This window comes from Stenella coeruleoalba (genome assembly GCF_951394435.1).
Source record: "Stenella coeruleoalba genome assembly, chromosome: 12".
In the NCBI taxonomy this organism is placed as follows: Eukaryota; Metazoa; Chordata; class Mammalia; order Artiodactyla; family Delphinidae; genus Stenella; species Stenella coeruleoalba.
Genome location: NC_137158.1, coordinates 2,464,806 through 2,608,984, shown reverse-complemented (window position 1 = coordinate 2,608,984; position 144,179 = coordinate 2,464,806). Strand labels below are relative to the sequence as shown.

At 37.9% G+C, this 144,179-nt stretch overlaps 1 protein-coding gene across 4 annotated transcripts; it reads right to left on the bottom strand.

Annotated features, from left to right (window-relative positions):
* Positions 1–27,738: 27,738 nt before the first annotated feature.
* Positions 27,739–135,154, bottom strand: PHF3 (PHD finger protein 3). Of its 4 annotated transcripts, XM_079939095.1 has the most exons (17): positions 134,481–134,561; positions 133,901–134,047; positions 122,218–122,486; positions 81,968–82,129; positions 72,331–74,077; positions 66,384–66,693; positions 63,639–63,822; positions 60,609–60,756; positions 60,370–60,526; positions 59,023–59,139; positions 42,724–42,855; positions 41,695–41,830; positions 39,747–39,942; positions 39,091–39,238; positions 36,822–36,911; positions 34,636–34,831; positions 27,741–34,413 (listed from the first exon to the last, which is right to left on the bottom strand). In XM_079939095.1, coding segments are annotated over exons 2-17 (6,114 nt in total). In that variant the 5' UTR covers positions 133,903–134,047; positions 134,481–134,561; the 3' UTR covers positions 27,741–32,293. The 4 variants fall into 4 exon arrangements, with proteins under 4 accessions (XP_079795224.1, XP_079795223.1, XP_079795221.1 ...); XM_079939096.1 differs by lacking the exons at positions 133,901–134,047; positions 134,481–134,561 and adding an exon at positions 134,762–135,154; XM_079939098.1 differs by lacking the exons at positions 122,218–122,486; positions 133,901–134,047; positions 134,481–134,561 and adding an exon at positions 83,033–83,360 and having other exon boundaries at positions 27,739–34,413.
* Positions 135,155–144,179: the final 9,025 nt, after the last annotated feature.

Genomic DNA, 144,179 nt, shown 5'->3' with positions numbered 1-144,179 from the left:
TCTTCTCTGATTACTGTGGCTAAAACTTCCAGAGCTATTTTGAATAATAGTGGTGAGAGTGGGCAACCTTGTCTTGTTCCTGATCTTAGAGGAAATGGTTTCAGTTTATCACCATTGAGAACAATATTGGCTGTGGATTTGTCATATATGGCCTTTATTATCTTGAGGTAAGTTCCCTCTATGCCTACTCATCATAAATGAATGTTGAATTTTGTCAAAAGCTTTCTCTGCATCTATTGAGATTATTATATGGTTTTTATCCTTCAATTTGTTAATATGGTGTATCACATTGATTGATTTGCATATATTGAAGAATCCTTGCATTCTTGGGATAAAACCCACTTGTTCATGGTGTATGATCCTTTTAATGTGCTGTTGGATTCTGTTTGCTAGTATTTTGTTGAGGATTTTTGCATCTATGTTCATCAGTGATATTGGCCTGTAGTTTTCTCTTTTTGCGACATCTTTGTCTGGTTTTGGTATCAGGGTGATGGTGGCCACACAGAATGTGTTTGGGACTGTTGCTCCCTCTGCTATATTTTGGAAGAGTTTGAGAAGGATAGGTGTTAGCTCTTCTCTAAATGTTTGATAGAATTCACATGTGAAGCCATCTGGTCCTGGGCTTTTGTTTGTTGGAAGATTTTTAATCACAGTTTCAATTTCAGTGCTTGTGATTGGTCTGTTTATATTTCCTATTTCTTCCTGGTTCAGGTTCAGAATGTTGTGCTTTTCTAAGAATTTGTCCATTTTTCCAGGTTGTCCATTTTATTGCCCTATAGTTGCCTGTAGTAATCCTGATCTTTTGTATTTCTGCAGTGTCAGTTGTTATTTCTCCTCTCTCATTTATAATTCTATTGATTTGAGTCTTCTCCCTTTTTTTCTTGATGAGTCTGGCTGATGGTTTACCAATTTTGTTTATCTTCTCAAAGAACCAGCTTTTATTTTTATTGATCTTTGCTATTGTTTCCTTCATTTCTTCTTCATTTATTTCTGATCTGAATTTTATGATTTCTTTCCTTTTGATAACTCTGTGGGGGTTTTGTTCTTATTTGTCTAATTGCTTTAGGTTTAAGTTTAGGTTGTTTATTTGAGATTTTTCTTGTTTCTTGAGGTAGGATGGGATTGCTATAAACTTCCCTCTTAGAACTGCTTTTGCTGCATCCCATAGGTTTTGGGTCATCATGTTTTCATTGTCATTTGTTTCTAGGCATTTTTTGATTTCTTCTTTGATTTATTCAGTGATTGCTTGGTTATTTAGTAGCATAATGTTTAGCCTCCTTGTGTTTTTATTTTTTACATTTTTTTCCCTGTAATTGATATCTAGTCTCATACTGTTGTGGTCAGAAAAGATACTTGATACAATTTCAATTTTCTTAAATTTACTGAGCCTTGATTTGTGACCTAAGATATCATCTATCCTGGAGAATGTTCCATGAGCACTTGAGAATAAAGTGTATTCTGTTGTGTTTGGATGGAATGTCCTATAAATATCAATTAAGTCCATCATGTCTAATGTGTCATTTAAAGCTTGTGTTTCCTTATTTATTTTCGTTTTGGATGGTCTGTCCATTGGTGAAAGTGCGGTGTTAAAATCCTCTCCTGTGATTGTGTTACTGTTGATTTTCCTTTTTATGGCTTTAGCTTTTGCCTTATGTATTGAGGTTCTCCTATGTTGGGTGTATATAAATATTTACAATTGTTATATCTTCTGCTTGGATTGATCCCTTGATCATTATGTAGTGTCCTTCTTTGTTTCTTGTAATAGTCTTTATATTAAAGTCTATTTTGTCTGATATGAGAATTGCTACTCCAGCTTTCTTTTGATTTCCATTTGCATGGAATATCTTTTTCCATCCCCTCACTTTCAGTCTGTATGTGTCCCTAGTTCTGAAGTGAGTCTCTTGTAGACAGCATACATATGGGTCTTGTTTTTGTATCCATTCAGCCAGTCTATGTCTTTTGGTTGGAGCATTTAATCCAGTTACATTTCAGGTAATTATCAATGTGTATGTTCCTATTACCATTTTCTTAATTGTTTTGGGTTTGTTTCTTTGGGTCTTTTCCTTCTCTGTGTTTCCCACCTAGAGAAGTTCCTTTAGCATTTGTTGTAAAGCTGGTTTGGTGGTGCTGAACTCTCTCAGCTTTTGCTTGTCTGTAAAGGTCTTAATTTATCCTTCAAATCTGAATGAGATGCTTTCTGGGTAGAGTAATCTTGGTTGTAGGTTTTTCCCTTTCATCACTTTAAATATGTGCTGCCACTCCCTCTGGCCTGCAGAGTTTCTGCTGAAAGATCAGCTGTTAACTTTATGTGGATTCCTTTGTATGTTATTTGTTGCTTTTCCCTTGCTGTTTTTAATATTTTTTCTTTGTATTTAATTTCTGATAGATTGATTAACATGTGTCTTGGCGTGTTTCTCCTTGGATTTTCCTATATGGGACTCTCTGTGCTTCCAGGATTTGATTTACTAATTCCTCTCCCATGTTAGGGAAGTTTTCAACTTTAATCTCTTCAAATATTTTCTCAGACCCTTTCTTTCTCTCTTCCTCTTCTGAAACCCCTATAATTCAAATGTTGGTGCATTTAATGTTGTCCCAGAAGTCTCTGAGACTGTGCTCAATTCTTTTCATTCTTTTTTCTTTATTCTGCTCTGTGGTAGTTCTTTCCACTATTTTATCTTCCAGGTCACTTATCTGGTCTTCTGCCTCAGTTATTCTGCTATTGATTCCTTCTAGAGAATTTTTAATGTCATTTATTTTGTTGTTCATGATTGTTTGTTTGCTCTTTCGATCTTCTAGGTCCTTGTTAAACGTTTCTTGTATTTTCTCCATTATATTTCCGAGATTTTGGATCATCTTCACTATCATTACTCTGAGTTCTTTTTCAGGTAGACTTCCCATTTCCTCTTCATTTACTAGGTCTGGTGGGTTTTTACCTTGCTCCTTCATCTGCTGTGTGTTTTTCTGTCTTCTCATTTTGCTTAACTTATTGTGTTTGGGGTCTCCTTTTTGCAGGCTGCAGGTTCATAGATCCCGTTGTTTTTTGTGTCTGCCCCCTGTGGGTGATGTTGGTTCAGTGGCTTGTGTAGGCTTCCTGGTGGAGGGGACTGGTGCCTCTGCTCTGGTGGGTGGGGCTGGATCTTGTTTTTCTGGTGGGCAGGGCCACATCCATTGTTGTGTTTTGGGGTGTCTGTGAACTTACTATGATTTTAGGCAGTCTCTCTGCTAATGCGCTGGGTTGTTTTCCTGTCTTGCTAGTTTTTTGGCATGGGGCATCCTGCACTGGAGCTTGTTGTCCATTGGGTGTAGCTGGGTCTTCGTGTTGAGACAGAGATCTCTGGGAGAGCTCTCACCACTTGATATTACATGGAGTTGGGAGGTGTCTGGTGGTCCAAACTCTTGGACTCAGCTCTCCCACTTTGGAGGCTCAAGGCCAGCACCCAGGCAGAGCATCAAGACCCTGTCAGCCACACAGCTCAGAAGAAAACGTAGAAAAAAAAATAAATAAATATTTTCTTTTTAATTTTTAAAAATTATTAAAATAAATAAAAAAGAAGAGAGCAACCAAACCAATAAACAAATCCACCAGCAATACAAGTGCTTAGAACTAAACTAAGATAGACATAAAAATCAGAAACAAATCAGTCACAGACAGCAAACCCCAAGTCTACAGTTGCTCCCAAAGTCCACCACCTCAGTTTTGGGACAATTCGTTGTCTATTCAGGTATTCCACCAATTCTGGTACATCAATTGATTGTGGGGATTTAATCCGCTGCTCCTGATGCTGCATGGAGAGATTTCTCTTTCTCTTCTTTGTTCACACAGCTCCTGAGGTTCAGCTTTTGTTTTAGCCTCAGCTCTGCATGTAGGTCGCCCTCAGGCATCTGTTCTTGGCTCAGAAAGGACAGGGTTAAAGCAGAGGCTAATTAGGGGGCTCTTGCTCCTTCAGGCCAGGCGGAGGGAGGGGTACGCTAGTCATAATTGGAATGGGGGTGAGCCTGTGATGGCAGAGACCAGCATGATGCTGCAACAGCCTGAGGTGCGCCATGTGTTCTCCCAGGGAAGTTGTCTCTGGATCATGGGACCCTGGCAGTGGCAGGCTGCACAGGCTCCTGGAGGGTTGTGGATAGTGACCTGTGCTTGCACACAGTCTTCTTGGTGGTGGCAACAGTAGCGTTAACATTTCATGCCCGTCTCTGGGATCTTAGCTGACAGCCGTGGCTCACTCTCATTTCTGGAGTTCATTTAGGCAGTGCTCTGCCTTCTGTGGACACACGGGGAAGGAATCCCCTCTCTTCACGCACCCGGAAACAATGGTCTCTTGCCTTTAAGCAGGTCCAGACTTTTTCCTGCACTCCCTCCCGGCTAGCTGTGGTGCACCAACCCCTTCAGGCTATGTTCATGCAGCCAACCCCAGTCCTCTCCCTGGGATCCGACCTCCGAAGCCCGAGCCTCAGCTCCCAGCCCCCGCCCACCCCGGTGGGTGATCAGACAAGCCTCTCGGGCTGGTAAGTGCCGGTTGGCACTCTGTGATTCCTCTGTGCGGGAATCTCTCTGCTTTGCCTTCCGCACCCCTGTGGCTGCACTATCCTCCGTGGCTCCGAAGCTTCCCCCCTCCGCCACCCGCAGTCTCCACCCACGAAGGGGTTTCCTAGTGTGTGGAAACCTTTCCTCCTTCACAGCTCCCTCCCTGGTGCAGGTCCCGTCCCTATTCTTTTGTCTCTGTTTTTCCTTTTTTCTTTTTCCCTACCCAGGTACATGGGGAGTTTCTTGCCTTTTGGGAAGTCTGAGGTCTTCTGCCAGCCTTCAGTAGGTGTTCTGTAGGAGTTGTTCCACATGTAGATGTATTTCTGATGCATTTGTCAGGAGGAAGGTGATCTCCACGTCTTACTCTGCCGTCTTGAAGGCCCCCCCACATGCTATTTCTTTTTCTTGCCTTATGGTAGTGACTAAAGTCATGTTTAATCCTGAAGAGAAGTGGTAACTGTGGGCCCACGTCTTGTTCTTCATCTTAAAGAGGATGCTTTTAACATTTCAGGATTAATTATGGTTAACTGTTTGCTATAGGTATTTGTTAGATCCCCTTTACTAGGAAACAAAATGCTAGTCCTAATTTGTTAAGAGTTTTCATCATTAATTGGATGTTGAATTTTATCAAATATTCTTGGATCAAATGAGATAATCATATGATTTTTCTCCTTTAATATGGTCAATTATGTTGGTTGATTTCCTAATGATAAATTAAACTTGGAACCCTGAGATAAACTTAATTTGGTTATGACATATCTTTTTTACACAGGGAGCTGGGTTCTGTTTGATAGAATTCTATGGCTATGTGTACAAGTGAGATCTCTCTATAATTTTCTTTTCTCATACTGACCTTCACAGGGTTTTATATCAATCTTATTCTACACTCAAAATATGAATCATAGAGTATTATCTCCTTCTATATATGTGGAAGAGTTTGTGTAAGACAGTAATTATTTTTCTTAAAATAATTTGTAGAACTTGCTATTATAATCATATTGGCCTGGTGTGTCCTTGTGGGAAATTTTTTTGATAACTGATACAATTGCTTTTATTCTTATAGGCATATCCACGTATTTTAAAAAATTTATTCTTAATTCCATTTTTATAAGCTGTAATTCTTTAGGAATTCATTGATTTCTCTTAAATCTTCAAATTTATTGCTACAAAGTTGTCCATTAGAACCTCTGATTATCTTTTTAATATCTGAAGCATTTAATTTATAGTATAATTTATTTTTTCCTTGAAGAGTTGAATGCTGAAGATTGGGTTTGGCAAGTTTGACAAATACCGTCAAGGCAAAATCTGGCTTTATCATCGTATTTATTTAGCTTCTATTTCCCTTTTTTCACTTTGTTTTTTTGTTTGTTTGGTTTTGGTTTTGTTTGTTTTGCCTCTGAGTGTTCTTTCTTTCCAGTTCATCAATTTATTTAGAAAGATGTTTTAAAATAATTTCTCCAACATTTCTAGTTATTGACTAAAGTCAACAACTAGATTTATTTTAAAGAAACCCTCTGACAGGTATGAGCATAAAGCATTAAGAACTATAGAAGAGGGCTTTCCTGGTGGTACAGTGGTTGAGATGCAGGGGACACAGGTTCGTGTCCCGGTCCGGGAAGATCCCACATGCTGTGGAGTGGCTGGGCCCATGAGCCATGGCCACTGAGCCTGCACGTCTGGAGCCTGTGCTCCACAATGGGAGAGGCCACAACAGTGAGAGGCCCGCATTCCGGGAAAAAAAAAAAAAAAAACTATAGAAGAGAGTTAAGAGTGCTGTGATGGGACACTGCAAATGAGAACACAACTATTTGGGTCCCCAGATTTGAGAAGACAATACTGCTGGAACTTGATCAGAGGTTTTGATGGTGGGGGAGGAACACCGATAAAGGAAAAGGTCTGTCCGCAGCAGTACAAGTGCACCAACCTGTAACCCACCCACCCGCACTCCCATTAGAGGTTAGGAAAAGTCCATGTTTTCCAGTAACTCATACAAACTCTTTCTGACAATGAATAATTTTTAGGAGACTTTACTAATCAAAGTAGGTTAATTAAGAGGAAAACACCAACACCCCTCTTTTTGGATAAAGAATTGAGGTTCTCAAAAAAAAAAAAGGGACTTCCCTGGTGTCCAGTGGCTCTGTGCTTCAAATGCAGGGAGCAGGTGTTCGATCCCTGATTGGGGAACTAATATCCCATGTGCCTGATCCCAGGTGCCGTGTGGTGTGCTGCCCCCCACCCAAAAAAGAAAAAAAGAATTGAGGCTCTGGCCAATGGCCTCAGGGCTGGTCAGTGGGAGGGGCAGTTTCAGAAGGGATAGTTTTCTGAGATAAATAATAGCTAAAAATTCAGATGACTTCCAAATTACACAAGTTTCACTCTTGACCATCACTTTTATGGCCTTATTTATTATAAACAGGACCCCCCAAGAAACGATTAATATTTATATTTACCACTGTTTAACAACCGTGGCATTGAGTGGCACCAGACCAGTGGAATCTTGTGAAAAAGAAAGCAGAATGGGCTGATTAGTGAGGTGGGAACACTTGGATTGTAGTGAGGCACTATCTGATTTAGGGAATCCATAGGTTTCTGAAACAAGCAATATTTTAGTTTTATAAGAAACTGCAAAGCTATTTTCTAGAGTGTCTGTACCATTTTACCTTCTCACCAGCATGTGCGAGAGATCATGTTTCTCCACATTCTCACCAGCATTTTCTGTTGTCATTATTTTTTTTTAACTTTAGTTTTTCCGGTAGGTGCATAGTGACATTTTATTGTCCATAAACTCTTTTTAGACTTGTGGGTATACATGACACCTATTGTTTTCAGTTTTGAGGCCTCAGCTGAAACTCTTAGACAGCAGGAAACGTAACACTGAGAAGTTTCCTGGATTACTTATCTCAAAGAAAGTCAGGCAGACAAGTTTACCTACTAATCAAGCCTCCGAGTTGTCAGATGGAAGGGCAGGGCAGAATCTGTGGGCCGGGTGATATTTTCTAATTGGATTGGTCTGCTAGTTTTGTGCCTATTTGTCTCCCAAGTTATATATCCCCAAATTCAGCATGGGAAAGTGGAGGAGGCTGCAATTAAAAGTACTAGAAGAGTCATTTTTACTAAAGATTTTGGAAGACATTGAGGTTTGAAGAGGTACTGATTGGATACTCTTGAAACAAGCATAGAATAAAAAGGAAGAGACATCTCCACACTTCTGCAGAAAAGCCAGCAGTTGAGCTCCAGCCATGATGGAGGAGGTCCCCAACAGGAAGGTTTTCTGGAGCAGGTGAAAGCCACTGGCTGCCGGCTGAGGTAGCTCTCATGGGCGGAGGGGGGTGGTGGTGGTATGAACAGATCTGAAGGCATTAGGAGCAGCAAACTTTGTCAACACGTCATCATTTTCTTACTTCAGGTTTTGAAAGTGGTAAAATGCTCTCAAATAGCACACATCAAAGAGGGAAATATGAAAATACCTGAATTATAAATACAGTATATTTCAGCAGCTGCTTTTTTTTCATTATATTTATTTTCCTTATTTCCATACTCTGTGTCTTGCTTAGGTTCAAGCATACTTTAATTTTAATTTGTAAGTTGTCTTTGAATTACCATGGACCTGGGCACATATTATCATTTTTTAATATCAAGTTCAGTTTTAAAGGGAAAAAAAGAACACCATGTCTCTCCTTGTCTTGCTGTTCTAATGAGAGTGAACATATTACCCACTGAATCAGAACACTTTGAAGTCCTATTTATGGCTTCTACCTGTCTCCGTGGGCGGACCCACTCACATCTAAAAGGCATCAAAACTTTTAGTACTCTACTTGAGCTGTAAAAATTTAGTGTACAAAATCATCCTAATTCAGCACTAAAAGGTATCAACTATCTATTCATGGTTTCAAAAAAGCACAGTCATTTAAAAATAGATCTTCATCTGTCTTATCTATTTAAATAGATCCATCCCTTATCTAAGAACACAGGGCATTGAAATTCTTGAACACACAGCTTTGAGTTACAAGAATTTCAAGCCAGTGGGAGAAATGGGAGGTGCGAGCCTATGTGCAGCACCTCAAGTGAGATATTTTGAAAAAAAAAAGGCAAGGCCTCATATTAACATCCAAAATATAGAATTTTAACCTAATTAGGATTATGCTTTATTATAAACACTTATCTTTTCTGGAATTTTTGTGGTTCTGAAAGTGCTGAAAAATTTCCTATAATCTTCAGCACCAATAATCAGTGGGTTAAGAAATTTACTTTCTAATTCTTAAAGTAAACATAGTACCATAAAAAGCCAATGTTAAATACTCTTTAAGTGGATATTATGGTGCAAAATGCAGATTCCCATTCCCCTTTCAAAATGAAGGTACTCACTACCTCAACTGCTGGGAAAATTGCCTGCAGGTAGCTTAAAGCTGAGTCCCTCCCCAAGACTGAAGGGAACTGCCTTGTCCACCCCAGCGACAGCCTGAATCTAATGACTATTTGATGTGTGGGCAATGGGGAGAGAGGTGCCTCAAAGGCCTGGCCACCATGCCTCAATGTGAAGTAACTCTGAAGGGTCATCCCAGCTCCAGAGATCTCATGAAATCAGCTGCCAGCTTCTCTCTCCTGCTGCCTTCACCCTCTCACAGGTGTTGTTTCCAAGAGCATTCTCCAATAAAACTCCTGTACACAAATCTCCACCGCAGAGTCTGTTTCCTAGGAAACCCACTCAAGCGAAAATGATGCAGGAACTAGCTTGAAGGGGCTCCAACTTGTCAAATGAGTAAGAGTTTGAGAAACAAATTAATTATAATTATATTAATTATAATATTAATGGATTAATACCCACTGAATAAAAATAATGAGACTATACTAATATAAAGGAAGGAAGGAAGGGGGGAGGAAGGAAGGAGGGGAGGAAGGGAGGACGGGAGGGGGGAAGGAAAGAGAGAAGGAAAGAGGAGAGATCTTCCTTAGATTTATTTATTAGTAGAATTTTAATTAATAACTGCAAAAGGAATGTTACAAATAGAGAATCAACATGTGGCAACAATCTCTGGAATGCTGATTCCAGCTGGAGTTGTCAGTGAAGGTGGTGGCTGGCTGAGGAACAGGATATGGATAAAATCTTGGAATACCTTCCCACAAAATACAAATTAATTGCAAATGGAAATTGAGAATTTAAAGTGAAGAAACCTGTCAAAGACAAATATGTGCAGGCAATCAAAATTAGCATTACCAGTAAAAAGGTGGGTCTACACTGTGTACCTCTTCATGTGCACAGCATCACTGTTTGGTATTTCTGCAAAGATTACATGATCTGAATCCGGTCATGCAGAAACATCAGATGAATCTAAGTGGACAATTATCCTAAGAATGTAAGACCTTTTAAAATCTAAGGATGCAAGACCTAGAACACAGATAAGAACAGAGAAACTGTTCCAGATTGAAGGACTCTGAAGAGACATGGCAACCAAGTGCAACACGTATTCCTGGAGGGTATCCTGGATCAGCATGGAAATAGCCACTGTTGGGACAGTTGATGACATTTGAATTGAGTCTGTAAGTTGGATGGTAGTATTGTACCAATGTTGATTTCCTGGTTTTGAGGTTTGTGTGCTAATTATATGAAAGAATATCCTTGTTTGGGGAAAATAATCACTGGAATATTTAGAAAGGATGGGGCATCACATCTTTAGATTGCTCTTAAAAGTTTCAGAAAAAAGACTAATAATGATAAATGGTGTGTGTGCATGTGTGTGTGTAACAGAGAAGAAAAAAATTCAATAAAATAGAAACGACTGCAGAATATGGGTGAAGGAGATATAGGAGTTCTTTTTATTATGGCCACTTTTCCATAAGTTTACAATTATTTCAAAATAAATTATTAAAAGTTATTTTCCTTTTTGTTTTCATTATATAACTGGGTTTTTTAAAAACATTTTTTTTAGCACTTTCAGCACTTTAAGTGTCCTTGTTTCTATTGGACAAAATGATCTTTTAAACACCTCAAAAATAAGCTCAGACACAGCAAATGTGGTATACACTAAAAAAAAAAAAAAAAAAAAAAAGCCTCAGAGGTGAAGATTAAACTAATCATCATAAGGCCTAGTGCTACCTGCTACTGATAGGGTTAGCTTGTTTTTCCTCTGAATCATAGCTTTGTACAAATCTATACATGTGGATGTAATATCATTCCTTGGATATTTATTGAGACTTGTCTTATGGCCCAGGATATAGTAAATAGTTGTAAGCGTTTCACGTGTTTTTTTACAAGAATGTGCACTGGGAAGTGCTGTGTTCTTCACATTCATTATATCAAACTAGTTGATTGTGCTGTTTAAATCTTCTATATTTCTTACTGATTTCTGTCATTTGACTTATTAACTACTGTTAATTACTGAATTCCAGATCATATCTCAGCCTAGTCGACTACCGCCTTGAAAGTTTAAAAGTCATCTCAGCTGTCCTGAGCTCTACATCTTCTCCAAAAGATTTGCTCCTCCCACAGTCCCCATCATTTTGGTTAACGGCAACATCATCCTTCCAGTTTCTCAGGGTAAAAGGCTTGCAGTTATCCTTGATTCCTCTTTTTCTTTCTTCCCACGTGTAATCTTTCAGCAAATCTTGTCAACTCTAACCTTAAAAGAGGTTTGAAATCTAACCACTTCTCACTACTTCCACTCTACTTCTCTGATCCAAGCCACCATCATCTCATACCAGTATTATTGTAATCACTTCTTTGACAGGGAGACCCCTATTTTCACCCTTGCTTTTGTCACTTTCAGTGCAGCAACCAAAGTGATATGGTTAAACTTAAGTCAAGTCGTGGCACTCCTCTGTTCAAAACTTGCCAGTGATTTCCAATTTCATTCTGTCTAAGCCAAAGTCTTTATGATGGACTTTAGGGCCATCCATGTGTAGACAATTTCCTATGGATCTCTCAGGTTTCTGCACAATTTTTGAGCACAGGCACTGCTGCTTTTGTTTTGGATTATCTTTTCCAGTATGTTTATGTAAAGAACATCCTTGGAAGATAGAGATACTGCCTTCCTTCAGAGCACCACAGCATGCTCACTGCCCATTATAAAAAATTTGTGTCTCTGACCTCAGATTTCCTCTCTAAGTAAACAAAATTTCTGACACTCTGGCTATTGCTAATACTGTGAGCAATAAATTGTCCTTTGTTTCTGACCCAGGAGTTTCGTGTTTTCTGCTATCATCCATGAAAATTTGGCACACTAACTTATTAGCCTGCCAGCAGATAAAATCTCAGATACTTCACAGTTCTTTACAATGTGATCTGGTCCCCATAACCCCTCTGACCTTCTCCCTTAAAACTCTCGTCTTCTTTATTGCCCTTCAGTCACACAGACTCCTTCCTGTTCCTTGATCATGGCAAGAGCCCTCCACGGGGCCTTGCTCTTGTTATTCCCTCCCTCCCCAGTGATCCTCATAGGCCTCTCCTTGAGGCTTTTATTCTAATATCACTTTCCTTGAGCCTACATGCACATCCCCTAATTTTTCTTTCTAGAAAAATTGTGTATCAACATCTGTGTATCAACAGATGCCAGATGTGTATCAACATCTGGCATATTACATATTTATTTAGTTTGCTCAATATCTCTACCCACAAAGATGAAAGCACCAGGAATTTTTATTTGTTTGTTTTACTGTTAACACCTCTGACAGTGAGCCAAAATCCTTTAAGTCTACTTCTGGGAACCTAGTGGAAGTCTTAGCACAAACATTTGCCTATGGTGGGATAAGGAGGGTTGTCAGTGGTTAGCAAGTCTAGAAGATGGAAATCAGGAAGTATTACATTTATGGTTCAAAATACATGTGGAATACCTTCACCATAAACTGATGATTTTCAGGAGTTAGTAGGCATACAAGAAATAATTGGAAATTACTCAATGACTCAGCAGCTGGTATGGCCCTGTCAATTTTCCCCTTCGCTCTCTTTTACTCCGTAAAAGAAACAGTTGAGTCATAGAGAACTTGGGTATTTTTCCTGTTCTACTCCCTTCTTGAAGCCTGGTAAATAAAAACATACCTCTTTTTAAATATCTCACACCAATATTTTGAATGTGTGCCATTATTAGAAAATTTACTTCTCCCAGTACTTTCTAAATATGATTGAATACTTAATTAAATAATAAGCTATTAGAGTCAAGCAAGTCTTCCGCATTATATAAAAAAAGAAATAAGTCTGTATTAAGTACCTTTTCAAGACATACAATGCCAGAGCTACTAATAAAATCTATTTCTTTTGATTTTTAGTTCAGTGACCTTTACATATAGTTTCTTACTCGTCACTTTTTTGGAGAAGGGCTGGTGGGGTGGTCAGTTGTCTTATCACGAGCTCACATGTGCACAGAGAATTCCTGGTTCTGGCGCTGAGCCAGTATCAACAACAGTTTCAGGAGAAACCTCCTAAGGTTTAATTTAATTTAATTTCCATAAATCGGAAGGACAGATGAAGGAAAATGCAAGTGTAGCTTACACAGAAGGGAGCCAATATATATGTTCTAAGTCGATGGAAGGAGAAATTAAATTTAAGAATATAATGTTAATTTTTAAATGTAAATTTGAAGAAAACAACAACAATAATAATAGTCATTACTTACATAATATTTACTATGTGCTGGGCACAGTTCCTTAAATATATTAACTCATTTAACCTTCACAACAATCCTATGAAGTACTCAGATTTTCTCCATTTGAGAGACAGAAAAACCGAATCACAGAGGGTTAAGTAAGTTGCCCAAGTTCGCATACCTAGTAATGGTGGATCACAAATGGAAATAAAAAACAACTATTTAATTGGAAGAAGGTGTGGATGAAAAATTAGGCAGTATTAAAAATAATTTGTAGGGCTTCCCTGGTGGCGCAGTGGTTGAGAGTCCGCCTGCTGATGCAGGGGACACGGGTTCGTGCCCCGGTCCGGGAAGATCCCACATGCCGCGGAGCAGCTCAGCCCGTGAGCCATGGCCGCTGAGCCTGCCTGTCCGGAGCCTGTGCTCCGCAACGGGAGAGGCCACAACAGTGAGAGGCCCGCGTACCACAAAAAATAAAATAAAATAAAATAAAGGAGACTGTAACTGTGGGATGAGTAAGGCTTTCTACAACAAGACACGACAAGCAAAAGACATAATTTAAAAAACCAAGTAGTTTGGTGAATAAAAAATAAAACTTTTGAATAACAAAACAAACCATAAGCAAAGTCCAAAGAAAAATGAATGAGATTATGTTTGCAAAATATATAAGAAAGGATTGGTATACAGTATAAATTTTTAAAACTTCACATCCAATAGAAAAACATGCAAAAGACATGAACAGAAAAGTCACAGAAAATCCAAATGTGTGATACTCAAACAAGAAGCTCAACTTCACTTGTAATCAGCAAATTGCTAATTAAATGCTGTATGATTGCCCCAAGTTAAAAATGTGAATAATTTCAAGTGTGGGTGGGGATATGGACACGCATACTCTGTCACCCACTGCAGACTGGAGTATAGATTGGTGCAGACAACTTTGGAGGGGACTTTCGTAGCATCTACTAACTCTAAAAATGCGCTTGGACTATGACACAGAGATTCTATTTCTCACATATTTACACACGAGAAACGTTCTTACATGTTTACAGGGAGGTATAACCAAGTATGTTCACTACAGAAGTATTAGCAATAACAAAATAATTTTAAGCAACCCAAGTGTCTATCAACATGAGAGCGGTTAAAGTTAACCGAAGATAAGTGACGATATATCCAGAAGTAAAAGGAGGCCAGCGTATATGGATTTTAACGAACAAGGAGGAAAGTGGACAGACAGGGCCACCATGCAGGCTGTTCACTGAACATCTCCAGGGAGCACTTTTCACATAGACTGAAATGTGAATGGCACCCCTTGGAGTTGTGCAGTGTACCATCTGCATAACGATACCTGGGGGACCTGCAGATGGGGATGATGTCGGGGATTTAACAGGAAACCAAATCATACAAAGCCTCAGAGGCCATGGTAAAGAATCCTCATGTTATTCTAAGTAAAATCCCTAAAGATTATAAACAGGGGAATGAATTCATGGTTTTTTTTTTTGGTTGGTTGGTTGTTTTTTGCGGTACGCGGGCCTCTCACTGTTGTGGCCTCTCCCGTTGCAGAGCACAGGCTGCGGACGCACAGGCTCAGCGGTCGTGGCTCACGGGTCCAGCCACTCCGCGGCATGTGGGATCTTCCCGGACCGGGGCACGAACCCGTGTCCCCTGCATCGGCAGGCGGACTCTCAACCACTGCGCCACCAGGGAAGCCCGAATTCATGTTTTTAAAAGATTCCTCTGGCAACTATGTGAAATGAATTAGAGGGGGTTAAGAGAAGTGAAAGGTCAGTTAGGAGTGTATTGCAATGGTCTAATCAAGAGGTGATAGTGACCTCAATCTGGATAGTGGCAATGGAAATGGAAAGTTGTAGACAGACATAAATATATCATCCAGACAGGATCTGCAAGACCTGCTGATGCATTACCCTGGCAAAGGCAGAGGAAACGTTGGAGAGAGTGCAATTAGGATGACTACCAGTTTTCTGTACAGAGCTGTGAATGGATAAGGGATCCATTTACTGATCTGAGGAAGTCTGGGGGAGGAATATTTTCGAGCAGTACAATTTCAAACGTGTTAAACTTGATATGACTGAGATATCCAGGACAAGTTATCAATGAGAAAGATGGCTATATGAGATTGAGCTCAGAGAAAATGTTTAGACAGATATAAATTTTAAAGGAGCTGTGATATGTTTTTTGAGCACATGGAACTAGATGAGAGATCACCAAGAGAAAGAAAAAAAGAGGGAGGAAGCTAGGAAAGCATTGAGGAATTATAAAATTTAGAGGACAGAGGCACATGCAGCCAGAGAGATAGAATGGGAAACCAGAAGAAATGGCTGAGATGTCCTTCAGTGAGGGAACTGCTAAGGAAATTATCCTATATCCGTTCTATAAAATATCATGCCCACACAAATATAGTCAGTTAATCTTTCACAAAAGAGCAAAAGCAATACAATGGAAAAAAGATAGTCTTTCAAACAAGTGGTGTTGAAAAAGCTAGATATGCATATGCAAAAAATAAAAAGCCTAGACACAGACATTATCCTCTTCTCAAAAATTAACTCAGAATGGATCGTATACCTAAATGTAAAATACAAAACTATAGAACTCCTAGAAGATAGGAGAAAAATCTAAATAACCTTGAGTTTGGTGATGACTTTAGATGCAACACCATAGGCAGGACCCATGAAAGAATTAAGTTGGACTTCATTAAAATTAACAACTTCTGCTTTGCAAAGGACTTTCAAAATAATGAGAAGACAAGCCACAGACTGGGAGAAAATATTTGCAAAAACATGTCTGAGAGAGGACTGTTATCCCAAATAGGCAAAGAACTTGTAAAACTCACCAACAAGAAAGTGAAAAACCCAATTTAAAAGTGGGCAAAGGATCTGAACATACACCTCACTAAAGAAGATATACAGATGGAAAATAAGGATAAGCAAAATGATCTGCATCATATGTCATTAAGGAACTGCAAATTAAAACAACTGTGAGATACCACACCTACTAAAACAGCAAACATCAAAAACACTGACGACACCAAATGCTAGAAGTGGTGTAGAGCAACAGGGATGCTCATGCACTGCTGGCAGGAGTTCAAAATGATACAGCTACTTTGGAAGACACTGGGCAATTTTTACAAAACTAAACATACTCTTACCAATGATCCAGCAATGACACTCCTTGGTATTTAACCAAATGAGTTAAAAACTTATCTCCACACAACAAACCTGTGCACGGTTGTTTACAGCAGCTTTATTCATAATTGCTGAAACTTGGAAGCAATCAGGATGTCCTTAAGTCAGTGAATGGATAAATACGCTGTTGTTCTTACAGACAATGGTATATTATTCATCGCTGAAAAGAAATGAGCTATCAAGCCATGAAGACATGGAGGAGCCTTAAACACCTATTACTAACTGAAAAAAGCCAATCTGAAAAGGCTACAGACTGTATGATTCCAACTCTATGGCATGCTGGAAAAAGCAAAACTATGAGGACAATAAAAATATCAGCGGTTACCAGAGGGAGGGGAGAAGGGAAGGGTACATAAATGAAGCACAGTAGATGTTTAGGACAGTAAAACTATTCTTTATGATACTATAATGGTAGATACACGCCACTATACATTTGTCAAAATCCACAGAACGTACACTAAGAATGAACACTAAGGTAAACCATGGACTATTTTTAACCAAGTCTATTTTTTAAAAATACTGTGCAAGTATTTAAAAGAACCAATAGGCAAAACACCCTAAAGTCAAAGTTTTGTGAAGAAGATTATTGAGTAAAAAAGGCAAGTATATTATGTATAGTTTATATATAATATGGTTTCATTTATGTGAAATAAATCAGATACTAGATATACACACACATTAATTGTATGTGCACTGAAAAACAAGGCCTGGCTATATAATATTCAATAAACTGTTAATAGTGGTTCCTGGGAATTAAGAGAAGAGAAAGAAGAATGACATTTCATCTTTTTACTTTACACTCTTCCGTATTATTTAAATGACTTATAATAAATAGGTCTTGCTTTAGTAAAACGTAAAAAAATAATTTCAAAAGGACACACTTTTTAAACCTTCTCTATATTCTTAATATAAACTTTAATTCAGTGTTTATGAAAATATGGTTCAAGTGACACCTAAGTCAGAAATACCTGGATGTTTATTAAAATATACTTCCTAGACCACATCTCAGTTTTAATAATTCAGATGCTCTAGCAATGAGGTACAGGACTTTGCATCCTTACCAACTACCCTGGGTGATTCTAATCTCTGCCATTCTGAATTGCAATAAGTCAAAATGAATGATGTAGTTGCTTAAAAATCAGCAAATGCCTCCGGGGTAAACACTTACCAGATACCTATCAGCCTAAAAGTGAAAGACAACAGTTAGTACAGGCCTGACCCAGAGGGAGAAAAGGCAAAATAACTAGATTAATGGCTCAAGGTAAGTGGTGAACCAGCACACACACAAGAAGCACTGTCACATTATAAAATGAGAAAGAAAGAAGGAATATAGACTCTGTAAAGAGATAAAAACTGCCAAGTGTTCAGAACTTTCCTTCTTCGTCTCATAATTCCCATCTGGTCAGTTATACACAGAAGCAACAAGTAATATCTGAGGGACTATAAATCTGTATAAGTGATTCTACTTCAATTCATATTGAAATAATTTTCTCATGCTTAACCTGAAGTAAAACCCAAGAGTTAGCACCTTCTGCAGAGGTATGGTCCTAAATTAATGCCAAGTAAACTGACATTTATTTTGATTTATATAATCACTTAGGGACTTCCCTGGTGGTCCAGTGGTAAAGAATCCACCTTCCAATTCAGGAGACTCGGGTTCGATCCCTGGTCAGGGAACTAAGATCTCACATGCTGCAGGGCAACTAAGCCCACGCGCCACAACTATTGAGCTCGCGCACCTCAACGAGAGCTCGCGTGCCACAAACTACAGAGTCCATGCACTCTGGACCCCACATGCTCTGGAGTCCGCACACCACAACTAGAGAAGCCCACAGGCCTCAACAAAGACCTCGCATGCTGCAACTAAGACCAGACGCAGCCCCCAAAAATAATAATAAAGAAAAAATTAAAAAATATATATAATCACTTAAAATATCTCTTGACTTGATTACACTTTATATTTTAATCAGATATATAGAAACTGAAGAATAATTCATATAGTGATGGCTTCTATCTTCCCCTATTTGAATCTTTTTTAATGTAAGCATTTTTAATGTAAGACATTCCCTAGAATCTCACATTTTTGAGATACGAATAAGATATTCTCAGAATCTATGCATCTGAAGTCTTTCTATAATGCAACCTGGAGCAGAGGATTTGTGTCACACAGTACCAAACAAAAGGAGCACAGACGGTTTTTTTAATTGGCCTCTAGTTAGTGGGATTAGAACAGAGTTACCAAGGTCCAATGTGTTCAGTTGGGAGCAACTCTTGGAAGGTAAGTTCTTAAATGACAAAACTATGTGAATTTATTGTATTTATGAGCAATACACTTTTGAAATTCAGGTCTTTGTTTTGTTTTGTTTTTTAAGCTTTGTCTATAAGTGATCCATCTTTCAAAAGCCACGAATTATCCTGGATGTCTTTTGCTTCCTTTCCTGTTCGAAAAAAGACACATATTCAATTGCAGTTCCAGCCTCTTACTGCAGATGGCATCCTATTCTACGTTGCCCAACGCTTAAAAGCAGAGTCAGGTAAAGTTCGCAAGATCTTTGCTGAGGAAAAAAAAAATTCTAATGAATTCCTAATAGGCTCTTAAGTGATGTGTCATAGAGTATTTTTTTAAGTCACTTAGTCTATAAAATATGTAAACATTTGATCTTTTTGTTCTATTGTCACTGCAAATGTATGCTTTGAATTGACTCCTAAATATGAATGTTAGCAAAATAGCAAGAGCTTTGTTAGAATTACAGTTAGCAAAGTCCAAATATAGCATATGTTCAACTTTATAACAATTCCATCAAAAAAAGAGGTTGAAGCTATGCATAATAGTCCTATGTCAAAATGGACAAAATATGCATATAAAAGATGAAGGAAAGGAAGCCATGACTGATATATTCCCAGTAAATCCATCCACATTTATAATTCAAAAAAATTCCTTTAAGTTATTCAGTCACTTAAATAGTAAACCTGGGACCCATGTTCCAAAATAAGTTTATAAAAATGTTTTTTTAACTATAAAAATTGCATAAATTATCATAATATGAAATAAAAATATTTTAGTATGTTTCAGTTTGAAATTTTGATTTTTGAGTTTTTATTGCTAACTCTTGATTTCCATCTTCATCATATCTTTCTCCAGAACTTTGACAAAGACATTTGCCTATATAGTTACATTTCTACTGCCAAATATTTTTAAATGTTTACATTTGGATTTTCTTTCAACTTGTTTCTCAGAAAATGAAATTTTGGTAATGATAAATAAATCAGTTTATTTTGTTTCAACAGTGAACAAAAATGATGCTCTGATTTTCACAATCTAGTATAAGGAGTTCTTTTAAAGGTGTGTCTCATTATGCTGCTAAATAATGAGACTCTCAGAGAATTAGACAAAAGTGGTTCCATCTCAAGGCACTGGTAAAATACTTTCAAAATAATTTCAAGGAGAAGAGATGATAATTTCAAAGGAAAAAGATAAATCTCTTAGAAGAGGTTTGCTCTCCTGAGATTTGATATTTGGTTTTAAATATATGATTGATTTAAATCTCCCCGTGAAAATGCCAAATGGGAGAATCATGTACAAACAGAAAATTTCTATTTTTAAATCAAGAGACATTAAAAGACAATCATATTAAGTTGTATTGCTCATAAAAACTCAAGGTTAACCTTTGTATGATAAGGGCAGAAAATCAAGAGATATTCAGGACTGTGACTGGCCAAGAATGTTGTGCTATAGTTTTATAATCAGTACACTGGATAGTTATATTTATGTGTATAAAATAAAAAGCTCATTTACATTAACACACATAGGAGAGAGGGAGAACACTTTCTTACATCTAAATAGCTTTGTATTTCAGTTCATAACAGTCAAGATTTTCCTTTTTTATGCCCTTAGACACTATTAACAAAGATGAAAATAGATTAGTTTCATGTCATAACTGGTGCTGCATTTGACACTTATGTAAGGAACTCATGAAAACTTTAAAATATTAAATCTATACTCTACATTCTCAGACTTGGATTAACCTGAAGGTAATTATAAGATGAAAGGCATACACTTGTTTATTAATAATCAGGTGGTAAAGTATGTTTCATTTAAAGTTGCATAAAATACAGGTGACTGCCCCGTACTTTGACCTTCTCTAAGAGCTATGTCTGATATAAACATTAACCAAGCCTTCTAGCTGATCCTCTGCTGAGAGGAGCTATTGGTAAAAATGCCCAAACATTTACTACACAACGTCAAAAGCCACAAATTTAGATATCAGCAGCCAGTTAGGTTTTCATATGTAGAAAAACAAATTCTCAATTAACAAGGTTTCTGTTTCTCTTTAGAGCTTATTAATTTGAATAATTTCAAATAGTGCAAAAGTTAAAACAAAATAACTTAAAAACTATCCTAGTTGATTTTAGATCTCTGATTATGGAAAGAAATTTTAAAGAGATAAACCTCGGCACTTGTTTATCTGTTTCTGCTAAATATTTAATACCTTAAAATGAGCTTTTTTGATACAAAATCAATTTTATGTTAAGCACCAATTAATCACAGATAGCCTGAATTCATCTTGATGTGGTTACAAGCCTCATAGATAAATGTGTATTGAAAAAGCCTCGTCAGCCCCAATGTAAAGTTAAAGCATATTCAAACAACTGAACAATAAACGAGAAATAAACGAGCATACAAGCAAAGTCACGTTAAGATTAGCCTTCTTTGGCTGAAGCTATCCTCCTTGATCTTTCTTCTAGTTGTCAACTTGGCCAGTAATATTACAGATCACTGCTTCAGCTTTCCTAATCATTTTTTATTCCAACGTAGCTCTTTATTGAGGATTATTTACTATAGAACATGCTACAAGTAGCAAGAGAAACTTCTTCCATGATCCTGTGAAAGACGTTTGTGCCCACTTGCAGGCCATAAAGTATATTCGGAGTGTTATAAATTTTAAAACTTAATATCAATTATATTTCATTGTTCTAGGTTCTGTGGTATAAAAATGTAGATGATTCAATCTGTATTTAATTTTTTCATATATAACCTAAAATCTCATAATGCAGCTTCTCTCTTTCTTTAGGCTTAAAATGGTGTTTATGTTAGAAAATCCATGAATAAACTGAATTTCTTCCTTTCGTCGGGAAAATTTTTAAACTTATGTATATTACAGGGAAAAGATGTTTTTGTTTTTGTTTTGTTTTGCTTTCAGCCTAAAACTCGTTGTTGAGAAATACTGAGTCATCTCACCCCACAAGTATACAAAAGGAATTTCCTAACTGAACAATTAGTTATGAGCATCTTCTGTGCCAGACACTGTGCACGGTGCAGGGGATAAAATGTTGAGCCAAAGCGGCACAGATCCTATTCTCATGAAACTTACAAGTTGGTGGATAAGGCAGCTGTTAGTCAAATAATCACGGATGTAATGACGTAGATTATATTCACTAGAAATTCTCTATGAGGAAAATGATTAAAAATAAGACAACCGTATTTTGCATGGGCTCATACAGGTGGAAATGAGAGATGCGTGACTTTAGAGCTGCTAGGTCTCCCAACCATCCTTGAATAGCCTGGTGTGGACCACAAAGGGGAGGAAAAATAACAGACATTGGGTGCTGGAAGGAGGTGAGACAGTGTGGACCACGCATGTAGGAGGAGAGTACCACTTGTCAAGAAATCTCCCTGGACAAGAAAAGGGAAAATTTTATTGGTTGTGAAATGTTAGGGGGAAGGGAAAATACAGTCTCAAGGAAGATTTCTACATGTTTTGCTATGTTAAACACTTTGCCGCCCTCTGGAAGGAATCTTACCTTGTAGGGCTACATTCTTTTCCCAGGCATGGAGAGTTGCATTTGCTTTTCCTCTGAATGCCTCACTGAAACTTTCATACACATGCTGGATCCTATTTGTTCAGATTTGTTCAGACATGACTATAGAGGTATAAAATGAGATAAATATTGTGAAGGAGAGAAAACTAGTGCTATTAAAGCAATAGTGGAATCAAGGAAGACTTCTCTGAGGAAGTGGCATTTGATCCGAGACCTGAAAGATGGGCAGGAGTTACCTAGAGTAGGTGGAGCGGGATGGGGAAGTTTTCCAAGAAAACAACGCACGCAAATGTTCTGTAAGAAAAGGGTAAACCCTAACAAGGTCAGTGCTGCTGGAGGAGAGGGGAGAGCACTCCCAGTAAGGCTGCTGGAGAGGGAGTCTCTATACCTTAAAGAATCTAGGTTCTTATCCCAACAGGGAATGCCATTAAAGGATAGCATAATGATCAGACTTTCATTTGCAAAGATCACTTGAGCTTCAGTGTAGATTAGAAAATCAACTGGAAAGCAAGAAGGGTGGAGCGGCTCTCCCAATAGATCAAGCTGGAGATGACAGTAAATTTAACTAAGGTGGCAGGAGAGAAGTGCGCAGAATGAAGGTGTTTACAACAAACCAAAGTGCTAGGAAATCTGTTTGATTAGAGACCCAGGATCACACTTAAATATTTTATCTGATCACTGGATGGACGGAGTGACTTAACTGAGTTTGGAAAGACTGAAGGAGACCAGGTGTATGGGAGGAAGTTCACAAACTGAGAGAAACTTTGGAGCTTGAGGTGCCTTTAAGACACCCAAGCAGAGAGCTCATAGAGATTTGCGCACTGGCAGATAGAGCTTGCTGCCAAGAGCACGGCTGAAACTTTGGAAAGCACACCATGTGAGATTTTCATAGCACCACCACGAATCGCTCTTACTTCTGTGAAGGAGAAATGTCGCTGCTCTATCAGTAAACAAAGGATGTGGCAGCCATCAAGCCACCACATTGCAGCCTCCCCAGGTGAGCCCTGGGGGAACGCAGGATGGAAACAGGATGCCCCGCATCAAGCAGTCAGCTGCTGCAGCCACACCCGACGGTGCACCCTGAGGGGACTCAGGATGAAAAAGCACAGGGCCCTGGCCCCAGGTAGCTGAGGTGCATGTCAAAGGAATGATTTCAGTGAGCCCAGACTCTTGCATCTTCCCATACATAGAAAAGCACTAAATTCCTTAGCTTGAGATGTCTGGTTCTCTTTAATTAACAGTAATCTCTTGATATTCTGACCACCTGGTCTTCGTTGATTATTTCCTGTTGTCATCCGTCTCCCCGCACCCGGCCCCGCCCCGCCTCTTCAGAGCAGTCCCTCAGAGTGATTTGAGAGTCCCGTCTCCCGGGCCTGAAGTCCTTAGGAAGTCTGCCAAATAAAACATGATTCTCAACTTGTAGGTTGTGCATTTTTTCCAGTCAACACTTCTCTCATCTTCCCCCCACGACCAATGTCTGTCAAAGACAGCATCAGGGGCTCAGAGTCAAACATCCAACTTAATTTTTACACATTCATCCTTAACTTAAACCGTTAAAGAAAAACCTCACTTTAACTTGGTACCACAATACATTCATTCAGTGTCAAATATTTACAACCAGGGAAAACATATGTGGCCAACTCCAGAGCAAAAGAATACAGGATATGTGTATGAATGTATAGATATATTTTGATCTGTAAATGGACACAAAACTCTCTAACATAACTGTGATCAAGATTTGTAATCTTTTTTCTCCAAAAAGGGGCAAGAGTTTTTAATGAAGTGACATTTTACTGTTGCTTTTCTTTCTCCACAGGTGATTTTTTATGTATCTCTTTAGTAAACGGTTCTGTTCAACTCCGCTACAATCTTGGTGACAGAACTATCATTCTAGAAACTCTCCAAAAAGTAACTATTAATAGAAATACTTGGCATGTGATTAAAGCAGGAAGAGATGGTGCAGAAAGCTACCTGACTTTGGATGGGATAAATGTAACAGAAAAAGCCAACGCTAAAATGAGCTCCCTGGACACAAATACCGACTTCTATATTGGAGGAGTGTCATCCTTAAATCTTGTAAATCCCATGGCAACAGGGAAAGAACCTGTAGGTTTTCAAGGTTGTGTCCGAGAAGTTATTATAAATAATCAAGAATTACAATTAACCGAATTAGGAGCAAAAGGTGGTTCAAATGTAGGTGACTGTGATGGGACAGCCTGTGGGTACAACGTGTGCAAAAACAGGGGTGAATGTATAGTAAATGGCACAACTTTTTCTTGCAGCTGCTTACCACATTGGGCAGGAAATACATGTGACCAGTCTGTGTACTGCTTGAATAATCTTTGCCTCCACCAATCTCTATGTATACCTGACCAATCATTTTCTTACAGTTGTTTGTGTACTTTGGGTTGGGTGGGAAGGTATTGTGAAAACAACACTTCATTTTCAACTGCAAAATTTATGGGTAATTCTTACATTAAATACACTGATCCAGATTACAGAATGAGAAATCTTCAGTTCACTACTATATCTTTAAATTTCAGTACTACTGAAACAGAAGGTTTAATTGTATGGGTAGGAAAAGCTCAAAATGAAGACGATGATTTTCTGGCAATTGGTCTCCATAATCAGACCCTGAAAATAGCAGTTAACTTAGGAGAAAGCATCTCTGTACCTATGATTTACAGCAATGGTACATTCTGTTGCAATAAGTGGCACCATTTAATTATAATTCAAAATCAGACTCTTATTAAGGCCTACCTAGACGACAACCTAATTCTCTCTGAGGATACTAATCCACACAAAAAGTTTGTTGCTCTCAACTATGATGGTATTTGTTATCTGGGGGGCTTTGAATATGGCCGAAAGGTAAATATTGTTACTCAAGAGATTTTTAAAAGAAGTTTTGTTGGCAAAATTAAAGATGTATTTTTTCAGGATTCAAAAAAAATTGAGTTAATTAAATCGGAAGGATACAATGTTTATAATGGTGATGAACAAGATTAGGCTAACAAACTAGCAATTTAAATATATAAAATATATATGTAAATATAGTTGATAGTTATTTCTTTGGCATATTGTTTACTGGAAATCAACTGTTTACTATTACCTGAAATAGTCTAAATGTTAACACTTCTTTTTTTTTTATAAGCTTATAAAATATAGCTGAAGAAAAAATTTTGGTCATTTTTCCTACATCCAATTTATCTGAGTCCTGAGTTTTCACTCCATTAGTTCATTTAGTGTTTATTCATCTGTGAACTGTTTTTTAAATAAAATTTAGGTGAAAATGAATTAGTGATACATACAAAGAAAAATAAGAAAAAGGCAAAAGTATTAACCAAAGGAAAAATTAAAATTATTAACAAAGGAAATATCATAGCCTATTACATGGCTCAGCTATGAATAGTTATATGATTGAAATAATGTGAAATCTGAATACAGACTTAAACCAAAAATCAATGAGTGAATGTGGGGAGGCAGAGATGGGGGAAAGAAGAGTTAGCTGGTGAAAGTTAAATCCTTGTCTTCCACAGTAAGTTATCAATAGATATTATAGGTTTTTTTTTTAACTTAAAAAGATAGCATATACATGTCACTCACAAATATCCTAAGAAATGTCTAAAAGAATTGGACGCGGTTATCTCCAGAAAGCAGTGCAGACACTGTTGGGTTTTGTTTATAAATGTTGTAGAATTTCTTGACTTTTAAAACCACGTACTTATATAACTGATCAAATTTTAAAATTAAACTGCATTTATATTTAACCATTCAAGGCTACAGGTCTCCAAAGTGAGCATAAAACAGGTTCTGAATAATGTTATTGAAAATTATTTTCCTGATAATATCTGTTCCATTAAAAGCATAACTTGAGAAAGTACATTTTGCCCAAACACCAGTTACTGGTGTAACTGTGAAGAGCATTTTCACCCTCCCACCGTTCAGACTGGGAGACAGTCATTGCTGCTGTTGTTACTTAACATTTTCAGAGTTTGGTATTTATGACAATTTTGCCACCAGGAAAGCAACTGACAACACATGACCGACATAAAGCTCTAACAGGTAGAACAGGACCGTGTGGAGGAATAAAATCTTGGTAATAGGAGCATGTAAAGTTGAAAAGGAAAAATCTGTAATTATCTATTAAATGGAGAAAAGACTTTACACATAGGATTGATGCACAGTTTAACTTGCCAATGCTATTAATAATCAAAATCTGCCTGTACAGATTCCAGTCTATACAAAGCAGCTAGATGAACAGTTTATCATTGCAGAACTTTACAGATTTTTTTTTTGACTTGTTATTTTTGCCACTCCATTGCAATCAGAAAGCTAAAAACAGTCTTGCAAAGCCCCAAAACCAAAGTTAGGAACTTTGGCATTATTCGATGGGACACAAAGTGTCCCCAGACATACTATTCCTATCAACATTAGAAAGTGTGTGAGCAAAATATAATGTAAGGTAGAACTGCAGAATGTCTATGCATCAATTCAAAGGTTTTGTTTTTTAACAGAAACTACACAAGACAACTCCATCCAACCTATGCTGAAAAACTGTGACCTAAATTTGCTTTGGTCCATACCATTCCATTTAACTTTGGAGTTGAGATCATAATGTTCTAAAAAAAATCCTTTTGATAGTTGACTTCCAAAGATACACATTTTATGCAAAAAGGCAAGAAAGCTGTTTTAGGAAGGCTACAAAAGCTTCAAGGAAACTTTGCCTATACCACACACCCATCACATTTGGCCACATCTTCTCATAATACAGTGTGCCTTTCTTTAAAGCAGCACTTCCCAAAGTAGAGTCGGAGGACCCGAGGGCCCCTAGATATTTTCAGGGGATCCAGATTCTTCCTTTCCCAACGACAATTCTGTGTGAAGCCAGATCTTCATGTATTTCAAACAAAATGACATATTGCCAAACATTAAATGCAGAAGCAGATAAGAGAATCCAGCTATGTCTTAAGTCAGACACACTGGAGACGTACAAACATGAAAAAGACCTGTCTCTTAACTAAACTGACTTAACTTGGAAGTTATTTTACATAAAAGGTTATTACCATATAATGGGATTACTGTCAAGTATTTTTACAATTTAAAAAACTGTAATTTCTAATACGCTGAATAAGGACACAATCCAAAAAAACAAAAGCCCTTTAGAGGCCTCATTAACTGTTAACAGTGTAAAGGGGTCTTGAAACCAGTAAGTTTGAGAAGTGTTGCTTTAAAGCTGCTTCTCACGGCTGTAGTCTTACATTCAGATGTGACCACTGGCCTTTCTACACCACACTGCAAGCTCCAAGAGGCTGGAGGGTTAGGGTATTGCTCACCACTGAATTCTAAACCTAGCAAATGCCTGAAGAATAGGCACAAAAGAAGAAGTGAACACTGCTACCTAGAGATTCTCCTGTAAGTCAGAATGACTTGGTTAAAATATTTTTTCACCTTAAAATCCAAAATTTCATGTGGTAAGTTATCAACATTATTTGTTTTTGCTATCCTAGTGATGATGGCGTTGAAGATTTCCTATGTGATATGCTTTTCCATCACAAAATAAAAATTGCTAAAAACCTTTCAGATCACTTTACTATAACGTCATGATGCTTCTGAAACAAAGTGTTGAATGTAAACATGAGAACATTTTTTAAAGTAAGCTGAAATACCTTAGCCAAGAGATAGAAATATTTACCTATAAAACAGTGAATTCATTTTTTTAAGACACTTCTAGCTATTGACCTAATATTTGTGTTTCAACTCACCCATTCATGTACTCTCTTGCTCTATACATGAATTAAAATTCTTTATGAAACAGAAGCCAAAGAATCAGGGTGTTTGGCACCGTCATAAGAGCAGTAACCAATTTTATTTATGATTTGCCTTGGGAGACAAAAGTCAAGTGTTGACTATGTGAACTGCCTTTTTTGGTCATTACTAAGTGGCAACCTGACCATTGTTTTACAGGGATCTGAGGAGATGGGAATAATGCAACCACTATGTTCAAACATTTAAACTATTTGCTTTAATAAGATCCTGTTCACCAGCAAGCTCTCACAATGCACTTAAACTTGATTTATACACAGCCACTATTTAAAAAAACTGAGAACAGCTGTATGCAAATTCACCAGCTGACAAGTGGTTTTGTTATCGCACATACATAAACACGTTAATAATATCCAAGTGGCTTAACTTGTCACTCCACTTTCCTATTGTTGGTATTATGTTTCTTAACTTTTAAACATTTACTATGGCCTTAGATGTTTCATAACTCCAAAAAACTTGTAACTAGGATTTGGTTCACCTACAATTTAAGCTACAATTAGCAAGTTAAGAGATATGGTAAATAATGACCCTCAAGGTTGTACATCTCAATCCCTGGAAACTGTAAATATGCTAGGTTACACAGGAAAAGGGGAATTAAGGTCACAGATAGAATTTAGGTTGCTAGTCAGTGGACCTTAAAATAAGTTTATCCTGGGCTTCCCTGGTGGCGCAGTGGTTGAGACACGGGTTCGTGCCCCGGTCCGGGAAGACCCCACACGCCGCGGAGTGGCTGGGCCCGTGAGCCATGGCCGCTGAGCCTGCGCGTCTGGGGCCTGTGCTCCGCAACAGGAGGGGCCACAACAGTGAGAGGCCCGCGTACCGCAAAAAAAAAAAAAAAAAAAAGTTTATCCTGGATTATCTCTGTGGGTCCACCGTGCTCACAAGGGTCCTTAGAAGTGGAAGAGGAAATCAGAAGGGTGGGTCAGAGACGGCAGAAAGACTCAGCCCCATGTTGCTGACTCTGAAGATGGAGGAAGGGGCCATGAGGCATGGAAGGTGGGTGGCCTCCAGAAGATGGAAAACGCACAGAAATGGGTTCTTCCCAGAGCCTCCAGAAAAGGAACGCACCCTCCGACAACACTGAGATCCCCATCAGACTTTGATCCACAGAAGCGTAAGATATATCTGTGTGATTTCAAGCCACTAAATTTGTAATAATTTGTTACAGCAGCAACAGAAAACTAATAAAAGAGGACTGGAGAATTAGGATTTGAAATGAATATAAACTTTGCAAATCTGTACAGGAGAACCCAGACTTTTGGTTATGTCTTTTTGCTCACTCTGAGGAACGGGTGGCCCAGTGGCGTTTCAGACAGGTTGGTGTGATGGTGAGAGAAAAAGGGCTGTGAAAGGTGTGTGTAATCATCAGGCTTCTGTCCCTCTCCCATTCTCCATTCTCAGAGCACAACCACCACACATTCAGACTTTGGAGAAAAGTAGAACTGAGCTAGGATTCCAGCTCTGACAACAGCAGTCTAACCTTGGATGAGTTTTCCAACTTTTCTAAGTCCCAGCTGCCTCAGCTCTAAGGTGAGTCGTCACCTTGCAGGCTGACCGAGGTTCACATAAAGCGCTCAACATGAGGTCTGACGTACGGAGTGTTCATGGAGGCTTTCTTACCGACAAAAGGATTACAAGGGGCGGACTTGGTAAGTACTGAGACACCCTGGTACATTTTACTTAACAGGTGTGTATAAACTGTCTTAAGATGGTTCTAAATATTCGAAAACATCAAACTTTTTAAAGAGCAAGCTTTTCTTAAAACAGGAGAAACTGAAAGATGACCTTCATATAACTCTTAGTTTGTGTAAGGATGGGTGGTAGGTGAAACTGAAAGAATGAGAATGGCTTTGGAGCTACTACTACTCAATTGAGAACTTTTCTCTTTTTCTCTTTCTTTCCTCACAAGTTAAAAGCCTCAAAATACTCAATATGTCCATACCTACTCTCCACAACATTTCAGTCCCAGCGGTTAGGAAGCCTGGTTCCAGCATTTAGCAGCCTTGTAGTACCAGATGGTCATTACTAACAGAGGGCTCTATGGGATCTACCGTGATTCTACGAGATACGAAGAAAGAATTTTAAATTTCCCAACAATATGTATAAACAACTATTGGCTAAGAGGTAATCAAAAACTGACTTAAAGGCTTTCTTCAGTTGGTTAATCCATTCTTCTTGTACCTTGCAAAAGAAATCTGGTGTCTCATCAACCCTCGACCAGATAGATCAGTGAAAGCAGATTTACTGACATACATACAGTTGACCCTCCGTGTCTGTGGGTTCTACATCCTTGAATTCAACCACCAGATAGGAGAAAAAAATTTCAGAAAGTTCCAAAAAGCAAAACTTGAATTTACTGTGCACCGGCAACTATTTACATATCATTTGCATCACATTTACAACTATTTACATCTCATATACATTGTATTAGGTTTATAAAATTGCAAGTAATCTAGAGATGATTTAAAGCATACAAGAGGATGTGTGCAGGCTATATGCAAATACTATGCCCTTTTATATAAGGGACTTGAGCATCTGTGGATTTTGGTCCAGGTGGGGAGTTCCTGGAACCAGTGCCCCAAAGGATACCAAGGGATTACTGCATTTGAAAATAAAAAAGCTAATTTTTATTTTGGTTTGGGGACTTTTTTTGGTAAAACCTTGAGAACAATTTCTTCATAATGGTGCAAAAGCTGACTGACCTTAGGTTTTTTTGTTGGCAGACTGACTTGTTTTCTAACAAGTCAGCTCGCAAAAGAAAAGTAGAGCAAATTTTTTAAAAAACTTTATTTGAATACAAGTCCTCTGTTTTAGAACATATATGATGATAAATTTCAGAGGATATGGATGACAAAAAAAAGGGGGGGTCTCAAGTTGCTGCAAGTTAGACAAAATGGTTTGGTTTTGAATTTCCACTCATTTTCTCTCCAGTAAAAACAGCAAGGCTGAATCAGTTTCAAAACCCATTTTTAACTCTAATCTGTAGACTTTTTAGGAAAACAAACTTTATCTTCTTAATTTTGTGAAGTCATGTATATTTTTCTTCATTAATACAGGTAAGTTAAAATACTGGCTTTTCTTTCCCTCCTTTTGGTCTCAAGTGTTAGCCACTGCTTTAAATTATAGCAATCAATACAGTATATGTAGTTAAGGGTGTAAATAAATTTAGGTTTGGATTAGCAACAGCCTCCCTGTGCTTTCAAGAAAAACAAGCATATGACACTGTAGTTATTTACCCCCCAAACAAATTACAGTTAATTACACGTTTTACAGAAAGATTCACAATACGTTTCTCTTAAATAAAATTTGTGGTCTTACAATGATTAGTCAGTGTACCAAACTCTGACGGTGTACCAATTTTCAGAAACATACCTACAAAGTGGGTTATAGCTGCACAGTTTTTCAGTGGCAGTTTCAAATTCTAGCCTCTTCAGAACTATACGATTTATCTCAATAGCCTATAATCGAAGATAAAGAAATCGTTTTTCTCCTCATCTTAGCCTATATGCTCTTGGCTGAGTAAGAGAAGAACAATGTCTGAAGGTATGTAAAGCCTCAAAGAAGAAATTCTTTTACTACTGAATTTCAAATCACACACACAAAATAGGTGAGAAATTCTTTTATCATATTTAGAATCAAAATATCCCTTAAAATATTTACATTGTACAGTAAAAAGGATAGCAAAACACAAGATCATGTACAAGCTTAAGTATTCAAGTTTCTGAAGAGCCAAAAAGGAAAAGGAAAACAATGGACTACCACAAAGCTGTAGTACGGTAACAAACGCCTTCAATGAGTGCAGACTAAAGCAATAAATGTACTCCTTGGGTTTCTGATTCTTGGTCAAAAACTGCTCGACTAAATGATTAATATAATCCAATTACCAAGTTGCTTGGCTTTTTGTTGCTCCTCTACAGTTTCTTTAAAAACAGTGCAATTTAAAACAAACTTACAGAGTACACGTTACTCTCAAATTAGTCATTATATAAAGGACATTCACTAGAGGCAGTAAATATATTCCATGATTAACCATATTTACCAATTAAGGAATAAAACTAAAATTTCTAAGCCTTTATTGCATATTAATAAAACAAATCTTTGAATATACAGCAATGTAAAACTTTTAAAAACATTAAATTCCTAGAACTAGGGGGGGTGGTTGGCGTGAAGAAGGGATGAAGAGCAGTGGCCCGGGGCGCTCTGCACCAACACACAGAATTTACTGTCCTGCAAACCACCAATATTAAAAATGCAAAAGGGGGCACGACCCTAGCAGGCAATCATACAAAGGTTTAAAGACACAACGTTTAACAGCTATTTCAATGTACCCCTGCGGCAGCCTGCCGGCTTCACCTTTTGCCTTTGGCTCTGTCGCCGTGGTCCCTGTCTCTGTGGTGCCTGTCTCGGTCCTTCTCGCCTTCTCTATGCTTACTCTTCTCCCGCTCTCTGTCCTTCTCCTGGTCTTCACCCTTGGGCGTGTCTGCCTTCCTGTCTACAGCCCTGCTGTCTCTGCTCGCTCTTCCGTCCACTCCTCGCTCCCCGTGCGGCGGCCGTGCCCTCTCCTGACCCTTGTGCCCTTCCTCCCTGCTCTTCCTGTCTCTGTCCTTGTCCTGGGCTCTGTCTCTGCGCCTGTGCCTTTCGGATTCCTGCTCCCACCCCTTCTCATGGCGCTCTCTTTTCAGGTGGTGTGAATCACTGTAAAATCTCTGACGATCCCCCTTACCCCTGTTAAACGGTCTATCCAGTTGCTGTTGGTCTTGCCTACCCCAAGGGTCACTATGGCGCCTTTCTGGCCTCCGAACGTCTTTAATCTGGTAAAAATTTTGCGGGCCTAGATACCGTGACGCTTGCGAGAGGGGACCCATCATACGTTGCGGTTGGCCTGTCAGATGCACGACAGGTGGCCAGGGAACCATGGGGTTCTGAGCAAAGCCAAAGCCCGGAGGGGGAAGCAACGGGGGTGGCAGATGTGGCGGGAATGCAAACATGCTTTGTGGGGGGAAATGTGGAGGCCCCGGAAATGGAAATCCAGGCGGGCTACACTTGAGATGCTGAAGGCTGGGCTGCTGTGGCCTTACGGGTGAACAGTTTGCACTTGCTCTGGGGCTGGCGCTTCTGGAGGGGAAGCTGACGCTCTTAGCAGGAAGTTCAGATCGACGTGTGTTTCCAGCCTCAAAATGCGACGCTGCTGCCACGGATCCTCTTCGAAATGGCTGCACGGTTTCAATATTTTGCATTAGAATCTCCTCCTGTAAGGGTTTTGCTTGTTCCGTTGGAGAGGTGCGTATGTTTTCTGCTGATGGCGAGTTCTGTACAGCCCCAGAATCATCACTCTGCTGAATACATGAGTTTCTCTCTACAGAAGGCAACTTGTCCTCAACACTGCTTTGTTCGGTTAACTGCTCCCTGTGCGATAGGCCGGGCGGGGGCTGCTTCTCTCCATGCCGGCAGCTATCTCCGTCCCTGCTTTCTGGAGCGGACGCCTGCTGACTCCGCCCTGCTGCCTGCCTAGGGTCCCTTTTCAGGTTGATAAACTGCGGGGCCCGTGTCGTATTAGCAGCAAGGTTTTCACTGCAACTCACGTTACCATCTACGTTTCCTTTTCCTACATTAGACCTGCACGGAGAACTAGTATCTGAAGTCCAATTATCTTGCAAGTTATTCTCTTGATCTTGTAGCAGCTGTCTTTTTAGTGCTCTCTCTTTACTCTCCACAGTCTCCTCTTGTTTTGACTGCATCGATAAATTTGTTAGGAATGCTTCTGTAGAAACATCTGGTGGTTTACCTCTGAGACTAAGACTTGTCAAAGGCCCAGCAGAAACAGAAGAGGCCCCCATTCCGGACGCCTCTTCTCCTACTGCACTACCTGCCGACTCTGAAGGCTTATCTCCTTTAACCTTCACTTCCTTGGCTTCACCATCAGTTGCTTCCACTGCATCTGTCTTCTCTGCTTTCAGGTCGGCTTGCTCATTTATAAATGGAATTTCTTTAGGAGTGTTTTGTTCTGTCCCTGCCTGAGCCTGTTCATATGCTTGAGCTGTAGTGCCCAAAAGGCTCTGAAGGATATCATCTACAGGAAGAGGTTTATTTGCCAATTCCAGAGTAGAAGGTTGATTTTCCCAGCCAATCAAGACCCCAGGAAGGAATCTTAAAGGTTTTGGTGGCTCCTGTTTGGTGACTTCCACTAAAGGTTCAATGACCGTTGGAGGGTCTTCCTGAAGAGTCTGCTGAGGCTTATTTCTTTGCTTGTGCAACACAGTTGTAAAAGAATTAAAAAAGTCATTTTCTTCTTCTGCTGCTTCCTCTGTGGAAACTTCTACCTTACTTTTTTTATCAGGCGGCAATGTTACTGGTACACTTTCAGGCATCTCAGCTGTGTGACCAGCACCAGCAGTGGCACCGTGCTGTCGTTTCAGTTTTTGACGAATAATTAAGCCCAGTAATAGATTAGGTCTGTGCAGTTCAAGGCCTGTACAAAATCAAAAACATCAATTAATAGTCATTCTCAATCATTACAATAAAGAGTAAAATTTTGCATCTAGTTTATTACAGCCTCCTCAATGGGTGCCTGTCCCTGTCACAGCAGATCTAAAGGGCTGGGCCCCAAGAAGGAAAGCAGAGTCCGCTCTCCTGCTCCGGCCCTGCCTCTCACCTCACTTCATTCATATTCTATTCTTAAACGAATACCTACCAGGTCCATCAAAGGGCACAAGAGGGTGTGGGATTTTATCCGCGGCACCCAGAGGGATTAGGTACATGTCTTTAACCTGCTTCATGTTGTTAGCGGCCACTCCATAGCGCTTCCTGCTGCTGAAGTATGCAAACAGCAAAGTGTAAGAAATTTGATCTTCTTCAGTCACAGGTGTGAAGCGAACCACACAAATTTCCTATTCAAGCAAATAACAAATGGTTGTTTAAAACAATAACCTAAACAACAGCCTGGTTTTAAATACCATTCTCAATTAGTAATAATCTGTTGAATTTTACGACTGTTACTACTTAAATGCAGATATGAATACTAAAAGGAAACAACTCTTAGGAAAAGATCCTGGCTGGTCCACTGGTGGATCTGTTTTATCTGAAACTGTCCCATAGAAACTGAGTCCCAAGGTAATTAATTTGTGCAAGGTGACACACCTGTCAGTGGCAGAGAAGATATTTAAAGCCACGTCTCCTGATATCTATACTGTGTCCTCATTTCCAAAGTTGTAACTTCTACAGAGGGCTGCCTATATTCTCAGCACACTGCAAGTTAACAGCAGCCACCACCAGTGCCCCACCACATACACACACACACACACACAGAAACGCACAAATCCACAGATAATCCAAGTTAGAGGGACTGAATCGAGGAATAAAGGGGGCTGGTGAAAGACCTCAAATACACACAGCATAAGTTCTGTCAAATCACTTGGCTTGCTGAGGAACTTATTTGCTTGCCTCTGGGCTCTTGGCTTTGCTTCAGATAGAAAAGACAGTCCCAATTTGGTGTTAATTTGGTAGTGTGAAAAACGGATGCTTCTTCATGAAAAATGAAATGGGGAGAGCCAGATCTACTGCAAAGCCTAAACTGATGCAAGATCCTAGAGAAGACACATGAATGAGCTGAACTATGGCTCTACCTCTTCTAAGAGGTCTGTCATCCCGAGTGTCCTCCTTTGGGGCCGACAAGTCCAGATGGAAGCACACTGGGCAGTACCAGAGGGGCAGATCAAGAGCACTCCCCAAACAACCAAGAGGAATACCTCCCAATACTTTCCTATGACTTTTGCTATCATGAGAAAGTGAAAGCAAGTAAATGTAGTAACTTTTTTGTACTGCTTCGAAGTTTTATTTGTATTCTAATACAGTATCAGTTTAAATTCTAAAATCTATATTGGAAAAAATATTATTTTCAGCTGAAGATTATCCATTATGGATCACTACTAATCTTACTAAAGACTTCTGATCATAAAAGATAAAAAAGTTAATGTTCGTTTATTCAAAATTTATTTTTTGAATGTCTATAATATGCTGGGTATTACCATCCTTGGAGGGAAAAATGATTTCTTCTAATGATTAAATATTCCTGTGTAGTTATGTTCTTTGAGTTAAAGAAATGATAGAAGATATAGAGAGAGAAAAGAAAAAGAGAGATATTGCTATAGAGGCTACTAATTATCTCCCAGTATCCATCCTCCTCATTTCCTCCTATTACAAAGAGAACCCTTAACTTTTAGTTGGGCACATGGCCGTCCAATAGAGATCACACTTCCCAGCCTCCTTAGCAGCCATATGAAGTTTATGAGTAAGCTCTTGCCAATGGAAGTTAGAAGAAGTGAAAAGATAACTGCAAGTTCTAGGTCTTGCTTCTAAAACAACTGGACAGACATTCTTTTTTTCCCACTTGGTGCTGCTAAGTCAGCTCTGACCCTGCTTGAATGATAAGGACAACAGTCTTGCAAACAGCAAAATAACAAGACAGAGGAGCCTCATCCCTGCTTAATCGAACGGCCTGAAGCCCTGAACTACTGACCCACCTAACATAGCAGGAAAATGAACAACTTTAGGGTCTCTTTGTCCCAACGGCTTAGCCTATGCCCCAACTAAAACAAATGTCTACAATCAAAGCAAGGCAAAATTCCAGGATGAAATCTCAATACTTACTCTAAAACATTTCTTTCAAAACAGTGACAGAAATCACTGAGAGAGCATACCACGAAAGGAATGCTGTGCTTTGAGCTCTAGCAATGGCTATAGTTCAGCTTTGTCAGGCATATTATGTACATTTAGTACTTGTACTGGCTCCCTCCCCTGGGGACCCTGCACAAGAACTCTCAGTGGTTTACTTTTCAAATACTGTCTCACATTGGTAGAGTGAAAAAAAGTTCTCCTCACCTTGGTTCCTGAGGCTTTAATTTTTTCCACATAATCCCAAACTGTCTGAGGTGATATTCTACCACCGACTTGAATACTATCTGGTAGATCCTGTGGTAACGACATGAAGGTGATCAATGTATACAGATTATATTTATTATAATGTCTATACTTCATACAAACTTAGCTCTAAGACTAATCTGAAACAGTGATAAAAAAAAACAAGTAAGTAAGATTATAAAATGCATCAGAGAACATAATAAAGTACAGGAAGAGCAATTAGGCTTTACCTCAAATGTCAACTCCAAATGACTGAGATGGATGCCCAAAATACAGTTAAGAAAGAATCTGAGGTCAAGAGAAAGCAGCAGTGCAAGCATCCCACTTTGACAATCCAGGAAGAGTACAACAGATTCCAAAATATTAGGGGACACTGTTTTTCCCCTTCCACCTCCCCTCCCTTTTTTTTGGTGGTAGTGAGTTGGGGTATGCCTTTATCACTAACAGCTGGATTTCAGAAGTTATCAAGCTTAATTATAGAGGATATTTTTGCACAGAAAAGAATAACATTGTAATAATGCAAGGTTCATTATTTTTTAAAGGCATAATCTTTCTGAGAACAGATGACTATACATAAAATCAATCAAGAGCTGTACAATTAAGAATATTTCAAACTTTAATCAGTATATTTGTTTTTTATGAAGAGAGAAAAATCATAAAAAACATAATTAATCGATATAAATTCTATTAAATTTAAATGATTAATTGCTTTATTTTATTTGGGATTTTAGTCCAAATCAAACTAAAAATAAGTAGAAAGCAGAGGTGGAGTTCTGGAAAGCAATCACACAGAAACTGGCTCAGAAAAGAGAATAATAGTTTTGTTTAAAATCAAAAGGGTCCTGTAGTTTAGGACTTAGTTATCCATTTAAAAGAAGAGTTATCGTCACCAAGGACTAATCAAAGACTAAATTTCTAAACAGATTTGTTCAAAAAGAAAAGCACTGAATTTTTTTCTTAAAAAATCAATGTATCTAAAATATTACTTGTCAACCAAACTATATGTAAAATAATTAAGTTGTTTATTAATCAAAAACACAACTAGACAAATAAGCTGATGGAGATTAGATAAGCAACATTACATTGAGTCAAACTAATTTCATCCTAATACAAAGAAAAGTTTATATTAGTCTTAAAAAAGAACAGGCATATATATGATTTATGTTTTATAAAATACTGAAAACCATTTTTTTAAAAACTTTTGCCTTTATGGTCAGCAGACTGAGAATGTATGGAAAAAAGGATAGATATGAACATAATAGCAAAATATAATCTCAACAAAAATACAGTACACATATACTGATTTATTTTCCTTCTGCAGAAACACAGAGAAATACAAACTTTATTCAAAAGAGTTCAGAAAACATTGTACTTTCTCACTTATCCTAATACTATAATACTACAGCTGCTTGTTTCTCATAAACACTGCATAGTAGTCCCTTCCTATTCCCTCAGGTATAAAACCAACCAAGGGCACCACTGCAGCAACCAAGGTCACTGCTCTCAGGACTGTCAACTAACTGGCGAGTCTCAACTAGACAGCTCACCCTTGAACAACATGGGGGTTAAGTAAGGGTGCCCACCCTCTGCGCAGTTGATAATCTGAGTATAACCTACAGTTGTCCCTCCGTATACACGGTTCCACACCTGAGGATTCAACCAACTGCGGGTCACGTGGTACTGTGGTTTTCACTATTGAAGAAATCCGTGTATAAGTGGACCATGCAGTTCAAAACTGTGTTGCTCAAGGGTCAACTGGGTGTGTATCTATATTCACAGAAATGGCCAGGTAAAGGACCACAGTCATGAAGCTGGGGAAATTTAAGCAGTAGGGGAATTGTAAGACTTGATAACAATGAAAAACTCTCCTTGACAAGCTAACACTGTAGGCCATAAATATGTCCATCTTTTACGTAAGTCTGTACTTAAAGAAAAACTTAGATATCCACGCAGACACTCATTAATCTTTAACTCTGACAGAGAATACATCTTGGGACGAGTACAAGACATGTGGATTTAATACATCAGGGCACAATTTTCTACAGTTCTAAAACTCCATTTGTGGACTCATAATTCCATTAACTGAATGGTTTAAGGATCACTGTCAATAAATATTTTTATCATGAATGAAAATTAAATATTTTAATTTTATTATGTTGTTTCTTTGCCTTGTGGCTTCAGAAACATATATGTCAACCCAGGCATAGAAGGGTAGAAAAGTTCACAGTACCTCTGTCAAGTACTCAGGGGAACCAGACACTGGGTAGGCTTTGGTAACAAATTTTGCTACAGATGGCATGTTGATAAAACCTTTCCAGATGAAGTTCAATCGAGCCAGGAAGGTAGACTCAACTTCAACAGTTCCAGGCATCTCTGGACTAAAAAATGACATTAAGAAGTTTTCAGCCTAAAGATCCGCTCATGAATAAATGCATTTTCTATTTACTCATCAATCATTTCTATTTTAGCATGTCAAGAAAACCAAAATATGTAAAGGCTATGACTAAAGAGTTTATATTTTCACTTTAATGTACTCATATTTACATAGCCATGTTTTTACAAAGTCTTTCTTCTAGGCTGTCTTGTGGACTAATATGGTCCAGAGAAATGCAAGCAATTTTTCTTTAATGACTTATCTCCTGCCTCTTGGAGCTAATGCAATTAAGGAGAGTTTTAAAGTCAAGTCCCCACACACTCAAGTCTCTAAATTAACTTTTAGAGTCTTTTTAAAAATCTCAATTAGGGTACAGGAAGGTACAGTTACTGTCTCAAAAGAAAGGTTTCTTTCTTAAGAAACATGTCACTTTTCTAAAGTTTTCGAAGACTTCCAAGTATAATATGGCAAAGAGCTATAAAGAATAGAAATTATAACTAACAGAAAATTACCGTGGAGCAGAAGAGAATGTTGACTTTGGAGACTCTTGTTTCTCCTCTTCAAAGAATTCAGAGGCCAAAATATTTGAGGTTGAAGACAAAGCATCTGCTATACTTTCTGCTTCATTGTCTGAATGTTTACGAGATACTCCAACAACAACTTTCACTTTTTTTGGAGAAAGATCATCTACAGGCGGTGCCATTCGACCTGAAGCCAGAAAACACCAATTTATACCACTTTTGTAAACTGAAATTTCTGTAACTTCATCCATTTTCACTTCTAAAGTTATTCAGTTTCCCTGACTGCACTGTTGCATAACCATACATTTACTGGGGTAATTTGTAACTATCATCATTTCTCACAATGAGTTCTAGAACACCTCCCTTACTGATGTGAAAAATCAAAAAAAAAAAGAGAATGTTAAACAACTCAGACAAGCTTTTGAAAAGGAAACATTACAACTAGAACCTAAAAATGGTTTCCTGATTCCCTATCAAACGTTTTTTAAACTAAACTATAACAAATTCCAACAGTCTTGAGAGGTAACATGAGGAACTAAGTAAAAAAAATCTGTATACCTACTTCGTGTTACATATAGCAGCAGTCCGTGACATATGCATACTACAATGCTACTTAGTTACTAAGCATAAAAAAACACTAGTAAAAGTTTAGAAAATGACATTGATTTTCTCTATAGAATCAAGAAGGAAAACTCAAACTTTATGAAAATAGGTCAAGTACAGTAGTATTTAACAAATATTTTGTGTGCTACCATTAAATTTATTGAAATATTATATTAAATATTATATTAATTATAAATATAACTTTAATCATGAAAATTAGTAGAAATTAATAGAATTAACAAAAAAATTATTAAGATTTTTCCCAGACAAAAACCTAATGAGCATACTAAAAATACTAGTAAACCATGGATAGCTTTCTTCAGGGATAACAATGTCTAAAAACACCCTGCCCTTTAATTAAGTCTTTACCATTGTACCAACTGTGAACACACGATTTTGAGAAGATATGTCATTTTTATTATAAGAAAAGTGCCTAGTCTCTAAAACAATGATGGAGGGCAGCATGTTAACTAACCTGAAAAATTTTTCATCTTACTGAACAAAGTATGTATCAGTCCTTTAGCATACCACAGTAAAAAAATAAAACTCCAGAGCTACATCTCTAGAGTTTAAAAAACTCTCGTCCTCCACCTTTACCAATAAACTGAATATAAACTTAAACTCTTGCTCAACACATCCCCATTTCTTATGCCCTAAATCCAGTCTCTAACATCTGTCAATATTACCTAACCTGAGTATCTCAAAGCCTCCCTTTAATTAAAAGCACCTGCATCTCCCTCTTGCACTAGTGCACAAACGCCTGCCACCTAGCCTCGCTCCTTCTTCTCTTGGCTTCTTTCACCATCATCTCTACTCAAAGTCAGAGAAATCTTCATAAAATTCCAAGCTGACCATATCATTCCCCTGCTCAAATCCCTTCAATCACTACCCACTGCTCTTAGATAGAAGACTAAAATGTTTCATATGGCCTACCAAAGCAGGTTTTCAGCAATTTTTATCATAATCTGCAAAGTAACATTTTATATCATGATCCATTACTTACATACACGCACACTCCACATACCCCTGTGTGTCTGTGCACATGTGTGTGTATGCATGTGTGGGTCTTTTTGTTATACATAAATAACTGGAACTGAAGTCTCTCAAAATCATACTTATTTTTTACAGTGCAATTCACCGTGATATTTTCTATTCTGTTTTCGTTTGTTTTTGAAATGCTAGTGAACTACTTACTAAATTGATTTCACTACTACTACTAAGTCACAGTCTGACTCTGCACCAGTACTGGGAAAACAAAAACCTATTTAAATTATAATTTACAAGTATTCCCCTTTCAAAATGAAAGCAACATTTAGGAAGAAATACTTCAAATTACCTATGCAAATTTTGCAGTTAAGATCAAAAAGATGTTGTCTGTGTTGATTAGTGGTATCTTTAGATAAGGAGTCAATCTCTTCTTTCTGTTTGTCAGATCCTTCTGTCTTCTCCATTGCCTTATTAGCTGTAGGTTCCTAACAACAGTGAGAGTAAAAATAGGTTAACAGAAAAACTTTGGCCTCAATTATTTAAACCATCTGTTATTTCATACTGATATTTTTCCAAAATCAAACTGCTCCATTCATAGGTTGTTTTTCACAATTTCTTTAAAAAATAAATGCTAGATGTTAATTATGACATAAAACAGAGCAAAAACTCAAACATTTCTCATTCTTCAAGGCCTCTAACAAGATCTATTATTTTCTCATTGATATTTGAAAGTAAGAAAAGCTACACCTGCTCTCAAACTAGTCTGTCTTAAGAAGCACCTGCATATTTCGAGGCCTGTGATGCAGGTGGTCTGCACACTACGTACAGAAAAACAATGCTTTAAACACTCTCAAAACAACATTAAACCAATAATATAGACAACTCTAATAAATACACAGTTTAAAAAATTCTTTTTTCTACTTTAAAAACAAGAGAAGCAGTGGCTTCTCTTGTTGCGGAGCACAGGCTCTAGGCGCGTGGGCTTCAGTGGTTGTGGCTCGTGGGCTCTAGAGCGCAGGCTCAGCACTTGTGGCTCGCAGGCTATAGAGCGCAGGCTCAGTAGTTGTGGCGCACAGGCTTAGCTGCTCTGTGGCATGTGGGATCTTCCCGGACCAGCGTTCAAACCGATGTACCCTGCACTGGCAGGCGGATTCTTAACCACTGTGCCACCAGGGAAGTCTGCCCCCCTTTATTTTTATATTCCAAGTGAATCATTTAATATGAGTGAGGCTCAGTTTGATATTACCATAAGTATTAACGGAAGAAAATGGTTAAATATAAACATTTTCCCTTCTATCAAAAACGGTCAAATAAATCTTTTCTGAATCTTCATGTTTTGAGCACTATAAAACATGTTATTTTTATTCTCATAATTTACCTGAATCTCCATGGCTGCTTCCTGTTCTTTCATTGGAGCATCACTCTCAATTTCTATCTCACCTTTATGAGTTATCTTGGTGATTGGTCGTCTTTCCACTTCTCTCTGTTCTTTCTCAATCATCTCTATGGTCTAATAGGACATATTTTAAAGAAAACTTCACAGTTAATCACAGATGATTTTTAACCTTTAGGTAGTCTCTCAAGCAACAAACATATACTGAGTACTTGCAAATGTCAGTTTTAAGTGCTGGCGTTTTAAGAATTAGACCTCATACGTCAGCCTGGGGAAGTTTACATGTACAGTAACTGGAGGCAGCTGGAGTGTAATCTAATTTGCAAAGTGATGAAACATGATATTTACATTTAAAATCTGCTTTCTGATCTAGTATTTCAGCAGGTGCCACAGAGAAATAACCATCAAGTTCCTCTTAGATTCCTAACTTGATGTTCTAACATCTCCCACAGCAGCAGAAATTTAGTCGAACCACAGAAACAGGCAATCCCCCATCAGAAGGCTCCTGACGGAGCATACTCTGTGACGGGGAACAAGCTCAGCAACAAAGCATAATAAATAAGCAACAGCAGACAGAACTAGTAAAAGGTAGCTGAGAGTGGAATGGGTTAAGGAAGGTAAAGACGGATCCGGTCATTTGTCTTGTCACTGTTAAGTGCAAATCTTCCTTTAAAGAAAGAAATCAGATACACAGCCCAAAGAAAGAAACAGCTGGTCTCCCATGCAGATGACACCTGCAGCCACAGTTTCAAAGAAGAGAGACACATGCACATTTGGGATACGAAGCGAAAAAAGAGATGGTGATAATATTTGCAAAATACGAGAAATTATACAAGGGGAAATTAAAGAAATATGTGACTTAGTGTAATGTATCATATTAAGGCCTCTTGCACAACAAACTAAATTTGGTAGAAGATCAACATGGAGGATTAATGCTAAGATTAGGTAAATCATGTAGAGTTCATATAGAAGAAACCACTATTTTCCAGAATAAAGGGCTAATACTCTAAGGCCATTGTAATAAAAACAGTGGATAATGTGGCTATCTTGCGGTCACAATAATTTGAAGTCACATATTCACCTCACCTTCAAAGATATTTCAAGTTCACAAACCCCCAATGAAAACTCTCAGCATTAGTAACTTTCAGAATTTTTTAGTTTTAAATATGCAATACACAGAGAGAGGGGGAAGATGGCGGAAGAGTAAGACGTGGAGATCACCTTCCTCCCCACAAATACACCATAAATACATCTACACGTGGAACAACTCCTACAGAACACCTACTGAACGCTGGCAGAATACCTCAGACCTCCCAAAAGGCAAGAAACTCCCCACGTGCCTGGGTAGGGCAAAAGAAAAAAGAATAAACAGAGACAAAAGAATAGGGACAGGACCTGCACCAGTGGGAGGGAGCTACGAAGGAGGCAAGTTTTCCACACACTAGGAGCCCCTTCGTGAGTGGAGACTGCGGGTGGCGGAGTGGGGATGCTGTGGAGGAGAGCGCAGCAACAGGGGTGTGGAGGGCAAAGCGGGGAGATTCCCGCACAGAGGATCGGTGCCGACCAGCAATCACCAGCCCGAGAGGCTTGTCTGCTCACCCGCCGGGGTGGGCGGGGCTGGTAGCTGAGGTTCGGGCTTCCGTTGGAGCGCAGGGAGAGGACTGGGGTTGGTGGCGTGAACACAGCCTGAAGGGGGTTAGTGCGCCGAGGCTAGCCGGGAGGGAGTGTGGGGAAAAGTCTGGACCTGCCGAAAAGGGAAGAGACTTTTTCTTCCCTCTTTGTTTCCTGGTGTGCGAGGAGAGGGGATGAAGAGCGCTGCTTAAAGGAGCTCCAGAGACCGGTGCGAGCCGCAGCTAAAAGCGCGGACCCCAGAGACGGGCATGACATGCTAAGGCTGGTGCTGCCGCCACCAACTAGCCTGTGTGCGAGCACAGGACACTATCCACACCTCCCTTCCGGGAGCCTGTGCAGCCCGCCACTGCCAGGGTCCTGGGATCCAGGGACAACTTCCCCGGAAGAACGCATGGCATGCCTCAGGATGGTGCAACGTCACGCCCACATCTGCCGCCGCAAGCTCGCCCTGCACTCCATGCCCCTCTCTCCCCCCAGCCTGAGTGAGCCAGAGTCCCCGAAGCAGCGGCTCCTTTAACCCCGCCCTGTCTGAGCAAAAAACAGACGCCCTCCAGCGACCCACACGCAGAGACGGGGCCAGATCCAAAGCTGAACTCTGGGAGGTGTGCAAACAAAGAAGAGAAAGGGAAATCTCTCCCAGCAGCCTCAGAAGCAGCGGATTAAAGCGCCACAATCAACTTGATGTACCTGCATCTGTGGAATATCTGAATAGACAACGCATCATCCCAAATTGAGGAGGTGGACTTTGAGAGCAAGATTTATTATCTTTTCCCCTTTTCTTTTTTGTGAGTGTGTATGTTTATGCTTCTGTGTGAGATTTTTGTCTGTATAGCTTTGCTTTCACCATTTGTCCTAGGGTTCTATCAGTCCGTTATTTTTTTCTTAAAAAAACTTTTTTTTCTTAATAATTATTTTTTATTTTAATAACCTTATTTTATTTTACCTTACTTCATTTTATTTTATTTTATCCTCTTCTTTTCTTTCTTCCTTTATTTTTACCTTTTCTCCCTTTTAATTCTGAGCCGTGTGGATGAAAGGCTCTTGGTTCTGCAGCCAGGAGTCAGTGCTGTGCCTCTGAGGTGGGAGAGCCAACTTCAGGACACTGGTCCACAAGAGACCTCCCAGCTCCACATAATATAAAATGGCGAAAATCTCCCAGAGATCTCCATCTCAACACCAGCACCCAGCTTCACTCAACGACCAGCAAGCTACAGTGCTGGACACCGTATGCCAAACAACTAGCAAGACAGGAACACAACCCCACCCATTAGCAGAGAGGCTGCCTAAAATCATAATAAGTCCACAGACACCCCAAAACACACCACCAGATGTGGACCTGCCCACCAGAAAGACAAGATCCAGCCTCATCCACCAGAACACAGGCACTAGTCCCCTACACCAGGAAGCCCACACAACCCACTGAACCAACCTTAGCCACTGGGGACAGACACCAAAAAAAAGGGGAACTATGAACCTGCAGCCTGCAAAAAGGAGACCCCAAACACAGTAAGATAAGCAAAATGAGAAGACAGAAAAACACACCGCAGATGAAGGAGCAAGACAAAAACCCACCAGACCTAACAAATGAAGAGGAAATAGGCAGTCTACCTGAAAAAGAATTCAGAATAATGATAGTAAGGATGATCCAAAATCTTGGAATAGAGAAAACGCAAGATGAAACAAGCAACAGTGAACAACACAATAAATGAAATTAAAAATAATCTAGATGGGATCAATAGCAGAATAACTGAAGCAGAAGAACGGATAAGTGACTTGGAAGATAAAATAGTGGAAATAACTACTGCAGAGCAGAATAAAGAAAAAAGAATGAAAAGAACTGAGGACAGTCTCAGAGACCTCTGGGACAACATTAAACGCACCAACATTCGAATTATAGGGGTCCCAGAAGAAGAAGAGAAAAAGAAAGAGACTGAGAAAATATTTGAAGAGATTATAGTTCACTTCCCTAATAAGAGAAAGGAAATAGTTAATCAAGTCCAGGAAGCACAGAGAGTCCCATACAGGATAAATCCAAGGAGAAACACGCCAAGACACATATTAATCAAACTATCAAAAATTAAATACAAAGAAAACATATTAAAAGCAGCAAGGGAAAACCAACAAATAACACAGAAGGGAATCCCCATAAGGTTAAGAGCTGATCTTTCAGCAGAAACTCTGCAAGCCAGAAGGGACTGGCAGGACATATTTAAAGTGATGAAGAGGAAAAACCTACAACCAAGATTACTCTACCCAGCAAGGATCTCATTCAGATTTGATGGAGAAATTAAAATGTTTACAGACAAGCAAAAGCTGAGAGAGTTCAGTACCACCAAACCAGCTTTACAACAAATACTAAAGGAACTCATCTAGGCAAGAAACACAAGAGAAGGAAAAGACCCACAATAAAAATCCAAAAACAATTAAGAAAATGGTAATAGGAACATACATATCGATAATTACCTTAAATGTAAATGGATTAAATGCTCCCACCAAAAGACACAGATTGGCTGAATGGATACAAAAACAAGACCCATATATATGCTGTCTACAAGAGACCCACTTCAGACCTAGAGACACATACAGACTGAAAGTGAGGGGATGGAAAAAGATATTCCATGCAAATGGAAACCAAAAGAAAGTTGGAGTAGCAATTCTCATATCAGACAAAATAGACTTTAAAATAAAGACTATTAGAAGAGACAAAGAAGTACAATACATAATGATCAAGGGATCGATCCAAGAAGAAGATATAACAATTGTAAATATTTATGCACCCAACATAGGAGCACCTCAATACATAAGGCAAATACTAACAGCCATAAAAGGGGAAATCGACAGTAACACATTCATAGTAGGGGACTTTAACACCTCACTTTCACCAATGGACATCATCCAAAATGAAATTAAATAAGGAAACACAAGCTTTAAATGATACATTAAGCAAGATGGACTTAATTGATATTTAGAATACATTCCACCCAAAAACAACAGAATACACATTTTTCTCAAGTGCTCATGGAACACTCTCCAGGACAGATCATTTCTTGGGTCACAAGTCAAGAGCATTGGTAAATTTAAGAAAATTGAATCAAGTATCTTTTCCGACCACGACGCTATGATACTAAATATCAATTACAGGAAGAGATCTGTAAAAAAAACAAATACATGGAGGCTAAACAATACACTACTTAATAACGAAGTGATCACTGAAGAAATCCAAAAGGAAATCAAAAAATACCTAGAAACAAATGATAATGGAGACCTGATGACCCAAAATCTATGGGATGCAGCAAAAGCAGTTCTATGAGGAAGTTTATAGCAATACAATCCTACCTTAAGAAACAGGAAACCTCTCGAATAAACAACCTAACCTTGCACCTAAAGCAATTAGAGAAAGAAGAACAACAAAATCCCGAAGTTAGCAGAAGGAAAGAAATCATAAAGATCAGATCAGAAATAAATGAAAAAGAAATGAAGGAAATGATAGGAAAGATCAATAAAACTACAAGCTGGTTCTTTGAGAAGATAAACAAAATTGATAAACCATTAGCCAGACTCACCAAAAAAAAAGGGAGAAGACTCAAATCAATAGAATTAGAAAAGAAAAAGGAGAAGTAACAACTGACACTGCAGAAATAGAAGAGAGGATGAGAGATTACTACAAGCAACTCTATGCCAATAAAATGGACAAACTAGAAGAAATGAACAAATTCTTAGAAATGCACAACCTGCCAAGACTGAATCAGGAAGAAATAGAAAATATGAACAGACCAATCACAAGCACTGAAATTGAAACTGTGATTAAAAATCTTCCAACAAAGAAAAGCCCAGGACCAGATGGCTTCACAGGCGAATTTTATCAAACACTTCGAAAGGAGCTAACACCTATCCTTCTCAAAATCTTCCAAAATATAACAGAGGGAGAAACACTCCCAAACTCATTCTAGGAGGCCACCATCACCTTGATACTAAAACCAGACAAGGATGTCACAAAGAAAGAAAACTACAGGCTAGTATCACTGACGAACATAGATGCAAAAATCCTCAGCAAAATACTAGCAAACATAATCCAACAGCACATTAAAAGGATCATACACCATGATCAAGTGGGGTTTACTCCAGGAATGCAAGAATTCTTCAATATACGCAAATCAATCAACGTTATACACCATATTAACAAATTGAAGGAGAAAAACCATATGATCATCTCAATAGATGCAGAGAAAGCTTTCGACAAAAGTTAACACCCATTTATGATAAAAACCCTGCAGAAATTAGGCATAGAGGGAACTTTCCTCAACATAATAAAGGCCATATATGACTAACCCACAGACAACATCGTCCTCAACGGTGAAAAACTGAAAGCATTTCCACTAAGATCAGGAACAAGACAAGGTTGCCCACTCTCACCACTGTTACTCAACATAGTTTTGGAAATTTTAGCCACAGCAATCAGAGAAGAAAAGGAAATAAAAGGAAAACAAGTCGGAAAAGAAGGAGCAAAGCTGTCACTGTTTGCAGATGACATGATACTATACATAGAGAATCCTAAAGATGCTACCAGAAAACTACTAGAGCTAATCAATGAATTTGGTAAAGCTGCAGGATACACAATTAATGCACAGAAATCTCTGGCATTCCTATACACTAATGATGAAAAATCTGAAAGTGAAATCAAGAAAACACTCCCATTTACCACTGCAACAAAAAGAATAAAATATCTAGAAATAAACCAACCTAAGGAGACAAAAGACATGTATGCAGAAAATTAAGACACTGATGAAGGAAATTAAAGATGATACAAATAGATGGAGAGATATACCATGTTCTTGGATTGGAAGAATCAACATTGTGAAAATGACTCTACTACCCAAAGCAATCTACACATTCAATGCAATCGCTATCAAACTACCACTGGCATTTTCCACAGAACTAGTAAAAAAATTTCACAATATGTATGGCAACACAAAAGACCCCAAATAGCCAAAGCAATCTTGAGAACGAAAAACGGAGCTGGAGGAATCAGGCTCCCTGACTTCAGACTATACTACAAAGCTACACTAACCAAGACAGTATGGTACTGACACAAAAACAGAAATATAGATCAATGGAACAGGATAGAAAGCCCAGAGATAAACCCACGCACATAGCATCACCTTATCTTTGATAAAGGAGGCAGGAATGTACAGTGGAGGAAGGACAGCCTCTTCAATAAGTGGTGCTGGGAAAACTGGAGAGGTACATGTAAAAGTATGAGATTAGATCACTCCCTAACACCATACACAAAAATAAACTCAAAATGGATTAAAGACCTAAATGTAAGGCCAGAAACTATCAAACTCTTAGAGGAAAACACAGGCAGAACACTCTATGACATAAACCACAGCAAGGTCCTTTTTGACCCACCTCCTAGAGAAATGGAAACAAAAATAAACAAATGGGACCTAATGAAACTTAAAAGCTTTTGCACAGCAAAAGAAACCATAAACAAGACCAAAAGACAATGCTCAGAATGGGAAAAATATTTGCAAATGAAGCAACGGACAAAGGATTAATCTTCAAAATTTATTAGCAGGTCATGAAGCTCAATAACAAAAAAACAAACAACCCAATCCAAAAATGGGCAGAAGACCTAAATAGACATTTCTCCAAAGAAGATATACAGATTGCCAACAAACACATGAAAGAATGCTCAACATCATTAATCATTAGATAAAAGTAAATCAAAACTACAATGAGATATCATCTCACACCAGTCAGAATGGCCATCATCAAAAAATCTAGAAACAGGGCTTTCCTGGTGGCACAGTGGTTGAGAGTCCGCCTGCTGATGCAGGGGACACAGGTTCGTGCCCCGGTCTGGGAGCATCCCACATGCCGCGGAACGGCTGGGCCTGTGAGCCATGGCCGCTGAGCCTGCGCGTCCGGAGCCTGTGCTCTGCAACAGGAGAGGCCGCAGCAGTGAGAGGCCCATGTACCGCAAAAAAAAAAAATCTAGAAACAACAAATGCTGGAGAGGGTGTGGAGAAAAGGGAACACTCTTGCACTGCTGCTGGGAATGTGAATTGGTACAGCCACTATACAGAACAGTACGGAGGTTCCTGAAAAAACTACAAATAGAACTACCATATGACCCAGCAATCCCACTACTGGGCATATGCCCTGAGAAAACCATAATTCAAAAAGCGTCATGTTCCAAAATGTTCATTGCAGATCTATTTACAATAGCCCAGAGATGGAAACAACCTAAGTGTCCATCATCGGAGGAATGGATAAAGAAGATGTGGCACATATATACAATGGAATAATACTCAGCCGTAAAAAGAAACGAAATCGAGTTATTTGTAGTGAGGTGGTTGGACCCAGAGTCTGTCATACAGAGCAAGTAAGTCAGAAAGAGAAAGACAAATACCATATGCTAACACATCTATATGGAATCTAAGAAAAAAAAATATGAAGAAACTAGGGGTAAGACGGGAATAAAGACACAGACCTATTGGAGAATGGACTTGAGGATATGGGTAGGGGAAAGGGTAAGCTGTGACAAAGCGAGAGAGTGGCATGGACATATATACACGACTAAACGTAAAATAGATAGCTAGTGGGAAGCAGCCGCATAGCAGAGGGAGATAAACTGGGTGCTTTGTGACCACCCGGATGGGTGGGATAGGGAGGGTGGGAGGGAGGGAGAAGCAAGAGGGAGGAGATATGGGAACAAATGTATATGTATAACTGATTCACTTTGTTATAAAGCAGAAACTAACACACCATTGTAAAGCAATTATACTCCAAATAAGATGTAAAAAAAAAAGGCCAGTGTTGAGACTCACACTAATTACAAAGGGGAAGATCACCTCCCAGGGGAAAAAAAAAATGCAATACAGGAGACAGCTTCAAGATGGTGCAGGAGTAAGAAGTGGAGATCACCTTCCTCCTCACAAATACATCAGAAATACATCTAAACGTGGAACAAACCCTACAGAACACCTACTGAACGCTAGCAGAAGACCTCAGACCTCCCAAAAGGCAAGAAACTCCCCATGTACCCGGGTAGCGCAAAAAAAAAAAAGAAAAATCAGAGACAAAAGAATAGGGACAGGACCTGCACCAGTGGGAGGGAGCTGTGAAGCAGGAAAGTTTCCACACACTAGGAAGCCCGTTCATGGGCGGAGACTGCGGGTGGCAGATGGGGAAGTTTCAGAGCCGCGGAGGAGAGCACAGCAACAGGGGTGCAGAAGGAAAAGCGGAGAGATTCCCGCACAGAGGATCAGTGCCGACTGGCACTCACCAGCCCGTGAGGCTTGTGTGCTCACCCGCCGGGGTGGGCGGGGCTGGGAGCTGAGGCTCCGGCTTCGGGAAAAGGTATGGACCTGCCTAAGAGGCCAGAGACCATTATTTTGGGGTGCACGAGGAGAGGGGATACAGAGCACCACCTAAACAAGCTTCATAGACGGGCGCAGGCCGCAGCTATCAGTGCAGAAACCAGAAACGGGCATGAGGTGCTAAGGCTGCTGCTGCCACCACCAAGAAGCCTGTGTGCGAGCACAGGTCACTATCCACACCTCCCTTCCGGGAGCCTGTGCAGCCCACCACTGCCAGGGTCCTGTGATCCAGGGACAACTTCCCTGGGAGAACGCACGGCGCACCTCAGGCTGGTGCAACGTCATGCCGGCCGCTGCCGCCACAGGCTCACCCCACATCCGTACCCCTCCCTCCCCGCGTCCTGAGTGAGCCAGAGCCCCCTAATCAGCTGTTAGTTTAACCCCCTCCTGTCTGAGTGAAGAACAGATGCCCTCAGGTGACCTACACACAGAGGAGGGGCCAGATACAAAGCTGAACCCCAGGAGCTGTGCGAACAAAGAAGAGAAAGGGAAATCTCTCCCAGCAGCCTCAGGAGCAGCAGATTAAATCCCCACAATCAACTTGATGTACCCTGCATCGGTGGAATACCTGATTAGACAACGAATCACCCCAAAATTGAGGCGGTGGACTTTGGGAGCAACTGTAGACTTGGGGTTGGCTTTCTGCATCTAATGTGTTACTGCTTTTATGTTTACCTTAGTTTACTATTTAGAGCTTATTATCATTGGTAGATTTATTGATTTGGTTGCTCTCTTCCTTTCTTTTTTTTTATATATATATTTTTCCCTTTTCTCCTTTGTGAGGGTCTATGTGTATGCTTCTTTGTGTGATTTGGTCCTTCGCTTTTACCATTTGTCCTAGGGTTCTGCCTATCCTTTTTTTTTTTTAATAAAGTTCTTAATGCTTGTTATCATTGATGGATTTGTTTTAACATATGGTTGCTCTCTCTTTCGTTTTTTACTTCATTATTTTTTTATCTTTAATAATATATTTTTTACTTTAATTACTTTATCTTTCTTTGTTTCTTTCTTTTTCTCCCTTTTCTACTGAGCCGTGTGGCTGACAGGTTCTTGGTGCTCCAGCTGGGTGTCAGAATTGTGCCTCGGAGGTGGGAGAGCTGAGTTCAGGACACTGGTCCACCACAGACCTCCCAGCCCCAGGTAATATCGAACAGTGAAAGGTCTCCTAGAGATCTCCAAATCAACGCTAAGACCCAGCTGCACTCAATGACCAGCAAGCTACAGTGCTGGACACCCTACGCCAAACAACTAGCAAGACAGGAAGAAAACCCCACCCATTAGCAGAGAGGCTGCCTAAAATCATAATAAGTCCACAGACACCCCAAAACACACCACCAGATGTGGACCTGCCCACCAGAAAGACAAGATCCAGCCTCATCCACCAGAACACAGGCACTAGTCCCCTACACCAGGAAGCCCACACAACCCACTGAACCAACCTTAGCCACTGGGGACAGACATCAAAAACAACGGGAGCTACGAACCTGCAGTCCGCAAAAAGGATACCCCAAACACAGTAAGCTAAGCAAAACGAGAAGACAGAGAAACACACAGCAGAAGAAGGAGCAAGATAAAAACCCACCAGACCTAACAAATGAAGAGGAAATAGGCAGTCTACCTGAAAAAGAATTCAGAATAATGATAGTAAAGATGATCCAAAATCTTGGAAATAGAATGGAGAAAATACAAGAAACGTTTAACAAGGACCTAGAAGAACTAAAGAGTAAACAAACAATGATGAACACCACAATAAATGAAATAAAAAATCCTCTAGAAGGAATCAATAGCAGAATAACTGAGGCAGAAGAACAGATAAGTGACCTGAAAGATAAAATAGTGTAAATAACTACTACAGAGCAGAATAAAGAAAAAAGAATGAAAAGAATTGAGGACACTCTGACACCTCTGGGACAACATTAAACGCACAAACATTCAACTTACAGAGGTTCCAGAAGAAGAAGAGAAAAAAAACAGGGACCAAGAAAATACCTGAACAGATTACAGTTGAAAACTTCCCTAATATGGGAAAGAAAATAATCAAGTCCAGGAAGCACAGAGAGTCCCATACAGGATAAATACAAGGAGAAATATGCCAAGACACATATTAATCAAACTGTCAAAAATTAAATACAAAGAAAGCATATTAAAAGCAGCAAGGGAAAAGCAACAAATAACATACAGGAGAATCCACATAAGGTTAACAGGTGATTTTTCAGCAGAAACTCTGAAAACCAGAAGGCAGTGGCAGGACATATTTAAAGTGATGAAAGAGAAAAACCCACAACCAAAGATTACTCTACCCAGCAAGGATCTCATTCAGATTCAATGGAGAAATTAAAAGCTTTACAGACAAGCAAAAGCTAAGAGAATTCAGCACCACCAAACCAGCTTTATAATAAATGCTAAAGGAACTTCTCTAGGCAGAAAACACAAGAGAAGGAAAACACCTACAATAACAAACCCAAAACTATTTAAAAAATGGTTAATTAGGAACACACATATCAATAACTACCTTAAATGTAAATGGATTAAATACTCCAACTAAAAGACATACACTGCCTGAATGGATACAAAAATGAGACCTGTATATATACTGTCTACAAGAGACCCACTTCAGACCACAAGCACTTTCAGACTGAAAGTGAGGGCATGGAAAACAGTATTCCATGCAAATGGAAATCAAAAGAAAGCTGCAGTAGCAATTCTCATATCAGACAAAATAAACCTTAAAATAAAGACTATTACAAGAGACAAAGAAGGACACTACATAATAATCGAGTGATCGAGCCAAGAAGATATAACAATTGTCCATATTTATGCACCCAACATAGGAACACCTCAATACATAAGGCAAATGCTAACAACAATAAAATGGGAAACTGACAGTAACACAATCATAGTAGGGGACTTTAACACCCCACTTTCATCAATGGACAGATCATCCAAAATGAAAATAAAAAAAGGAAACACAAGCTTTAAATAATACATTAAACAAGATGGACTTAATTGATATTTATAGGACACTCCATCCAAAAACAACAGAATACACTTTCTTCTCAAGTGATCATGGAACATTCTCCAGGATAGATCATATCTTGGGTCACAAATCAAGCATTGGTAAATTTAAGAAAATTGAAATCATATCAGGTATCCAATTCGACCACAACACTATGTGACTAGATATCAATTACAGGAAAAAATCTGTGAAAAATACAAACACATGGAGGCTAAACAATACACTACTTAATAACCAAGAGATCACTTAAGAACTCAGAGGAAATCAAAAAATACCTAGAAACAAATGAAAATGAAAACACGATGACCCAAAACCTATGGGATGCAGCAAAAGCAGTTCTAAGAGGGAAGTTTATAGCAATACAGTCCTACCTCAAGAAACAAGAAACAACTCAAATAAATAACCTAACCTTACACCTAAACCAATCAGAGAAATACGATGAAAAAAACCCCAAAGTTAGCAGAAGGAAAGAAATCATAATCAGATCAGATATAAATGAACAAGAAATGAAGGAAACAATGGCAAAGATCAATAAAACTAAAAGCTGGTTCTTTGAGAAGATAAACAAAACTGATAAACCACTAGCCAGACTCATCAAGAAAAAAACGGAGAAGACTCACATCAACAGAATTAGAAATGAAAAAGGAGAACAACTGACACAGCAAAAATACAAAGGATCATGAGAGATTACTACAAGCAACTATATACCAATAAAATGGATAACCTGTAAGAAATGGACCAATTCTTAGAAAAGCACAACCATCCAAGACTGAACCAGGAAGAAATAGAAAACAGAACCAGACCAATCACAAGCACTGAAATTGAAACTGTGATTAAATATCTTCCAACAAAGGCCCAGGACCAGATGGATTCACAGGCAAATTCCATCAAACATTTACAGAAGAGCTATCACCTATCCTTCTCAAACTCTTCCAAAATACAGCAGAGGAAGGAACACTCCCAAACTCATTCTACGAGGCCACCATCACCCTGATACCAAAACCAGACAAAGATGTGACAAAAAAAGAAACCTATAGACCAATATCACTGATGAACATAGATGCAAAAGTCCTCAACAAAATACTAGCTAACAGAAACCAGCAGCACATTAAAAAGATCAGACACCATGATCAAATGGGTTTTATCACAGGAATGCAAAGATTCTTCAATATATGCAAATCAATCAATGTGATACACCATATTGACAAACTGAAGAAAAACCATATGATCATCTCAATAGATGCAGAGAAAGCTTTCGACAAAATTCAACACCCATTTATGATTAAAACCCTCTAGAAAGTAGGCATAGAGGGAACTTACCTCTATGTAATAAGGGCCATATGTGACTAACCCACAGCCAACATCGTCCTCAATGGTGAAAAACTGAAACCATTTCCACTAAGATCAGGAACAAGACAAGGTTGCCCACTCTCACCACTATCAGTCAACATGGTTTTGGAAGTTTTAGCCACACCAATCAGAGAAGTAAAAGAAATAAAAGGAATCCAAATGGAAAAGAAGATGTAAAACTGTCACTGTTTGCAGATGGCATGATACTATACATAGACAATCCCAAAGATGCTACCAGAAAACTACGAGAGCCAATCAATGAATCTGGTAAAGTAGCAGGATACAAAATTAATGCACAGAAATCTCTTGCATTCCTGTACACTAATGATGAAAAATCTGAAAAAGAAATTAAGGAAACACTCCCATGTACCACTGCAACAAAAGGAATAATAACTAGGAACAAACCACCCTAAGGAGACAAAAGACCTGTATGCAGAAAACTATAAGACACTGATGAAAGAAATTAAAGATGATACAAACAGATGGAGAGATATACCATATTCTTGGATTGGAAGAATCAACACTGTGAAAATGACTATACTACCAAAACAATCTACAATTTCAATGCAATCCCTATCAAACTACCAATGGCATTTTTCACAGAACTAAAAACAAAAATTTCACAATTTGTATGGAAACACAAAAGACCCCGAATAGCCAAAGCAATCTTGAAAAAGGAAAATCGAGCTGGCGGAATCAGGCTCCCTGACTTCAGACTATACTACAAAGTAATCAAGACACAATGGTACTGGCACTAAAACAGAAATATAGATCAATGGAACAGGATAGAAAGCCCAGAGATAAATCCACGCACATATGGTCACCTTATCTTTGATAAAGGAGGCAAGAATATACAACAGAGAAAAGACAGCCTCTTCAATAAGTGGTGCTGGGAAAACCAGACAGCTATATGTTAAAGAGTAAAATTAGAACACTTCCTAACACCGTACACAAAAATAAACTCAAAATGGATTATTAAAGACCTAAATGTAAGGCCAGAAACTATCAAACTCTTAGAGGAAAACATAGGCAGAACACTCTTTGACATACATCACAGCAAAATCCTTTGTGACCCACCTCCTAGAGAAATGGAAATAAAAACAAAAATAAACAAATGGGATGTAATGAAACTTAAAAGCTTTTGCATAGCAAAGGAAACCATAAACAAGACCAAAAGACAACCCTCAGAATGGGAGAAAATATTTACAAATGAAGCAACTGACAAAGAATTAATCTCCAAAATATACAAACAGCTCATGCAGGTCAATATCAAAAAAACAAACAACCCAATCCAAAAATGGACCAAAGACCTAAACTGACATTTCTCCAAAGAAGATATACAGAACGCCAACAAGCACATGAAAGAATGCTCAACATCACTAATCATTAGAGAAATGCAAATCAAAACTACAATGAGGTATCACTCCACACCTGTCAGAATGGCCATCATCAAAAAATCTACAAACGATAAATGCTGGAGAGGGTATGGGGAAAAGGGAACCCTCTTGCACTCCTGGTGGGAATATAAATTGATACAGCCACTATGGAGAACAGTATGGAGGTTCCTTAGAAAACTAAAAATAGAAATACCATACAACCCAGCAATCCCACTACTGGGCATATACCCCGAGAAAACCGTAATTTAAAAAGAGTCACATACCACAATGTTCACTGCAGCTCTATTTACAATAGCCAGAACATGGAAGCAACCTAAGTGTCCAAAGACAGATGAATGGATAAAGAAGATGTGGCACATATATACAATGAAATATTACTCAGCCGTGAAAAGAAATGAAATATAATTATTTGTAGTGAGGTGGATGGACCTAGAGTCTGTCATACAGAGTGAAGTAAGTCAGAAAGAGAAAAACATAAATAGCATACGCTAACACATATATATGGAATCTAAAAAAAAAAAAAAAAAGGTTCTGAAGAACCTAGGGGCACGACAGGAATGGAATAAAGATGCAGATGTAGAAAATGGACTTGAGGACACAGGGAAGGGGAAGGGGAAGCTGGGACGAAGTGAGAGAGTGTCATGGACATATATACACTAGCAAGTGTAAAACAGATAGCTAGTGGGAAGCAGCCACATCGCACAAGGAGATCGCTCGGTGCTCTGTGACCACCTAGATGGGTGGGATAGGGAGGGTGGGAGGGAGACGCAAGAGGGAGGACATATGGGGACATATGTGTATGTATAGCTGATTCACTTTGTTATACAGCAGAAACTAACACACCATTGTAAAGCAATTATACTCCAATAAAGATGTTAAAAAAAAATGCAATACAGTGCACGTACTACATACGTTATATAACACATCAGTTAGGTCTGGGACAGCACTACTTAACTATACACAAGGTATTTCTGTGTATATAAACATTCATACGTGATACTTCAGGGTCACATTTTAACAATAAATTGTTAACGAAAAAAACCCTTGTTCTTGAAATCTTTTGGCATTTGAAAATGAATATTAAAGGACTATAAACTTATAAAATTTTCATTCTGACTTAACCTGGCTCCACAAATTACCAATATTCATAAAACCTTCAAACTATGCTTTTGAAACGTGCAAATGTAAGAAAAGATGCACTTATTTTCCCATCCTTCTGATTTACAAAATATAAGGTAATTATGTAAGTTGATAACTGGAGGAAATGAGAAAAAAGCAGAAGAGATCAGGAAAAATCAACAACAAAAAATTTAAGAATAGGCTAATGGAGGATCAGTAACAAAAAAACACAGAACAAAAAGTCTGTTGCTGTGCACTCTGAGGTGAATTACTACATCTGTGTATAGCGTTTTTCTCTATGGCTAAAAAATATGTTTTGATATAGACAAACACATATTTGTAGATATTTTGATAGAGACAAACACATATTTACAGATAATCTTACATGTCTATTTTCTCTTCGTCTCCAAGCAGCTAACTCTTTAGAAGCTAGTTCTTCTGGACTCATTCTTATAAGGTGATCAGGGGTTACTTCTCCTTTTAGCACTTTTTTAAATAATATCTGGAGGTATTTAAAAATGGGAAGGAAAGGAGAGAAAAACATTTTTAAAATAACGAGGAGCTGCTGTATAGAAACTTGTAATAAATGAAGATGAAATTTTGAAACCTAATTTACAAATGTTTAATGATTCACGTATTACCTCCTGCAAAGAGAATAAATGACAGTCTTGTGTTCTAGAAACTTACCATCTAAGGTAGCTAAATACACATTTTGTATAAAAACCAAGACACAATGGAGAAGCATGTATGGTGAAGTCATTACAACATCTTTGCAAAGTTGTATTAAGTCTTCCCAGGGACAGACACTGTCACAATAGCCAACCCATGACTATATGAAAGATACTGCATAAAAGAACTTTACTGAATGTGATGTCTTTCATAGTTTTAAGATTTCATATGTTTAAATCCTAACAGGCTTACAGGGGACTCCAGAGCAAAGAACCAACTGTTAAGAAAAAACCTGAAGGAAGTAAATATTTACTTGAAGAAAAGCTTTCAGATTACGTAATTCAAAAAGTATCTGATCCCCTGCACCATGATGGCAGATTGTACAATGTAGATTTTTCTTACGTAGCTGTTAGCATACTTCAAGAAAATACCTCATATCACACACTATGGCAAATACCATTACACAAACTGACAAACTGATATCACTCGTGTGAAAACGTTGTAAAACTTAAACAAATGTGTAAGGAGTTTGCATCTACACCCACAGCTTTCAGATTTCCTCTAAGTCCCAGGAAAAGATTAAGGATTCAATTAAAGTTTACTCCACTGCTAAGATTCTTAGAACTAGTCATATTTAAATTAATAACAATATTTTAAAACAGCTTTCTTTTTTATCAAAATGTAAATTATTTTCTTAAGCAGTGTAACTCTATTTTCAAATTTACATCAGAAGTATTAAATACATAGTGTTACAAATTTTGGTTTAACAGTGTTTTTGAAGAATACATATGAATGAATTTTTTAATAAACTGGATTAAACAAGGGACATAAAGGAAAGAAAATTCACATCAATCGGGTTAAGATAGATTTAGTATTTTATATTTTAACAGACATTGCATAACACTAGTCACCACTGTTCAGAATTCATAACTCAGTTCAGTAGCAAAAGACTAGGTCTCACTTCAAGAAATAAATTATAGATCTATTGTATGAAAATCATAAATCTCTACGTATTAGGAAAGTTGGAAGCATAAAGATCCAGACATGAACAAAACATACTTACATTGTTTTTAGGATCTTTCAGATTGAACATCAAACTTCTATATTTGTTCTTATATTTAGCATCTGTGTCCCGAAAAAAAGAGAAAAGCTCTTTTTCAATTTTTGTGGCAACTTTTGCTGCCTTTTCCTCTGGTACCTTCAAATTTGAGTCTGTAAGTCTTAAAATTAGAATAATTCAATTATTTTCCAAATACATGAAGCGTATATTATTCAATCTTCTACAATAGCAATGCGTGTTACCTTTTCATAAGAATATCTTTGAGAGAATGCCGGACGCTCTGTCGGATCTGGTCTGTGGAAGGCTTGGAGGCAAGAGCCGCCGGAGGATGTGCACCAGGGGGGCCCTTTTCGGTTTTCTTCTTCTTTGTCTCTTGCTTCTCATGAGCACCTAATTTAAATAAATATCAAAACTCACTAAATTGCTTTTAAAAAGATATTTTCCTTTTTAATGCACAATGTAAGTGGACTGATTAAAAATCACTATTTTAAAATCATAAGATCAGACTCCATATTCCACACTGAAATATTCCTGACATTGAAATTCTAATCTATGTATGATGACAGATGATAACTAAACTTATTGTAGTGCGTCACTGTGCAATATATACATATATCAAATCATTACATTGTACAACTGAAACTAATGTTATATGTCAATTATACCTCAATAAGAAAAAAAAAGTTCTAAATGAATTTTAATTAGAAATTAAGTGAGTAAAAAGTGGCCCTAATGCTATAAAATGTATATACCCCTTTCCCATATTAGATAATGGTTTTTAGAGCTACTTTTCATATATATATATGAAATATATATACCTGTAAAAAACTATTTAGAAAAATTGATCTGAACTTATTAGGTGTGCAGATAATGTAATGTCCTTACTAATACCACAAAATTGATGAATCTCCTCTGGTTTTAAAACAATTGTGTTAATGTGAATGTTAAGCTTTTCCAATGATTTTTCATTCCATCATTACTAATTTATGCACATCTTCAGAATCTCAGTGTCCTACAAACTCCTCATTCCAACAATTCTTAAATCGATCATTTTTTTTACCATTCATGTCCTCACTTTCCCACACAACCAACTTTGGCCAGGTAGCCCAACACCTGCCATTCCGTTGCAGCCTGAACATCTTACTTCTCTCTCCTTTAAACATCAGCATTGGCAAAAACCACAACCTGGTGAAAGCTAACTTTTATCCTTCACCCAAATAGCCAACAAACAGCTGAAGGTAACTGGAGAAAGTAAGCACTGGTGCTGACAGATCTCACTTTAAATTTACAACCACAAATCTCAAATAGAGAGCTCAATCTGCCACCCTAATCCTATTAAACTGTCCTAGTAAATTTGCTCTCCCACTTTCCAAAAACGTATTTTATGCTTTTTCTCCTTTCTTCTCAAACCAATGATACCTCCAACTTGGACCTCATTTGATTTTCTCACTTCATATTTCACTGAGGAAGCAAAGCAGTGTCAGCTATTTTCCCATCACCAAACCTACTAACATACCTCATGTGTCCCCGCTCCTTCCACATGCAGCTTTCCCCACTGTTACAATGCATCAGCCGTCCTTTCCTATGACCAACCCCTCCAGGAGAATCCTATTCCCCTCTTATCTCTTCATGGATTTTGAGCCTCAACTATCGCCTCTCTCTGTCGCCCACATCATCAAATTCTCTCGCTATTGGATCATTCCCATTAGTCTTACAAACATGCTATAATATCTCTTTAAAGAGAAATCCTGACCTCATATCCACCTCTAGCCACTACACCATTTCTGTTCCCTTTAACAGCAAAATTCCTTCCAAGAGTTATTCATAATCACTATCTCCAGCTCCTCACACTCCATCCTTCCACACGCCACTGTAACTGGCTTTTGTCCCCACTGCTCCACCAAAACAACTGTCTAGACAGCATCTGACACAATTGATCATCACCTCCTTCTTGGAACTTCACCTGACTTCCAGGCCACCATGGTCTCTTAGTTCTCTTACCTCAAAGGCCATCTCTTAGTCTCCTTTGCTGGATCCTCTCTTCCTCCCAAGTTCTAATTGCTGACGCACCCCAAGGCCTCTGCTTCTGCCCCTTCATTATCAAACTCTCTCTGTAGCTCTTTATATCTAAGTGCTTGATTTAAAATAACACCTATGCACCGACAGATCCCAAATTTATATACCATTGCCCAAAGTCCAGACTCATCTGCCAAAAATTTACTCAAAATATCTCCACTTGGATCTCTGATACCCATCTCAAAGTTAAAACACCCATAACATATTTTTCAATTTTCCTCCCCAATCTCTTTCTCATCTCTGCAAACAGCACCAACACTGATCTAATCACCTCCTAGGTGATTAGAAAGAAGACTAATCACCTAGTCTTCTAGGTGAAGACTCTTCTTTCCTTCACCTACCTACACCTAATCCAACAGCAAGTTCTGCCAAGTCTACTATAAAATATATATGAATCTGACCACTTCCCTCACTGTACCTCTGTTCCAAGCTACCACTCTTTCTTTCCTAGGATACGGCTAAAGACTCCTAACCAGTCTACTCTCCTTCTCTCCTATCCTCCTACAGTCCAGGCTCCACAGAAAACCACAGTGAGCCATCACTCTCTTGTACAAATTCCTCTAAAGGTTCCCCATTATATTGAGAACAAAAAAAAGTAAACTCCTGTCATGTCCTCAAAGTTCCTACATAATTTTGTCTAAACTCACCTTCCACCACCATTCTATCCCTCGTGTATTACATTCTAATCATTCCACAGGGATTTTCTTCCTCCTCAAATGCAGAGGCTATCTCCACCTCAAAGCCTTCAGCTTGGCTGTGCCCTCTATGGATTCCTTCCTCCCAAACAACTCTGCATTCCTTTAGATCCCACAGCACATTACCACCTCCATTCTCTCTGAAACAAACTCCCTCCCACTCTCCTTGACCTTGACTCTCTATCCCATTACTCAACTTTTTCTTTATAGTGCCTAAATTCTCTAAAAATAGCACACCATTTTATCTGTCTACCTGTTATCTGTCATTTCCCATTGGTATTTAAGTGCCATGAGGGCAGGGGCCTTATCTTACTAAGTTCATTAGTACTTTCTCAGAATTTGGACCAATAATTCTTATTTCAAGTAGGGTCAATCACCTAAACTGTTTTTCTTGCCTTTAAAATGTAAAAGTTTTTAAATTTCCCTAAATATACTAACTGAAAGTATATGAAATAAAATATAAATACATTAGTATATAGTAATTTCTATTATTCTTACTACCTGGTTTTGAAGCTTTTTCTCCTGTGCAAGTAACAGCTGTAGACTCTTTTGTTATTTTTTCACTTTTTTCTTCTGAGGATCTCCGAGGTAAAACTGGTTGTCCCATCTTTCGAAGAGGAGCTAGCTGCCATTTTTTTATTTCACTATCCCTACAGTCTGATGAGTTTTTGCCTTCACCAGACTCCTAGGAAAAATAGTATTTAATTAATTAGAATGAAAACTACTAAACTATCTTTAAATGCAAAGCAAGCCTCCTGAGCATGTGGATTGAAAAAATTAGTATGACAAGCTATTAAGATATCAAACATATTCCACTCTTTAGCCCAATAACTGTTTTTTGAAGATATATAAAACTCAATTAACTGCAAAAAGGACCTTCACCGTTTCATCCAAAATCCGTTTGTTAAGCACCTATTTTCTGCAGAACACATAACAGTCTGTAATGGGGAACTAAAAAACATTGAGAAATAATGGCATTAGAAAGAAAATTAGGTATAAGATAGTAAGGGTCCTCTTCGTCGGCTGCAGGTGTCAAAAAAAGAGGGGGGGATTGTGGAGAAATCAATTATCTGTATTTTTTACTACTTTCTAGAACAAATGAAGTCACACTTACCTATAAATGTATCAAATTCTCAGTGTACCTATTGGCAATTTTAACTCCTATAAGGTAGAACAAACCATCAGGACATCTACTATTTTTGTCCTAATTATAATCCACAAAGAACTACAAATGAAACCAGAATTGTGAGACCCTTGGGAGTTAATTAATCACATCATACCAGTCTTCACTGGTGGGGAAGTGGTTAAAAATCCGCCTGCCAATATGCAGGGGACACGGGTTTGAGCTCTGGTCTGGGAAGATCCCACATGCCGCGGAGCAACTAAGCCCGTGCGCCACAACTACTGAAGCCCGTGAGCCTAGAGCCTGTGCCCCACAACAAGAGAAGCCACCGCAATGAGAAGCCCATGCACCGCAATGAAGAGTAGCCCCCGCTCGCCCAAACTAGAGAAAAGCCCGTGCACAGCAACGAAGACCCAACTCAGTCAAAAAATAAATAAATAAATTTATAAAAACAAAAAATCACATCATACCAGTGAGAAGAATACTTGTGTATAGAAATATAATCATAGTTTTTAAGAAGATAGAGTATATACAAAAAATCGATTTTCTCTAGACTGGGAATCCTATAATTTTTTAATTTACTTGTTTATTTTCTACCTCTCCAACTAGACTTACTTGAGAGCAGGAACATTTTTCAATCAGTCATACATACTCAAATCTGGTACCATGCTTGGCACACAATAGGAACTCAATAAATGGTTCAACATAAAATCTAGGGATAAGAAGTGATATTTAAAAAGCAGATTCCATCAACTAAAATCAGAGTAGTCAAATAAGATTTAACAGTTCAGTATCAAAAAGAAAAGAAAAGAAAAGCAGTAATCACTTGGCTCATGTATTTATTTACAATATCAGACTAACCTCAGTTCCTTTTCTGATACAGAGACTGGATAGAGGGGTTTCTCAAAACATTCACCATGTTAATGTTTTATAATGTCTTTTTAGACAAGATGGAGATAACTCAACTGAATGACTAAACAATGAGCTGTATTTCTGAATGGCCAAGAAATTGTACCCAAGAAATGATGATCAGAAGTTAACAGAACCTTTCCAAAGGCTTGCTATAAACTGTTTTCAATGGCGCTCTCAGTTCTATATTATCAATTACTTTGGTGCTAATCAAATCAACAGAAAAAGTAATAGTAAATATCAGAAGGACATAATCTGATTCTCAGCAAGTCTTGGCAGACAGGAAACGTTGGATGGCACAAGGATCTGGCAAACTGGAACTTAATCCAGATTTATCACATAAGGAGTGTCCCAAGAACTGAGTTTGTAAATAATGGAAATGGCTTTAGAAAAAACATGCTTATGTTCTTCAATCTGAATGGTCGAATTAAAATATTTCCAAGGTTCCTAATTTATGTTCGTTGTGTTTTGGAATATTATACTTGACCATTCACATATATTTGTTTCAGTGTTTCCTCCCTAGCACTACCTACAAGAATAACAAATCAATGATTAGAAAAATCACAGGAAATAAAAAAGTAGACAATGAAAATAAAATTTAATCAGATAAAGTGCTGTGTCCTTTGTACATTTCTCCTGTAATCGACTAATACCTTGAAATTTCTATTTAGAAAATACTTTAACAAGGTAGTTGAAAATGTAAGATGAGGGAAAACTGACAACTTTTTAAAAGGCCACATTTTAAGAGAAACATTATGAGATACAGGTTCCAAGCAAATACTGGAACAAAAATCAAAAGAACTAAGATTACTTTTCCTTACAGAGAACTCTTTCACTTGAAAATAATAATGCCAAATGTGGTTTTATGGATTCATAGATATTTACGGACTGAAAAGCTTTATAGAAAAACTTCTCAGCAAGCACAATTTATACCTACCACCACAAAATCTCACACACATTCTACCACAGAAAATGCAAGTACCAAACTAGAGACTAGAAATAGCACAAAAGACTGTAAGAAATAAGATCTGCGTATTTTGAGGATGTCACTACCTGGTTTCACCAAGCCTGACAAAACATTTTAAGTAAAAACCCATTTTTACTGAAAAATAAATGTGAAAATGTACACAACAGTGAAATCTAAAGAGAAATTTCAAATTCGCAAGTCAGCCCGAAGTTCTTAAATAAAAATAATGCATTAATGAGAGGCTCACCCGTTTCAAAATTTTGACCTTGTGCTTCACTGTATCATCTATATATTTGGTTTTGTCATTTGTTGTAGTGTGCTTTGATAACCCAAGCTTTTCATATTCCATTGCTTTATCTTCACTATGGACTTCAACTTTAGCCTGGTTTCCCAAAATATCTGGATCTACTATTTCAGTCTTTTTATCTTCTTCGGCACAACATTTCACACACACATATTCTTTGTCTTCCTCTCCCATTTGCTGTGCTTGAGAAAGACTTAACCCAACACAATCACCATGAAACCAGTCATCACATCTCCCACAGCCAACCATAAACCTGGAGAGAAAAAAAAAAAGAACACTTTGATTTGATACATTTTCTTAAAAACCAATGCTGAGTGAGCCTAAACTGAATTTTTAATATTTTTCCAGTATTTTGCATGTCTTCTGTCTTTACCCATTCTATCAGTTCAACATGGAGAGAGTTTTCAAAGAACATTCTATGAAAACGGAACTTTTAAGAAGTCAAACATTTCCCCTCTAATATGAGTGAGAAAATACTGGGTGGGGCGGGGAGGGGGACACATAAGGATAAAAATATAGGGCAACTGACCTTTGTCAGCATACTGTATAGAATAACAATGTATAGAATAACAGTATTTCTCCACTGAGAAGGGTGATGAACTGTGATAATCTGATCACAGACAACCCATCCAAGTTACAACTACATTTACCACATAGACTTGAAATCATACATAAAACTGGAGTCACTTATCCAACTAATCATTTTAAATAACAAAGAGAAAAACCAGATGCAACAAAAATGCAACTCAAAACTAACAAAGTGGAGCCTCACAAATTGTTCCTTATTAACCACCTTAACTATATATATATAACTATTCTTTGAGCTCAAAATATTCTGGTTCATAGTGTCACAATGATTTAGCTGAAGGATCTTTTATGTACTTCTGAGGATGGGCTTCCTTACTACTTGACCTTGTACTTCAGATAATAAACTTGTTTTGCCAAATAATGACCAAATTATATCAACATGAAGATATTACTATTCAGGGTGAATTTTTTTTTTAAATTTCCAAATGATCTCCTTATATTTTCCCTTTACTGCATTTTATCTAAGAAATAATTTCACTAACCAATGAAAAAGTCAAAGGACAGATTTATGACTCTAAAGAGTTTGTTTAACTTAGAAAGAATATCTGGAATTATTTTAGAATAAAATAGCAAAACAGATATATTAACAGCAATTTGAGGGTGAAATTACCTTTTTCACATACTTTTCAACCCATTATTAAGAAAATGACAAAGCTCACTTAATCACGTTTAACATTTTCCTTTTTTCTTCCTCAGGTTAGTAATTCAGGGTATGTTTGAAAGATTTAGGAGAATTTAAGTATATTCTTTAATGATCTAAAGACTTTGTGCTGATTTCGATAAGAACAGTGGCACCAGCAACAGTGACCAAAGTCCTTTTAAAAACCTATCCAACAGGAAGATGTTAAAGGTAATTAATATACTGGGTGATACGGCCAACCCTCTCTAAATATACCAGTGGTCCTGTTTTAATGTAGAAACTGTAAGAATCAGAACGCTGAGTTTCAAACCTTACAGGATATCTTGAAAAAGTCACGCCAAATACCCACCCCCTCAATTGCAGACCACTCTATTCTTCTTCCTCTCTCATGTGCCTTTCCACTGTGCATCAACCACTGCCGTGCACCAAGGAAACTTGACTTCTTCATGTCTACAATTCACCATTCTTTACCCTAACTGGCGATGCCTGTGCTATCTTTTTCAGATAAGTCATTTCCTCAATGGTTCATTTTAAAACTTAAAACAAATTCATTAAAAAAAAAAACACCTCATGCCTTAAGTAAAAATAAATAAAAATACAGAATATTTTGGATTCATAGCCCTAGTGAGAAAACTTTCCAACAATGTGGTATTTGTCTGCAAGACAGAAATGATTTCTCTAGGTTTGGGAGACTTTAGATGGGTCCATGCATGTTTCAGTGATACAGATCATACAGCCAACAGAAAAATACGACATTTGAAAAATACAGATACTTAAAAGTTCTTCTATTTCAGATTGCAAAGTTGTAAGAACTCCTATTTCTTGAAAGCAACTATCTAGGCTGAATTTTTTTGAATTATTGAAGGAAAGCTAATGTGATTTCCCATCTCAGCTATATTAATAATTTCTTCAAAGCAAGCCTGGAACAGTTTCAATAGGACACATACTATGACCATGGCTATGCTTTTGCCCCAAATCCAAATCTAACAAACCCATTAGGAAACTTCAAATCTTTATTCAACCAGTATAGAGTCATTTTATGATGTGGAATGTATTCATTATATCACCATGCCCCCAGTTTATTTATGGAAATATCTCCTCAAACTTGAGAAGCTATGAAAAACAAACCTCAAAACTACAGTGCCATCCAGACGTATCCTAATAATAAGATTTTATATAAAAAATAATGCAGTTAAAATTTTGAGAAATCAAAACAAAAAATGACATTGATAAAAATAATTATATGTCCTAGGGGAAAATGTAATTGATTCACTTGAAAGTGAAACTGGAAAATTTCAGAAAAGGAAATATTACCAGTACTATGAACTTTATTAAGTGGCCTATCACAAAAAGAGAAGATACACTGTCTTCCCTTTTCATATTACGTTTCATGGCTTAAAAGGGAGAGGGAGTATGGACCAAATAGCTAACATAATTACCCTCCCATTTTCTGCTCTGTCCTTGAAGTTCTGATTACCAAAAGGCAAAATCACTCAAAGATAAGACTATAACCCAGGTGTTAAATATTTCACTAAAAAAAATTAATGTGTGGTAAAAGATTAACTCTGAATTAACTGGACCAAGTCAGCATGAAATCAGTTAAATGGAAAAGTTCAGAAATATTTATGTTTTGTTCTCTTACTGTTATACATTCATTCACAAAATTTTAAATCCTACTATAATTTAAACCTAATTTAAAATGTAATCTTAATTCTAATCTTCTTGGCAAAAACCAAAATATATTCTTAGAAAATTTTCAAGTTTCTTCAAAGTAAACTACAAAAGCAACATTGAGAATTCCTGTTCTTAAAAAGTCATATCACAAATTCACTAATGGAGCTGTTACAAGATGAGCCGTTAAGTTCTGATAAGTGGTTCCTGTAAGTAACAACTAAGACTGTATTACTGTGAATGTATATGTACTCACTCTTTTCTAGGGTAAAATGATTTTATTCCACAGAAACATTAAATCATTGTTTTTGTCACTAACAGTCTAGTCTGCAGAGAAAAGTACTTTTCTATCAAACTCTTAAACTCCTGAGAAAAACCAGAATCACTTTCTCTAAGAGAAAATTTCCTTCTCAGAAAAAGGTTTCTTGTTTGAGTATAAAGCTATGACTCCATTACGCTAAGGATATTTTTTTGTTTCTAAATTTCATCCAATGAGCTAATCTTCTACAACTGGGCTAGAAAGTGTAATACAAACTGAAGATACAAATGTCATCTGGAGAGGCAGGGAAATACTAGAAACTACAAGGTAGGTATTATGAAAAGACTAAGACTTCTTCCTTCCAAAACGTCAACTGGCTTATGTTTAAAAGACGTTCAAAGATAAGTTTTTTTAAAAAGTATTAAATAGTATGGCTTTTAAAGTAATGAATATACCTTAGCTAAAAGGCTGAATCAGGAAAATAAATGGAAGCCAAAACAACAGCATGAAGTATAAACTGTGAGGCAGTCAATGCCTACTATCTTTAGGATACATACAGAAGTTGCTTATGGTCGAATATTACATTTGGCCATGCCATGAATGAATCCGTATTTAAAAATATAATTTCCAACTGGGAGCACATACAGGAAGCTAACCTCAGTTGCAACACATGTAAAATGCTGAAGAGTTATAAAATCATCTTTACAGAAGTAAATTTGTCACAAGTGCTAAAAAAATGTCGTATTAACAAATAGCTTTCAATGAATGTAGCTGGCGCATGAGATCAAAGATATGGATGAAGTTATTTCCACATATGTCCTTCCTAATAAATTCATATTCTCACACATGGATTAAACTAGGAAAACTACATGCTGTGTGACACGTGCATTTTTTGAGTAACCTCAATATATACAAGCAGAGTGCATCAAAGAAGTAGTGAAGGCTAGTTAATATGTAAAGAAAAAAACAATCAATTACTTAGGCTTCTTTATTTACAAAATTGAATGTGAAATGCTGCTTCCAAAATTGATGGTTTCCAGTATTATTACATATTATTCATGTCGATTACATAGGGTAAACTCAAAATCCCTACACATCTAATATTCTATGTCATTTTCCAGCCTGGGGCAAAGAAACTCTAGGTTTTATAGGTTAGATCCAAAAGGCAGCCTTAGGTAAAAAAAAATGGGACTTAACAATCTTCATTTTAGGAAAATAACTGATATTGGGGAAGTGACAGTCATCATTCAAAAGCCTGGGCAAACTCCTGAGGACCACGCCATCATAACAGAAGTTTATCTCCAAAAAAGTTACATTATAATATGTCTCCCAACTCTAGGCCAAAGTTTCATTTCAGAAACTCACTCGGTTTAAGGCTCCTATTTCATACTCTGACAACATGTCAGTATGATGGTTTTTAGAAGATGCTGGCAAAGAAAAAGGGCTAACTTAAAAGAGCACTTACAAGGACCATCCAGCCCTTAATTCTCTTAGGCCCACTTGAGAATATTTGAATAAGGTGTTTTAAACAAAAAAGCATAATAAACAGCACAAAAGTGAGGGCAAATGTAGCACTATATTCAAACAAGTCACAAGTTTTAAAAACTGGAATATGCTGTTATAAAGTAACCACTGACACTAAAAATAGGCCATGGGCTGAATCACAAATGAAAAAACCCCTTGACATAGAAGTTATTTTTTACAGAATAGACCCAAGAACTCCCAACCACACCCTCCATACCAAAATAATGTGTTACACAGCACTGCACTAAACTGTCCCTCCCTAAGGACTTTCATTTTCATGTAATCTAATTGTGCTGGGAAATCGTTCTAACATTTACTTTCATGAGTAAAGATAATATTACAATGTGCAAGTTACAATGTTCTTTTATCATATCAATGTTGATAGAAGTTCCAACAGCAATCTCAAAACTTGAACAGGATAATCTTGTAGCTGGAAACTCCACTTCACCTCTTGTTCTCTTTTTCTCAAAAAGCTAGCAAATAAAAAATACATGGGCGGGGAGGGTGGCAGTGTCATAAAACTATAGAATACTGAATCCTAAGGAAAGAATGACAACGGCAGTGCTATAAAATCACTTCCTAAAACATTAGAATTCACAAGAAACCTAAATCACTAGAACATTCAAAAAACAAAATACATGTTTCACTCCATTCCATGTTACATACAAAATTCCCTTGCGCTATTTAACAGTTGTTTTAGCTATCAAATTTCATTCTAAGGTCAAGTTTGATAGTTATGAAGTAGTGGTATTAAGTCATAGTAAGTGTGCTTCATTTGAAAGTATATATGTAGAATTTCCATTATGGCCTTCACAATTTATTACCAGTTCTTCTCAAGCCAGACAAAGTAATATATAACCTACAGACCCAAAGCACTATAACAATTTTCTGATTTTTTTTTTTAAGATGCAATGACTAAATTACACTAACTGGTCACAATGATAAAACATTTCCATATATACCAGCTTTTGGTCAGACTATGTGTTTTAAAGTTTCTAGGGTGGCATATTTGTAAATTCAGTGGCTCCATCTTACTATCATATATCCGGGATTGATGAGGGGTTTCTGTTTGTGCAAAAGTCTTTGTATGTTAAATAATCTCTTTCTATAAAAAATTCTCACACTAATCCCACCCTAAAAAAAAAGCAATTTCTCTTTAATGTACATATCACATATACATATACACACACACACACACACACACACACCTGTTGCCATGTGGTTTTTTGCAAAACCCACACTGCTTGCTGGGAGTCCAGATATATTTGCTTTCAAATGAAGAGCTATGATCTGAGCCTTCCCGTTTTACAGTAGCTATATTATCTGGAATGAACAACGGTGGCTCATCCAAAGAAAAACTTTTGCTGCTTCTTCTTTGACGGGGTTGTAGGTTCTTCTCAGGTTTTTTTAATTTAAATTTATCCTCTTCCTTAAAATGTTCTACACCACCTGTGTGCTCAAGCTCTTCCTTCACATGACTATTGGTTCTCACTGCTGGAGCCGGCTGCTGGGGCTTATGGCACTGTTTCTGGCTGGAATGCAACAAATGTCCAGTTTGTGCAGGATGATGAGGTTCTTTTGAGCAACCAGGGTGACCGTGAGGCTTTTCACTCAAAGAATGAGTTAAGGGTTTGGAAATCTGTACTAAATTTTGATCTTGTGATATCTTTCTGAATACAGAATGAGCCTGATTTTTCACAGATTTAACCCCAGAATTGCAACTCTGAATCTTTGAATCCTTATCAACTTGTTTCTTTCTCACTTTGACTGGCCTATGAAAATTTTGCTTAGATTCTGATTCATCAGCATTTCGCTTCACACTTTTGACATTAACTTTAGTTACGTTATGCATTAATTCATGCTTTGCTCCAACAACTTTTTTCCGAGTATCTGTGGTCATGGTTTGCTTAGAATGAATTACAGGTTTTGTATGTTTGGGTTTTATGTTTTTTGACTCTAAGCAAGAAACACTATTTGACTGGCTGTCTCTGTCATCTTGAAGGTTTGCTGTTTCATGAGACTCCATTTTAATACTTTCAACAATATTCAACTGCTTTGAATTTTGGTCAGGTGCATCACAAACAGCATTTTCTAAAATACTACTTTCTGGTTCAAAAGCACTAGTATTAACCACCTCTAAGTTGGATTTATTAAATCTGGTGCCCTCCAACTGCTTATCATCAGACTCTGTGTCTTTACAGTAAGCCATTTCCATTTCACTTCTCTGAAGGGAGTTCTCAGCTTTATCAGCAACTTCCACACTATCTTTCGATTCCAAACTACATTCATTTACTTCATCCACAGAACCAGACAAACTGACAAGGTTCTTTTCTTTCTCATTTGGGTTTGTACAAGCAGCATTGCCAGAGAAAGCAACGGAAGATGCGGGTTCCTCATTGACACTGTCATCTTCATGGGGTAATTTCATTGTCTCCTTTGATTCTTGTTCAACTTCTCCTTCTACCTTCATTTCTTCAACAACAGTCCCATCCACTTTACCTGAAATGGAATCGTTCCGTTCATGTTCTTCTTTACCTGAAAACTTAAACAATGGGCTAACAGTCTTGGCTTTACACTCCATCAGAGTTTCATTTTTTTCTTCAATACTAACACAAGTCTCTGAAAGGAGTGGACAGTTTAACTCATGAGATGGCACATTTTCTTCTCCCTGATTATTACACTTCTGCTCAGAATCCAACCCAGCTTCACCCTTCATTTCCAGACAAGATGCAACGGCTGCTTCGATCTGTCCACTGTGTCGGCGGCCCCTCCTGCTCTCTTTCTGGTGCTCGGGTTTCGGTGATGTACCAATTTCTTCTTTCATCTGACACCTTTCTTGTTTCACCCCTGCTTTAGGGGCGGACACAGTCTTCCCTGATGCCTTTTTTGTGCTATTTAAAGGTGCTGCATTTGAACGCTTGGCAATAGTGCTTTGTCGCAAACTTCTTATTTGTTCTATCACAAGGGAAAAAAATAAATAAAAAAAAACTTAGTTATTTTGCCATGTGTTTTTATTTCAACGCAATTTAGAATACATCACTTCTTTATTCTGAGCTATAAAATTTATTTTCCCATTTCAAAGAAAATGTACTGACATCTATTCATGATGATGGTTACATTTTTTATATACTTATCAAAGTTCTATAATTCTGGGGCAGAAAATAACCTGTATAAAATTCAGACTGATGTTATACTTTACAATAAAAAATATTTTCATCAAGCTTCTTTTCTATGCAAGTAAGCCGGGGGTAAAATCAATGAGGTTCCTTGATATTACTACCCATCTTAAAGCAAGGCTGTCATACAGGTGTAAACATTAAATACCTTTAAGTATATAAAACCAAACAAATTCAGGTGCCAATAAAATCTGAACTAAACCACCTATCACAAACAGGATCTATGTGAGTTTCAAAGCACAGCCTCAAAAGAACTCTAACGTCTTTATGAATGTGCTTCCCTTATATCCATTTTAGCATTCAAGCTATTCCTTGAATAGTTTGAATATTTTAAGAAATGAAATATACACTAGAGTACTAGACACAGATCAACAAAAAGAGAAATTATAATTAAAGAGATTTAAACCAAGAAAATGTATCATAAGGGAAAATGCGGAAAGTATGAAAATAATTTAATAAAGCTTCCCACTTGTAACAATGCTCCTAACAAAGAATCCACTAACTGAGACTCTCCTCCTTTCCTTATCTGGATACATCCTCCAAGGGAAAAAGAAACACAAAGTGAAAAGAAATTGGAAAGAAAGCTAAATAATTCACTAAGAAGAAAAAAAATAATAATTCACTAAGTAAAAAAACAACCCAAAAACTGAAATACAAAATAAGAAGCTATATCCAAGCCTATGCATATCCAATACCTCTGAATCAACTCTGTATGAAAACTGAACATCACAAATTTTTAAAAAATCTCCTTCCTTTTGAATGCAAAACGCTACTATGCACCAGCATTTAGAACATTTTCCTAATTTGTCACATATCACTGAACCTGTGAAACTCTTACAGAAGGTGTCACAGGTCCTCCTCATTTGTCTCTAACAGTCCTAGTTGATGCTTGTAGTCATGACACTCAAAAGTGTCCCCATCTGGACAATAAATTATACGGTCATCCTATCTTGGAGACCCTTTCTAATTCCCCAGGACTTGGCACAATATTTGGTCATCAGGTAAGTACCCAACAACTTCAAAAACTTAGTGGGGGCTTCCCTGGTGGTGCAGGGGTTAAGAATCTGCCTGCCAATGCAGGGGACACAGGTTCGAGCCCTGGTCCAGGAAGATCCCACATGCCGCGGAGCAACTAAGCCCGTGCGCCACAACTACTGAGCCTGCACTCTAGAGCCCACGAGCCACAACTACTGAGCCCACGTGCTGCAACTACTGAAGCCTGCACTAATAGAGCCCGTGTTCTGCAACAAGACACTGTGATGAGAAGCCCTCACACCGCAATGAAGAGTAGCCCCTGCTCGCCACAACTAGAGAAAGCCCACATGCAGCAATGAAGACCCAATGCAGCCAAAAATAAAAAATAAATTTTTTTTTTTTTAAAAAAAGGGGGCTCTTCCCTGGTGGCGCAGTGGTTGAGAGTTCGTCCGCCTGCCAATGAAGGGGACGCAGGTTTATGCCGCGGAGCGGCTGGGCCCGTGAGCCACGGCCGCCGAGCCTGCGTGTCTGGAGCCTGTGCTCCGCAACGGGAGAGGCCACAACAGTGAGAGGCCCGCATACCGGAAAAAAAAAAAACTTACTTAGTGGATTATGAACCACTCATGCTCAGATATATAACATTTTAAAATAACTAAAATTTTAATGGTTTGTTATTAATATTTAGATAATTTTTAAAGCTCTGAAGACAGCCTGTAATAATTTATAGCTCTACTATACTTATATGCCCTGAAATAAAATAAATGAAGAACTTTTAACACCCATTACGTAAGTGGTTGATAAATGAACAGCACATTCAACTGTGAAGGTATTCAGATAAAAAATTGTTTTCCAATAGTAATTGATTAACTGACAAAGGATAAAGTAACTCTTTCTCCTCTAACTATAAACTGCCTTAGTTTGAAGCCGGGCGGAATAGGCCAAACGTTACTATTATTTGTCTATAATGTTCATTCTACTCTTTTTGTTTCTCAAAGTCACAAATATATACCAAATAACCGATTTTTTAAAAAACTGAGGAAAAGATGATGAAGTAAATATATGCATCTGAGCTAATAATCCACTTCTCAAAACCGCACATTAGAGCTATGCAAAAGCTATGAACCTAAAAGGAAAGAAAGGACCAATGCCCTAAGAATTTAACGAACCATGCTTGTGTAATGAAGGCACCATTAAAATCCAAAAGGAGGGGTTTCAGAGAGCTTCTGAATGGTGAAGTAGAATGCCTCCACGCGCCACAGTGCTTGCTGGACTGAAGTTTCTTTGTTCTTGACCTCACCCTATGAATCTCTTCATCTGGCTGTTGGCTCCTGTGCTTTAATATCCTCGGTAATAAACCACTTATCTGAAAGTTTGGGGGACATTAGTTTCTACTGTGACAGTTATTTCCCCTCAGCACGTGACAAATAACAATCAACTGTTTTCCGGCTTCCATTCTTGCTATTAATAAGGCACCTTTCAGTGTAACTGCCGTTCATTTTTTTGCCGTGTGGCTGACAGGATCTCGGTGCTCCGGCCAGGTGTCAGGCCTGTGCCTCTAAGGTGGGACAGCCAAGTTCAGAACACTGGTCCACCAGAGACCTCCCGACTCCATGTAATATCAAACAGGGAACGCTCTCCCAGAGATCTCCATCTCAACGCTAAAACCCAGCTCCACTCAACAACCAGCAAGCTACAGTGCTGGACACCCTACGCCAAACAACTAGCAAGACAGGAACACAACCCCCCCCTCCCATTAGCAGAGAGGCTGCCTAAAATCATATGAAGTTCACAGACACCCCAAAACACACCACCAGACGCAGTCCTGCCCAACAGAAAGACAAGATCTAGCCTCATCCACCAGAACACAGGCAAGAGTACCCTCCACCAGGAGGCCTAGAAAACCCACTGAACCAACCTTAGCCACTGGGGACAGACACCAAAAACAACGGGAACGACAAACCTGCAGCCAGTGAAAACAAGGCCCCAAACACAGTAAGTTAAGCAAAATGAGAAGACAGAGAAACCCACTGCAGACGAAGGAGCAAGGTAAAAACCAACCAGACCAAACAAATGAAGAGGAAATAGGCACATTAAGAGGATCAGACACCAGGATCAAGTGGGGTTTATCCCAGGAATGCAAGGATTCTTCAATATACCTAAATCAATCAATGTGAAACACCATATTAACAAACTGAAGAATAAAAACCATATGATCATCTCAATAGATGCAGAAAGAGCGTTCAACAAAATTCAAAACCCATTTATGATTAATACCCTCCAGTAGGTAGGCATAGAGGGAACTTACCTCAACATAATAAAGGCCATATATGACAAACCCACAGCCAACGTCGTTCTCAATGGTGAAAAACTGAAACCATTTCCGCTAAGATCAGGAACAAGACAAGGTTGCCCACTCTCACCACTATTGTTCAACATAGTTTTGGAAGCTTTAGCCACACCAATGAGAGAAGAAAAAGAAATTAAAGGAATCCAAATTGAAAAATAAGATGTAAAACTGTCACTGTTTGCAGATGACATGATAGTATACATAAAGTATCCCAAAGATGCTACCAGAAAACTACTAAAGCTAATCAATGAATTTCGTAAAGTATCAGGATACAAAATGAATGCACAGAAATCTCTTGCATTCCTATACACTAAAGATGAGAAATCTGAAAGAGAAGTTAAGGAAACACTCCCATTTACCACTGCAACAGAAGGAATAAAATACCTAGGAATAAACCTACCTAAGGAGACAAAAGACCTGTATGCCGAAAACCATAAGGCACTGATGAAAGAAATTAAAGATACAGATAGAGAGACATACCATGTTCTTGGATTGGAAGATTCAACATTGTGAAAATGACTCTACTACCCAAAGCAATCTACAGATTCAACGCAATTCCTATCAAACTACCAATGGCATTTTCCACAGAACTAGAACAAAAAATTTCAGTTTGTATGGAAACACAAAAGACCCCAAATAGCCAAAGCAATCTTGAGAAAGAAAAACAGAGCTGGAGGAATCAGGCTCCCTGACTTCAGACTATACTAAAAAGGCACAGTAATCAAGACAGAATGGTACTGGCACAAAAACAGAAATACAGATCAATGGAACAGGATGGAAAACCCAGAGATAAACCCATGCACATATGGTCACCTTATCTTTGATAAAGGAAGCAAGAATATACAACAGAGAAAAGACAGCCTCTTCAATAAGTGGTGCTGGGAAAACTGAACAGCTACATATAAAAGAATGAAATTAGAACACTCCCTAACACCATACACAAAAATAAACTCAAAGTGGATTAAAGACCTAAATGTAAAGGCCAGACACTATCAAACTCTTAGAGCAAAATGTAGGCAGAACACTCTGTGACATAAATAACAGCAAGATCCTTTTTGACCCACCTCCTAGAGAAATGGAAATAAAAACAAAAATAAACAAATGGGATGTAATGAAACTTAAAAGCTTTTGCACAGCAAAGGAAACCATAAACGAGATCAAAAGACAACCCTCAGAATAGGAGAAAATATTAGCAAATGAAGCAACTGACAAAGGATTAATCTCCAAAATTCACAAGCAGCTCATGCAGCTCAATATCAAATAAACAAACAACCCAATCCAAAAATGGGCAGAAGACCTAAACAGACATTTCTTCAAAGAAGACATACAGATTGCCAACAGACACATGAAAGGATGGTCAACATCACTAATCACTACAGGAATGCAAATCAAAACTACAGTGAGGTATCACCTCACACCAGTCAGAATGGCCATCATCAAAACATCTACAATAAATGCTGAAGAGGGTTTGGAAAAAAGGGAACCCTCTTGCACTGTTGGTGGGAATGTAAATTGGTACAGCCACTATGGAGAACAGTATGGAGGTTCCTTAAAAAACTAAAAATAGAACTACCATATGACCCAGCAATCCCACTACTAAGCATATACCCTGAGAAAACCATAATTCAAAAAGAGCCACGTACCACAATGTTCACTGCAGCATTATTTACAATAGCCAGGACATGGAAGCAACCTAAGTGTTCATCGACAGGTGAATAGATAAAGAAGCTGGAATATTACTCAGCCACAAAAAGAAACGAAATTGGGTTAGTTGTAGTGAGGTGGATGGATCTAGAATTTGTCATATAGAGTGAAGTGAGTCAGAAAGAGAAAAACAATACTGTATGCTAACACATATATATGGAATCTAAAAAAAAAAAAGAAAAAATGAAGAACCTAGATTCAGGACAGGAATAAAAATGCAGACGTAGAGAATGGACTTGAGGACATGGGGAGGGGGAAGGGTAAGCTGCGAGGAACTGAGAGAGTGGCATGAACTTATACACACTACCAAATGCAACATAGATAGCTAGTGGGAAGCTGCCACATAGCACAGGGAGATCAGCTCGGTTCTTTGTGACCACCTGGAGGGGTGGGATAGGGAGGTGGGAAGGAGACACAAAAGGGAGGACATATGAGGACATATGTATATGCATAGCTGATTCACTTTGTTATACAGCAGAAACTAACGCACCATTGTAAAGCAATTATACTCCAATAAAGACATTAAATTTTTTTTAATTTAAAAAGTAAAATAAAGGAAAGAAAGGGCAGGAGAAGAGAAAACACTGACAATTTTGGAAGCCAAACAAAAGATGATCAAGAAGTAACTGATGCAGGACATCCAAAAAAAGATAAACAGTCATCTGGCACTGCTGGCCGAACCAATACCATTAACACCTCAACAGGCTTAGGAACTGGTGATCCCAGATAATTCTAAAGTAGGGAGGAAGGCAGGCAGTTAAAATCAGGATGAGTCGAAAGCTGTTTAAAAAGCAGTCAGACCCCAAGCTCCCTCTCCGCTACTCCATCCGTTGGGCAACTGCCCTTCCCAGGTTGGTTCTAATCGAAGACTGGAGGTTTACTCTTTGGGGAGTGTAAAAACAGAGTTTCTAGACTAAGGAACATCCAGCATAGATAAGAGCAGCAGTAAAGTACACTGAAATCTGTCAGATTATGTGTATTTGTATATACTGAAAGATGAGATGCCCCCATCAGCTTCCCTCAAGGGCTCCCATGATATGCTAACAATCTAACAAGCCTAAAGTCTAACAACAGGAATTCCTCCAAAGAGTAATACAGCCAGATTACCATACAGTGATGCCCATAGTTGACAAAACGTTAAACACTGAGCAAGCTATCAATGATCAGACATTTAGCAAAGTCTCTGAACATGAAAGATAGAACCAAAAAAAGAAAAAAAAGACTAAGAAACCTTTAAAACCCCGTAAGTATCTTATGAAAGACAACATAAGATACTGCATGCATGAAACAAGACCAAAATGCTACAAAAAGGACTATTCCCAGAATAAAAAAAGAACATTCAGAATTTGATGAAAAAGTTGAAGGATAAACATGAGAAAATTTCAACAAGTAGAGGAAGAACACAGAGGTGGAAAGATGAAGAAAATGGAAGTGCCAGTCCCTGCTATCTAATACTTGAATAACAGGAGTTCCAGGAAGCAAGAGTTGACAAAATAAAGAGGAAAATAATCAATGAAATAATTCAAGAGATTTTTCCAGAACTGAAAATGGAGCATCACTTTCAAATTTCTGAGGAAAAACAATTTCCAACCTTGAATTCCATGTTCAATCAGACCATAATTCCAATGTGAGACCATATTAAATACATTTGCAAACATACAAGGTTTCAAAAATATATATCCATATTCCTTTTTCTCATAAAAGTACTAGAAGAGGTATGTCACCAAACGAAGGAGCTACTTCAAAGAAAAGTAAACAGAAACTGCAATACAGAACACAATCTTCAGAAGAATAGTAAAGAGCTCTCTGGACAACAGCCATGCATCTGACTTATACAGAACTAACACAACAGTGCACACGGAAGCAGATCAGCAGGGCCCCAGAGACACTTCCTCAATAAGATGAAAATGACAGAACACCTGACATGCACAAATATCTTTAAGAAAGATTCAGACAACTGGCAGAGTAGTTGGGGTGGAATTACTGATACGTACACTGAAAACTGTGTGTGCGAATGCATAAAACTATAAGCAAATGAACAACAAAATCAATTATTAAATCAGAAAGACAAAAAGTTGTATAGGAAAAGCGACTATAGTTCACTAAATGGGTCACCACTAACAGCATATTGAGTCACAATAACGTAAGTAATTACTACTGATCTTACAAAATTATGTATCAGAAAGATGAGAAAGTGTTCTTTTGTGTGATGGGGGAACAAGAGGAGGAAAGAATGCTAACTTCACCATCCAGAATGGGAAATCAATGAATACATACATCAGAATAATCCAGCAGTAGCAAGATACATATGTTACTTAGAGACATGGAAGTAAATACCAAAAAATTAACAAAACCAGATGAAAGCGGTAATAGTAGTTTCCTCTGGGGAAAGGGAAATAAGTAGTAGGATGGCAAGTACTGGAAACTCATAGAACTAGTCAACTCTTTAAATCATGTGAATGTGTAATTTCAATAAAAATTTTTAAAAATCATACCAACAAATTGATACAATCTCAAAATTGATTATCAAAATGCTCAGATTAGCAAACACCAAGAAACTACTATCACTGCTCAGCAACTTTACAACCTATCACATCTGTCCCTACACTTGATTTTCTAGCTAGTCCTCTCTGGAAGGATTACCTTGTGCCATTAAACGAGGTGATTTTCTTGGTGATCTCACTGAATTTTCTTCTACTTTGTCCCTCAAATTCCTGTTAGGTAAAATCAGTTCTTCTTCATCAATGGTATCATTGCCACTTTCTTTTACAACTCCTTCATCCATAATATCGTCAAGACCAACAACTAGAAAGAAAAACAAAAAAACAAAATTTTTTGAAAATATTGGTGATGTTAAGTATTTAAAGGCAGTACAGAAAACACTGTGAAACAGTTTAATGTAATACCAAGTAGTCCTGAAAATCTAGGTCTATTCCTAAAATGTGATAATGCCACTACCAAGCACGCAGTTCAGTTTTACAAACTTCTACCGTATGAGGCAGCTAGTCAAAGAGAAGATTAGTTGTAATTCTTCTTGATTTGACCTCCACTATCACTCACTGTCACTTATCATTCACTGTACCTTTGTGAACATCGTAAGCAGCTATACCTGGATACTTAATTATCCCAATTGGTTAAAGTAGTACAAAAAAGAGTAAATACCCTGAAAAGCTTATGATTCTAGGTTCATGCTAGAACCAAAAGATTCTAGTTCTAACTGTAATCTATTCCTTGAAGACTTTACGCTACACGTGTGAGAGTAACGGAGATATACTCTTAAGTTGTAGCAAGCACACACACACGCACACACACAGAAATGAAAAACATAATATAACTTCCCCTCCCCCAAATGCTAGGGAAAATAGGTGTTTAAATAGAACTATACAATTAAATTACCTTCCCCTAGTCAAAAGAGAGATAGAGTCATTCATTTAACAGCAGGGGAGGGGGCATGGAAAAGGACTGGGGAACACTGTATTTATATTATCAACAGGCTTATTTCTGTATCTAACAGATGTCACTTCACTAGCTGACATACAGCAATTCTAAATGTGCAGTTGTATGAGATCTTGTAAAAAGAATGTGATTATTTAGATCATACGTCCTCGTCTCAAGTCTCTGCTAGAACACTTAAATAAAACCTGACTAAGTCCCTTAACCTCTCTAGTTTATCTCTTAAATGAGAATAACAATACCTGTCCTACCTACCTCACAGGGCTGTTGTGAGGATCAAGTGAGATGATGTATGAGAACTCACTTTGTAAACTTTAGAGCACTACACAAATGTTAGTTATTATCTTCATCCTAGGGGTTAGGAGGAACCTCAAGAAGTTATCTAGTCCTCATCTTTGTATCCAAGTAGAACTTCATTTAAGAGTTCAACAAGATAGTGGTCTATCCTAAAATTTAAAGAGAACAAAATTCTTTATAAATATACTTTCAAATGGTACAATCTTTTCGAAGAGCAATTTGACAACAATCACAAAACTGCTTATATACTTTGACCAATATATTATAAAGTATAGACGAGAGAATAAATTATGAAAAAAAAATTTCTGGCTAGAAAACATAGTGTGATCCTTGTTAGTAACAGACAAATGAAATGTTGTATAGGTACATTGAGACAAAAATGATTAGCAGGAAACAGATGAAAATTTTAACAATAGCTATTCTATAAAAGATAAGTATTCTTTTTTCCTATCTTGCATATTTCCTGCTATATGCATGGAATTACACTCAAAAACAGAGTCCATGCTTTTAATCACTACGCTATAGGCACTAAAAGCTTAGAGAAGAAGAATGTATCTTAGGAAAATTCATCAGGACTCATTTAAGATATAATTAGGGGAAACAGGTGGGGCGTTCGGTTAGACGGCTACTCCACCATGAGGGAATACTTATGCTGCCACACATTCACACACATTCTCAAAGAATTTTTAACATTAGATTAATAGTTCCACCACGTTCATTTCAAAAAACGAAAGTTATGCATTATATGCATTACAAGTACGCAGAGACAGAAATGGATGGGGAAAGGCACCACAGTGTTATCAATGACCATCTAGTGGTTAGGTGGGGTAAAGAATTGGGTTTTTTTTTTAATCACTGTTTTACTGTCTCTGTGTTTTCCACATTTTCTACAATAAACATGAGTTTTGTATTGTAATCAGGAGAGAAAGTAATAATTCAAAAAACAGTCCAGGAGAAAGGTAATTAAAATCTGATTGACAGTGTTCGTTGGCAGGGAGTAAAAAGGTGTGTTACGAATTTTAGGGCTATATTGCAAAGCAGAATCAACAGGATTCAGCAAAGCCAAATCCAAAGGTCAATTATTAGATTTTATCTTATTCCACTTCCTGGCAGCAGCTGACACAGCTGACCCCTCACCCTTTCCTGAATCCCTTCTCCTCACTTAACCTCTGAAATCACACGTGAGGGATCACGAGCTACTTCTGCTCAACACCCTTTATGGAGCTCTTCCTGCAGCGATCACACAGGACAGGACCTGAGGGCTCAGTACTCCCACCTACCCTTTATACGCACTCCACCCTCCCTAAATGATCCCACCCAGTCAATCTATACAAGCGTGACTCCCCGAAGTTACCTTCCACAGCCCCAAGCTCACACTGGACCTCTGGAAGAGTGTAATTTGACCTGTCCACTAGGTTGTCTACCAGGTATCTCAAGGTTAACAAATAGAAAATAAACACTGATTCCACCCATTCCCCCTCCCCTCAGTAAAACTGTCCTAAGAGAGTCCCAGTAATGGAAACTCCATTCAACCAGCTCCTCTCTCCTCATATCCCACATCCAAGAGGTCTGCTCAAGCTGCCAGTTCTATCTACAGAGCACACCACCCGCCTGATCACCACTGATCACCTCCACAGCTCACATTCTACTCCACATCACCATCTTCTCCCACCAAAACTACTTTAAGTCTCCTAGTGTCCCACGTTCCTCTATGGCCACCTCCTATACACACATGCACACACACACACATACACTCATCACACACACAGTTTATTCTCCACACAGTCATAACTATATTTTAGAGTCTTCTAAAATATAAAGTTGTATCACGTTACCATTCTTCTGACAAGACCCTCCAAACCCTTACGAACACACTCAGATGTATGTTAAAATCCTAGCCAGGGTCTCCAGGGTCCTAAGAAGGGCTTCCCCCACCAAATTCCCTGACTTCTCTCCTACCACTGACTCACTGTGCTCCAGTCACACTGGTCTCTCCAGAACACCTCAGGGTCATTTCACTTGATCGTCCTCTGCCTGGAGCGCTCTCCTCCCAGACAGCCACATGGCTCACTCTCCCTCAAAATCGACCTTCTCACAGAAACCTTTCCTGAGGATCTTATCCAAAACAGCATTCTCCCACCACTGCCTCCTAACCCTTAGCATATTTTATCCTTTAAAATGTGTTTCACTATCCAATAGAACATGTAATTTTCCACTAGAATGTAATCTCTACAATCCAGGGACTTTGTCTCTTATTCACCACTGAAACTCCAGAACCCAGAGTCATAGTGGCTACTCCAGAAACACTGCTAAATAAAAGAATTAGGGGAAACAAGGGACCTGGAAAATTTAAACTTTGATGATCGAGAGAGAAATGTTTCAATTAACTGAAAGAGAGAAGTTAGGAAGAATAAATTTGAAAGTAAGGTAATTAACTTTCTGAATGTTAGTGACATGAAAAAAAAGAGCAGGCAAAAGAAGTATCAAAGTTAACACACCATCACAAAAGAAGGGTAAGGAGAATTTCAGGGATCGGGAAGGTTAACTGCTACAGAGAGAACAAAGGAAGGAGAAAAATCCACTAACGTGAAACACAGAAGCAGAGGGCCAGATGACAAGAGGTTAAAAAGTGAGTAAGTGAAGAATGACAACGGCAGTTTCTCTTTCATTTATTTTCAAGAAATTTAAGGGTAAAAGAAAATGAAGACAATCGGCTGAAGGAAGTTAAAGGGATGAAAGATGATTTTTCTGTGTAAGTAAAAGAAACGGGGGGGGGGCGGGGGGGGAGGTGGTAGAGTCCCCTCCACACAAAAGAGGGAGTGAGGGAAGGAGAAGGGCGAGAGAATGGGCAAAGAGGAAAGAGGACAGTGAGAACGGAGGAGGGAAAAAGCAAGAGATCTGAGCATCTTCCACTGCTGGAAATAACTCTGGGAGCTGAGGGATGCCTGAGGCCTCAGTAGCTTAAAACCTATTAAGTCAACAACCTACAATTAGAACACTTAAGACTGCATGTGAGATGCTTCTCAGAAGTGAGGTTTCCGAGAATGGCATCTTCTTTGTACTCCTGCAGCTCCTGGCAATACCTTTCCTTCATCTCAAAAAGTCACCCTGACATTAAATCAAGCTCTAATACTGTCTCCAACATTTCCAGGGCTCTCAAGCAGAAGTAGGCCCCCAACAACCAAAGCAACTACTTAACCTAGCTGTGCCTCAAATTCTTCTATAAAATGGAGATCATGCTAGCAGTCAGAGGGGCGCTGTGATGATTAAATCAGTGTGTGTGAAGGGCTTAGCAGAGAACCTGGCACTTAGAAAATGCTGACTTCTGTTCACAGTCTCCCCCATCATGGACCCCACCATCAACATTTATGTATTCTTTTTCCCTTACTTTTTTCCCTCAACTCCTCCCAGAACAAATCAACCATTAAAAAAACTACCTGAAATTTCTTTCTTCTAATCCATTTATTTGATTAAAGTAATTCAGAGTACAGAATGAATTATCTCTGGCAAAACCCTCCCAATTAGGTATTTACGTTTTAAATCGTTCAACTTCCACTTCGCTTAACTTTCGTAGCTTCCACTAAGAAAATGAACAGAAGGAAGTGAAGGAGAATCTGTGTTCTTTTCAAAACACTGCTTATTCTCAGGGACCTCCCACATCTGCCCCTCCCACTGCTACAGGCAAACTAAGATTCAGTATTTGATTTCCAGTTTTTAAAAAAGTGGCCAGTCCTACTCAACACATCCACTAAAAAGGGAATTTGGGGTTATCAAAAAAGAAAAAAAAAGCAACGGCCTGAATTATGTAGGAGGCAAGCATGATAATGTGGGAAAACAATATGTTTTTCCTCCCTCCCACATTTCAGAATTAGGTGTCATTCCCATTTTGAAATTCTGGCACAAAATCTGTAATCATACTCAGAATCTCCTTGAGCCTAAATTTAGATCACATTAAAACTCCCATCCTCACCTACAAATGGCCCTCCTTAAATCTGCTGAGTCAGGCCTATGTGAAGCCCTCCTGACACAAATACTACTTTATTCAAATCCAGACTATTTAATTCACATCTATCTTCTTGAAGAGAGGAGGTAAATGAGATAGAAAGAATAAAACTGAAATATTTAAAGCTAAATTTATTGAATTTCTCAAAACTGGGATTAGTTTACATCACCTTATACCATACAAAAGGGAGAACCATAGTACAGCAGGGACTCTTCACATTTGACATGCCTTAACTCACGCTGGCAGCGCAGAGGCCAAACTCAACCACTTCTAGGACACTTATCTCCTCTATTATGAAACTTGGCACTAAATGTCAGACTTGAGAAAAAACTAAAGAGCATGATCTCTTTCCAGTGTCAGGACAATAAAGGTTAGGTGTGTACTTTACAGGGTCTGGACTTGAAGGAGAGTAAGAAGTCACACAGACACATCCTTGCAACAGAGTCCCCACAGCTTCCGCCTCGAACACCGCAGGAGACCACACCACCCAGCCCCTCCTCGGCCTCCCTTCAGTGAGCGTTCTTTCCTTTATGGATGATTTATACATCCTTCCAAAAAGAGGCCACGTCAGATACACACCATCAAGTTGTGTTATATACAATTAGTCATTTGTGGGTGAATTTATCATTTTAGATATTATGTTTCTAAGTTGAACACCACAAATAATGTTACCTTTTTTCCCTCTTAAATTTCTTCTTTACAATAAACTTTAAAACACAGGTTTACTGAGTCAAAGAAGGCAAATTTATAGATTTTACCGTTTTTAATCTCATCACATGGCTTTCAATAAAGAGTATAAACAGTTTACAGTGCAAAAAGCTTCACATTAAGTCTCAATTAAGAACTTACTAGCACTGTTTCAGATTTTTAAAAGAAACACGGTGACTAAAAAAGCTTGACATATATACCACCTTTCTGTATTTCTTTAGCTTTGCCTACTCGCCTACTCTCCTACTCAGGTCTTAATAAGTGTGTTTCTCTCTCAATAATTTATATGAACTCTTCATGTAATATCTGTGTTATCTATTTGATGCAAGTATTTTCCCTCTCTTACCTTATTTTAGTATTATCTGGTGTCAATTTTTTTCTTCAGAATGCTGCCTTCAGTTACTCCAACATTATTAAATTATCCATCCTTTCTGCTGAAATTTAACACATTCTAAAGTCTTATATTTAAACATACACAAACATTTCAACTTTTGTCAAACTCAATTCATACTTTGGGAAAAAACTGATTAGTATTTCACAGAAAGGGGTTTTCTATCAAACAAATCTAAAAGAAAGACACTGGGTTAAACGGAGTTAAAACAGTTTCTTCACTGCAGATCTACAGAGCCTTCAATATGCTAAATAAAGGCATTTTATGAGGAAAAAAAACTGCACATGATGAAACTGTTTCCCAAGCCTTATATTCTCACACACACACCAATAAAACATACACCAAAATGCTAATGATGGTTATTTCAGAAAGGATTTTTCCCTTCTTCTTATTCACACTTTCTAATTCATCTCACATTAAAAATATTTTGTCAAAAAGAATTTTCCCCAAAAATGTGTAATACATGCGTGAATGCCTAGAAAAAGCAGCTGGAAAGGTTTTCCATGCAGAAGGAAGTAGTATCATTGGTGCCACTTTTTAAAGCTTTCCTTTTTAAGTTATACATGCACATGGTTTTAAAGAGTTGTGTCTGGTTCTCAAAAAGACAACCCTCAGAATGGGAGAAAATACTGGCAAATGAAGCAACTGACAAAGGATTAATCTCCAAAATTTACAAGCAGCTCATGCAGCTCAATATCAAAAAAACAAACAACCCAATCCAAAAATGGGCAGAAGACCTAAATAGACATTTCTCCAAAGAAGACATACAGATTGCCAACAAACACATGAAAGAATGCTCAACATCATTAATCATTAGAGAAATGCAAATCAAAACTACAATGAGGTATCACCTCACACCAGTCAGAATGGCCATCATCAAAACATCTACAAACAATAAATCCTGCAGAGGGTGTGGAGAAAAGGGAACCCTCTTGCACTGTTGGTGGGAATGTACATTGATATAGCCACTATAGAGAACAGTATGGAGGTTCCTTAGAAAACTAAAAATAGAACTACCACACGACCCAGCAATCCCACTACTGGGCATATACCCTGAGAAAACCATAGTTCAAAAAGAGAGGTGTACCAGGCTTCCCTGGTGGCAATGTGGTTGAGACTCCACCTGCTGATGCAGGGCACACGGGTTCGTGCCCCGGTCTGGGAAGATCCCACACGCCACGGAGTGGCTGGGTCCGTGAGCCATGGCTGCTGAGCCTGCGTGTCCAGAGCCTGTGCTCCGCAACGGGAGAGGCCGTAACAGTGAGAGGCCCGCGTACCGCAAAAAAAAAAAAAAAAAAAAAAAAAAAAAAGAGACGTGTACCACAATGTTCACTGCAGCACTATTTACGATAGCCAGGACATGGAAGCAACCGAAGTGTCCATCAACAGATGAATGGATAAAGAAGATGTGGCACATATATATAATGGAATATTATTCAGCCATAAAAAGGAACGAAACTGAGTTACCTGTACTGAGGTGGATGGATCTAGAGTCTGTCATACAGAGTGAAGTCAGAAAGAGAAAAACAAATACCGTCTGCTAACACATATATATATGGAATCTAAAAAAAAAAAAAATGAAGAACCTAGGGACAGGACAGGAATAAAGACATAGAGAATGGACTTGAGGACACAGGGAGGGGGAAGGGGAAGCTGGGACAAAGTGAGAGAGTGGCATGGACACATATACACTACCCAATGTAAAATAGATAGCTAGTGGGAAGCAGCCGCATAGCACAGGGAGATCAGCTCGGTGCTTTGTGACCACCTAGAGGGGTGGGATAGGGAGGGTGGGAGGGAGATGCAAGAGGGAGGGGATATGGGAACATATGTATACATATAGCTGATTCACTTCGTTATACAGCAGAAACTAACACAACATTGTAAAGCAATTATACTCTAATAAAGATGTTAAAAAAAAAGGTAATAAAAAAAAAATTAGAGCACACTGCCAAAAAAAAAGTTGTGCCTGGTTCTATAAGGTTTATTAAGAAAAACATTAATGCTCAGCACGCACATCGCCCTCCACTTCCCCCACTGAACCTCAATTACTTCACTGGGAAAATGTAGACATTACCACCCTTTGCTGAAAGGTTTCTGTGAAAACTGAATAAACTACTGCAGTTTCCTACACAGTGCATGACATGCAAACAATAAGATTGCAGCCATTATTACATCCTGGCAGATTTTTTTCAAACAATTTTCTATAGCCCTAAGTGTCCTTCATCTGACCCCTTCCCAACTGTCAAAATAATTTCGCTTATTGCCAACATGACTATCAGGCTACTATAAGAGTGAGATGATAATCATTCCCTAAATTTTTAACATTTTAATTCCATTCTAAAATACCATAAGTTATGTACCTTTAAGGTAATTCCTTAAAAAATATTTATTGAGCTCCTACTATGTGTCGCACACTGGCCTAGATTATTCCATATACCAGTGATACAGAATTCTGAAGACAAATGACCTGGTTTCTTTTATATATATATATATATATATATATATATATATATATATATATATTTATATATATATATACACACACACATACATACACACACACACATACATACATACACAGTAAGAGGGTGGCATTTACACAGACTGAAATATAGTAAAGTTACACGGCAACCAAATGAACAGATTGACCTATTTCAATTCCAATTTAAACTGTAAAAAGAAAACAATGAGTGGGAACTGGGTAAATAACTGAACGCTGACTGCATATCTGGAAATATTAAAAACTATCTTTAATTGTTTTAGGCAGGATAATATTAGTGTTATTACTTTTTTTAAAATAAAAACTTCTTATATTTTAGAGATACATGCTGAAATATTTACAGATAAATAATATGATTTCTGGGCTATGCTTGAAAATAATCTTGGTTGGGGGGAGGTAAGGAGAAGTGAGTGGGATATAAATGAAAAAAGACCAACTATTAACTGTATGAGTAACAGGTAGATGAGGGTCATTATACAAGTCTCGCTGCTTTGTTTGATGTTTTCCATAAAATAGAAAAATTTTTTAAAACTGTTCCCATGAAGCTTCATTTTAACGAGGGTGAGACAAATACATAAGATACGCGGCATGTTGGCTGATAAGCCATATGAACAAAAGGAAAGAGTAACAGGGAGTACAAGGAAGGGAACACAGGGTGGTCTGTAATTTTAAACCAAATGGCCAGGGAAAGCCAGGAGTACTGGTTCCAGCTGTCTCCTGCACAAGAGCTCCCAGGCCAAAAGAAAGGAGCTCGCTGTGCAGGCTCAAAGGAGTCTGGGGATGACAACGCTGAGGTGACTTCTCAGCCAAAGCTGAACAAGTTGCAGGAGTAGCTTTCTAGCTAGAAGGCACATCAAGTACCTAGACTCTGAGGCAGGAGTATGCCTAGGATGATGGAAGAACAGAATGGAGTCAGGTCTGTGAGGCCAGATTAGGGAAAAGGGGGAGAAGGGCAGATAAAAAGAGAGAGGTAAGGCAGCAAGCTAAAGTCATCCTTGCAGGCCATGAGGACTTCAGCTTTTTCCTTTGTGTGAAATGGAAAGTTACCAGAGTGCTGTGAACACAAGGGTGATAGAATCTAACTGTTAACAAGATTACTCTTGGAGCTCTTTTTAGACTAGATGGGAGAGAATCCTCAGGGGCAGAAGCAGGGAAGCCACTTCCAAACTAGCGCAATAATCCAGATGAGAAATGGTAACCACTAAAACCACAGCGGCAGTGGAGAAAGTGAGACGTACAAGTTGCCAGATTCTGGATGTATTCTGAAAATACCAACAGGATCTGCCGATCAACTGAATACAGAACGTGAAAGAGAGTATGTAAAGAATGACTTCAAAGTTTTCTGCTGAGCAACTCGAAAGAAGGTGCCATTTCTAGAGATGAGGGAGACTGCAGGCGCAAGTGGTACAAGGGGGGCTAGGAGGTGGGGTACCAAGAATTCAGTGTTCCATCTACAAGCCCAGGACACCTGAGGTCACGAGAAGCTAGGAGAGAGGCCTGGAGCACACTGTTCCCCACAGCTTTTAGAAGGAACCAAACCTGCCGACACTGTGAACTTGGACTCTGGCCTCCGGACTGTGAGACAACACATTTCTGTTGTTAAGCTGGGGTGATTTGTTAGGGTGGCCCCAGGACACTGACAGCACTGGTGTCCCTTTTATATTTTTTTCAATTTTATTGAAGGATAGTTGCTTTAAAAAATAAAAAAAAATAAAAATTCAGTGTTAGACCTTAAGCTTAAGATGCCCAAGAGACATCCAAAGAAGTAAACGCAGGGGTCTGGAGTATATATATTTGGGAGCTGAATTATAAAGCGTTTTTTAAGTCATAAAATTGTATAATATCACCATAAAAGTGAGTATAAATAGAGAAGATGCCTAAAATCTGAACCCTGAGATACTCCAGTACCTAGAGGTCAGGAAGATGAAGGGGAGAATCAGAAGAAACTGAGAGGAAGAAGACGGCAAGGTGAGAGAATAACCGCGAGTGGCGAACCAAAGATCGAACCTGGCAGAGTGACGCTGCCTGCAACCCAGTGCAGCTGGTGAGAGCAAACTCAGAATTTGGAGGAGAGATATTGGGGATACAGAGCATTAAAATTTCTTCCAGGAGTTTTCTGTAAACAGAGTAAAAAGAGCAGGGCAAGACAAATACACTGATGAATAAATATAAAAGATAATGTGTGGTTAACACTGAAATTCAACTGTAAGGACTTTGACAGAGACTCTTTCAGACTTCTTTTCAATTCTATCAAGCACAGAAAAAACTAGATATCACATCATGGTAACTACAAACCATATCCATGAAAAACAGAGAATAGAAACCTAATCAGAAAACATGAAAATCTAATTTCATAAATATCTAAATATCTGATTTCATAAATATCTCAATATGTACCTAAATATAGGATATAAGGTCAAAAAATGTACCTAAGTTTTTTTTAATTACCAGGCAATATTTATTATGAAATTAAGGAAAATATCAAAATGTACATGACAAATTTTCAGCTGAATTAGCTCCACTCCACATTTCTAAAAACAAGCAGAGAGAGGAGGCACTTGGCCATCCACCAGCCAATTCTGGAAAACTTACAGTGACCAGGTAAACACCATTAATAAAAACTTGAGTGTTCAGGGGGTACTGTGGATTATTTAGTTGCTTAAGGATTTGCTTCTTGGTTGTTTAAATCCTTTTTTTATCTCTTAGGGTTTCTTCTCTTCTGGTGGGATAGTATATGGGGAAATCGTTGTCTTAAAGTTCATTTACACAGTCTACCAACTACAGACTCAACTTGGGTGAAAAACTGAACATGAATGTATTCCAATAAATACAACCCGAGGAGATACGACAGTTGACCCTTGAATAACATGCGTTTGAACTGTGGGGGTCCACTTACACACAGATTTTTTTCCATAGTTAATACTCAGCATCACATGATCCATTGTTGGCTGAATCTGTGGACGTGAAATGGCAGATATGGTGGAACTGTGGACAGGAAGGAACCTCTGATATGGAAGGCAGACTGTAGATTATACTCAGATTTTTGACTGCGCTGAGGGCCGGCATCCCTAACTCCACACTGTTCAAGGGTCAACTGTATTTATTAACACCGGATTAATTTAATCTGACAAAAGGACTGACTAATCAACACTTAAATTAATGTATACTTTTCATTTGCTATTTCTCTACTGGGAGTGTACTTCCCTTACCCAGGAATCCAGGATCTTCAAAGGGCTGGCCACTACATGGGTCTAAACATGTTGCTACTCTTGTGTCACCTCCACACAGACTTGCCCTGACCAGACCAACTCAAGTAGACGGTCTTGGCCACCAAACAACCAACAAGACAGTCTTTATCACCTTACATTCTACTTGGAAGCTCCAGGAGGACAGGGACTTTGTCTCAAACACAACTGTATCCTCCAGCATTGGCATATGATGGGTACGCAACAAATGTTTGTTAAATGAACAAACACTACCAACCACTTTTCACCAAAGCAAATCATTATACCTCACAACTGTGGAATCATGCGGTAAGCTGCTGATGCCTGCAATGCTATTTAATGAGAATGTTACCATAAAACAGGAATTGGTTGAAAAAAATGTGACTAACCTTCTTACAATATGGATCTTACCATTATTTATTGAGTTTCACATTGCAACGAACCAGATCCCAACTAGGCACTTTGTTTCATAACATTTGTTTGCTTTTACCCAAACAAGGCCAAGCAAAAAGTTCTTACAGGATTACAGATTTTTCAGTAGGTAAGACTTTAACAATTAACAAGCTTAATCTTAAGCCCAGGACAAGACTTTTAATGATATTATACACAACATTAAATAGAATATAAACTCCACGAGGGCAGGAATTTTTCATTGCTTTCTGATATATCTGTAACTCCTATAACAGCAGCTGGAACATACAGTGAGTGTTCAGTCCTAAGCACAGCTTGGATGAAAAATGCGTGGATGTATACAAAAATTCAAGGTTCCCAAATTTTTATCTCAAGAGATTAGAACCACACTGTTAAACTGGACTCCAATCAGGAAGTTACCATTAGTAAACAAAAGAAACAATAACAAACCTCTACTCCATATCACAGTAGTGTTGAGTGATCCCCTGCAGGACTCAGAGTAAGAATGCTAATAGTTTTTAAAAACCACAGATTAGAAGGAAATATCCCAACATGAAACAACCAAACAGAAAAGCTACCCACTCAGAAAGATACAATTAGTAATGTGTCAGAACTAAAGCCTCTTTACAACAGATAAAAGTGTCTACCTAAAAGGAACTTTGATCAAGTACATTAAACAGATTGAAAACATAACCTTAATTGTATCAAAAAGAATAAAATACCTAGCAATAAATTTAACAAAGGAGGTGAATGATCTGTACAATGAAAACTTTAAGACATTGATGAAAAAAACTGAAGACACAAGTAACTGGAAGATATTCCATGTTCATGGATTGGAAGAATTAATGTTGTTAAAATATCTAACATACCCAAAGCAACCTGCAGATTCAATGCAGTCCCTAACAAAATTCCAATAGATTTTTCACAGAAATAGAACAAACAATCCTGAAATTTGTATGGAACTGCAAAAGACCCTGAATAGCCAAAGCAATTTTAAGAAAGAAGAACAAAGCTGGAGGCATCACACTCCCTGATTTCAAACTATACTACAAAGCGATAACTATCAAAACAGACACATTGACCAAAGGAACAGAATAGAGAGCCCAGAGACAAATCCACACATATATGGTCATTAATTTATGACAACAGAGCCAAGAATATACAATCAGGGTAGTCTCTTTAATAAATGGTGTTGGGAAAACTGGATAGCTACATGTAAAAGAATGAAACTAGGGCTTCCTTGGTGGCACAGTGTTTGAGAGTCCACCTGCCAATAATGCAGGGGACACAGGTTTGAGCCCTGGTCTGAGAAGATCCCACATGCCGCAGAGCAACTGGGCCCATGTGCCACAACTGCTGAGCCTGCGCTCTGGAGCCTGCACGCCACAACTGCTGAGTCCACGTGGCACAGCTGCTGAGACTCACATGCCTAGAGCCCGTGCTCCACAGTGGCAGAGGCCACCGCAATGAGAGGCCCGCACACTGCAGCAAGGAGTGGCCACTGCTCACCGCAACTGGAGAGAGCCCACACACAGCAATGAAGACCCAACACAGCCAAAAATTAATTAATTAATTAAAAGAAAAAAAAATGAAACTAGACCACCATCTTACACCATACACAAAAATCAACACAAAATGAATTAAAGACATGAACATAAGACATGAAACCATAAAACTCCTAGAAGAAAACATAAAGAGTAAGCTCCTTTATATTGGTTTTGGCAATAATTTTTTGGATTTGACACCAAAAGCAAAGGCAACAAAAGCAAAAATAAACAAGTGTGACTACCTCAAACTAAAAAGCTTCTGCACAACAAAGGAAACTATCAACAAAATTAAAAGGCAATCTACAGAACTGGAGGAAATATTTGCATATTATGTAGCTGATATGAGGTTAATATAGAAAATATATAAAAACTCACACAACTCAACAGCAAGAAAACAAACAATCCAATTAAAAAATGGGTGAGGAATCGAACAGACATTTTTCCAAAGAAGACATACAAATAAATGGCCAACAAGTATATGAAAAGGTGCTCAACTATCCCTAATCATCCAGAAATGCAAATCAAAACCACAATGAAATATCACCTCATGCCTGTCAGAATGGTTATCTTCAAAAAAACAAGAGAAACAAGTGCTGGCAAGGATGTGGAGAAAGAGATCCCTTGCACACTGCTGGAAGGAACGTAAATTGCTGTAATCGGTATGGAAAACAGTATGGAAGTTCCTCAAAATATTAAAAATAGAACTACCATACGATCCAGCAATTTCACTCCTGGGTGTATATCCAAAGGAGATGAAAACAGGATATTGGAAAGATACCTGCACTCCCATGTTCACTGCAGCATTAGTTACAACAGTCAAGATAAGGAAACAACCTAGTCCATCACTGGCTGACTAGATAAAGATGCGGTATATATAAATGGAATACTACTGTCATGAGAAAGAAAAAATCCTGCCATTTGGGATTACATGGATGGACCCTGAGGGCATTATGGTAAGTGAAACAATCCAGACAAAGAAAGAAACAAATACTACATGGCTATCACTTATATGTGGAATCTAAAAAAAAAGTAAAACTTAGAGAAAAAGAGAGTAAAAAGGTAGTTTCCAGGGGGAAATAAGGAGAGGTTGAGGTTGGTAAAAGCTTACAAACTTGCAGCTATAAAATGAATAAGGTCTGAGGAGCTAATGTAAAAACATGGTGACTATAGTTGACACCACTGTACTGTATAACTGAAATTTGCAACAAGAATAGAACTTAAACGTTCTTACTACACACATACACAAAGATAAATATATGAGATGAGGGATATATTAATTAACTAGATGGGGGGAATCCATTCACAATGTATATCAAATCACCATGATATATACTTTAAATATCGTATAACTTTATATGTCACTTATAACGCAAAACTGAAAAATTTTAAAAATTGATAGAAAAAGCATCAACTCTGCAATAAATTTAGAACACATAAGAGAATTATAAGAACTTGGAGAATACAAGAAGAGAATTCTAATAAACATACTGGATAAACTTTGAATATACCTAGGTAAGAGCCTTAATGAGTAAAAAATGAATTAATATTTTATGTATTTAGCCTTTATCAACTATATATAGCAAAATGTATCTTGTTCCATTTCACAATGTAGGCTTAGAAGTCAGTAAATACTTTCTGTTATCTTTAATAGTCTCTCTGGATTCCTATGAGCAGTAATGGACCAGGTGATCCCTTACCAAGTTCATTTTAGTTAACATTTTAATTCTAGAGCCCTTTCTAACGAAAATCAAGTAAATAGCAGCCCTCAGAGAAAAACTAATTTAATAAAATTTATTTCCGCCATGTGTTACACATGCACACACCATAATTCAAAAGCATGTACAACGTTAATTTTATTTCATGTTTTTCTAATTATCTCAGTTTCCTGGCCTCTCAATTAGATGGATGGAATTATATCAGATGTTTGAGAAAGATACACTATTAGGTCTAAAGATATTATTATTAAAAAGAGAAAGAAACCATTTAAAAAAAATTTTCCAAGTGTATTTGTCTCAGGTCCAATTAATGTAGGGACCAAAAGCCCTAATACTAAAACAGTACCTAAGGATATCACTAATAATGAATAATAATTTATTTCCTAAGATAATTCAATCAACAGTTAAAAGTTAAATTATGTTCATTATATTGTTTTTAAAAAGGAAGAGCTTTCTAAATATATTTTAGAAAATGACCCATCCAAAATGGTTAAAAATGGTTTTAAAGCTATATGTTCCTTGGAAAATTTTTTTATATGAAATAACTATTTTCCTAAAATATCACATGAATATTTCCATATTAAAGACAACACTGCTTGTCCATTAGTCAAGGTCATTTGTTTGACAATTTTCCTGTGACCAGTGTGTTATCACACTTGACTTAAAGCACTTCTATCAATATTAAACCTTAAACCCAGAAAAAAATTTTCTACCAAACCAATCAACAGATCAGCTACCAAACTGACATCAGATGTACTTTTTGTGAAGTTGCATATCAGGAAAGCTTTCATAAAGAAACTGTACAGGTGACCCTTGAACAACTCGGGGGTTAGGGGTAGCGGGCCTTCCATGCAGTCGAAAATCCATGCATAACTTATGGTCAGCCACCCACCATTCTGCATGAGCGAGTCGTGTAGCACTACAGTATTTACTATGGAAAAAAAAAATCCATTTGTCAATGGACCCCCATACTTCAAACCCGCGTTGTTCAAGAGTCAACTGTAATTATACACATAAAATAGGAAATTATGGTTCTGAAGCCAAAATTAAAATATTTAATCTAAGAATGAGGAGAAAAAAAGCAATAAGTACTTTAAGAAGCACTCTGCCTCTGCAACAATGGTAGTGTACATAATTCTCCCTATTAGAACTTACACAGTTGGACATCAACACACATTCATTGTATCTGGGATGAAAAATAAAAAGGAGTGTAACAAAAGATTTTCAAAATCCAAGAACTCATTATGACAAACTACAAAGAAAAAAATAATTTGCCACTTCAGGCAATTAATGTGATCATTTTACCAACTCTTACTCTGGAAACTCATAACCAAATGTTAATTCCTTCCCTTTAAGCTGCCTCTTCAGTAGGAACTATAGTTTAGAGCAGGGGTCCCCAACCCCCTGTTGGGAACCGGTCTGCACAGCAAGAGTTGAGCAGCGAGCAAGTGAAGCTTCATCTGTATTTACAGCCGTGCTCCATTGCTCTCATTACCACCTGACCTCCACCTCCTGTGAGATCAGCAGTGGCATTAGACTCTCATAGGAGCGTGAACCCTACTGTAAACTGCACATGCGAAGGATCTAGGTTGTGCGCTTCTTATGAAAATCTAATGCCTGATGATCTGAGGTGGAGCTGCTAGTGCTGGGGAGCAGCTGCAAATACAGATTATCATTAGCAGAGAGGTTTGACTGCAGAGACCATAATAAATCAACTGCTTGCAGACTCATATCAAAACCCTATTAAGCTGCATCTTACAGAGTAGACTGGACATATGCAACACACTTTGGGTATCACTCTCTCCCATCACCCCCAGATGGGACCATCTAGTTGTTACAACTGATTCCACCAAGTATCATCAAGGGATGCACAAAACCATTAAAGGCTAATGAGGAACAAAATATTCCCATGTTGCAGTTATACCCCTACAAATTACCTACTAATAACTCAAGTATTTAGGAAGGACAGCTTTGGCTGCTGCCACCTTAATCCAGCAATCAAATCTAACATCAAAACCAGTGTAAGACTTCTAACATGATATAACATTAGCTACACAGCTTCACCCATGGAGTCTTGCCAAAATATGTTTAACCCGAATCTAATCAAGCTTATTTTAAACCTAACTTCCAATTTACAGGAAATTAAAGAAATAGAGGAATAAGCCAACAGACACCAAACACACAAAAAAATTAAAATCCAAAACTTGGGACAATCCTAAGAGACATTTGGTTTTATCTCTTCAAAAGGTCAGTATCATTGGGAGGGTGTGGGAGGCCTCAGAAATATAACTAAAGACAATACAAGGTCCTTGATTGCATCTTGATTTGAAAAAATCAAGTGAAAATGATATTTTGGGGACAAATGGCAAATTTGAATATGGACAGGTATTAGATTTTAAGAAACTATTTGTTAGGTGTGATTATGGCATTGCTATGTAGAAATCCTTTGTTTGGAGATGTATGATGAAGTTAAACTAATTGGGTAGAAGAACTGGCAAACTGATAAATGGATGCAGCAAATACAGCAAAACATTAACAGGTGAATCTTGGTGATGGGTAAAGGTGTGTATACTCTACCCTTCTTTGTTCCAGTATGTTTTAAGTTTTCAAAATACAAAATTAAATTTTTAGCGGGAAAAAAAGGCCAAGATAGAAGTATATCCTTAACCAGGTATCTAAACAGCATATAATATAAATGATTTACAATCTGTTTTATTCCAAAACAGATTTAAAGTGGCCTTTAAAAAGATATACAGGGCTTCCCTGGTGGCACAGTGGTTGAGAATCTGCCTGCCAATCCAAGGGACATAGGTTCTAGCCCTGGTCTGGGAAGATCCCACATGCCGTGGAGCAACTAGGCCCGTGAGCCACAACTACTGAGCCTGCACGTCTGGAGCCTGTGCTCCCAACAAGAGAGGCCACGATCGTGAGAGGCCCCCGCTTGCCACAACTAGAGAAAGCCCTCGCACAGAAACGAAGACCCGACATGGTCAAAAATAAATAAATAAATTATTAAAAGAAAAAAAAAGATATACAGATTGGTTCAAGATGGTGGAGAAGAAGGACGTGCTCTCACTCCCTCTTGTGAGAGCACCGATATCACAACTAACTGGTGAAAATCATCAACAGGAAGACACTGGAACTCACCAAAAAAAATACCCCACATTCAAAGACAAAGGAGAAGCCACAGTGAGACAGTAGGAGGGGTGCAATCACAATAAAATCAAATCCCATAATTTCTGGGTGGATGACTCACTAACTGGAGAACACTTATACCACAGAAGTCCACCCACTGGAATGAAGGTTCTGAGCCCCACGTCAGGCTTCCCAACCTGGGGTTCCGGCAACAGGAGCAGGAATTCCTAGAGAATCAGACTTTGAAGCCTAGAGGGATTTGACTGCAGGACTTTGACAGGACTGGGGGAAACAGAGACTCCACTCTTGGAGGGCACACACAAAGTAGTGCGCACACCGGGACCCGGGGAAGGAGCAGTGACCCCATAGGAGACTGAACCAGACCTACCTGCTAGTGTTGGCGGCTCTCCTGCAGAGACAGGGGGTGGCTGTGTCTCACCGTGGGGACACGGACACTGGCAGCAGAAGTTCTGGGTAGTACTCCTTGGTGTGAGCCCTCCCAAAGTCTGCCATTAGCCCCACCAAAAAGCCCGTGTAGGCTCCAGTGTTGGGTGGCCTCAGGCCAAACAACAGGGAGGAAACCCAGCCCCACCCATCAGCAGTCAAGTGGATTAAAGTTTTACTGAGCTCTGCCCACCAGAGCAACACCCAGCTCTACCCACCACCAGTCCCTCCCATCAGGAAACTTGCACATTCCTCTTCGATAGCCTCATCCACCAGAGGGCAGACAGCAGAAGCAAGAACTACAATCGTGCAGCCTGTAGAACAAAAACCACATTCAAAGAAAGATAGACAAGATGAAAATAGGCAAGATAGACCATATATATGCTGTCTACAACAGACCCACTTCAGACCTAGGGACACATACAGACTGAAAATGAGGGAATGGAAAAACATATTCCATGCAAATGGAAATCAAAGGTGGAGTAGCAATACTCATATAAGACAAAATAGACTTTAAAATAAAGAATGTTACAAGAGACAAGGAAGGACACTACATATGATCAAGGGATCAATCCAAGAAGATATAACAATTATAAATATATACGGACCCAACATAGGAACACCTCAATACATAAGGCAACTGCTAACAGCTATAAAAGAGGAAATCAACAAGAACACAATAGTGGGGGACTTTAACACCTCACTTACACCAATGGACAGATCATCCAAACAGAAAATTAATAAGAAAACACAAGCTTTAAATGACACAATGGACCAGATAGATTTAATTGATACTTATAGGACATTCCATCCAAAAACAGCAGATTACACTTTCTTCTCAAGTGCGTACGGAACATTCTCCAGGATAGATCACATCTTGGGTCACAAATCAAGCCTCAGTAAATTTAAGAAAATTGAAATCATACCAAGCATCTTTTCTAACCACAACGCTATGAGGTTAGAAATCAACTACAGGGGAAAAAAAACATAAGAAACACTAACACATGGAGGCTAAACAATACGTTACTAAATAACCAAGAAATCACTGAAGAAATCAAAGAGAAAATCAAAAAATAGCTAGAGACAAAATGACAATGAAAACAAAATGATCCAAAACCTATGGGATGCAGCAAAAGCAGTTCTAAGAGGGAAGTTTACAGCAATACAATCCTACCACAAGAAACAAGAAAAATCTCAAATAAACAATCTAACCTTACACCTTAAAAAACTAGAGAAAGAAAAACAAACAAAACCCAAAGTTAGCAGAAGGAAAGAAATCATAAAGATCAGAGTAGAAATAAATGAAATAGAAACAAAGAAAACAATAGCAAAGATCAATAAAACTAAAAGCTGGTTCTTTGAGAAGATAAACAAAATTAATAAACCATTAGCCACGCTCATCAAGAAAAAGAGGGAGATGACTCAAATCAGTAAAATTAGAAATGATAAAGAAGTTACAACAGACACCACAGAAATGCAAAGCATCCTAAGAGACTACTACAAGCAACTCTATGCCAATAAAATGGACAACCTGGAAGAAATGGACAAATTCTTAGAAAAGTATAAGCTTCCAAGACTGAACCAGGAAGAAATAGAAAATACAAACAGACCAATCACAAGTAATGAAACTGAAACTATGATGAAAAATCTTCCAACAAACAAAAGCCCAGGACCAGATGGCATCACAGGTAAATTATACCAAACATTTAGAGAAGAGCTAACATCCATCCTTCTCAAACTCTTCCAAAACACTGCAGAGGAAGGAACACTCCCAAACTCATTCTATGAGGCCACCATCACCCTGATACCAAAACCAGACAAAGATACTACAAAAAAAGAAAACTACAGACCAATATCACTGATGAATATAGATGCAAAAATCTTCAACAAAATACGAGCAAACAGAATCCAACAACACATTAAAAGGATCATACACCATGATCAAGTGGGGTTTGGCCCAGGAATGCAAGGAATCTTCAATATATGCAAATCAATCAATGTGATACACCATATTAACAAATTGAAGGAGAAAAACCATATAATCATCTCAATCGATGCAGAAAGAGCTTTCAACAAAATTCAACACCCATTTATGATTAAAACCCTCCAGAAATAGGCATAGAAGGAACTTACCTCAAGATAATAAAGGCCATATATGACAAACCCACAGCCAACATCGTTCTCAATGGTGAAAAACTGAAACCATTTCCACTAAGATCAGAAACAAGACAAGGTTGCCCATTCTCACCACTATTATTCAACATAGTTTTGGAAGTTTTAGCCACAGCAATCAGAGAGAAAAAACAAATAAAAGGAATCCAAATCGGAAAAGAAGAAGTAAAGCTGTCACTGTTTGCAGATGACATGATATTATACATAGAGAATCTTAAAGGTGCCACCAGAAAACTACTACAGCTAATCAATGAATTTGGTAAAGTTGCAGGATACAAAATTAATGCACAGAAATCTCTTGCATTCCTAGACACAAATGATGAAAAATCTGAAAGAGAAATTAGGGAAACACTCCCATTTACCATTGCAACAAAAAGAATAAAATACCTAGGAATAAACCTACCTAGGAAGACTAAAGACCTGTATGCAGAAAACTACAAAACACTGATGAAAGAAATTAAAGATGATACAGATAGAGAGATATACCATGTTCTTGGATTGAAAGAATCAATATTGTGAAAATGACTATACTACCCAAAGCAATCTACAGATTCAATGCAATCCCTGTTAAATTACCAATGGCATTCTTTACAGAACTAGAACAAAAAATCTTAAAATTTGTATGGCGACACAAGAGACCCCGAAGAGCCAAAGCAGTCTTGAAGGAAAAAAACTGGAGGAAGCAGACTCCCTGACTTCAGACTATACTACAAAGCTACAGCAATCAAGACAATATGGTACTGGCACAAAAACAAATATAGATCAATGGAACAGGACAGAAAGCCCAGAGATAAACCCATGCACCTATGGTCAACTAATCTAGGACAAAGGAGACAAGGATATACAATGGAGAAAAGACAGTCTCTTCAATAAGTGGTGCTGGGAAAACTGGACAGCTACATGTGAAAGAATGAAATTAGAACACTCCTTAACACCATACACAAGAATAAACAAAAATAAACTCAAAATGGATTAGAGACCTAAATGTAAGACCAGACACTATAAAACTCTTAGAGGAAAATATAGGAAGAGCACTCTTTGACATAAATCACAGAAAGATCTTTATTGATTCACCTCTTAGAGTAATGGAAATAAAAGCAAAATTAAAAAGATGGAACCTAATGAAACTTAAAACCTTTCGAAAACCAAAGGAAACTACAAAGACGAAAAGACAACCCCCCAATGGGAGAAAATATTTGCAAATGAATCAATGGACAAAGGATTAATCTCCAAAATATATAAACAGCTCATGCAGCTCAGTATTAAAAAAACAAACAACCCAATCCAAAAATAGGCAGAAGACCTAAATAGACATTTCTCCAAAGAAGACATACAGATGGTCAAGAAGCATATGAAAAGCTGCTCAAGATCACTAATTATTAGAGAAATGCAAATCAAAACTACAATGAGGTATCACCTCACACCAGTTAGAATGGGCATCATCAGAAAATCTACAAACAAATGCTGCAGAGGGTGTGGAGAAAAGGGAACCCTCTTGCACTGTTGGTGGGAATGTAAATTGACACAGCCACTATGGAGAGCAGTATGGATGTTCCTTAAAAAATTAAAAATAGAACTACCATAGGATCCAGCAATCCCACTACTGGGCATATACCCAGAGAAAAACATAATTCAAAAAGACACATGTACCCCAATGTTCACTGCAGCACTATTTACAATAGCCAGGTCATGGAAGCAACCTAAATGCCCATCGACAGACGAATGGATAAAGAACGTGTGGCACATATATACAATGGAATATTGCTCAGCCATAAAAAGGAAAGAAATTGGGTCATTTGTGATGGATCTGGAGACTATCATACAGAGTGAAGTGAATCAGAAAGAGAAAAACAAGTATCATATATTAACGCATGTATGTAGAACCTAGAAAAATGGTACAGATGAACCAGTTTGCAGGGCAGAAATAGAGACACAGATGTAGAGAACAAACGTATGGACACCAAAAGGGGGAAAGCAGCGGCGGTGGGGGGATGAACTGGTAGACTGGGATTGACATATATACACTAATATGTATAAAATAGATAACTAATAAGAAACTGCTGTATAAAAAAATTAATTAAATTAAATTAAAAAAAAACAAACTGAATACATAACTACCACAGGAACATTAATAGCAAAATGGTTAATGAGAACTGTCAATTGGAAGAGCATTTAAGATGGGTCACTAATACAGTAACTGAGAATTACAGGAAACTTGAAAGGCCTGGAATCTTATAACTCATATAAAAAAAACTTGATAGAGGTTTTCCTAGATTTGATAACAATCTTAAACATTTATATCATGTTTCAACAGTGAACTGTACAGCTGCAAGAAGCTTTCTGAACCATCAACAAAAATCCAGATTTTAATACTGCCATGTTCCTGTAACTCTTAACATTGTTAGTGATAAAAAAAAAAAAAAAAAATCCTGGGCTTCCCTGGTGGCACAGTGGTTTAGAGTCCGCCTGCTGATGCAGGGGACACGGGTTTGTGCCCCGGTCCGGGAAGATCCCACATGCCGCGGAGCGGCTGGGCCCGTGAGCCATGGCCACTGAGACTGTGCGTCCAGAGCCTGTGCTCCGCAACGGGAGAGGCCACAACAGTGAGAGGTCCGCGTACCAAAGGGAAAAAAAAAAATCCTCTTTCAAAAGTCTTCTGTTGGTCTAAGTTCAAAGCCATGGCTACCTTTACTATTGAGATTTTTATAACACAAAAGTTGTATAAAGGTTAAATTAGTCCATTTTTAATTACTCATCCTTTAATGAGCATTACATTCCACATGGGAGTTATGTTTGATAAACTCCCAGTTATACAGTTACCCTCAGACACACACTGATGCAGCCACACATGTCTTTTTGAGAGTAGGTTCATCATAACGGTTCAGAATAACTTCAGTTTGCTTCAAACACATATGTCTTTAACCTCTGTGATAATATATACCCTGCATTTAAACAGTAGCTCTTAAATAAGCAGTGACAGCACAGTGATTGTAAAACTGAAGAAACAACTTGAATTACTTACTTCAATGCTGTTATTCTTAGTGCAAATCAATCTCTCATCTTTGCAGAGTTTACCCACTGGAACCAATGTTTCATGTGTTTTTTCCACATGTTAAAGAATATAGTAATGTTACTAAAAATATTAATGCATTACTTTTGTCCTTTTTGTACTATAATGTATATTATATTTTTTAATAATTTCTTGTCATGAGTATATTAAGTCTAATAAAAGAAAATTTCAGTGGGAAAAAAATGTCAATTTACCATGCTAAAGACAAGATTGAATATTCTCTCTTCTCTGTATAGAAAAATGATTATACAAAATGTAATATGAAGAGGTAATCAAGAGGATGTACCCTCCCCCGCCCCCGAAAAAAGCAGTATAGAGATGTGTCAGGCAATTAACAAAAATAATTTTATTATTTTTCTGGATTTTGTAATGGTTGTGGTATTTGAAAGCTTCTTAAAATTTGTGTTTTATTTCTTTTTTCATTCTAAATAAATATTTACTTTCAAACCAAAAAATAAAATAAAATAAAAAATAAAAAGATACACAATATAAGGTAATATTTTAAAAGAAAAAAGGAAGAAAAAGCAAAAGAAAAATACAGGTAAGAAACTAAGGTGAAGTCAAGGATGATGTCAGTACCCAGAATGAGTTACAAATATTTACATTTTACTACGAGTTCCCTGATTCTAATGAAGCTTAAAAGTCAAAGTTTGTCAGGCATTTAGCAAAACACTTCAGGGGAAAAAATAGTCAGTATATATTTAAAAAGTACTGCCTCTAAATAAAATACTTTACCATTTCAACAGACACCCGCATAGCAGCTTCCATTAGACTTCAAGTATACATTAAGCCAGCGGTCTCCTAAGGAAGTGAATATACCTAAAGGGATGCATACACAGTCAATCTGTGTCCAGGAAGAAATTACTATGTATGTTAAATGTTACCTAAAAACTAAAAACAAATTAAACTTTACCAACAGTTAATCAAACTGACACTAGTAATCTTTGCTGTATTCATGTTAGCCACAATTATCTAAAGAGAAAGAGCTGAGAGAAGAGTGAGAATTTCATAAAATGGAGGAGTTGACACCTTTAATGGCATTTGTTTGCCTTCAACATTTTACAGTGTTTCAGGATGTCATCAATGTAGCTTTTTATTTATATTTTTTAAAAAACTTTATAAACAGTAGATTGCTTACAGTAATTTTAATGAAATGGGAAATGACTAAAAATCTTTTTTTTTTTTTTTGCGGTACGTGGGCCTCTCACTGTTGTGGCCTCTCCCTTTGCGGAGCACAGGCTCCAGACGCGCAGGCTCAGCGGCCATGGCTCATGCGCCTAGCCGCTCCGCGGCATGTGGGATCTTCCCGGACCGGGGCACGCACCCGTGTCCCCTGCATCGACAGGCGGACTCTCAACCACTGCGCCACCAGGGAAGCCCTAAAATCTTTATACCACACAGGTTCTCCATTAACTCACAGCAAAGTCCTGAAAAACTGTTTTACCTAAGATTGAGTTATACATCTTTCTTTCACAAAAAGTGAGACAAATACTTTACAAATGAGACAAGTGCTACAAATATACTGCCTTTTTTATTATAAAGCAGCTGTAAATAAGTCATATGAAAAAATAAGCACCTTAGTCTGTCCCTTCTAGATAAAAGTGACATTTTAGTAATGAGTAAGAAAAATTGCTTCTCTAAAAGAAACTTTGGCTAAGCAAATGCCCGTTTAAAAATGTTTCCATCATTATATAATTTGTGACTAAAAACGAAATGTGGCACCTATGAAAAATTTTATCTGGACACTTTAATAAACTCAACTTAGAATCTGATGTATAAAAGATTTTATCCGAATGACAAAGTGAAATTCTCAAAAATATATTCAATCATACTGCACTCCAAAGAAGTTCCTGTACAACTGATAATTCTAATAATTTTAAAGTAGAAATATCATTTATGATATCTATAGCTCATTTAAAATATCTATTGTATGTGTTATATAATGGACATTAATATATTAGTAAAGTAGGACAAGTATATAAACACACATGCCAAGTATGAATGAGTACTCGAAAATGTCTTATTGATAAACACGTACAGTCAAAAGGTTTGGACACCATTCCCTCAATGAAATGAAGCCTCTGATATACAAATAGTAATTCTGACACCCACCCCCTCTTTGGGGTGAAACAACACAAGAATTTATTCTCCCTGTAAAATTTCTGATAAGAGCAGATGATCATGATCTATGAACAAAGACCTAAATTTTACAAATTAAGATCTAAGTTCCATTAGTTAGGAGTGAAAAATAGCCTAGAAAAATCTTTGACAAATGAAGCAGGCTCACCTCTAAAAACAGGCCAACTATTCAAACCCAGGTTGACCTGTAAGCTGGGACAGGCCTACCAAGAAAAAGGTCCTGATCTCAGCATCCCCACAGAGTGAACTAAAAAAACTGCCTGAGCCAGCTGGCTAGCAGCTGCCCAATGTCCGTTCAGCCATCCTTCCTCATTCACCAGAATTCCTGTTATTTCACATGGTCATCCAAATCAAGACTACACTTTTCAATCTACTTACTGCCAGATGTGGCCAATGTCTAAGTAACGAATTAAAGGACGAATGGTACGTGCAACTCTCAGAAGATGAGCATAAAGAAAGAGGACATACCTTCCCCTTCCCTTTTCTCTTGTACTGGCTAGACTCCAACCTGATAGCTGGAAGAGCCATCTGAAACTATGAGGTGAATATGGAGATAGGGATCATACTTGGTAGCGCAACGGAGAGGGAACTTAGGTCCCTGACATTGTGGAGGCCCATACCGGCTCTCAGTCACTTTCTTCTGAGCTATTACGTGGTAACTTTTTTTTTTCTCAAACTTCAGAAGATGTATTTATCTTACCAAACACATGTGGGGTGCCTAACTCTATGCCAGTATGCCAGACGGAGGTGGGATCAGAATGCATGCAGATTTATTAGAGTGCTCTTGGGAGGGACATCTGTGTGAGGGAGGGAGCAGAGATGGAGTGAGGAAAAGGTTGGGATGTGGTGCAGCGGCAACAGACGCCTCAACTCGGCCAACCCTTCGGGAGCTCGGAAGCTGGGGTGAATCTTCAGAGTCATCTTGAGTTGTGGTGATGGTACCAGGCTTTTGTACCCCCATGGCAACCAGTCACTGGATGCAGGTTGCCCTGGGAAGAGGGTGTGATTTTGGGTGAAGCAATGCTACCACCAAGGCAATTCTGAAGGGAGTTCTCAGCTGGCAGTATTTCTTTCTTTATACCACTGTTATTTGGAGTTTTCCGTCACTCCCAGCTGAACCTAATCCTAGGCCAAAAGGCCAAAACTTTTTCATAAAGATGACCCAGTGAGTCACAATCCATGAGAACCAAATCCATGACAGCAACAGACTAAGAAAAGAACAGGAAGCCTTGAATAGGTAAAGGATTTCTGGTATCAGCCAGGAGACTGAGGATGCCTAGGTCTATGATTTGGGAAAATCCAGGTAACCAGACTTTCCTAATTCTCTAATAACAGGGATCTTCCATTGCCAAGGAATTATGAAATTCAACTCCTCTGGCTGCCAGGTACACCCATCTCTAGGATAGGGAGGGTGGGCCAGGGATAGGGCCCTAAAACAAGCTCATCTCTCTCTTTGGCCACTAAGTCAAACAGGCTGGTCGAGATCTCATAAGAAGATTGCAGATGCAGCTCCTTTATCAGAATTCCTTTTTGGTCAATATCCTCAAAAGATGTCAAAGTACAGAGTTTAGAGATTTTATTATTCATTTTTCTCCCTGATGGGGAAAAAAAATGGTAAGAATAAAAATTATGGAGATTAATTAGACAAAGGAATAGAAAATCAAGATCAAGAAAGCAAGGATCCTTAGTTTTCTTTATATCAAAATTATTTTCAAATTACAAAGTAGAATTCACTACTTTAAAGATTAAAAAGCTGTTCATAAACCATTCATAAATACCAACTGTTCAACCAACTTCTGCACATCTAGTATGTAACAATATTCTATGATTATGAGAAATAAGTATATTTGATCAGTTGGTACCACATTAAACAATTATGAAATTAAGAACCCTAGTCTTTCAAATTGCAAAATCATAGACTATTAGCCTCTCTGCCTGAAGAATACTACCCACTATCCACACATGGTACCATAAAACTTTTTTACTCCACTATGTTAAAATGTACAAACCTCAAATAATTGCGAGATCACTTGCATTAGAAAACATTTAATAATGCAAATAGTTCTGGAACTGTTAGAGAGTTAACAATCATGTTTAAATTAGCTATATACTAATGTGATAAGCCTACTTGCTTAAATTCTGAGCTAAGATCACAGACAAGGTATAAAAATTAATTTTCATTATAGACAGAATAAGCAGTTAATTCTGGAGGAAAAAAACATTTTGCAGATAAAGAATGAGGTGGAAAGGAATTCAGCTGAAAAGAAAGAAAATAAAAGATGGTCAACAACAAGCATAACACATGTTTTCAAAATGGTGTAGGACAAGGGGTTTAAAACACTTCTCTTTCATACCTCTGCACAAAACCAGGATGCACAGGTCAGGCTCACTGTATTATTATTCTAAATCAACAAATTTGTGGGTTTAAAAAGCTTGTGAAAAGCTAATCTGAAAATATGCCCATTCCTAACCTTTTTAAAGAGAAAAGTAAATTCAAATTTATACATCTTCAGAACTGACTCATGTCTGTTATGTTCTTGTATTTTAAATTGCATTTTAATACAATTTAAGATATCTTTAAAATCTGACATGTATTCTCTTCAAAATATTGTACCAGCCATATTTTATGAATTCTACATTTTTAAATAACAAAAAAAATATTTCCAGACAGTGACAAAAGCAATAAAATTATCAGATTATACTTTGTTCTGACAAGAGAAAAAAATACCTTGCCTTTCTGACTCAAAACACAGGTGATAGTTTTCTCTTTTCTTCCAATTAGAGTACACCATCACCAGGAGGTAGCAGTCCAATAATCACAGAGAGAAATCAAGTTTTAGACTAGGGTTCCAAACCAGTGGTCTTACAGTGAGATTTGTCAGATGTGCTATTTCTCCTATTTAAGAAAACTTAAAAACTATTTAAATCACCACAATGTAATCAAATAATTATCAGACATCATTTTAAATTAAAATATCTAAAAATAGGGGCTTCCCTGGTGGCGCAGTGGTTAAGAATCCGCCTGCCAATGCAGGGGACACAGGTTCGAGCCCTAGTCAAGGAAGATCCCACATGCCGCGGAGCAACTAAGCCCGTGCACCACAACTACTGGGCCTGCACTCTAAAGCCCGCAAGCCACAACTACTGAGCCCACATGCTGCAACTACTTAAGCCCGCGCGCCTGGAGCCCATGCTCCACAAGAGAAGACACCAGAATGAGAAGCCTGCGCACCGCAACGAAGAGTAGCTCCCACTCGCTGCAACTAGAGAAAGCCCACGCACAGCAACCAAGACCCAACACAGCCAAATAAATAATTTTTTTTAAAAAATCTAAAATATGTAAAAATAAATTAATGTTCATTCCCTTAAACTATCCTAGGCTGCTATCCACTCAAGGGGGCATGATTCACACTGTATTCTCTGATTGGTACTCACTGGAGTTGTACAAACCAAGCAGTAAAATGCTCTCATCCTAATCTTAAACTGGTTACAGGAAAATATCTTTACCAGACAAAAGGAATAAAATCAATTGTGTTTGGAACAATGTCATCATTTTGGATTCCTCTGTTTTAGTAAACTTCTAATTAATCATCCCATGACAATTTACTTATTTGCTATGTAATTACACATTGAGTAACTGATTTATCATTCAAGATGGACTTAGAGACATAATCAAAAGTCTATGATAAAAGATCAAAATTAGAGAAAGAAGGTATTTTAGGGAAGAAGAGACCACAGAGGGCAGTACCAACAACAGTAGCTCCAGTTCAGAAATCTTTTCAGAACATTCTCAACTAAAGCAAACAAAATAAATATGAAGAGAGAAAAGTACAAGGGGTAGAAGTACAGGCCTAAAGAGTTCTAAAAGAATCTAGGCAATGATTATGGTGAAAATGGCAACAAGGGATTCTGCAGTCCTGCCATGACTGGAAGAAAACTGCAAGAATAATCAGTTGGAACTAAAGGGGATAGAAATCTATGAATTTTATTCAACAAGTTGCCACTTTAACCACGCCTATAAAACAAAAGTTACCTATGCCAGAATGATCTTCATTTATGTCTGAAATTAGGCTTCTCCTGCCTATTCATGCATTACAGAGGGTCCCAAAATCATTTTCTGAGAAAAATCTTGGCTCTACCCAGGGAGGGCAGAGCACCCTCCTATTCACCCAGATGCCCCCATCAGTGCCTTTAAATTTTCATATCCCATCACAGCCCTGTTTGTTTATAAAGCTTGTCTATGCACTTAGCTGGCAAAAAAAAAAAAAAGGGGGGGGGGATAATTGCATTCCCAACAGTTCTCAGACAGAACATTGTATTTCTCAATATATTTATAAATCTGGTGTTAAAAAATGATATCAAAGGCGAGTTGTTTGAAAAATAACCTAAAATCTAACAGGGGACTGGGTCAGACCATTCATTATATTAGTTCCTGTAATACTGCTTATACTGGGATACATAATGAGGGATATCATAAGAAAAAGCCCTATGTTCATTGAAAGTATGTAGTTAAGGATTATCTTTTATTATATCACATCACAATAAAACTGTGGATAAAATGTCTTCCTAGTTTTAGTATCAGAAATAGTCTTCCTTTTCCTGGGCACCAGATTTGTTTTTACCTGTTTTCCTCTTCCACAACTGCTAAAAATCTGAGAGCCAAAATTGTACCCCACCTGCAGACAGGATTTTATTTACTATCTTAACCTTTGGTCCCACTACCCTACTTCTTTCTGTTCCTTGTATTCTTTTCCTTTTACTTTTTTTTTTTCAGTTAAAAAATTTACTGAATACCTACTATCTCCTTTGTTCTTTTAAAAGAACTTACAAAAAAGAAAGAAAACTTATCCTGATTTTTCTAGAGCCTTGATCTTAAGAGTACTCATGTATGTGAAGGCAAAACTTAAAACTTCCTATCTCCTCCCATTTTAAACAACAAGCAACCAAAACTAATCATTTGGGGAAAGGTTGCAACACTATGGGAAACATCAAAATAAACAAATAGGAAAATGAATTCAGACTATAAAGAAACTCTTACATATATTTATGACACAGAACACTATTTTAAAATGGTATGAATAAAGAGAACAGAAGACTTCTTAGAAATAGTGACTCTCAAAATTAAATATTCAAAGAGATGGAAAATATGGCAGTGAATCTCTAAAAAGACATTGAGCAAAATGATGGTAAAGATGCAAGAAAGAGACATGAAACATGGGCAATTAATCCAGAAGGGCCAACATCTCCTAGGAGTTTGCAGAGAAAACACAGAAAATTTCCCAGAACTGATCACTCTCCAAAATGAAAAGGCCCACCAAGTGCCAGCAACAATAAGTCAAAGACTAAACACCAAAAGATAAGAAGATCCTAAAGTGGGGGTGCAGAAAAGGCCACCTGACAAAGCAACAAGCCTTATACAAACCCAGGCAACCAACCCATCAGCAATATCAGACACAAAACTTTAAGAAAAGGTGATAATCAATTCTTTTCTCTATAAAGGCAAATTATTAGTCAAGTGTAATAATATTAGAAAGGTACTAAGAATGTCATTAAGAGGGCATAGAGAAAGAGAGGGAGATGAAATCCAGGAAGACAACAGCTCCACTCAAGGAGGGCAGCGACGCTAGGGACGACAGACATACGACAGGCCTGGAGAACAGCAAACCCAGATAGGGACAGGACAGCGACAGAGGGCGCTGGGAGGCAGGAAGACTGAATAACTCCAGAAGCATGCCCAAGACCGTGGATAAAGAGGCCTGCTATACAACAGCACAGAAATGCAAGCTAAAAAATAGTAATACAGAGTGAACTGTAAGTAACAGGTGAAAGGAAGAAACGGAAAGATATTAGGGGCATAGTGATGAAGACATGATTAATTTTATTCCACATTTTTAATTTAAAAGACAGAAAATTAAATGCTCAGTCAATACAAAGTAAAATTAAAATGTGTTCTGCTTTATACTATATCAAGCTAAGGAAAGCAAAAGTCAACTGAATCAAATAGAGGTAAAACAGAGAAAGGCCACAAAATATACAAACTAAAACCATAAACTGGAAAACTCTAGCCAAAAATTCCCTCTCTGCATTTTCTGAATTTAGAAAGTGATATTTAGTGTTGGTATTAAAGGGCTTATTTGTTTTATCTCTGAGTTCAATTCTGTTATTTTGGTAGTAAGGACCACTTGTAGCAGTGATTAATGAAAACTACCTGTTTGAGAAAAACTGACAATCTATTTAAAATGTCTAAATTGAACATAGAGAGAGCAGAAGAAATAAGATGGAACAGAGTGAATTAAGAGCAATGAAAGTTGCTTACATAAATGTAGTTATTACCATGCTCTTAAAGTCATATTACAAATAATTTAAAGAAGCACTGAAATACATTAAGCCTACGAATGAGATTTAGAATTAAAGCAAACAATCTAATTTCTAATAAAGAAAACAGAGACACTTTACGTTAGAACACACAATGACAGAGGACTCTAGGAGGGCACTGACCATAAGAAGTCACCTAACAGAAACTACATGACACATGAATCCCCAATGAAATACAACACCTTGGTCAGGGTGGTCATACCCAGCAAAAGTGTAAATGCCACGTCCCCTGGGAACCTATTACTCTATTTGAGGGAACCCCAAGTTCTTCCTTTTAGCCAATTACACTCTGTCTTCCTCTAACTGCAACCTACTGGATCTACCTCTTTCCCACTATCCATAAAAGAAGTCAAATCTCTTATCAATGAGACAAACTTTCAAGGATCTATGGCTGCTGTCATGTCCTACTCTTTCCACTTCGCAGCATTTTCTCTTCTCTGCTAATTCTACAAGGTGTTTTTGCCTCTCTTTTCTGGTTGCTCTCTTCTATACACACCCACTTTCACCAAAACCCCTCTAAGTATAACTCAAAATATATAATATTAATGATCAATCTTACAGAAATAAAGTTCTATTCTTAAAGACTATGAATGTTCTTAGTAGGCTAATCAGTTACTCGCCACTAACATTCAACTGAAGAGCACATGCTTTATCTTAACCAATATATGTTCATCTCATTTGCATGACTACTTTACATGTACTAAACCTGTATCTTCTTGTTCAAATGCAACTCTCAAAAATAAGATCAACGGCAAAAAGATGTTCATTAGGCACATAAGTTTAAAAAAAATCCATAAATACTACTCAGAGTAATAAAAACAGTGAAAAAAAGACCCCAGTGCAAATGCGTAATGAATGTATATGTATACTTGGATCGACAGGTGCAATAAATTTGCACAAAGAGTTTGCTGCCCCCACAAATAAAGTACAAATAAGGAAAACAATAATTAATATCTGACAACTGAATTTTATTGGACCAGGGGTCCACCGTGTTTAGTTCAATGTTCTGATTTGAAATGTTGTCCAAGAGAAGCACGAAGCCATGAAAACTTATAAATACCTTTTAAATAAATCTCGATGCAAAAGGACAACAATCATCTTTTCAGAACAAGAACCATAATTTTTAAACTATTACACAGATGAATTCTGCCTCTAATGATGAAGAAGCCCCAAACTACAGAGCTATGATTAAGTTAAAAATCTGTGTGCTAAAAAAAGGACCAAATCACACTACTGCTAAAAAACTTGTAAAACCAGTCTTAACATGTATTAACAATACTTTGCTTAGAAGAAAGGCAGCACAAGCTTAAATTCTTATTAAACAATGCTACTTGATGTTATATATTATCAATGGCATTCTTGATAGGAAACAACTATCACATATGCATGCTAGCAGAAATTTACAATTGAGAAAACTAAACAATATGAATTTCTATACAACTGAAAAAACACTTAAATACACAATATGAATCAAGTCTTAACAAATATGTAAGATACTCTGAATTCACTGACTGATGTTTTTAATCTCCAAAAATCATGCTACAGGAGGGATTTTTTTTTTTTTTTAATTTAGTGAATGATGGTTTTGTAAGCCATGATATAGCCTGGAAAGGACATCTTGGTTTCACTGAAGGATGCAGTAGCTACAAGCACTACATAAATGACAGGCTGCTCTGAATATCCATATTATCTACAGTGTGCCCGTCTTCCTGGTCTTAAAGAAATAAATCAAATTACAGCCACTGAACGTTTCTACTCAATATACCATGTAAAGAAATGGTTCATAAATACAAGGTTTGTTTCACACTTATGAATCATAGCTGTCTACATAAAAGGGGCATACATTTGTTTGTAAAGTAAGAAAAAATTAACATTTCTTTATGACACTGATAATGCCAGTTTTTCAAACACCACTTCAATGATTTTTAATACATTCCTCACATAGTATATAACCAATATAGTCAGTATCTTGAACCTATTACTTGGGAAAATATTAGTTTTATTTTAAGGATAACAGGAATTTTTAAGAATACAAATAATTGGTTTGATCAAGATCAAACACTGCCCAAACACTTAATGAATTTCCTCACTTACTGGAATTGTTTTTTTTTAATGTATTACTGGGTAACATGTATGATAAAAACTCTCCAGAAAGTGGGCACAGAGAGAACATACCTCAACATAATAAAGGCCACATGTGACCAACCCACAGCCTCATTCTCAATGGTGGAAAACTGAAAGCATTTCCTCTAAGATCAGAAACAAGACAAGGTTGCCCACTCTCACCACTATTATTCAACATAGTTTTGGAAGCTTTAGCCACGTCAATCAGAGAGGAAAAATAAATAAAAGGAATCCAAATCGGAAAAGAAGAAGAACTGTCACTGTTTGCAGATGACATGATACTATACATAGAAAATCCTAAAGATGCCACCAGAAAACTGCTAGAGCTAATCAATGAATTTAGTAAAGTAGCAGGATACTAAATTAATACACAGAAATCTCTTGCATTCCTATACACTAATGATGAAAAATCTGAAAGAGAAATTAAGGAAACACTCCCATTTACCACTGCAACAAAAAGAATAAAATACCTAGGAATAAACCTACCTAAGGAGACAAAACACCTGTATGCAGAAAACTATAAGGCACTGATGAAAGAAATTAAACATGATACAAACAGATGGAGAGATATACCATGTTTTTGGACTGGAAGACTCAACACTGTGAAAATGACTATACTACCCAAAGCAACCTAAATATTCAATGCAATCCTTATCAAATTACCAATGGCATTTTTCACAGAACTAGAGAAAACTATTTTACAATTTGTATGGAACAACAAAACATTCCGAATATCTAAAGAAATCTTGAGAAAGGAAAAACGGAGCTGGAGGAATCAGGCTCCCTGACTTCAGACTATACTACAATAATCAAGACAGTAGGGTAGTGGCACAAAAACAGAAATATAGATCAATGAAACAGGATAGAAAGCCCAGAGATAAACCCAAGTACATATGGTCACCTTATCTTTGATAAAAGAGGCAAGAATACACAGTGGAGAAAAGATAGCCTCTTCAATAAGTGGTGCTGGGAAAACTGGACAGCTATATGTAAAAGAGTGAAATTACAACACTTCCTAACACCATACACAAAAATAAACTAAAAATGGATTAAAGACCTAAATGTAAGGCCAGACACTATAAAACTCATAGAGGAAAACATAGGCAAAACACTGTGACATAAATAACAAGATCCTTTTTGACCCACCTCCTAGAGAAATGGAAATAAAATAAAAAATAAACAAATGGGACGTAATGAAACTTAAAAGCTTTTGCACAGCAAAGGAAACCATAAACAAGACAAAAAGACAACCCTCAGAATGGGTGAAAATACTGGCAAATGAAGCAACTGACAAAGGATTACTCTCCAAAATACACAAGCAGCTCATGCAGGTCAATATCAAAAAAAAAAAAAACAACTCAATCCAAAAATGGGCAGAAGACCTAAATAGACATTTCTCCAAAGAAGATATACAGACTGTCAACAAATACATGAAAAGATGCTCAACATCACTAATCATTAGAGAAATGCAAATCAAAACCACAATGAGGTATCACCTCACACCAGTCACAATGGCCATCATCAAAAAATCTACAAACAATAAATGCTGGAGAGGGTGTGGAGAAAAGGGAACCCTCCTGCACTGTTGGTACGAATGTAAATTGATACAGCCACTATGGAGAACAGTACAGAGATTCCTTAAAAAACTAAAAATAGTACTACCGTACAACCCAGCAATCCCACTACTGGGCATATACCCTGACAAAATCATAATTCAAAAAGAGACATGTACCACAGTGTTTACTGCAGCACTATTTACAAGAGCCAGGATATGGAAGTGACCTAAATGTCCATCGACAGATGAATGGATAAAGAAGATGTGGCACATATATACAATGGAATATTACTCAGCCATAAAAAGGAACAAAATTGAGTTATTTGTAATGAGGTAGATGGATCCAGAGTCTGTCATACAGAGTGAAGTAAGTCAGAAAGAGAAAAACAAATACTATATGCTAACACATATATATGGAATCTAAAAAAAAACGGTACTGATGAACCTAGTGGCAGCACAGGAATAAATATGCAGACGTAGAGGAATGGACTTGAGGACACGGTGGGGGAAGGGGAAACTGGGTCGAAGTGAGAGAGTACCATTGACATATATACAGTACCAAACGTAAAATGGATGGCTAGTGGGCAGCTGTTGCATAGCACACGGAGATCAGCTCTATGCTTCACGATGACCTAGAGGGGTGGGATAGGGAGGGTGGGAGGGAGGCTCAAGAGGGAGGGGATATTGGGATATATGTATACATATAGCTGATTCACTTTGTTGTTCAGCAGAAACTAACACAACATTGTAAAGCAATTATACTCCAATAAGGATATTTTAAAAAATAAATAAATAACAAATTTAAAAAATAAAATGCATTGCTGGGTAAATCTAAAAACCATATGCAAACACTGCATTTACATAAAAAAATACTTTATGGAGTCAAAAGCATTCAAAAAGAGGATCAGAAATCTACTTACTGTCTCTCAAAATGAAACAGTAAGTAAGCATCCTAACTTTTGTGCACCTGCAGAGCACTAAAAGTGATCGATCATTTTCTTTCCTATTTTTATAATTGTTAAAGCTTCTCTATGATTTCTGGAGACAGCCGAAATATAATGCAAGACATTCAACAACTGGTCTTTAACAACTACAGCAAACCAACCTACATCAAAAGACTAGAGAACAAGACAGCAGTTATTGTTTGCTACCTTTCGCACTGTTAAGACCAAGGTTACAAAATAACCATAATCTATAGCTTTCAATGGCCTGAGGAATACTGATAGAGCCATTTCCCTGCTATGCTTCAGTCAAGACAAGTAGTAAAAATGTATAGAGCCAGGTACAAACATCTGGGTAAGAACTATGTTATTTTTATTTTATAGCAAAAAGTTGAAGCAGTTTGTGAATAGCTGAAACTTACAGAAGGTGTCCATGTATGGTTTTCACTAAATAGTTTACAACAGAATTTCTATTTCAAAACAATTTTTTTTTTAATTTTAATGTTTTCCAGTTTGCTATCATTAGAAAATATACTGGCCTTTTACCAAACCAAATATCCCAAAGGGCAAAAGGAACTTTGAAACAATCAAAATAAATCCCCTGCCTGATGGCACAATGAGATCTAAGCAATCCTATAAAGAGCTTTACAATTTTAAGTTTCCCCCACATATTCCCTTACATATCTTAAAAGCGTATAGATATATATCATATATATTAACACAAATAGTTCTATTTTAAAACCAAAATAAATAAATTGTAGCAAACAAATTTAAAATAGGAAAATTGAGAAAATATTTCTACTTACAGATTCTTAAATAAAATAGTTTACAATGAAATCGTACACAGTATTAATCAGACCTCAAAAAAATTTAAGTACTTCAATAAAGATGTTCTAAGTCTTCTATTAGCAAAAGAAATGTTCAACCAAAGAGACTTTTCATATGAAAAAAAAAACTTTTCACATCGACAGAAATTAAAAAAAAAAGACTGCAAGTAAGAATACCAGTATTTCTAAGGGGCTGTAATTTTATAACAAAGTCTAAAAGGATGATACATTTCCAGTTCCAGGCCCAATATAACATCCCTGAAACGGTTACTGTATTTCTAGTAATAAGCACATATGTATTCAATAAACGTTCTTCCTGAATTTAGACTAAACTGTGAAACTTTGTGCATATAACCAGTGTCAAAAGTGCTTCACAATAATTAGATATATTGTACTGACACAGGAACAGTGCAAACATAAAACAAAATTTTAAAAGCTTTAAAACATTTAAGAATACAACAACAAAAACAATGTAAACCTATGAGATAACACAACACAATGTATATAATTCAGCGATATACCATTATTAACAAACAATTCAAAAGACTTCAGTATTAAGGAGTTGTTAAAATGAAAATATTCCTAGAAGCCAAAGTGTTGAGTCTTCAGGCAGAGAATCTGACAAATCTGATGAATAGCAGGCCACCTAAACCAGACTTTATTATTATATCAAAATATTATGCAGAAAATATTAAAAGGAAATGAAAAATACTGAAAAACTGTAGTGCAGAAAAAGTCTAGAGTTATTGAAAAACTGAGCACCACCACGTAAACCTGAACTACTCTAGGGAACGGAGAGGGGGAAAAAAGCCTAGCTTCTCCATGTGAAGCTGATTTTCCTTCGTCTAATTTTAGCTTACAGAATAGCTAATTGCTCCAAAGTTTGTTGTAATATTTTCTTTGCTTTATAAAGGAACACCTACATATTTTTTCCACATATTAATGTATCTCTGAAGTAATCTCTTATTAAGAATTTGATTAGCCCTACAGAAAGTTATTATCCTCTGAAAGCTACTGTCTTTCAGTTACTTCAACTATAGATCCTAAAGCAGTGCTGTCCAATGGAAATATAATGCAAGCCACGTAAGTAATTTTAAATGTTCAAGGAGCCACTTAAAAAAAAAAGGGTAAAAACAGGTGAAATTAATTTTAATACAATATTTTATTTAACCAAAAATATCACCTCAATGTGTAATCTACATTTTTAAAACTTGATGAAATATTTTACAATCTCTTTTTCACACTGAAATCAAATGTGCATTTTAGAGCACATCTCCAATTAGGACCAGACTCATTTCATCTCCAATTAGGCCAACAGTTATAAGTGGCTAGTGGTTGCTATGCTGGACAGCAAAGGTCTACAGTTCTTTCTCTGGTTTTGAAATACAAATACAAAATACTAAAAGATCTGAAATGGGAGCACACAAAGTATTAAATTTGAAGGGCAGGGAGGGGCACTGAAAAAGGTCAATTCAGCCATTCCCCTTGACTCCAATAGGCCTGGGATGACATCATGTCCCCATTGGCAAGGCAATCCCTATTTGCTAGAGAGAGTCCCAATCATGACCTGTTGTCATGATGTAATTATTAACAGCACCCCCTATGATTCTCAAAAAAGCATCCCATTCTAGATGACAAATTATATGGTAATCCTATCTATATCCACAATATCCTTGAAGATAATTCCACATTCCTTAGAAGAAAATTCAAATTTTAAATTCTAATTGTGATGCCTAGAAAAGGAGCTCTAAATTCAAAGAAAAGAACCCTAAATGTACTACCCTCATCTAAAAAAAAAAATCTTTACTTTAAATTGCAGACTAAAAAAAAAAAAAAAAAAAAAAAAAAGTAAGAATTACCTGTTGAACAAGGCATCTGGAAATTGGGATCATTGCTATCCAAAACAGGCAAACAGAACTGGTTACTTGCAGATCCTAGCATAGGATCCTTATCGCTGAGCATGTTCTTCAGCGAGTCCTCTAAGACATTTTGACTTGTACTAAAATCCTCACAGACTTCATTCTCCAGGTTGGATCCTAGAAATAGGGCATCATCTAAGTGTTCAGTAGGAATTAAATGATTAAATGTATCAACTATATCCATGAAGACTTCTGTGTGTCTTTCAGCCCTATAGAAAGACAAAAAAAATACCATAAGAAATAAAGCTATCAATTGATTATCACCTAAAACCAAATTATTTTAATAGTTTTGAGTCTAGAACACACTTTGGTATTTCTGAATGGTTTAAAAAAAATCCTCACTGCTTTTAGAATATACATTTGGACATGTAGTATGAATCTTTGCTACACAATGTTTCTTCATCATGCATGTAAAATTTCATTTTACCAGAGATCCTATTAAATGTTTACTTAATTCACTTTTTTAGGGGAAAAAAAAAAACTATGTATATATAGTCCATTAATTTGACACATTTGAAAGAATTACATGGCTTAAACCATAAAAACCATATGTTTTTAACCATAATCTTTTCATAAATTAAGACTCAGACACTGCTTAATAAAAATCCATATAAAAGAGCTAAAACCAAATCATTTAAATTATTGTCCCATACCTATTAAAACTGTAAAATAGCCTTGTCTTATTTACAATGCATTTAAATTATTTAAAGAAAGACAAAAAGGTTTTTTTGTAGGAGTAAAGAGAAAAAACGGAAAGAAACTATTAACTAAACCCAACAAATCAAAACTCAAAAAACTACATACACGCAGGCACAGACGTGCACATACACACATTGTGGGGGGGAACCCCTTTTAAGATAAAATGAGATAAATGACAAACCAATATATCAGAGACTTAAATTTATTTTAGTGAGTTATGTGCTGTTTATAAAGATATGGAGCTTATCTCCTATTTGAACTATACCTACACTCCAGGCATTGCTCAGGAAAGGTCACTTCATGCTCCGGAAGAGCCTCGATTATCAAAAGCTGGTTTCAGAGAACACTGAACCAATGTATTTTGGGTGGTGGGCAAGAGTCAACTAAATAAAATCTAGTAATATTCAGTTAGCTAGAAAATTCCACTAATTAACCCAGAACTTCTTGGATTCCAAAATTCTTAGCTCCAAATCTACCAAAATTTCCTCAAACTGTCCTTGAATTCTTTCCCCTATAAAAATGAGAGAATATGAAGTTCAAAAATATTATACAATTTACCAGGTATATATTATATGCTGCTGAACATTTTACCTACATTTTTAATTCATTTATGCCCAGTGATAATAAATAATACACTCTATTACTATCCTTGTTTTGTAGACAAAATTCATTTAAATAGTTTAAATAGTTTTTTAGTTTAAATAGTTTAAATAGTTTTTGTAGACAAAATGCATTTAAATAGTCTTCCCCAAAGTCACAAAACAGAGCCAAAGATTCAAACCCAGGTTGCAAGGCTACATAGCCCAAGGTGGTAACTCTACCCTTTCACACTGAGCTACAAAGCTAGAAATTGACTAGATTTGACTCATTAAAGGTTCTTCTTTAAAAACATTTTCCAACAAATCAGTAGTTGCCTGGGGCCTTGGATAAGAGAGGGAACTGACTGCAAAGGAACAGGAATATATTTTGCAAGATGATGAAAATGTCCTAAATCTGGATTGTGGTAGTGGTTTTATGAGTGTATGTACCCACCAAAATTCACCAATCCGTTCATTTTAAATGGATGCAGTTCACTGTAACTCAATTTAAAATTTAAGGAAAAGGAAAGAAAATTTCCTCATTCTCACAAAAGTTAATCCTCTGCTAAATATAGGATTTCAGTATCTCTTCTCAAATTTTGCAACTTATATTGAAATATTAATAAAGCACCAAAATAAAATGTTAACTGTTTGATTGGCTGATTAGCTTACATGCATTCTTTATAACATTTAGAGAAAACTGTGAGCTACAATGGTGATGAAAAGTCAGGAAAAGTTTTAATTCCCTGAAACTATCTGATCTCAGCACCTAAGAAAGGCTCAATTATCATATATCACCAATACTTCCACTAATACATTTTTAGGTTCCAAAGAAATTTTAGTATAATAAATTTCTGGTAATTAAAAATAACTTACAAAAACATTACTAAATATTACATTACTAAATATTAATTACAAAATTAATCAGCTAGAACTATCAACAAATTTGTTTATCTGAATATGCTGGAATCCAAAGTTTACCACAAGCCGAAACAACCTCCTCTTCAGAGTTGCATCCCAGATGAAACAAAGAAAAAAAGGCAATTCCAGCTCTAGAAACAAATGGTTGACTTTCCTTATAAAAACAATATGCTGAATCTACTGACAACACACTCATTCCCATAGCAACACAAGTCTGGGAAATTCTACAAACTTCACCTGAGGTTAGTCTTTCTGTTGCACCAACTTCTGCCTGTGTACATTTAAGTGGTGGGGACATTCACAATATTCAGAAGGTACAGTTAACACGGCTCAAAATCACCTAGCTATACCGAAAACCAGCCCATTCTAAAGGGTGATCTAAATGAGCAATATATTGTTTTTTCAATTATACTATTAGTGAATCTTTTACTAAACTCTTTTACTAAAACGTGCCTTCAGAGCCTGTGGCATATTTTTTAATCTCGATAGCAGACAATATTTAGTCTTTAAAGATCAATTTATTTAAAAAAAAAGTAAAGCACACTGTAAATAAGATGGGTGAACCTAATTTTCCAGTATGGGGTGGGTTTTCTTCCGCCAAAACTAGTATGACTTATATAAAGTGTGTTGCCCTGGATTAAATAAACAGATTAGCATAAAAGCGTCAAATGTTGAGAAAGACTGGTATAACAAAGTTACGTTTAATACCTTTAATTTATTCAGAAAGTGTTCACTAACCAGGTACCATTGTGGAAGACACCTTTAATATGCCAATGCAACTGGGGATCTTACAAGACAAAATATGGTATAAAGCACCCCAAACTTATGGGTCCAAAGAAAACAATTTCTACAGAACTGTTCTGTGAAATTGTTATAAATTGGTAAGACTGAATTTTCTTAAGTCGTTCCAACAGGCTCAGGAGCCAATTCCAAAGGAAGAATGCCCAAAATCACAGTATACAGCCATATCGCAAGATTATCTTAAAAGTGCAATGAATGGAAATATAAAAGTCATTTATTTTAAAAAATCAGTTTTAGATATCAAGTGCTCAATATATCAAAAATAAAATTAAAACTCTCCATGCTAAATTGTAAAACAAATGTTAGCCAATTGTAGAAATATTAACCTTACTTTAACACGAACACACTAATCTACTAAACGCAATGTGGTATCCTGATTTGGGTCATGGAACAGAAAAAGGACAGTAGTGGAAAAACAAAACTGGTGAAATCAGAATAAAGTCTGGAGTTTAGTTAATACTAATGTTAACCTCTAGTTCTGATAAAGACATTAGTATTATGTCAGATGTAACAATCAAGAAACCTAGATAAAGGGTATATGGGAATTCTACACTATGTTTGCAATCTTTCTATATATCTAAAACTACTCCAAAATAAGGTCTTAAAAAAAAAAAAGAACACTAACCTAAAATACAATGTCCTGAAATACCTAGCCATATAGACAGACAAAGATAATCGATCTAATTGAGAAATTTAAGAGATGATTCAGTGTCTCTGTTAAACAAACTGCTTGATTTAAACAAATTCCTGGCGGTCCAGTGGTTAAGACTCTGCGCTTTCACATCTGAGGGCCCAGGTTCAATCCCTGGTTGGGGAACTAAGATCCCACAGGACACGCAAAACAGCCAAAAAATAAGTAAATAAATAAACAAACAAATTTCTGATATTTTACTGAAATTTTACTTAAATGCTTCCTTACATTTGGCATTACAAATTTAGTAATTAAAACAAAGGAACTCATAACCCAAAATCAAGTATGGACATATAAACAAATACAACATATAAACATCACAACAAAATATGAAAGTGTCATGCTGAAGGGCTCTCAGTACCACAGAGGAAGGTAAAATCCATGAGGCCAAGAAAGGCTAAGCAGGTGACATGTGAGATTGGTCCTAAAGGTCCAGAGGCTACTCCAGGCAAAAGAACAGCAGGTGCTAATTATGAATGCCAGAGTTTGGTCCTAATGGACCATTTAGAAAGACTCAGAATACAACTAAAAATAAGTATCAGTACTAACACCCTGAATAAAATTTAATCTGAGTCCAGAGGTATTTCCCACTTGCTTCATCTGTCACTCAGAGAATTATACTGCAGCCAAATTTCATTTACACTGATAAAACCAGTGTATATTGTTTTCTAAGTGTTTCGTGTATGAATAGAATGCAAAAAGATTTAGAAAACACCAACAGGGGAAAAAAATTACACTTCTACCAAAATCCCCTTTAAATTAAGAGCAAACTAAAATTGACTACCTCAACTTCTCAAAAACATCCTGAAAGTAAAACTATGCACTTTATCATATCTTCCTTAAAAAAACTGCACAGAATAAGCCTACCAATAAGTCACTAAAGCTATCGAAGGTGCACGTGCGCGTGTGTATGAGTATGTTGGTGGGGGGACAAATATGTATCAGGAGATTATAAAATCTATGAAGAATAATTAAACACTGTAATAGTGATGGGAGAAGGAGAGCATTCTATGTAAGACAGTAAATGAAGGCCTTGCTAATAAGGGCAACATGTGAGCCAAAACCTGAAATGAGGGAGTGATCCACGCATAAATGGGGAACAGCTATTCAGGCAAAGACCTAAATGCAAAGGCACTGAGAATGGAACTGCTTGTTGCCTTCTGACCCCTACACCATAGATTAAATTAAGCTGTCAATTCATCAGGCATGCTCACTATTAGCAAATTTCTAACAGGCAGTAGTAGGAGCAGTAGGAAAAAAAAAGGTACCACTACTAAAACAATGATACTATATAAAACTTAATGTGCTCTAACTTCAGGACAGGCAACGGTCGACATGCTTTACATTAGTTCTCCATCAGAGCATCAGAGGTGATTAAGCCTCTCCAGAGGACATCTGGCTTAATTCGAAAATGGAGATATTTTTGGTCATCAAAACTGGAGGGCATGCTACTGGCATCTAGTAAACATACTACAGTGCACTAGGAAAGCCCCACCACAAAGAATTAGCCAGCCAAAAAACAGTGCTGAGGTTAAGAAACTCTGCTCTACATTTATTTATTCCTCACAACAATGCTATATTATAATCTTGATTATACAAAAATAAATAAAACTGGAATCAGAGAGGTTAAATTACTTGCTATAGTAAGTGGTGAAGCTGAAATCTGAACGCAAAAATTTTCATTCAAAAGTCAATGCAGGGCTTCCCTGGTGGTGTAGTGGTTGGGAGACCGCCTGCAGATGCAGGGGACGCGGGTCCCTGCCCCGGTCCGGGAAGATCCCACATGCCGCGGAGTGGCTGGGCCCGTGAGCCATGGCCGCTGAGCCTGCGCGTCCGGAGCCTGTGCTCCGCAACGGGAGAGGCCACAACAGTGAGAGGCCCGCGTACCGCAAAAAAAAAAAAAAAAAAGTCAGTGCACTTACCACTGTCCTGCATTATCTCCTCACACAGTTAAATTCACTATTTATTATGTGCCAGGCACCGTGCTAACTAAAATGTATAATGTCATTAAACTTCACAGCCACACAATTAAGCAGCTGTTATTATTATTCTCAATTTATAAGAGAAAAGCTAAAGCTTAGCAAAGTTACACCCAATATTACAGAATAAATGACAGAGCTAGAACTCAAATCCGCTGACACAAAGGTCAGTTCTTCACCACCATGATATAACAATGTTAAAGATGAATAAGTTATCCTTCCAAGACAAAGTCAAGGAAAATCACTAAATGGTTGAGACATGTGGTGTAACACAATTCTAAAAAGTACAATTCTAGAAGCAATGCAACCTCATCACCTGCTCTACACACCCATTTCAAATTCTGGTCCAGTTTCATTGGTTAGAATCTACCAGCAAGACTACATAAGAAAAAACAAGGATCGTTAACTTTGTTTCTGAATTTATCAGGTAAAAAGAATACATAAGAATCCAAGATGACTGCCATACTAAGACCAAAGCAGACCTAAGAACCTAGAAAAAGAACTATCAAGTTGAGACTGGCAAAAGCAGAATTACTTAGCTATTAGTAAGAAAATTACTTTCCAAGTTTACAACCATTCCCTACTGTCATTATGAGAGGCTCTAGCAGTTTGGATTAACCACAGAAACAGTACAAGTCATCAACACTATGGCCTAAGTGATAACAGACCAAGCTAACATGTACTGAGCATGTACTATGTGCCAGGCTCTGTGCTAACTATACTGTATCAGAATCTCATTGGTTTCTCACAACAACCCTGTGAGGTAGGTGCAATTATTACTTCTATTTTGCAGAGGAGCAAACTGAGGCCCAGATCATTGTGTAGGTCACATACCCAGGACAGATGTACCTCAAAGATACTGCAGTGTTGGTTCCAGACCACCACAACAGAGTGAATATTGCACGCAATAAAGCAAGTCACACCAATTTTTTGGTTTCCCAGCGCATATAAAAGCTATGTTTACAATATACTGTAGTCTATTAAATATGCAATAGCATTATGTCTAAAAAAACAATGTATAAAACTTAGTTAAAAATACTTTATTGCTAAAAAATGCTAACCATCATCTGAGCCTTCAGCAAGCTGTAATCGTCTTGCTGGTGGAGGGTCCTGCCTCGATGCTGGTGGCGCTGGCTGACCAGGGTGGTGGCTGCTCAAGGTTGGCGCAGCTGCGGCAATTTCTTGAAACCAGAAGACAATGAGGTCTGCTGCAATGACTGACTCTTCCTTCCACAATGTCTCTACAGCATGACACACTGTTTGATAGCATGCTACCCACCGCAGTACTTCTTTCAAAATTGGAGTCAGTCTTCTCAAACCCTGTAGCTGCTTTATCAATTAAGTTTATGCAATATCTAAATCCTTTGCTGTCATTTCAACAATCTTCACAGCATCTTCACCAGGAGTAGATTTCTTCTCAAGAAACCACTTTCTCTGCTCATCAATCAGAAGCAACTCCTCATCCATTCAAGTTTTATCATGAGATTGCAGCAGTTCAGTCCCATCTTCAGGCTCCACTCCTAATTCTGGTTCTCTTGCTACTGCCACAACTACAATTACTTCTGCCACTGAAGCTTTGAACCCTTCAAAGGACTGGAATCAACTTCTTCCAAACTCCTGTGTATCTTGATATTCTGACCTCTTCCCATGAATCACGATGTTCTTAATGGCATCTAGAATGGTGAATCCTTTCCAGAAGGTTTTCAACTAACTCTTCCCAGGTCCCTCAGAGGAATCAGTATCTATGGCAGCTATAGCCTTACAAAATGTATTTCTTACAAAATAAGACTTGAAAGTTGAAGTGACTCCTTGATCCATGGGCTGCAGAATGGATGTTGTGTGAGCAGGCATGAAAACCATTCATCCCACTGTCCATCTCCATCAGGGCTCTTGGGTGACCAGGTGCATTGTCAGTCAGCAGTGATACTTTGAAAGGAATCTTTTTTTCTGACAGTAGGTCAACAGTGAGCTTAAAATATTCAGTAAACCATGTTGTAAAGAGATGTGCTGTCATGCAGGCTTTCTTGTTCCATTTACAGAGCACAGGCAGAGCAGATTTAGCATAATTTTTAAGGGCCCTAGGATTTTCAGAATGGTGAATGAGCACAGGCTTCAACTTGAAGTCACCAGCTGCAATAGCCCCTAACTGGAGAGCCAGCCTGTCCTTTGAAACCAGGCACTGACTTCTCCTCTCTAGCTATGAACATCCTAGATGGCATCTTCTTCCAATAGAAGGCTGTTTTGACTAAACTGAAAACCTGTTGTTTAAGGTAGCCACCCTCATGAATTATCTTAGCCAGATCTTCTGGATAACTTGCTGCAGCTTCTACATCAGCACTTGCTGCTTCACCTTGCATTTCTATGTTACGGAAATGACTTCTTTCCTTAGACCTCATGAACCAACCTCTGCTAATTTCAAGTTTTCTTTCTGTATCTTCCCACCTCTCTCAGCCTTCACAAGATTGAAGAGAGTTAATAAGGCCTTGCTCTGGATTAGACTTTGGGTTAAGAGAATGTTGTGGCTGGTTTGATCTTCTTTCCAGACTACTAAAACTTTCTCCGTAACAGCAGTAAGGCTGTTTCACTCTCTTCATTCATGTGTTCACCGGAATAGCACGTTTAATTTCCTTCAAGAACTTTTCATTTGCATCCACAACTTGGCTGTTTGGCACAAGAGGCCGAGCTTTTGGCCTATCTCGGCTTCCAACATGCCTTCCTCACTAAGCTTAATCATTTCTAACTTTTGATTTAAAGTGAGAGACACGGACTCTTCCTTTCACTTAGACACTTACTGGCCATTGTAGAGTTATTAATTGGCCTAATTTCAATATTGTTGCATCTCAAGGAATAGGGAGGCGCAAGGAGAGGGAGGGAGAGAGGAACAGCCAGTCGGTGGAGCAGTCAGAACACACACACATTTACAATTAAGTTCACCATCTTACAGAGTTGTGATTTGTGGTGCCCCAAAATAATGACAATAGTAACATCAACACCGATCACAAAACACCATAACAAATAGAGTAATAATGCAAAAGTTTGAAATATTGTGAGAATTACCAAAATGTGACAGAGAAGACTCAAAGTGAGCAAATGCTGTTTAAAAAATGGGCGGCGGCAATAGATTTGCTCCATGCTTGATTGCCACAAACCTTCAATTTGTAAAAAACGCAGTATCTGCGAAGCACAATACAAGAGGTATGCCCGTATACCCAAACTGGAATCCAGGCAGTGAGATTCCTGAGCCTGCACTTCTAAACTACTATACTTTATGCAGTCTACATTCATAACACATATCAAAATACTGGAAACAAAGTGACATGCCCACTTCCAAAATAAATTGGGAAATATGCACTTAGCCACTCCCTACATATAAAAAATAAAATGGCTGTCCTCAGTGTATATGGAACAAACATCAGTTTGGAAGTGATCGACCACAAACTTCACAATTTATTTTCAAAAACTACAATTTTAGAATGGTTTCATGTGGCCATCTCATACAAATTATGAGTGAATTAAAACTTTAGCTTTTCTGTACAATCTACTAAGCCATTCAAAATTTTCCTAATAAAGTTAGACTGTGCCAAAAGATAAAACTTCAGGATACTATTTTGAAGTTTTTGCTTAACTATTTCTCTCCATCCTCTCTCCATTATACAAACGATCATAAAACTTTTAACCCCGACCATTAAAAAATGATCGATATTAAATACATGATGCATGGCCATAATTGTCCAGTCTATACATTTGGCAATTCCTCACACAATGTGTTTTGTAACTCTTGAAATATCTTCCTCTTTTAACTCTTAATACAGTGATTTAACATCTCATGTCTGAATCTGGTTTCTCAACCTAGATTATGATGTTCCTGGAGTGTACAAACAGCACCTGGGTCTCAAATATTTTGAATCAAATCAATACTGTCAATATCATTCGCTGTGTAATCAAAGGGCAACATTAAGAGAGAAGTTTTTTTGCTGTTCTTAAAAATGCAACAGCATCAGAAATGTGTAACTACTTGCCAAGTCATTTTTTGTAGTTAAAAAATAAATTGCCTATGCTTCTGAAAAGATACTCCAGGATTCTCAGAGGGTGCTCAAAGAAGAAATGAAAGAAATAGAGCCCAAGATGTACTGTTGCAGAAAAGAAATCCAGCAACCACGTGTCCAAAAGAATTGATGAGATGTAGATGAACAAAAATATTTAGAAGTCAGCACTCCAAGAACCTTGCACTCCCTGACACTGTGTGGTGGTAAGCCACAAACCTGAAATGCTAATCAATAAACCTCATTTCTTCATTAAATATAATAAAGATCTTACCTCCAGACAAAAAGTAAGTAAAAAAGATTTCGTGAGAAATCTGTGTAAAGAAAAAAATAATAAAAATAGCACATTTAAGAAAGCAAACTGGGCCTTCCCTAGTGGCGCAGTGGTTGAGAGTCCGCCTGCCGATGCAGGGGATACGGGTTCGTGCCCCGGTCCGGGAAGATCCCACATGCCGCAGAGCGGCTGGGCCCGCGAGCCATGGCCGCTGAGCCTGCGCATCCGGAGACTGTGCTCCACAACGGGAGAGGCCACAACAGTGAGAGGCCCACGTACCGCAAAAAAAAAAAAAAGAAAGCAAAATGTATCACAAAGGCAAGCACCAAGTTACCATGTCAAGGAAGATAAATAATATCTATATTTTAGTACCCCAAAACTAACTTTTATCAAGAAGTTTTATTAGCATGCTATTATATGTCAAAAATTATCAACCTTCCCTGATTTCAATACTCAATACAATTCAAATTTTAATATTATGGTCTTAAATGATTAACATAAAGACAACTTCCTTTCCATTTTTCTATCCTGAAAGTTGCTTCGGACCAAAGCTATTTTTCACCTACATTTACACAAACCACTTCTCATAGTTTGACTTATCTGAACATGCAACAGATGAGTATATCACAGGATAAGCTAGACAGTTATCTGAGGTCTATCCCAACAGCACAGAATGCATAACTAATTCAGTGTGATCGATAAGGAAGTTCACTATCCTCCAAAAGTATGTAAAAGCAGTATAATAAATTATATTTTCAAGCTCTTCAGTAAATGGACCTACAAAACATGCACGGAACAGGGGAAAACTTGTCCCATCACTAACTCATGTGTTATCCTTCTCACAAATCTCCCATACAGCTACCAAATAAAGCTTAAACTCTAAGGCTGTAGTTCTGCATACTTAACAACTGGCTCACTTCAGTTGAGTGTCTGTCTTTCCGCTGCTAAGGAACTGACTGAACTGTGTGTGGCTTCATCAGCGCAATGATAGCTATTAAAAGTACTTCCTTAAATTCTGTTACTATCATGGGGAAATGGAGTATATATTTTAAAATAGTGATGATGAAGATGCTGATGGAGAGAAAATTCATTATCGTAATATATGGCCAGTAAAGAGAACTGGGGAAAAATAATAATTAAGAAAGGTCTAAGTGGTAATGACGGTTAAGTAATCACTATCTGAAACAATAATCTTCACAACACAACACCTTTTATGCTCTGGAATGAAGAGACAAATTCAAAAACAAGAATGCTGCAAAGATTTCCTGGTTCTTTCACTAGTGTCTCTACCAGAGAAACATATCTACCAACATTTTCACAATCCCAAACACTTCATTCAATAATCAAAAAACGGTAGGTAATGAATGAGTAATGGAGACACAGTTTTGGAAGATCTCAAACAACCAGTTTAGAAAAGCGAAGACAAGTTAGAACCCAAAACAGTAACTAAGTAGAACAATGTACTATCTAAGCACTCCCTAAGTAGCTGACTGTATCTCCACCCCCCCATCCCAAAATAACGTGCTAAAGTTCGTATTTGCTAAGGATCAGCTACCGATGTTTCATTTTAAATTAAGCATCTCTACATGTGATGAAGATCAAGACTAGGAAGATAGTAAGTCGTTGCTGCCACTTACATTAATGACTATTCATGATCATGTTCTGCAAACGATTCCTGAGCACCAATAAGCACACACTCAAATTACTTCGAATCACGGTCTTCGAAAAACAGCATTTAAAAACTCAAAGATGGGGAAAAAGTCATCGGACCCGGCAATACACAGCTGGGGAAAAGAAGGGGCACTGGACTGTGCGCGGTACCAACATTCCCTCCCTTTCTCCCTCCTCCCCGCCCCCCGGGTCAGGTGATCAGTTATTTAGCACCATGAACACCCACGTATCGACAAGTGGCTCATTAAATTACACGTATTATCGAAGGCCAGATTCCTGGCTTCTCATTTCAAACTATGCAAAAGGAGTCGACAGTTTAGGTCCTGAGCACAAAAGCGCGCGGTCGCAGGAGGGTGGATGGAGCGCCGACTCCTCGTCCCCACCAGCGGGCACCCGGCTCGGCTTCGCGGCCAAGGCCAGAGCCGGCTGCCGGGCCGGGGCCCAAAGCTCGATGCCGAAGCGCCGGGTCGGGGCCTGCGGGCTGGGCCTCCCCGGCAGCGCCCGCCGTGCCGCCCGGCCTGCGCGCCCGCGCGGCGGCGCACTCACCCCGAGGCCCGGGCGCGGAGCCGGCGGGGAGGCCGAGGCCCCGACCCTCCGCCCGGCGGCCCCGCCACAGCGGCCCAAACGGTCCCGGGCGGCAGAGGCGGCGCGGGCGGGCCGAGGGCGGCGCGCAAGAAGCCGAGAGGCGCCTTCCCGCTGCTTCCCGCTGCGCGGGAGGAAGGCGCGGAGTGCGGCCGCGGGAGGGCGGGAGGCCGCGGAGGCGCGGGGCTGGGGTTGGGGGAGGGGAGGGCCGCCCGTCGCCCGGCCGCGGCCGCGCCGCAACTCACCAGCTCCGCCGACGAGCGCTACCACTGGCAGCGAGAGGAAGATGGTGGCCGCGCCGCCGCGGAGGAGGGGGCCGGCTACGCCGAGAGGGGGTACGCGCAGGACGCAGGCGTCGCTGCCACAGCCTCTGCTTCCTCACGGCCCGGGCGGCCACTGCGGACCACGCCGTCCCGTTTTCCGCGCCGCCCTCCTTAACCTCGTTGCAGCCGCCGCCGCCCAGGGCCCGAGGGTCGCTCGCCTTGTGGGGACCTTGCGGCGGCGCAAGACCCCGCAGCCATCGGCGTGCGGCGACGGCGCGGGGGCTGGAGCGGGGTCGCGTCACGTGACCGCACTGTTTACCGTTCCGGGGCCGCGCCGCGCCTGCGCGCTGCGAGCCTCCCGGGCTTCCGAGGGCGCGGCACCGCCCGGGCCAGGGCTAAGGCTACACACAGTTGCTTTTTCTCGGTTGTAGTAACCGCTAGAGCTTCCTGCTTAATGTGATATTGATGGGCAGATCTGCTCCCCCTTAGGTGCTTTTTACGAATTGAGTGTGTGTTCCAGAATGGCGGGCGAGGGTGGCGCGGACTGAGCCCCTTGCCCACGAATCCCTGCGGGCTTTGCACCGCAGTCCCGTCGTGAATCGCCTCGCCCTCGTCGTTCCCCTGTTAGCGAGCCGGTCTGCGTTCAGGACTCAAGCTGCCTCCTCCAAGAAATGTTCCCGATCTAAGTCAGCAGTTACCAAGTGTGGCCAGAGAATCTCCGGAGGGGCCCCCAAGCCCTTTCAGAGGGTCTCCAGTTCTTTTGCAATGGCATATGTATAAGGCCCAATTTTCTTCATCTCCCTCAACCGAAACAACGTGTAGCAACCGATTTAAGGCAGAAGCAGAAAGGAGAATCCAGCCATTCTCCGTGAAGCCCGACAATGCAGATACTTGCAAAAATTTAAAACAATGCCACTCTTTCATTAAATTTTGTTGGTAAATGTATTTTTCATAATAAATATTTATGGTAACAATGAATTTCGGTTTTTTTAATGTTCTTTATTGTTCTTAGGTTTAATTTCTAAGACGGTAAATATGAATACATATCACTAACCCATATAAACAAAAACTCTTGGAAGTCCCTCAGTAATTTTTAAGAGCGAAGAGGGGTTCTGAGACGAAAAAGTTTGAAAACCACTGGTTTAGGTTATGTGCCTCCACAGCAGCTTGGGCGGACCTCTATCTCAGCCCTTAACAAGCACTGTCGGGTAACTGTGGCTAGTCATTCCCCAGACCAAGATGAGCCCCTTAAGGACCAGGAATGTTTCCTAACTGCAGGGACCATGACAGTACCCACTAAAAAATGATAGCCAGCCAGCACCTGCTGTGCTCTTCTAAAACCTTTACTTGTTGATTTAAGCCTCAAGCCAGCAGCAGGCCACATTGTAGGATGCAGTGCCAAGTAGAATAATAGCTCACAGGCATGTGGTGAAGATCTGTTCTGTACTTTCTCTGGTCTTGTGGCATTTCAAGCACTCTCCAAACCAAATGCTCTTCCACAAAGGAGGTTTAGATTGTCCTAATTCTGGAATCCTAGAATTCAATCCCCTGTCTTGATTCATCAATCCCTCAGAACCTTGTTTTACAATCTCTCTTTTTTAAAGTGTTTTTCTGAGAAAGGAGAATACAAATGAATAGTCAAGGGTTTTTTTCACTTGCAATGTCTAGGATGAATTGCAAAACTAAATCTAACTTTATCTTTACTCTTCTCCTGGACCTCAATGTGAAATTTGCAGAAGTCATTAGAAAAGAGTAAGATTATTGTCAGAAACAAAATTCCACCCTAAAGGAATTCAATACAGTAGAGCTTGAATGGAAAATCATTAGACGGAAAATCCCGTTCGAGGAGCTGGGGGAAAACTTATCTTGTCAGAGAAATTTTCATAAATTGATGAAAAAACAAAATGGAAGTAAAAAATATAGGAACCATAAGCCTGTCACATTTACAAAACAAAAATTTCTATCCTTAAAAAGCCAACCAGCTTGCCACAGAGCATGATGTTTTAACTCTGTTATTTTGAACGAGCCAAGGACCCAGGTTCACATTTGTCTTGCTTTTTGCATCCAGATGTAAACACAAACTATGTCTCTTTTACCCAATCCATAGAAAGGTTACTAGAAGAAAGGACCAGCATAATAATACTGGGAACAGCTCTAACTTAATGCATGACGCTGTTTTAGTTAAAAGACGTTTTGAAAAATCAGATTGTATTGGTAATATTGAAAACTACAAATTAACTTAGGAAAATTAAATATGATAGAAAACAAGACAACTATCAATAGCAAAAACTGACAGTACATTTATAAATGACTATAAAGAAATGAAAGAATGAAAATTGACAAAATTTGGATCTTGCAAAATTGAGCCTGGCAGAAAGTGTGGCCATGGAAGACAGCTCACGATGCAGATACGAAGGTTAATTTTGACATAAAAAGTGCTTGTCATCACTAAAACACTGATCCCTACAGTATCATCAGAGTAAAGATGGGGAAAAATTGAAAGAGTTAACTGCAATGAACAGAAAATCAGTAAAAATATTAAATTTATTTAACGGGGTTTTCTCTGGAAAATACTTTCTATACACCAGACACACTTTCAAGTTAGTTTAAGAGAGATGTAAATGTTTTTATTCCTAAACATGGGATCAAAACAGTGGGGTTAAAATATCCTGAACTCATTTTACTGAGATCATCATGGAATTTAGAGGCTTCGTCCAGAACGCTGTGCACCTCATGATTGACGGGCTTGCTCCCTTCCCACACTTTCTCTGCCTGCTTTATTCAGAAAGATGGCTCCCAGCCACTCAGGCTTTCAGCAGCAAACAATGGGTGAAGAGGAATTGCATGCCTCATCCCAGGGTGAATAATTTGCACAGCATACCAGAGTTCAGGGAGATCTAGAGAGCGGGTCAAACAATACCATAAAGCTTTTCCATGCACCAGGACTGCACAAGGTATAAAAGAAGCTTTGCACACTTCAGCAACTCTAAGGTACAAGGAAGGAGCAAAGAGAGACGTGAGACACCAGTTTTCTAACCAGTTGTGTCCTTAACGATCCATATGACTTACCTCTCCCAACGCCTCTACAATACTGTCCCTGCCAACCCGCAGCTATTACATTTATTTGGTCCTTTTTTTAATCCATTCCATTGTGCACCCCCAGTGGGCTTCAGAAATAAAAACCTTTCTTCCTGGCCTCAAGGAACTCAGAAGAGTGAGAATGATGGGCCAGTGGACAATTACACTGCAACCTGGTAAATGCTTTGACAGCAGGTGGCACATGAGACATGTATTAGTGCTCTACCTGGCCCGGAGTGGGCAGAGGGCATTTCTGACAGAGGGGATGCCTTCCAGGGCAAGAAAGTACCAGCGAATCTGCTGCGTTTCAGGAATTGCAAATGATTCATTACCTGGTTGGACATATTGTAGCCATGAAAATAATTTAAATTCTTTTAACAAAGAAGGTGTGATAATGTCCCTCAGTGACAATGTCACCTCCCTACTTGAAATCTTTCATGGTTCTCCGAAATAAAAAGAATAAAATTCAATATGGCCATCAGGATCCTGTAGGATTGGTCCTTCTCCAGCTTCTCAGCCTCCTCTCTCCCTATTCTCTACTTTTATAATTTATGATACAGCAACATATAATTTCTTGCTGTTTCCTACATACACCCATACTGTCCCTCAACCTGAAGTCTTTGCTCCTGCTGTTACCTCTGACAAGAATGCCCTCCTCCCAACTGACCCCAAACATCCCCACAGTTCCTCCACCACTTTATCTAGATCGCTCCTTCATCCTTTTAAGATGCAGTTCGATGATAATTGTCTGAATCCATCACACTTAATGATGAAAGATTAGAAGCATCCTCACTCAAGCCAGGGATGAGCAAGGCTCCTACTATGACCACTGTTATTCAATATTAGCCATACAAAAAGGCCAGAAAAGAAAGAACACATAGATACAGGAAAAGAAAAGACACAATGACAGTTATCTGCATATGATATAACTGCCTACCAAAAAGAGTCAATTAAATGACTACTAGCAAAAAGGAGTTGCCTGAGTACTAGGACAGTTATTAAAAAATCAGTAAAAAAAAAAAAATAATAGCTTTCCCATTAACAGCAAATGCCAATTATAATACAATTGGGAAAATAAATTCCAACAAAAATATATGACACTTAACCTAACAAGAAAAAAATGTGCATTTTTTTCATGTATGCAGAAAAAGAAAAACTATACTTAAAAGGAAACTTGACCCAGAGTAGCCAAAACTATTTTGAAAAAAAGAAGAAGAAAGTGGGAAGACGCACACTTCCCAACTTTAAAACTTACTATGAAGCAACAGTAATCAAGATAGTGTGATACTGACATAGGATATACATATTAATCAGTAGTATAGAACTGAGAGTCCAAAAATAAACCCATGGGTAATGGTCAAGTGATTCTGAACAAAGATCTCAATATCATTCAATGGGAAAGAATAGTCTTTTCAATAAATAGTACTGGAATAACTAGATAGACATGTGCAAAAAAATGGAGTTGCACCCTTACCTCAAGCCATACACAAAAAGTAACTCAAAATGGATCAAAGGCCTAAGTGAAGGGCAAAAATTATAAAACTCTTAGAAGAAATCATGATGGTAAATCTTCATGACCTCATATTTGGTAATAGTTTCCTAGATATGACACCAAAGCACAAGCAACAACAACAACAAAAATAGATAAATTGGATTTCATCAAAATTAAAAACTTCTGTGATTCAAAGGACACTATCAAGAAAGTGAAAAGACAACTCATAATGGGAGAAAATATTTGCAAATCATAAATCTTATGAGATACTTGTATCCAAAATATATAAAGAACCCTTACAACTGAACAATAAAAAGCAAATAACCCAATTTAAAATGGACAAAGTATCTATATGTGCATTTCTCAAGGAGATATAAAAATAGCCAATAAACATATGAAAAAATGCTCAACATTAGTCTTTAGGGAACAGTAAATCAAAACCACAGTGAGGATGGACCTAGAGAATATTATGCTTAGTGAAATAAGTATACTGTATGATATCACTTATATGTGGAATCTAAAAAATAATACAAATAAATGTATGCAAAACAGAAACAGACTCACAGATATAGAAAACAAACCAATGATTACCAAAGGGAAGAGGGAAAGGGAAGGGACAAAGTAGGGATAAGGAATTAAGGGATACAGACTACTATGCATAAAATAGATGAGCAACAAGGATATATTGTACAGTGCAGGGGAATATAGCCATTATCTTGTAAGAACGTTTAATGGAGTATAATCTGTAAAATTCCTGAATCACTATGCTGTACACCTGAAACTAATATAATATTGTAAATCAACTCTCCTTCAATTAAAAAAAGAACAGTGAGATACTACTTCACACACACTAGGATTTCTATAATCAAAAAGATAGATAATAACAATTATTGGTGAGGATGTGGAAAATCAGAACACTTGTACACTGCTGGTGGGAATGTAAAATGGTGCAGCTGCTTTGGAAAACAGTCTGCAGTTCTTAAACTTAAACATAGAGTTACCATATGACCCAGTAATTCCATTCTTAGGTTTATACACAAGAGATACGAAAATATATGTCCATGCCAAACCTTGTACATGAATGTTCATAGCAGCGCTATTCATAAGATCAAAAGGTGGAAACAAGGTAAATGTATGAATAAACAAAATGTGGTACATCCATACAATGGACAATGGAATATGATATGGTAATTTTAAAAAGTACCAATATGTGCTACAACATGGATGAAACTTGAGAACATTATGCTAAGTGACAGAAGCCAGTCACAAAATACAAACTTTATTTTATGAAAAGGTCAGAATAGGTAAATCTATAGAGTCAGAAAGTAGATTAATGGTTGCTTAGAACTAGGAGGGGAAGGGGTGACAGGGGGTGATGGCTAAATGTTTAGAGTTTCATTTCAAGATGATGAAAATGTTCTAAAATTGACTGTCATAATGGTCACACTTCTCTGTGCATCTCCTAAAAACAATTGAATTATACACTTTAAATGGGTGACATATGGTATGTAAATTTCATCTCAGTAAAACTGTTACTTTTTAAAAAGGAAACTTAAATAAATGAAAACATATACTATGTTGTAGGTAGAGAAAAACAATATAATAAAGATGCCAATTCTCCCCAAAATCACCCATGAAAGTGTTACCATTCCTTTTTTAATTTGGCAAGAGAATTTTGAAGTTAATCTAGGAGAATGGAAGAGCTAATATAACTATCACAGGTAAAAAAAAATGGCATGAGACTGTCTGGGGAACAGAGAGATGGTCAATTAAAAGAATAAGGACAGGAACGGGAGACTGGGGATTTGCTACTTAATGGTTACATGTCTGAGCTTTCTATTCTATTTCATTGATCTATGATTATGGTTTTCTGCCAGCACCATATTGTTTTAATTACTATAGCTTTGTACTATAGCTTTGTAGAAGCAGGAAGCATGATATCTCCAGCTTTGTTCTTTTTTTTTTCTCAAGATTGCTTTGGAAATTTGGGGGATTTTTGTGGTTTCATACAAATTTTAAGATTATTTGTTCTAGTTCTGCAAAACATGTCATAGGTATTTTGATAGAGATTGCATTAAATATGTAGATTGCTTTCAGTAATATGGACATTTTAACAATATTAATGCTTCTAATCCCAAACACAGGATATCTTTCCATTTAATGTAACAATGAAAGGATATTTATTGTGTGTCATCATCATCCTTTACTCTGTCCTTATCCACTGATGCCCCAATCAACCCACCCCAGCACCCCCCCAGGCACCAGGCATCAAAGGGAGTGGAGACTGAACAGCCAGTCTCATGAGACTGAACACCTCTCATGAGCCAGGCCCAGTATAGTTTTGTCCCAATGCTTCTGTAGACAGAAGCCAAGGGAGCTGTGTTCAATAAAGGAATCTGAGAGATGTGAAGGTACAAAGCTCAGCTCCATTGGTACCAGAAGACCAAGTGTGGTGTAGAAGGGTTGGAGTCATTTCATCCATTTCTGGAGCAGAACACAGATGGCTTTAGCAACTACCAGACTTCAGGGGATGTGGTGCTTTGTTGGTAACTTAAGGGTCCACAGTTTTGGAGGCTCTGAGAGACGTGACCTTAGTCCAGCCATCACCATTGTTGCAATGCCTCCCTCTCCCCAAATACAATAGTAGTGACCTAGTAGGTAATGAACGTGAGGAAAGTGGGGGCAAGATAATAGCAGAAGACCGAGCTCACGTGCAGATTGAGTCAAATACATTTAAACCAAAAACCTTAGCCATTGACATTTGTTATGGAATAGTGAGACTCTTGCCTCCCCAGCCTGTTCCCACTAAAGGTGGCAGGAGGGATATTTGGTTCAAATATGTTATCACTCCCTAGAGGATGAGGAGGTCAAATACCTGTACATTAAAGATGGGCTGGAGCACCCCAGCTCCAGCTTCTGCTGGGGTAGGAGGAAGTGGACATCACTGTCATGCTATAATGAAGTATTTAGACATGCACAGATTAACATTTTAGGCAAACAACAAATGGCTGAATGGTAAAGTTAATATTCAGCAAAACTGGATGCCAAACCAAATGATACCATAAAAGAATAAACTTCTATGAAACAGTAATTAATCTGAAATTTAAAAACTTTTCATTGTTATTAGGTTTATTATTAGTTCAATTTTAACAGTTTGATATTACAGTGCAGGAAAAATCATTACTCAACCACATCCACGATGTTGCTCTTATGGTCACTCTATGTGCATTTGTGAGACGACGTATCAAACGGGGGTTTTGTGATAATTTACTTTCACCTGAGATCATTAGAGGAGCTACATACGTTTATGGCCAGGTCTGTCAGAGTAGGTACTGCTGACTCTGATGCTGCTGCTGGTGGGATTGTGCTTTCCTTCCTCTCCAGTAGTAACTGACTAAAGAAAAGATTTTGTTTTACTTCTGGGCTTGAAGATTTGGTTGATGCTTTCAATATGTGCATATTTTTAAGACCATCCTATGATATAAAGCTTTGTGAGCTAACTCAAAAAGATGTTTCTGATTATTTTCAGAAGCAGTCTGAAGATTGTTGTTCCCTTCACTACAAAGATACAATAGGCAAATCAAAAATGTGGAAAATTCTACAAGTCAAATTACAGAGTTTCTTCAACAAATTAATAACATTAAAAAAAAAAAACTAAAAATGGTGCAAATGAACCGGTTTACAGGGCAGAAATGAGACACACATGTAGAGAACAAACGTATGGACACCAAGGGGGGAAAGTGGCAGGGGTGGTGGTGGTGGGATGAATTGGGAGATTGGGATTGACATGTATACACTAATATGTATAAAATAGATAACTGATTAGGACCTGCTGTATAAAAAATAAATAAAATAAAATTCAAAAATTAATAAAAAAGAACTAAAAAGGAAGAAATATATTGATTAAAAGAAATTTTAAAAACACACAAAACAAATACAAGGTGTGAATCTTCTTTGGATTCTTATTTGAACAAACTAATAATCAATTGAACAAACTAATACCTGGACAAACATAACTAAACTATAAAAATGCTTTTAAAGTAATCAGGGAAAATTGAACATAGACTAGGTATTTAAGGCATTTAAAAAATTTGGTTGTGATAATGGTATTTTTTTCTTTTTTTAACATTTTTATGTTATCTTGGAGTATAGTTGATTTACAATGTTGTGTTATTTTCAGGTGTACAGCAAAGTGATTCTGTTATACATATAACTATCCTTTTTCAGATTATTTTCCCATATAGGTTATTACAGAATATTGAGTAGAGTTCCCTGTTCTATACAATAGGTCCATGTTGATTATTTTTTATATAGTAGTGTGTATATGTTAATTCCAAACTCCTAATTTACCCCTTCTTCCCATCTTTCCCTTTTGGTAACCATAAGTTTGATTTCAAAGTCTGTTGAATCTGTTTCTGTTTTGTAATAAGTTCATTTGTATCATTAATTTAGATTCCACATATAGGTGATATCATATGATATTTGTCTTTCTCTGTCAGAGTTACTTCACTTAGTATGATAATCCACAAATGGCATTATTTCATTCTTTTTTATGACCAATATTCCATCATATATATATGAAACATATTTTCCCTATCTATTCATCTGTTGATGGACATTTAGGTTGCTTCCACATCTTGGCTATTGTAAATAGTACTACAATGAACATTGGGGTTCATGTACTTTTTCAGACTATGGTTTGCTCCAGATATATGCCTAGGAATGGGATTGCTGGATCATATGGTAGCTCTATTTTTAATTAATTAATTTTTTTATTTCTTAAATTTTTGGCTGCGTTGGGTCTTATTTACTGTGTGCAGGCTTTCTCTA

Bases quoted from the DNA above. Each gene is read 5' to 3' on its own strand.
- PHF3 (XM_079939095.1), bottom strand. The intron at 42,856-59,022 runs GTAAGATTATCT...ATGTCCTATTAG, and splicing joins GACGAAGAGAAAATAGACAT to ACCATAGAGATGATTGAGAA. The intron at 34,414-34,635 runs GTAGGTATTCGT...GATTTTGTACAG, and splicing joins TGTGCCCTTTGATGGACCTG to GCCTTGAACTGCACAGACCT.